Source organism: Phodopus roborovskii, unplaced genomic scaffold (genome assembly GCF_943737965.1).
Source record: "Phodopus roborovskii unplaced genomic scaffold, PHOROB, whole genome shotgun sequence".
NCBI classification, from domain to species: Eukaryota; Metazoa; Chordata; class Mammalia; order Rodentia; family Cricetidae; genus Phodopus; species Phodopus roborovskii.
This window is the reverse complement of record NW_026125281.1, coordinates 13,362,313-13,506,491: the sequence shown is the minus strand read 5'-3', so window position 1 is coordinate 13,506,491 and position 144,179 is coordinate 13,362,313. Positions and strand designations below refer to the sequence as shown.

Genomic DNA, 144,179 nt, shown 5'->3' with positions numbered 1-144,179 from the left:
CAGATCAAAGTGGTTTCAGCAAGAATGCAAGATGGATAAACCTCTGCGCTATCTTAGCATATCACGTGGCCTTCCACTGGAGAGTTTTGGGCATACCAGGGGCTGCATACTTAGAGAAAACTGCCTCTCCCCATACCAGCAGATAACAATTGCCAGCAGCTCCACAGCTTAGGGTGGAATTGTGTAACCCCTTCTCTCCATGCTGAGATTTGGTCTGGCTTGGACTTGCACAGGTTCTGTGCGTGATCTCACAACCTCTGTGAGTTCATGTTTCTTGTTTTTAATTTTTTTGAAACTGTAGAATAATAATATCATTTTCTCCTTCCCTTTATTTCCTCCAGTCACTTCCATGCACAACCCCTCCCCCCCTTGCATTCAAATGGCAAATGGATCTCTATTTCTCAAATGTATGGCCTCTTTAATTTTGCTACTATAGAGGTTTGAAAGAAAATGGTTCCCACAGGAAGTGGCACTGTTAGGAGGTGTGGCCTTGTTGGAGTGGGTGTGGTCTTGTTGGAGGAAGTGTGTCACTGTGGGAGGTGGTTTTGAGGTCTCCTATGCTCAAGCGATGCCTAGTGGTACAGTTGCTTCTGCTGCTTGTGAATCAAGATGTAGAACTCTCAGCTCCTTCTCTAGTGCCCTGGATGCCTACATGCCTCCCATGTCCTACCACGATGATAACAGGCTAAGCCTCTGAATCTGTAAGCTAGCCCCAATTAAATGATTTTATCTATAAGAGTTGTCATGGTGCCTCTTCACACCCTAAGAGAGTTACATGTGTCAAGAAGCAATAACTGTGAAGTATCATCAACATGGCTGCCTAAACGCAATCTGAACAACACCACCAATGAACTAGCAAATATGGAAGAGAGAATGCTCATGGATATTCATCCCTAGACAAAGATTTCATTGGTTACTGAACGGTTTCCTGTTTTTAAGTGATACATGCTTACATTTTTATGCATGTATGCTATCCTCTGTGATTTTTATTTCTATTATATTTAAAGAGGGCCATATGTCAGAATGCCCTTCTTAGGCATTCAGATCAACAGTTTTCAAATCAACCATTTCTCATCTTGAAATCTCTGCTATAGAGAAGTAGAGTTTCCAACACCAATTCTGACTTTTCCTCTATTTACTCAGATTGTGGTCCTCTCAGAATCTTTCCACCACTTCTTGTCCATCCCTATTAAATGCCTGGACATCATTGGTCTGGGGAGTTGGCTCACTCAGTGAAGTGTTTGCTATATAATCATGAGGACCTGAATTCAGATCCCCAGCACCCATGAAAAAGCTAATCCTGACAGGGAAAATCTGTAATCTCAGCGGTAGAAACTAGAGATATAAGAATATCAGGAGTTTGCTGGCCAGTTGTTCCAGATAATCGGTGAGTTCCAGGTTCAGTGAGAGATGTTGCTTCCAAGAACATGTTGGAAAGTGACAGAGGGCACCCAACATCTACTTCCAGCCTCTACAAACACATGCACAGTTTTGTGCGCCTGCAAGTGTACATATATACATATATAGAGAGAAAAGTAAATAAACAAATAAGAATCAATGCCTACAGGTTGTTTAAAGTACAGCTCTAATTCTAACATCCAGTTAAAGCATTTCTTGATTCCCATGTCCAGTCCTGAACTTCAAAGTTTTATTTACACTCAGTCTTGGTGGAGGCAAATAACATTCTTCAAAGTCATGAAATTTTTGTTTGATTGGTTGGAATGATTATTCAGGCCTCAACCTAAATTTCTAACTTTATCATCATTTTTCCAAGTTGGCAATTTTTATGCTACAGATACACAAATTACATACATTTGTCACCATTCACAATTTATTGGTTTAATTGCTTATGACTCTTTGTATCTACTAATGTTACCATTCTATTCCAGAGCTCATCGATTTCTTCAGTTACCACAGGTGTCCTCGGCCCGTGACCAGTGTGAATACAACCACAAGTGAGCACAGATCATGCTGTGTTCCAATGTCATGTGCGCGTCTTCCTCTAAACCTGGGTCTGAATATTTTTCATTCACTAATGTATCCCCAGCCTGGATACACATAGTAAATATTTGCTTAATATTAAGAAAAACAAATGCATGAGTCAAACAGCAGAGTTCAGAGTGGCAGAAGCAACTGATCTTTCACTTAGTCCAGTGCTCAGCAACCCAGATTTGCAAGATCGGAGGATTTAGGAGATGTTCTTGTTACCAAGATTCTGAGGGCCTGGTTATGCTTTAGAGTCAGTTTTACTTCAGAAAAGAAAGTCCTGACAATACCCATTTTGATCAAATATTTTAATGAAATGTCCTTCAAGTAGTTTCTAGGCCTGAGATTCCTATTTCCTGTATGGTTTACAAATTGTACCTGACTGAATCAAACACAGAGCGAGGGTGTTTATGGTGACACAGAACAACTGGGAGCTTCCCGTGCTCAGGAAGGGCATTCATGGTTCCCTTGGGAAACCCAGGGTCTTTTGCAGCAAATGATGATGGGCTGGCAGAAGTGGCCTCACGCCGTGGGTGAGGGTGACACCCATCTTGTCTCTGCCTCCCACCTCTCTCTTCCCCTCTCCCCTGCTTTTTGTTCCATGCTTCTCCCTCGCAGTGTGTTAAAGTTGGGTGCATGGCGCTTTGTACACAGGAATCACTCTGCAATGTGCAGGCTGAGTTACAAATAAACTGAACTGGAGAAATTCTGTTCTGACACGTAGGAAAGCAACACTCTCACTGTTAAGATATGCTAAGGCAGTGTGTAAAATGCCAGTACTGAACTCCATAAAAGAATTGAATACGTACTATTTTGTAACCACCTGAGACATGACAAAGATCTTTTCTAAAGTATACAATTGCAAAGAAAATTCTTAAAGCAATTTCTTTTTCTGTGCTTTCTTGCTTTTTTTTTTTTTTTTTTTTTTTTAAGCACACTTACGAAATTGAAAGGATTCTACAAAAATGCTCATGGGTAACAAGATAGCCAGGAAAATGTCCATCTACAAGCTGGTCAGAGTAAAGTGTCTCTTTCTTTAAGACAGTCCCACTATATGCAGTTAAAGGTCATTTTAGGGTGTCCTAAAGGACCTGGCTGCCCCACAGAATGAGCTCATCTGCCTAACTCATATTCAGGATTTTCGAAAATGGTCGTTTCTCAGGCATATGAGAGTCTGCAATGTACTTTGTGCAATGAAATAAAACGTGTTTTTAATATTTGGCCAGGACTTAAATCCTCAAGAGCCAAGATTTCAGAACAAATATTTCCACATTAATTGAAAATTTTATTGTCAAATATATTTCATGGTTTATTCATGTGGAATAGCACTTCTTGTCTCCCCCGTTCATTCCAATGATTTCACGGAGAAGCCAGAGGCCATTTTAGAAATTGGGGTGACATTTAAAATCAGGGTGACATTGTTTTGCTCACATGCAAAAAATAATGATTTCTTCCTTTATGTGGACCATCTCCTCTACTGAGTGACCACACTAATAATAGTGTTCTTCTGCCTAGTTCATGGGACAGCAAGGATGATCCACAAAGATTTAACACATGGGAATCTGCTATAAAGCTGTAAAGAATTCAATTAATATTATAGATTGCTATCATTATTATTCATCAAAATAAGACTCAGGCTTTAAGGATTCATGGAGTCCTAAGAAGGAAATTAATTTAAAGTGGAGAGAGAAAAATAAAGACAGAGGCAGGGGATAGACATACAGAAAGATAGATACATACACACACAAAGAGAAAGGGAGTAATGGAGGGAGAGCGTGGGGGGGAGGGAGGAGGGGAGGGGAAGGGAGGAGGGAGCCTTCAGTTATGGTATTATGGGATCCAATAGCCTGTGTTCAGATACAGCTCTGTGCATCACCGTTTATTTTGTAAAAGTTAATCAACACATGAGATTCAATACTTTTAAGCTTCCATGGAAGGCCTCACCCTTTCTACAGAGCAGAAAAGGGTTGGGATGGGGGTCGATGGGGGCATGGAAGGATGGGAGGGAGACAGAACTGGGATTGATACATAAAATGGGATTGTTTATCACTGACATTTTAAAACGTGTAAAAAATAATATGAACCATGAAGATATTTTTATCTGACATTCCTATTACTTGGTCATTCGTGTGAAGTGTTTGCCACATAGTAAATGCTTATTTATTGGTGGCTGTTATTTTAATTCAGCGTGAGTCCATCAAAGGGAGCTTCATCTTTTTCATACATGTATTATTCTTTAAACAATTGCTTGCTGTTGGGCTCTGTCCTATGAATGAAGTATACAGAATGCAGGGTAGACAATGTGCCTGCCCTCTAGCCAACAAGCAATGAAAGTCACTGCAGAAGAGGCAGGCTAGTGTTGCAAAGACAGAGAGCTGGGTCACACAGAACTGGATCATGGAGACCTGGAGACAGAAATGTGTGCCTACCAGCCATGCAAAGATGTGAAAGCGGTGAGCGAGGAGGAGAAGGGGCGGAAAAGCAACTCGTGAAATGTTCCTTAGAGGAAGTTCAGAAGAGGAGATGACTCCAGTGTGTCTTACACAGGGTGAATGAAAGGAGCTGTGTGAGATGACAATAAAGACGGGGAGAGGCCATAGCATATCATGCGAGCAGTGAGCCATCCTGAAAGCTAGATAGTCTTCTGGTGCCATTCATGACTTTGAATTTCATAACACCTTGCGCACTCTAGAAAAGAGTTGATGGTCACCAAATATTTGTAATACCTCGATATACCCACTAAAGCATTTTTAGAATAAATACGTCAAAAGGGCATGTAGGATACTTATTGCCCGGAGGACTCCCAAAAGATGTCTTTTTTTTCAAAGCAAAATCATCAATCAGTCACCCATTGGAATGTCTCAGGAGAGGGGTCTCTACTGAATTTGGCAGAGACTCCTCAAGGTTCCTCCTCCCCTTGTTCATCACAGTCCATTAACATCGCCACTGTAGCCATTGATCGGGGGGTGAAAGGAAAATTTGCTGTTTAGCTTGATGAGAGCATGTTCATCCACAAATCAGTAGGTGAAAGGAAGACTTGCCTTCTACCTCGACTGTCAGGGCCCCTAAAGAGGGGTCCATCTCATCTTGCCTCAAGATCAGAGTGTTCAAAACTGTCCTTGTACCTGTAAATCTATAGCTTAGCTGCTACAGGATGTTTTAGCCTTGGTAGCAGTTGTCTTTATCTAAATAACAACAGACTTGGGCTCAGGCGTGTTTACTCTTGACTCTGAAGGGCTAATAGCTACCAGGTGTAGCTACCAAATTCCTGGAGGTTAAAGGGAAGTCAGTCTGTTTGCCCCTTCTATTACATGGTAATAGAAGTCTTCTGCCGTTATCCCCATTTTTGGTTGGGTATTTAAGCATGTTGAAGAATAAACTCAGGGTGTCTCTGTCTTTTCCTTTAATGTCTTTAACTAGCCTTTCTTAATCCATACTCCCTCTCTCACAAACAAACCATGGGAAAGTCGGCTGGCTCCAACTGCAGACCCACAAAGACAGCTTCCCACCCTTGACAAGAACATGTTCATGTTGGGAACTATGGTACAGATGCTTGAAATCAGCAATGAGGAAAACATTCTGTGTCCAAGGAACTAAAAGACCAAGGAACTAATTATTTTCCTATTTCTAAGTAACTAAAAGTTTAAGATACCGCAGTGACTTGTATCTATTTTACTAGCCTTATATTTCTCTTTGCTCTTGTCATTAGTTGAGAAATGGTTTTCATATATATGTGTGTGTGTGTGTGTATATATATATATATATAATTTTTTTCTTATTTTACATATCGATCCCAGTTCTCTCTCCCTCCCATATCCCCCAAGTCCCCTTCCATCCCATCCAACCCCCCCCCACTCCCCAGGGAGGGTGATGCCTTCCAGGAAGGATAATGAAAATCTGTCAAGTCATTTGGAGTAGGGTCTAGGCCCTCCCTCCTGCCTCTAGGCTAAGGGAGTATCCCTCCATGGGGAATGTGCTCCCAAAGTCCTTTCGTGCACCAGGGATCCATCCTGGTTCCACTGTCACAGGTCCCTTAGACTGCCCAGGCCTTCTAACCGAGACCCATGTTCAGGGGGTCTGAGTGGGTCCAATGCTGGTTTCCCAGCTAGCAGTCTGGGGGTCCATGAGCTCCCCCTTGTTCATGTCAGCTGTCTTTGTGGGTCTCTGTAGCTTGGTCTCGACCACTTTTCTTATTACTCCTTCCTCCTACAACTAGATTCCAGGAGTTCGGTTCAGTGTTTAGCTATCGATGTGTGCTTCTGTTTCCATCATGTCTGCTTCTGTTTCCATCAGCTACTAGATGAGGGCTCTATGATGGCATATGAGTTAGTTATCAGTCTCAACATGTGCATTCATGAGTAAGCACATCTGCATACACACACACACACCATGTCAGCTGTATTCCATCTATGAAGGAGTCCATTGACCAATGATCTTGTTATAAGAATTGAACTGTCAGAGTTGAGGACATGGCTCAGTGTTTAAAGATTTTGCCACGAGTTTGGATGCCACAGAAAGTGGAGATGGGGCATTCCTAGAGCAAGGTGGCTAGCAAGACTAACTATATCTATGAGTCCTGAGTTTGGTTGGGCAGCTCTGCCTCAATGAATAAGATGGAAGATTGATGAGGAATGATTCCCACGATCAACAACAGACCTCCACATGCACATAAACATAAGTAAAAACATGCGTGCACGATGCATCACACACACACCACACAATTAACAATAACAATAATAAACTTAAAATGGACACAAATATAAATGAGAAAATAAAAATAAACACAAGTAACTATTAACCAAGATGTGGAAGCAAGCTAAAATTGCATTAAAATATGAATGAATAGATAGAGAATACATCAAATGAATACACAATGAATATCCTTGTGTGTGTGTGTGTGTGTGTTATGCTTATGTACATACACATGTGTGTGCAGTTGCACTCATCCACAATGCACATGAGGATGCCAGAGTCCAGTGTTTGGTGTCTTCCTCTACTTCTCTCCGGCTTATTTTTCTTTTACGTAGGATTTCTCACTGAACCTGGAGCTCTGTTTTGGCTTGGCTAGGCAGGATGGAACCCCAGCTCTAGTGTTACAGATGTAGAGGTGCCTATCTTCACAATTGTCCACTGAACCATCTCCCTACATCCTATCCCACCCTCAAAAATAGAGAGGGGAGTTTGCAAAAGGTGAAATGGGAAAATCTTGAGGACATTGCGCTGAGTGAAACGAGCCAGTCACATGAAGGCAGACACTGCTGGATACCGATCTATGTGAAGTATGTAAGGCAGTGAGACTCAGAGAGACAGCTTATAACAAAAGGCAGATTGCATAGGGCTGGGGGCAACCCTGGTCTTTCTTTAACTCTTTAACTAAAAGGAAAAATGCCATTTCAAGTGTGTACCCACGTGAAAGGGAGAGCCCTTAACTATGAAAAGATGTCCCATGGTTTTCAATTTGAATGTACACAAACATATAGACACACACACAAGTAGGTTGCCTTTAATGTGTTACAGCTACTGGTTTTAAAATTCATTGCATGTTCCCATGTGTCCTTGGAGCAGACAAAAAGACTGTAATTAGTATAATAAGGTAAACTGATGGTGATTTGGTTGCTTTTCACCTTAAAGTTATGTTCGTGGGGTTTTTTTTTGTTTGTTTGTTTTGTTTTATGTATTTGAATTTTTACATGTTTTCTCCTCCCTCTACCTATCCCAGATCCTGCCTGCCTCCTGACTCACTCAACTTTGTCTGACACTTGCTCCCATCTCTCCTAGTATGACACTTGGCATTTGGAGGCGGACCTTGCTGTCCTGTAGCCGTTTTAAAGCTTTTATGAACACCGGGTGTCATTGCTACCTCTTGGCTAGTGTTTCGAGTTCATTTTGGGGATTTGTACAGAGCCTGTTTCTAGCTGCCCCCTTCCTTGAGGAACACTAAACTAAAATGTCCTTTAGAGTCTTGCCTTTGTGGTATTACCACAAGAATTACAGTAATAGCAATAGACCGATTTTTAAAATCTATCAGCCAAAACGGCTGCTTTGCTGAAAATGGACAAGAATGGTCCTGTAGCTTCCCATGGTGCAGTCAGGGACTAAGTCTGATGGATCTCAGAGAAGTCATCGCCTTACTATTGGGGGTAGAAACATATCCAGGACAGTCATGCTAAAGGCCTCCGCTCTTCTGGACCTGAGGTGCCCTTTCCTTTGGGGCGCTAAGGTCGGCCTGGAGATTCTTCATCCTCTGAGCTGCCTGCCCTGCCTGAGCTGTGGGGAAGAACTGGCTGCTTCAGTCAACACGGCTTGCTCGGCAAAGCTGTGCAAAGAACATCCTCTGGTGGCCACAGCGGGGATTGCCTGTGTCCGGACCAGGCCAGCTTCCAGCTGCAATAGCACAGACCAGCCTGGGCTCCCATAGCTCTCGGCCTCGCCACCTGGCTGCTCTGATTTCTTCCTACTGAGCACTGGGCACTGTGGGTCTGCTTTATAAAAGCAAAGGCTCACGGGAAATTCCTCTTCCCAAACTCTAAAGAGACTCGGATTGCTTAGTGTTGACAGTTTGTCTGAAGAAGGCTGATGGGGACAATGGCTGATTTAGCAACTGCAGGGCTGGCTGCTTTCCTGGGGCTGAGGCTGCAGTCTTCCGTGCCTTGCTGCAAAACCGCAAACCACACAGAAACACTTTCGGATGTCCTATTCCAGAGGTTTGAAAATTAACGGTACATTTTCAGACTCGGTAAACAACAATCCACTCTCTGGGATGGGAGGGCTAAAGTGACGGGTACAAATTAATTAAGCCTTTGTGACAATCAAACCAGAGAATTAAATGTGAATCGGTATTCATTCACACCAGCGACACGAGCTGTTGAAAGCAGGCCTCCCCCCCCCCCAGGCCACATGTTCTGTGTGTTTTATTGCACATCGCAAAATGAATTAAATCTAATGAGGCTGGCTTCTGTCGCTAATTTCTTTAATGATTGTGATTAATGTAAACGTTAAAGGAGGCAGCATATGAAAATCTGTTGAATATTATGCAAATGACAACATTTTTAAGGTCACCTGGCTTCCAGAGGCATCAGTCACAGGAATTATGACTTGGCAAATGCTTCCTTTGGCTTATAAGGAAGGTAAATATGAACATGCTTTCTGGACTACATCATTAAAGTTAACCACAGTTGCTTGAATACAGCAAAGCTACAATAGAGACAGAAGTATCCTGAACCTTGTTTGGAACAAAGTAGACAAACGGGGCATTTTGCCTAAGACAACACAACCCTCTCTGCCAAAGCCAAACATGCCACCATGAAGCATAAAGCAATATATGTTAAAACATAGGGAAGCTCCCAATGTAACAGGAAGGCTGAAAACGCCTGCCAGGGAAAGAAAGGAGATGTACTAATAGTTCCCAGACCTCCCACCGCCTTCCACGCCAAGATGATGGGGTGGGGTATAGTGATCTCCCTGGCTTCCCTCTCAGGAGAGCAGGTGCCTAAATCCACTGTCCCATCTTGGGGATGTATACCTTGGCACAGGAGAGGAGAAGCATGTTTGTAAAGAGAAACTGGATGAAGGAAAGGACAGTGTATGCTGGGTAGCCAGAAGTAATACGCAACTATCACCCAGCCCTTTGCCACCTGGGCTTCCATTCGCCTCTATACTTAATCATCAAGAAAAAGCAATAGGAACTGTGGACAAGTTAACTTAATTTAAGATCCCTTTTGTGCAGACTTTGAATGTTTTGGCTCTTTTTGAGTTTTGTACTTCTAAACGTTCTATTTGTTTTTAATGTTTAAATGGCATATGTATTCGGAGGAGATGGACACAATTTATAACTTGGGCTTGTTTGGTTTTTGATGTGTCTGTCCGTCAGAAATTGTAGGACTGAAATCATATTTCTGCGGGTTGGCAGAGACCGTTAAGTCTCTGTTGCCCAGCAGGTGTGATGGCTTATCAGCCTAATTGAAGTATGATTCAAGGAAGTGGTAAACCCAACGAGGAGTAGAACCCAGGGTTCAAGCAAGACAGATTGTGTCCAGTTAACATTAACTATCAACGTATCACAGCCTAGAATCACCTGAAGAAGAAGCCCTAATTGAGTAATTATCTTTATCAGGTTGGTCTGTTAATTTACCCAAGAGTGATTGTCTTGACTGTCTTAATTGATGTAGGAGAGCCTGGTTCACTACAGCACCACTATCTCCGAGTCAGACTATCTGGGTATAAGAAAGCCAGCTAAGAGAGCAAACAATTCCTCCATGGTTCTGAAAGACCCACAGAGCATGGACCCTCACGCCCCAACTCAGGAAAGGCGACCCCCCCCATATCACTCACGAGAAGCAGTCTTGATGTAAAAGCATGAGTTCCTTTATATTCCAAGTGCACTGGGGCCCACAGTCTTACGCCAGGCAGGGATAGAGGGCTGAGGACCCCAAGTACAGAATTGAGACAGCTTTTATAAGGTTACAACAAAGCATCTTAAACCAATCATCTCATAGCATCCAGAGCCCATGCGGACCAATCAATTTAAACCCTCCAAGCCCGCTTTATAGACCAAGCAGTTTTCTATAGCCCCAGAGGTCAGCATTTGTGCAGGCTCCTGGGTGGGGTGACAAAGCTCATTTCCTATACTCATGTACCCACAGGTCCTGTAGTAAACAGCAAAGAATGTGACCTTTTGTCTACTTACTGCCAGGGGACGAGGTCTGGAATTTAAGGTATTTAGTGCTTATTTTAGACTTCTAGTTTTCTGTGGTCATTGGAGAGGTAGGCTGTATTTTTTTCATCCTTTCAGTTCCCATCCTAAACATGTCCCGACTCCCCTCAGTGGTGTGCTGTAACTCAAATGTGAAGCCAAATAAGCCCTGTGCTGGTCTAACAGAGAAAGGAAGGTAGAACAGAAAAGCTTGTTGGAAAAGTTCCCCTCCACTGGAAAACCCCAGAACATCAAGGCAACCAAGAAACTGAGCACACAACACGGAATGAGGGAGAAATGACCCAACCCAAAACCAGGTCTGAGACCAAGGGCAGGGCACCAAAATGAGCACATTGCTGCTTGCACACTGCTGGCGTAGGAGTGGGCTTTGAACTCTTTCCATGTGGCCTGAAGCGGCTGTTTGGGACTGTGCAGAGCTGTGCTGGCCAAAGGCAATTCCTCAGCTCGGCTGCTAAAATACATTATATTTGCAAAGTAATGACTCCCTCATTTGATGAAGTATCTGGAAAGCAGGCGACCCATAAAATAGTGTTATTATCTTGCCATCAACAGGCAGCAGTGAATAGCATGTCTTCACTTTTGCTATCATTTGCCCTTTTGCTAAGGGATATGGAAAGCATTTTGAATTCATCAGAGAAACACAGGTAAGAAGAAACTCTCCTAATTGTTTATCTAGAAAGTGACAGAAAGAGGAAGACAACACCACTTCATCTACTACCAACTAAGAATTAATCAGAAACTATTATATACATACAAAGCAAAGTGATGGGTAGGTTTGTGCTGGATTATATCAGAAACATTAGAGCTGGGAAGATGACCCAATGGGTAAATCACATGCTATGCAAGCATGAGCTTGAATCCTAAGCACCCACATAGAGCAGGTGCCATAGCACATGTCTGTCAGCCCAATGTGTCTACAGTGAGATGGAGGCTAAGAAAGGACAACTTTCCAGATGCTGCTGTTAGGCCAGTTATCCTGCAAAATAACAAAGAGACCCTGCACGCCTCATGTGAGGTGATAGGCAAGGACTGACACCTGCATTATACTGTGACCCTGTGACCTCTGCATCACACACACACACACACACACACACACACACACACAGTTATACTTGGGGGAAATATCATTAATTTCTATGGATCTGAAATGATATTTACTGCTTTCAGTATCACTTGCCATAATCAATCAGTGAGCCTAATAATAACACAAATAGCAAAGGTTATACTTTACTTCAATGTAATTAGTTTATTGTTTTTCTAATCAAGATCATAAAATATTATGTGTCCAAAATCTACTGTGAGGATGTGGAGATGAAGCTGCACGAGCTTTGAGCCCCCAGGAACTCACAGTCTGATACTATGTGGGTGTATCTACAAAGCCGAGTATAATACAGTCACTACCCAAAAATGTAAAAGGAGAAGGCAGTCTGTATGCAAGATGACAGCTGCACAGATACTGAAAAGCTTCTCACAGATCTTGTACCCAGTAGGAAGACTTTTCTAATTATTCCCTCGATGTGTTCACTGTCGATCACCTGTAAACATTACAAATAGAACAGTATTCTTTATTCCAGTAGATCTCAGGCTTCAGTTTGTACATTGATGCTTAAAGCGTTCACTAATGTGCTTTGATTTCCCCTGCTCCAAGCACCTGGTTCAGGCTCTACATTTAAATGTTTGTTCAGGGTGGTTTTGAGGTTAGTCCTTAGCCAATATTTGGGAACTATTGTTTAGAAATTGATATATACCCTTTAAATATTGCTGAAGTGAAGTGATGCACATTCAAAAGGGCTTTTGAAGACTTTATGAAGATGATGTCTTCCCTCCCATGGGCAGTCACATACCTGTATACAGACACAACTACCCGAATTTGGACTTAGAAGCCACATCTTGAGAAGTAGACATAGTTGACATAACGGGATTCAAAAAGAGGTAGATATAGACTTTTTTCACCTACTTGTATGGCACCTAATCCCCACTAAGTCAGAAAAAGTGATCTCAATCATACTGCCTATAGCTCAATTCCTTTTTACCAGAAATTCATTCTAGACTATGAAAATGAATTGCTAGAGTTAATGATCTAAAAATTACCATGAATTGAAATACAAACATTTATTTCAATTAAGTAATGTCACATTATTTGTTTACCTCTAGTAGTTACTACCATAAAGCTAATCAATGGCATAATTTATATTCAAGAACAATTTGAATAGTGAATAGACTACATTTAATTATAGTCATTAGATGTGATTGAAAATTCATATTAATATAAATATATCATGTTCTCTATTATTCTTTATTCTGTTTATCTAATATTATATCACATATTATTTTATTAATAAACAAGACCATTAGAAAAAAATTATTCCTTCTTTACCAAACAGCCTCAGAGAATGTTGAACAGGTTCAAGCCCCCTGGGCAAAGCCTGCATTTTCTAAATTAACTCATAAAAATAATGTACTTTAAATATTTAAAATATATTTATTCATACTTATCAAATAAATCCCATTACCTCTGATGTCTCTTTTAGTGTCAATCAGATCTTGCTCAAATTTCATTTAATGTGTCCAAAATAAAAGTGAAATCAGATATGCGATTCCAAGTCTACAAATAATGTAATATTCCTGTTTCAAAGGTTCCCTTCTTTAATGAAGAAAGTAAACATCACCATGTGTCATGATAAAAATATGCATCTGTACTGTCAGAGTCTGGGATGTCCCCCAAGGTCCACAAGTTACAGACTTGGTCCTCAACTTTATGCAATTTGGGGGTGCTAAAACTTTTAGAAGGAGCCCCACTAGAAGGCTTTGGAACTTGGGAGCATCCTTGAAGAGGATTGTATGTCCCCGATCCCATCCTTCCTTACTCTTTCATTCCAGCCATGAGCTGAATAGGCTTCCTCTATCACAAGCTCTGCTATGATAAAGGATATACCATAAGCCTACAAGCCACAAGAACTAACTGGCCATGGGCTGTTAGCCATAAAACTATGAGCAAAAGTAAAATCCTCCTCTTTTTAAGTTATTTCAAGTGTTTTGCTACAGTAATGAAATGACAATGTGGAACTCTTGAAATGTTGCTGTAATAATAGTATTTAATGTTATGATTTTCTTCCCCAAATTACAACTGCAGTAAAGCCATGAAGAAGATGACAATCCGCCTACTAGAGGGCGGGCATTCAACAAGATTTCTGATGGTTGCTCTTGAACTAGCCACTTCCTTCAAAACAAAGGAAGGTTCGTTATATAACTCTGGCATGGGATTTTTACAGAAGACAAAGTCAAGTTAATGCCATATTAACAAATGGGTTGACTGGAAGAAATGACTGGACACATAGGTCTGCAGTGCTATATGATTCTGATTCACGGTGTAATCAATATATCACAATATGTGTCTGAAGCACTGGTCTTATCTGTTTTGCCAGCATTGAAAATTCAGTTAAGATACATAAGTGCTTTGTACCATTTTGTAAGTATATGCTAAGTGCTCACTGTATGAAAAGTTAATATGGGCATTTCAGTCTCTTAAAAGTGATGTCACATGATACAAATAGAGGTGCTATGAAAACATTATATAATCAAGAGGGAAAAGTCATGTTAGGATCCATAGCACAAATATTTATACATATGGGTTTTCTTATCCTTTCTCTGCCTAAAGTCCCAAGTAGCTTATTCAGGGTGGATAGAATCGGAAGGCATATAGGATTTTATTTGAGAGTTGTGGCATCGAGACTAATGATGAGGAGAATGATCCTACCAAAGCAGCATCAAAGAAAATAAATAAAATCCTGGCTCAGGCAGCCATGTGGTCTACAGAATGCTGTGTACTCCCTGATTGCCAAGACTGAGCTGTAGCTTGGTACCTCCAAAGTTCCAGTGGTTCCCAGGCACTGGGACTATCATAAAAGTCAGAGTGACCCTAAACATGTTTAAAGCATCTATTATAATTATGCTCAAAGGAATACGTTTGTAAATCAAAAGAAATTAACTGTTACGAAAGGAACACAAACCCTGAATAAGAACCAAAGGCAAATTATACAACTGAAAAATGGGGTGCTAGAACTGGATCTTTTATTGAATATACTAAAAAGAAGAAGAAAAGCAATAACAAGTTATTGCTTTCTCAATGTGAAGAATAGAAAACAATTTTTATGAAGAGAACTTCTAAGAATGGAACACAATTTCAAAAGATCCAACACATTGGCACATGAAGTCCCACATAGTGAGATAACATAAGGAGAAAAGAAAAAAGCAGGAAATAATGGCAAAAGACCTCTCAGATTTACATTACATACATTACAGGTGTGCAGGTGTGCAGGTGTATGGATTCAACAATCTCCACAATCAAGATACATTCAGGAGATCAATGTCCAATCCAACACATCAGAATCAAATTAGTAGAAAAGTTACCTAGATGATAATCATAAAAAGGCAAAGATACATGGCCATGACAGAGAAGAAGTGATAGGGGGTATCATAATTCTTATATGGAAGACCATGGAAAGTCTGTAAAACATTGAACAAAAGAAAGATTGCTTAAAACCCTATCAACCCACAATGTGTATTGGATGGAAACACCCTTGGAAACAAAGTTCTTTCAAGACACATTATAAGGAGGAAAGAAAATAAAAGTTAGAGCTCTAGTCCTAAACATTAAAATCAACTGAAGGAAATCAGAGAAGAAAAACCACAACACGTGGAAAGTCAGACCTTTGGGAATTGAGAGAAAGCATCTAAAATGGTAGTGATAGCTCGGTACATATAAAAACTGTTTCTACTCATTTAAATTTGTAATACAGTTCAAAGCACAGCTACACCTCTTTTGGGGATGTTTATAATGCAATATATATATATATGACAAATATAACATGAAGAACAGAGGTAAGAGAGCATATATTTTGTAAGGTTCTTCCATGTGGTAGTGGCACTATTAGGAGGCGTGGCTTTGTTGGAGTGGGTGTGGCCCTGTTAGAGGAAGTGTGTCACTGTGGGGGTGGGCTTTGAGGTTTCCTATGCTCAGGATATTGCCCAGTGTGTCTGTCAACTTCCCATTGCCTGCAAAATGTAGGAATCTCAGCTACTTCAGCACCACATCTGCCTGCATGCAGCCATTCTCCCTATCGTGATGATAATAGACTGAACCTCTGGAACTGTAGGCAAGCCACCCCAATTAAATGCTTTCTTTTTAAGAGTTGCCATGTCTCTTCACAGCAATAAAATCCTTAACTAAGACATTCTGTTTTATAAGAGGTGGTAAAATACTAAAATGTAAAAAGTAACACGAGTATTTTAATCACTTACATGTACTATTACCAGATATAACTTAGAGGCCAGTTATTATAAAAATCCAAACATGTCCAACTATTCAAATAGAAGACAAGAAGATTGGTACAGAGGAACAACTGGGAACAAGTCTGATCATGTCAATAATTACATCAAATGACAGTAGAATGAAGGTTCCAATAAGAAGAGAGATGTGGAACTGGGAGATGACTTAGCAGTTAAGGACAGTCGCTGCTCCTTCAGAGTGACCAAGTTCTCAGCATCCACAAAGCAGTTCACAGACACCAGCATCTCCATCTTAATGGCACCTATGGCCTCTTTCAGCCTCCCTGTATACCTGTATACACATGGAACACACACACACACACATACACACACACATATGCACACATACACACACACAGTTAAAATACATAAAAATATAAAACTTTATACTTGAGGGTAGAGCTCAGTATTATAACACTTGCCTGCTGTAGAATGGCCCCCATAGTCGCATGTGTTTGAATGCATGGTTAATAGGGAGTGACACTATTGGAGAGTGTGGCTTTGTTGAAGTAGGTGTGGCTTTGATGAAAGAATTATGACACTAGGAGGTTTTGAGGTCTCAGAAGCTTAAGCCTGTTCTCTTCCTGCCTCATGCAGATCTAGATATAGAACTATCAGCTCCTTCTCCAGCATCATGTCTACCTTCACACCACCATGATTTCCGCCATGATGACAGTGAAATAAGAGTTGCCATTATAAGAGTTGCCATGTCATGGTGTCTCTTCACAGCAATAGAAATCTTAACCTGCTGTATAGGAAGCTCAGAGTTCAATCACCAGAAAGAAAGAACAAAAAGAAGGAGAGAGGGAGAAAATCAGGATTAATTGCTAAATCAAGACCCAACTCTAAATTGTTTACTATTGTGTACAATAGGTGAAATTCAATATAAAGATGCAGATAGGTTGAATAAACATGTATATGTACATGGTAATCACAATATACCATAATGGCTAACAGATGATGCAAACCTTAAGAGAAAAGGAACTAAATCTGTAACTTTTGAGGGGATATTGTTGAAAATCCTTTGAAAAGCTTCAAGAAATGGGCAACTTGCAAATGAAAGAAACCCTGTGCCTTTCACAGTACCGGGAAGTGCTGTATTATTCGACGAGGCCCACTAAGGAACAAAAGAGTGATTAAGTCACAGCACAAAGATTTGCGAGTCATCATGTGAGATTTTTAATATTAATACTTCTTAACCTCATTTTAAATATCAAGCAGTTATTATATTTAATATAGTCTTAAATATGCAGTAAAAAGTATTAGCATGCTGCCATTATATATGAAGGGCCATGTATATAAATGAAATCATTGAGGGGTCTTAATATAACTACTTATCTTTAAAGAATGACATACTTTGATAGAAGATAAATGACAGAAGTTGAGAGATTTAATTAAAATAATCCAGCTTCTCTTACTGCTTTTGAATTGCTTTCAGATAGTTTTTAAAAATAATGGTAGCTTAATTGTACTGTGTATATATGTCACTTAAGCCATATCCATGGCTGATATATGTTATGCTTCTTCATACATTTGATTATAGAAATAAATGATGAGTAACAATTTGAAAAAGTGAAGTCTGAGAACAAGGCAGGGGTAAGAGGGAGCTATGGAAACTCAATGACTAAGTGGAAATTTGGAATTGAAATGGGATGCTGAGGAGCTGGTAAGAAGTTGGCTCAGTTAGTAAAACGCTGTAGTATAAGCATGAAGACCTGAATTCCAATCCACAACCCCCTCCAGAAAAAAGAAAGAGCTGTGGTTCACCTATATCATGTGATCCTGGCCCTGGGGAGACCCCTGGGGTCCTGACTTCTGAACGCATGATCACCTGTCTAAACAAAGAGGGGAGCAATACAAGAAGACACTGGTGTTGACCTCTTCACTCGCTCTAGCCTGCTTCTTTCTTAAGTTGTGAAGCTACCAATTAAATTTAAAAATATCTAAATGATCCAAAGACACTCCAGAGACAAAAGTCAAAACATCATATTAAAACATTGTATTCCCAAATACTTCTCTAGTGTCACTTAAAATGTCTAAGTTAGCCAATGCCCAGCTAGGCTATTTCTATGGTGGTTAGTGAATAGTGTCTCCCTGACAATAGGTATAAATGATCTTAAAATAACTTGAAATGAATACCTTATCTACTTCATCATCTATAAGCTTCTTGGTCCCTGAATGAAGGGTGAGATAATTAAGGATACTGAATTAATTGTCAACCCGTGTGCAACAAATTAGCACACACTTAGCAACTTAACACCATATGAGTTTATTATCTTTCAATTCTGTAATTCACAAGTCTGAAATGGGTCTCACTGTGAAGCTAGAGAATAAGATGGAGAGTGAGGTTCAAAGGCCTCACATAAAGGCTGTACATTAGCATATGAAAGAAACCAGTTGGCAAAGAAGACTATACTCTCCCACCCAAAGGCAGAGAAGTAATAGTTAAGAGCATGTGGGAAAGCCTGCATTATGCAAATGTCCCAGAAAAGTCCCAACCCTTTATGGAACGGGCTCCATTCTGCCTTTCCCCTTCTTCCTACTCCAGCCCACTTTTCCCTTGACATTACATTCTTTCTTAACAGACCATCCCTGAATCTGCTGCAGCCTACGTATCTCTGTCCAGATCCCTGTTCTGGGACAAAAGTATTTGGAAATTCAGGTGTGTACCCACTGAACCCCAATATCTGCCAATCGCCCAGTGGGTAAAATCATGCACAGGGAGAATTACATTTCTTCCTAGCAGTTTTTCTTTTTTGAGGGGGGATTCACTACCTTTTCATTTTCTACAAGCTTCTCATATTCTCCCCGTAGCCCTTTCCCCATGTTCTTTGCCAAAGGGGTGAATACAGTAGGGTGCCCCTCCATAGCTACATGGAGATGAAATTCCCAGAGGAGCTTCTGAAGTGTAAAGCTCATTCGTTACCTACTTGTTCATCCTCTAAGAAAACAGGGAAAAGAAGTGTTTTATTCAGATGTAAATACCAAAGGGACAACAAAGATATGACAATGGCAAACATGATAAACAGTGGCAAATGGAGAACTGGCACTGTACTTAGAACAAACAGGGAAAAAGAATGTGACTGGAGATTCCCTATGGCTATCAGGACCAAAGGTGAGTGAGGAATACACACTGCCTTGCAAGCATGATAAGCGTGATTCCAGAAGGCTGAGCAGGGAAGAGAAACCGAAAGCAGAATTCCTTTCTAGAGTGAAGGATTCGTCCCTTCTTTGCTGGCAGGGCTCAGCACCTAAAAGTGCTTCCTGGTCTTCCAGAGAGCCAGAGATAACACCCATATTGACAGCTGTAACCACTGTCCCTGGAACTCAACACATTGAAAAAAATATTCATTTTTAATTATTTTTATTGTAACTTTACGTGTATTAATATTTATTACATGTATACCTGGGCACCATGTGTGGGCCTGATGCCCACAGAGGCCAGGGGATGGCATCAAATCCCCTAGAATTGGAGTAACAGTTGTGAGCTATCACGTGGGTGCTAGGAATCCAACCCAGGTCCCCTAGAAAAGCACGTGCAATGCCATCAAAATTGGTGCTAGGCCTCCTTGTAGGTACAAAGCCTACAAGACCATGGTGTCTAAAAAGCCCCATGACCGGCTGAGCTAAAGAGAGATGACGAGATGACGGGATGGTGAGGGAATAAAGAAAATACAGACATACGGAAAATCTCGAGTCAGGTGGCTTGCACTCTCTGGTGGAGAAACCTCAGTAGCCTATAACTTCTGTGTGTTTTATTAGAGTTAAAGAAAGACGCCAAGTCATTGCATACATCTCAACCAGTAGGTGGGGTATGGTGTACAGCTGGATCAAGGAGAGAGGTTTAGCTAACCTAGCAGGAGCAGTCTCTGTAGGAAGCAGTCTCCTGGCTATGAATACCAAGAGGGAAGAAAGCTCTAGTTTCTCTCCAAAGTAGACCAAAATATGACACATTTTGCTATATTAATGAAAGAAAACTGTATTGTTCTACTTCTTCTATCTCTGTTTTATTTTGTTTTGTTTTGACATAGAATGTCTTTAAGGAGAAAGCAATTTGATGAGGTGGAAAGTAGGAAGGAAGGTAATAGATTCAAAATAATTTTAATTCTCCCATGTAAATATATTCTGCTTTTAAATCTAAAGTGTGGGTATGATTTTTGTGCCCTAAGGTGAAGAAGAAATATATCTGGTGATTCATTTACAAAGAGACAATATTTGCTCCTGTGTTTCAAAAGAAATGTATTTTAAATAAGCTGATATGTATATTACTTAAGTAATGTTGTATTTTCAATTCTGGAAGCATTTGGGGGAGAACAGTGTAATTCAAAGTCTCATTTTCCCCAAAGCAACAATTTTATAATCAGATGGCTAACTAGAAAATGCTCATGCTAAGATATAATAAAACTGAAAATGGAGTAAAATAGAATGGTAATCTGGCTGGAAATGGGAGGAAAGAGGGATTCTCACGGCCTACTGCAAATTGGATTTCTCTTCTTATTGGAATGAATATTGAATTCAAGGAGGCACAATTATAAGTCCTTAGAAAAAATACTATGATGTCTATGGTTAGTGATTAATGTGCACATTTTAAAAGTGATTGTTAATATTTATTTTGTCTTATCCAAGGCTTCCAGTTGCATCATCAGAAGGCAGTCACAGAAGAGCTTGAGACAATGTCACTGCAGTCGCTCACTGAATCCGTAAGATGCCAGCAATGCAATCAGGACAAATTGCACAAAAAAATCTCTATAGCTGTGCTTGTGGGAAAAAAGTGTTGTCATTGTCCCATGGTGGCACTTCCATCACGTAAAGTAATGGGGATAAAGAGACACACTTAGAACCGCTTGGAAAGAAAACAAGTGTGGTTTTCAAATTCAGGCATATGGGCATACTAATTAAAAATTTTTAAATTTCCAAGTTATGCAACTTGAATTGTCAAATATAGGCTTTAATGTTTAACATGGATGGAACATAAAGAGAGAAAAGAATATTTACTAAAGTCATTTTACTCAAATACTCAAAAGCCAAAACTATAAATGCCTACTCGGAAGGTAGCTATTAGATCAAGGCAGTTTCCTCAAATTAAAAAACTTTTTTTTTTAATTAGTGTCACTGAAATTTCCACCTGGCCATTCTACCTTCTTTCTTATGTTATTAAACCAATGCATTAAATCTTTGCAAGTTTTAAGTCTATTGGCAACAGTGATTAATTCCCATGACCAAGTAAAGGTAATTTGTTGCTGTAAGATGGAGGTAGAGAACTAATTAGAATAAAAGGCATACTCCAGGATGCCAATTTTATGGCATCAGGAAATGCCTGAGATGAGTAACATAAAAAAAAGAGAGTTGATTAATTTACCATGTAGAGGGATCAAACCAAAGATTGACCAGGCAGCAGATGGCAATGGCAGGAACACGTGCTAGGCTGCAACGACCCATCATAAGCCAGGAAACAAAGAGAGAAGGGATCCCATGATTCCCTTCAGGGGCGCAATCACAAAGAGTTAAAATCTCTCCACCACATCCCCTCTCTTACAGATCCAGAGTTCCTCTCAACACTGCCAACAGCCAACTACACCTTTGCTATGGAGCTCGTCATCTGTACCAACGTAATGACTTTGAGTGTTTCTGTACCCAGTAGTGAGGGTATTTTAAAATTATAACAAGAATCAGAATGGCCTCAAACCATCTGGGAATAGAGCAATATTTATTCTCCAAATGAAGAACAGTGAGGTTCAGGCTGAAAGTGAGAGAAAGACCCAGATGGAGAAAGTCATGAGCTATAACCACACGATCAGCCAGGGACCTGACTAAGGCTGTAGCAGCCTCAGTGTTTCCTATATGTGTGTGCCTGTGCTTGTCTGTAAGCCTAGCCACCTTCATCCCCAAACACATTATATAAGAGGTTAACAACATTTTACCTTTGTCTTAGTCACTGTTCTATTGCTGTGAAAAGACACCACGGCCAAGGGAATGCTTATAAAAGAAAGCATTTAATTGGAGGCTTGCTTACAGATTCAGAGGGTGATCCCTTATCATTATGGCAGGAAGTGAGCCAGCATACACTCAGTAGTTGAGAGCTATATCCTGATCTACAGGAAGCAAGGGGGGAGAGACAGAGACAGACAGAGAGAGAGAGAGAGAGAGAGAGAGAGAGAGAGAGAGAGACTCGGCCTGGATTGAGCTTTGGAAAACTCACAGCCTTCCACTGACATATCTCCTCCACCAAGGTCATACCTCCTCCAAGAAGGCCACACTTCCTGCTCTTCCCCAACGGTTCTACTCCCGGTAACCAAACATTCAAATACATGAGCCAATGGCAGTCATTCTCACTCAAACCACCACAAACTTTAAGAAGCAAAGCATCCTGTGTGTGAGCATCCAGTGACCGAGCTTGGGGAGGAATAACTATGTTAATGGGTGGAGTGACAATGGAGATGTTGTGTTGCTCTTTGGCAGAAGAACTCGAGGGTTCCTTGAAACATGCATATCATGTTAAACACATGTTTTGCCAATGAGCACATTCAGCAGCTGAATGTTTGTGTGGGGCAGTTTTTAACCCCTCCCTAGCCTATCTCTGGCCTTTATTATTATCCCTCTTGCCTCTTCAGATATGTGTGCAGTTCCTTGGCTATAATCTTACAATATTCAATGGTGAGGTCCTACCCATGATGAAATGAATCTGTCTGCCACCCCCATTTAGGAAACAATTATACAGTCTTATCTACGATGGCCTGGATGACCAGGGGATACAGATTGCCAATTTTTTGCTTTCAAATGACAATGCATTACTTGTCACTTCTTGAACCTCAGCCATTCATATCTACCCTGGGAGTTGACGTTTTAAAAAATAGATTTTCCCTGTTCTTTCTTCCTATGAGGTTTGATTGTGTTATTCTGAAGAGAGTGCCGTGGGAAAGAAATATGGAGTGTGTAACTAGAACTCTCAGGTGGAACATGATGCTCACTGGGTGAACACTTAGAGGTTACCACAAGAGAGAGCGGTGACGACTGAAGGACAGAGGAAATTGAAAATGTGGTCAAACAAAGCCTTACTATGTATGCCAGAAGACTCAAGAGAATTTGGGAGAAATGTATCACTATCCCAGGAGGAACTGCAACTTCCAATGTTGTATCAAAAACATTGCTCTACAAAAACAAGGTGGGTGTGTAACAAAAGTTCCGAGACAGGTTAAAAGATGTTCCCCTCCCCCCCACACACACACACACATCTACTAATAGAAGCCATCTCCATAAACATCAAACCAGGAATAAATGAAATGTAAGCATAAAGGAGAATGGTGCACGTGTGGGAATCTTGTTGGAAGAAAGAAGAATGACCAAACGATCTGCAGATTGAAATAAATGATAGAATAGAGACACAACACACAAACAGTAACGCACACTCACAAATGGTGGTTTCAGTGATCTGTAAAACGGCCCACTCCTCCCAAGAGCTGCCCTAGGTCGGCGAGTGCAGATTGCAGACTTAACCATGAATGGTGGTTAAAGCACCCTTCAGTTTTTGTTAGAGCTCACTTCTTTAACAAACAGGACAAGAGACGGAACATTTTGTTTCACAGCTGTTATTCTTGGTGGTGGGAAAATGGGTGTTTTTAACTTTCTATAAATTTTAAATTAATGAAAACTATTATTTGGAATAATGATAAAATAAGAATATGCTCCAAGAATGAGTTAGTGCAATTTTCATCTTTTTATTTGTTTTGTTTGTTTGTTTGTTTGTTTGAACTGAGAAGGAATGGTTAGCCAGGCTGGTTGGCTGAGATGTGCTTGCATCTCACACTGGGCCTGAAGGGATTCTGAACTGCTGTATAGTCTGGACCATGTGCAGGCAGACTAAATATAAGTGATCCCTCAATGCCACAGATCAGCAAATGAAGGCCCATGCACAAAAGCCCCATAGCCAGGAGGCTGAGCTCTTGGGACCTTAACCTACTGGCTGACTCTTTTGAGTGGGTGTCCTCAGCAGCCACAGCCCTGTTCTCCCTGCCACACACAAAGCTCCACCTCTAGAGAAGAAAGGTAACGTGCCTTAAGATTCTCAAAATAGGCTCATTATATAGACTGTCTTTACAAAATTGAAACAAAAAAACCATTCTTGTTCCTGATATCCTGTTATCACGGTGGCTTCCATCACTCTTGGTGCTGAGGATTTAGCTGGTCATCTCCGTAACAATTGGAAAAGGAAGCTGTGGGAGAGTACTCAAACCACCAACTTCAGAAACATGTTGGCTCAGCCTAAACATTAGAATGGCCTTCCTTTACAGATGAGGGACTAACAGGATGATCTTTCTGTCTCTCCTATGTCCTTTGCTGTCCCCCCCCCCCAACCTCTCCTCAAATCCTAGCCTGTGAAGACTCTGGATATGAATTAGTGAGGACACGAATGACTGATGGCTGGGGGGATGGGGGGAGAAAAGAAAAAAATTAAATCTATCATAACTTTTAAAATAAAAATGAATTTGTGAGAAATCAGAAAGGCATGAAGCAACCGGAGGACTTGTGAGTATTCTCTGACAGTAGGATTTCCCCCAGCATCAACCAATGGAGAGTGGCCTGAGATTCTGCCCAGGCTCCAGGATTCCACCCGCCTCACTACAAAAGGGAAGGGAGGCCAGATCTTTTCTTATCATCTAGGATTCCTGGGGGAAGACTGGGGCATCATTTCTGGCTTTGAGGTAAATGTGTGGCTTTCATTAACATTAATGGGAGACTTCACATAGAAAGAACACACTCCGGGTTTTTAAACGCTTGAATGATGATCCGCACAAAGCTGAAGAGCCTTTCTGATTTCCGCAGCTATGCCCACAGTGGCCGCACTTGGATTACGAGGCACAGTAGGCTGTCCTTTAAGACGCTTCATCCATTTAGCCACTTCAGAATGCTTGGGCAGAGAAAGGTTCTGGAAATGCAGCACCCGGCTGTCGCTCCAGCACGGAGAGGGAAAGCTTTCAGACAGCCTCTTGTTCCAACCTTTCTTGTGAAAAGAAAGACTCTGCTAATTGAAAAAGCGACTTGAGGCTTTGTCATTTTTTTTACTGATAACTTCAAAGCAAAAGCAAAATAACAGCACTGCTCTTATGTCTGTAAAGGCTGGAGAAAACCCACTGAAATATGTGGGTCCTACAAGCTGATCTGGGCAGACTTTTCTCCTATATTTAACAACAACATAAAAGAATTAATCTCTCTCATTTCTCTCTCTCTCTCTCTCTCTCTCTCTCTCTCTCTCTCTCGTGTGTGTGTGTGTGTGTGTGTGTGTGCACGTGCGCGCGCGTGTGCTTGCATATTTATGTATGGGGGCACATAAAGAAACTGAACCTTGCCAGCAGGTGTCACGTGCCAGGTGCTATCCACCTTGGCTTTTGTAGAAGAGTCTCTCATGAGCCAGGCTCTCACAGATTGAGCTAAAATGACTGAGCGGTGAGCCCCAGGGATTTGCCTCTGTCTGTACCTTCCCAGTGTGCTATTACTAGTGGCTTGTTCCAGAGAACTGGGTCTCAACCTGTGGGTCGAGATCCCTTTGGAGTTGAACTACCTTTTCTCAGGTGTCACATATCAGATATCCTGCATATCAGATATTTACATGATGATTCATAACAGTAGCAAAACTATAGTTATGAAGTAGCAACAAAATAAATTTACTGTTGGTATAGGGATCCCTGAGGTCAGCTCAAAACACCCCAAGACCAAGTTCCCTGCATCAGGAGGGTTATTTGTTCCAGAGGGACAGAGGGCAGGGATAAGGGACAAAGACGGGAGATAGAGGAAGAGGAAGATGGGGAGAGGAACAGGAGAGGGGCAAAGGGTTTTGTCCTTGGTTGGGGGCAGGTGACTGCCTCTGGATAGAGGGGAGATTGGCATGACATGGGGGCAAACGGCAGTTTATAAAGGTAAAATGGGATCCCTGTGTTAGGATGAGGCGTTTCATTTTAATTCAGCATACTAATTAGGTGAGCCCAAGGAAGCTTTTGGTTGCTAGACTTCAATACTTCAATAGCTGTACCTTAGTAGTCAGCCTCAGAAGGAAGTGGCCAAATAAGGGGGCTAGCTTTGGGAATATAATATAACCGTTCTTAGCAAGGCAGAAAGAACCAGAAAGGCCTGCCAGAGCCATGTTTTCCAGTCCTGGACCTTCTAGAGTTGCTTCATTTTGGGGGGTTGTATTAAAGGGTCGAAGCATTAGGAAAATTAAGAGCCACTGTTCTGGCAATCAAAGTCGTCCCCTCTTGTTTGCAAGGGAAGCTCTTTCCTCACTGGTCTTCTGGTCCCCTCCCCAGCCCCAAACATGGGTCAGGTGACGTGGAGGTCTGCAGAGCTGTGGGCAGCTAAGGGAGTGTGAAGGAGGAACAGGCTGTGTTACAGCTGATCCATGCATCCTCTTAGGGAACATTTAGAAACCAGAAACAAGGTCAGCCATGGGACAACCACTCTTAATCAAGAAGACACTCCCATCCTGAGTGTTTGACCTGCAGTGACCGTGTGGCACTGGCTGAAAGGGAAAGGAAGGGCAGTGATGTGTTTTTAAGACCATCTTGAAGGCTATGAAATTGCTGGAGATATATATATATTACAAATAGCCTCACCGTAAAAGCGAGGACTCGGCAATGATTTCTTAGAAAAGGTGAGGAGGGCGAAATCTGTACCCACATGAAGGGACAAATATTGTTTCACATCCCCAACTGTAAGTTAGCACTTAGTTGTAATAAAATCAGAAAGCAACGGGTGTGGAGGGGTAGTCTGCTGTGAGGACTGTCAAGGTAGGAAAGTAGCCCTTACCTTTGCAGGACTTAAATGCTGCTTGAAAAGGTCAACGGCGCAGATTGATACTGAAAAATCAGCAAATAACTATCTCACACAAAGTAAGCCAGGCCCTGCACCTTCATCTATCCAGTGTGCAAGCCACTTACCAGTCTCAGGTGCCAGCTCCCAGAAGGGGCGGGACAGGCACCTGTTGTACCCAGTGGACTGAGCATTCAGTCCATGTCCCCACATGGCTGAGGGACCGAACTCCCCAACACTGGTTTCCCCTTCTAATCGACCATGAATGAAATGCAGCACCCATCTCCAGATGTTATCTGCTGTGTCAATATGGCAGACCTTGCTGCAAGCTTGGGGTCCATGGCTTCACTGCCGATTACGGTGTCAGCTACTCAAGTGCTCCGTTATTAACTTAAAACCCCGATCCCTTATCTGTGTCGATAGATTTTGGGTTTAACAGATTAGCATTCAAAGTGCCCAGTCTTCCTTGTTCCCTAGTCTCCCCATACTCTTAGGTGTGTGCTTGGATTCAGATGACAAGGTTTGCTCACCCTCGGCGTCAAACTGCCAGTCTCCCGGGACACATCTTTTCTCTTGACACTCTAGTATCCGGATCCTTTCCCCTCATCTTTCACTGTACCTCTTCTCTTTAACCTTTTCGAGGCCACTTCCTCCAAATGTCTGTTTGCTCTCTTGAACATGAAGTTTGCTCTGTCCTTGTGGCTTTAAGAAAGCAATCCGGATTATAATGGAGTGTGGTTAGAACTGGGAGTGAGTGGTTTCTTGTGAGTGTGTTTGCACATGAGTGTGGGAGTGAGGAGTCTGCCCCTGTGTGGTCCCTTTTGGGAGGCCTAGAGTTGATGTTGGATATTCTCAATTGCTCATCACCTTATGTTCGAGATAGGTTCTCTCTCTGAAACTGAAGTTCACAAATTTGGCTAGACTGGCTTTCCAGCAAGCCCCCACAGACCCTTCTTTCTCCCCAGCCCTAGAATTAAAAGCACATGCTCTCAGGTTTTATGTGAGTCCTATGAATCTGAACTCAGGTCCTTAGGCATGTATTTATTGACTGAGCCATATCCCTCTCCCCACAGGACTGAGATTTCTTTAGCATCCTCATGGCAATTGAAACATAGTCCGACATCAATAAACATTTGCTGAATAATAAATAACATTGTATCCATGCCCGTCTTTTCAAGGAGATGTAACATTTAGTATACAGCAATAGAAGAGGGTTTGACATTAGTAGCCTTTCTAGTATCATGCCTATTCATGGACTATATAGCCTTTCTATTGTTCAACAGACCCTGCACTGGATGACACAAATCCACACATTAAAACGTAAACCCATGTCAGACTGTGCACATGTTAAAGGCAACACAGATGTATATGACAAGTGTTAGGTAAGATCATCATCAGTTTTTCTGACCCCAACATCACCCAGACCCAGTTCTATTCTATTTTCTATTTTGATCTGATTGTTGAAATGTCTCAGTGAACAAGAATAACTCCTGTCATTTACAGAGCCCCACCCCTCGGCCTGCTCTTCAGAAATCTCCACATCTCTAAAATCAGGAGAGTACACTGATCCCATGCATCACTGTATAATAATACAGTATTGTCCAGGAGGGTGGGACTAATTAGGAATGCCAGGGGAAAGAATTGAAGGGACTATTGTGAGCTAAGGCTTATATTATAGATCTCATCTCACAAACCAACATCCTGTCCAAAGAGGAACCTGTCCTGTGTAAGGAAATGAGACTTTTGATTCCCAAGTGACCATTACGTCCCCCTGTCATTTGGTTCTGTACTTAGTGTGCTGCTGCAAAGAGCCCTACCCATTTCCTCCCTCTGCGGCTCAGTCATCAAGTAATTGTTGAGTTTTTTTTTTTTCCTCCAAAAACAGGGAAAAGACTGTCTAGAGTCTGGATAAAACAAAACTTCAAACTTGAACATTCAGAAACTATCTCCAATCAGCAATGTATATTCATATGCATCAAAAAAACAAAACAAAAACAAAAAACCATTTGCTTCACCTGCCCACATTCTCCTGCTACAGTGTTATAGGCAAAGTCTTTGAGAGGGTTTTTAGTGTTGTATATGTGGTGACTGAAAAGCAACTGAAATACCTCCCTCTGTGGGGGCAGCAGGGTTGTTAAGCACTGTTCTACACACATGACGGCGACGGAGATATTCTATGGATTATACTTGCTTTCGTAGGTCGGTTACTAGGAAGGTCTTAGAGGCAAGGAAACTGACATTACAGCCCATGAGGCCCGAACGTGCCTTCCCATTGGAATCAAACACAGCAGGTGTTGCTATTTGGTGAGCCCTGAAGTCCTGCCAGCTGAAATCCCTGACAGTCACAGTCTTTGTCCTCTATTGTCTAAGTGTCTCATGAGAACAAAATTCTTCCTATTTCCTTTTGAGGCAACAAAAGCTAGTGATCTGTGAACTTAAAACTGAAAATTAACTGACCAAATGACAATGGTATGGTGTGAGGGCACGTGGGAGGCTACTCCAGTCATGTCCATGTAGTAAATAATAACATTTTTTCCTGAGCATGTGGGTGATATGTGTTACCCCAGTATACTATAGAGAATAGAGAGAAATAAGCCACCACAGGGAACATCATAAAGTTTGCAGGTCACATACACAGAAAGGAGAGAGACAGAGAGAGAGAGAGAGAGAGGTCTATGAGGTATCAGCACAATGGAAGAAGAGAGGAAAGAAACCACAGAGAAATCCACTGAAAAACCCAGTGAGATCAAGGCCAGCTTGGTCCACCTAGTGAGTTCCAGGATAGCCAGGGTCACAAGGAGAGACTTCTACAAGTAGAAAACTAAAACTAGCAGAGGCACAGATCGGCTGTCTTAGAAGGTTGCCTGGAGCGCAGTTAACATGTGGGGGGGGGGGAGAGAAAGGTCTGATTTCTCTGTGGAGATGGGCAAGGGAGGAACTTGGTGTCACTCACCTGACCCTAAGAGATGCCTCCCAGATGTGGACGCTGATGAGACAGCACACGAGGCCCAAATGCCGCTTCTCTATTGGAATCAAAAGCAACAAGAGCTGACATTTGACAAGCACACAAAGTCTGCAGAGCCATACAAAGAAAGACCCTGAGAGAACCATGTATGTTCCCTAGTCATAGTGGCTAGTGGCACTTCCTCTGTAAGAGAAAACTGAGGTATTTTCCATTATCAAAAGTTTCTTATGTATAAATAATAGGTTTGACTTCACCTATCAGCTTGGCCATCAAAAAAATATGGCACACAACTCTCCTCCCCCCTTCCCTCGCTCATGTTTAATGTGTGTATTACCCCCACTTCCTTATTTGTAGAAGCCTAAGAATCTCCAGGGAAGTCAGCTCCTCCATCTGAAGTTGGCCGAACATTCAAAGCTTAGTCCATAAGGAGTCAGGACCGTCACTTCAGTGCCCTTGTTCCCAGTCATGTAAAGGTGGGAAGGGGCCACAGACCCTGGTGGGATTTGGTCCTGAACTGCCATCTCAGTCTGACTCCATGACTTCTAGAGCTTTAGACTCACCAGGGCTCCACCTTCAAGGTGCATCACTTTCTTGGTGCCCTTCCCAAATACGGAACTCTTGCCGCTCTCCCAGGAACGAGCGAACTTGGTCAAGATTCTCAGCTCCCTCCTTGCAGAAGAATCAAGTGTAGATAACGCTTCTGAACTGCATGGATCGATAGATAATAGTGTACTGAATAATGTAATAAGTTGCATGTGCTTCTCGTTTCCACAGTGTGGTTTCATTCACCCTCCAGGAACTGTTGCAGCCTCTTTTCTCTAAAGTGCTCACATCCAGGCACTTACCCTAGGCCCATTCTTCCAAGGAATATGGATTATTTCTGTGCCTAGTATAAGCAAAGGAAAAAGTGGTGAAGAAAACTCAGAATGCTGCTGCCTTGGGGAATGTGTCCCTCTCTCCTCCACGCTCACGCACCTCCTAACACAGCATACACCACTGAGACAGACCCAGGATGTTACAGTGAGAGGAGATGGGCCCTTTGTGCCTGCTTTTCCCGGTCTTGATCAACAGCCCAGATTCCATGGATCCCCTAACCACAGTACCCCAATGTTGGCAGAAAGCAGCCAGACAGAACAATGCCCAATTGCCCAACACCCAGCGACCCAATAATAAAACAAAAGGGTGGGAATGAAGGGACACTGGGCCACTCAAGCATGCTTCTCTGGCAGGCAGGCCTTGCCCTTCTCCCCCAATCCCTCTGCCTTGCTAAAACGCCAAGCTCGCCCCCAAGGTCCATTCTTTAACTTAGCCACTCCCTCCTCCCGAGGCTGACTACTGAGGTCCAGCTATCAAAGTATTGGAGTCTAGCAATCAAAATCCCCCTTTGAATCACCTCATTAGCACGCCCAATTAAAATTAAACAATTCATCCTAACACTGGATTCCGCTTTTACCATTATAAACGGACATTTTCCTATGGACAGGTCTGTCTGCTCTCTATCCAGACACAGTCCTTTGTCCCCGGGACAAATACCTCTGCCCCCTTTCCCTGGTTCCCTTCGCCTTAGTTCTCTATCTCCTGTATTTGCCTCTTCTCTCTGCCCTCTGTCCCTCTGGGGCAGATAAATGTGTGTGTGTGTGTGTGTGTGTGTGTGTGTGTGTGTGTGTGTGTGTGTGTGCTGAGAAGCTGATCTTGTGGGTTCTGAGCCTATACTTTTTCTTTCACCATACACTGCTGAGACACATCCGGGACCCTTATGGTTGAGTGATTGGTAGAGAAGTTGGCCCCTAGGACGATTCCCCTGATGAAAATAGCGAGGGAGATAAATGAAGCAAGCCCCTGGCTATCAGCAGGACCTGGGTGATTAACCCCTGAAAGCCCAGGGCTGGGGTTACTGACTCATGATGATGCCTCCTCTGTAAAGACAGACAGGTTCAGCACCCACCAGCAGAAAGGACAGAATCCCGGAGCTCGTTGCTCTTTCCTCGTAACAGAGTTAATGCGCAAAGAGTGGCCAGGTAAACACTCCCTAGCCAGGTTTACGCTCTATGACTATTCAGTGGCCCGAGCCCTTCCACTTTGCTAATCATGACCTACTACAAGTAGAGACAAGACACGATTTGGATGTGAAATGAAATCTCCAAAGGCGAGAGAAATAAGAGCTTTTGTGGGAAGGGTCTGGGGTGCTGAAAGGTTGGCACAAAGTTGTGCAAACACCAAGATACCAGAGACAGTGCAGAATGGGTGAACTGATCAATGTCATCCAGGCGGTGCATCCACGCTCTGTCTGCTCCACAGGTCCTCAGGGTCCAGTCATCTTCGTTTATCTCTTCAATATAAAGGCTCATTTACTTGTCTGAAAGCATGTATGAAGCCTGGCAGACAAGAGTTGTAAGATGCTGGCACACTGCCAGGTTCCAAACCCTGCTGATTAACCCCTTCAGTTTATCTCAGAGTAAACAATAAATTGGAAATTGCTTTGTTCCTGAGAATCTTACTTCTTACCTCAATTGTGTAAGTGGCCAATAAACATGCTGTTCTGTTTGTGTGTGATAGTCTCATTGTAACAGCCAGCATGAGGCAAGCTCCCATTTATTTGCTTTTGTTTCTGTTATTTTTTGTTCTTCTGGGTTTTCTTGTTGTTGTTGTTAGTCTATAAAAGTAGAACCCCCGAGCCTTATATATGAGCCACTTACTCGGGGCAGCTAGAGTTTGTGCCTTCTTCCCAAGTGGTCATCTTCACTATGGCTTCAAGAAGGCACAGAGAGAATATTCTATGAAATGGTTTCCCCTATCCCACTGTTATCCAACCGAGCTTGCCACTTCCCACGCCAATCAAGCTGACAACAGAGATTTACCACCACCCCTGTCTCCATGACAAGGCTGACTACATGGCTACAGTGCTTGACGGGAGTCACAAAGAAGTGTTACAAAAACCACCTCCACTCATCAGCAGTGTGGACCCCCCTCACTCCTTGCTCATCTAGGAATCAGGCTGTGTTCATAAACTCTACTCCTCCTGCAACATCCTCAGACTTTCTGTTTGTGTCTACACCAGGCACATATTCTTATGACAGAGTGTCTTCTGCTGGGGATGCTTTGGGCTCTCCGGTAGGCAGTGACGAACAGCATGCACACAGAGAGAAAAGGCCATTTTTTCTTGCTGCTTAACTTTCTGCCTCCTAAGATGATGATAGGAGATAACGATGCTGTGGAAATATTGTTTTGTTTACAGTATTGCATGGCCCATAGGAAAATACCCTTAAAAATTTAAAATACAAACATTTCTTTGAACACACATGTATTTTATACATTTTTATTTTGGCCCCAAAAGAAAAAAGGTTTCCCTGACTAAATCAGACTATGGGATTAAGAAATCCAGGCTGGCAAGATGGCTCAGTAGGCAACAGCATTTGTTAAGCAAGCCTGACAACATGAGCTTGATTCCAAGAACCCACATAAAATAGCGGCGAGATGCAATGAAGTAACCCCAGCACTCCTGTAGTGAGAGGGAAGGTAGAGACAAGACAGTCGCTTACAAATTTACAAGCCAACTAACTACTCTGGAGTTCCCAGAAGAACAGAGACAAGAGAGACCCTGCTTTGGCACAAAGGAGAAGGATAGAACTAACTTCAGCAAAACTACCCTTCAATCTACATATGTGCACTATAGGATAAGTGTGCCCACATTCAAACACATGCGTCACACATACACACAATAATAATGAAAATAATAATGAATTCATAAAATGGTTTCTAGTTTTTTTGTTATAAAAGGATCTCAAGAACATTATCAAATCCCGAATACAGGCACACTCGGAAACACTAAAGGCTCTCTCTCTCTCTCTCTCTCTCTCTCTCTCTCTCTCTCTCTCTGTGTGTGTGTGTGTGTGTGTGTGTGTGTGTGTTTCCAATACACAGTTTGTGGAAAGACAATTGATGGCAATTGTCCTAGCCAGTACATGGTATGCCATCCTGTAGACACAGAAATGATGACAGTTGTCCCAGTCCATACATGGTATGCTGTCCCTCTGGAAGAGAATGATGACAATTGTCCTAGCCCATGCATGATATGTTGTCCCTCTGGTTGTCCTGCTCACCTGTTGTTGTATCAGGATAGTGCTGCTCAAATGATCTCCACACTCTCATAAAAGAGTATCCTTGTCCTCCAGAATCATTCAGTCCTGCTCTTGTGAAGACCACTTTTCTCAACAGCAAGACCCATGCACACATTCCCCCTCATGGGCCCCAGACAAAAGCAAAGGTATGGAAGACTTTGCCTACTTGCTTCAGCCTGCTTATTCCAAACAGCTTTTGCATTTCTGTGTGTGTATAAGGTTGAGCTTGGCTTCATGATTGCTAAGTGTAAAAGCAGAAACAGTTCTCTTCTTGAAACAAGGACTTCCCTAAACTTGAATTCATAGTCTCTCTCTCTCTTTCTCTTTCTCTCTCTCTCTTCTCTGTTCTATCTTTCAAATTATTCTAAACATATTTATTGAATAATAAATTATGTATAGTATCAACTGTTATATAAAATATTTCAATCAAATGCAGTTAATCATATTTGTTCAAACTAGTATTTGAAAGAAAAACTACTAAATATGAGTGAAGTTCAAGGGTTCTGTTTTGCCCCAGACTCCTGCTAGGAGAGAGTAGCTTTCCTGATCACCATGAAGAGGCCAACTTTATGCTTTAAGTAACATTTTTTTCTATAACTTAGCTTGACACACTTTTTAAAATTTCTTGGAGCCAAATTCGAATAGAATATCACAGGAAAGTTTCCATTGAAGTTGGCTGAATTCCCATAGAATTTGAAAGCAATTAAATTTTATCCAAGAAATTGTTCAGTAGTTAGAAATAAGCTGGGCCAAAAAGAAGTGAGACAAGCATATCAAGAAGATGTAGGACTGCGGGGCTCTCTAAGAACTTTGTTGAGTTCTACTGAATCACTGACTGCAGCGTCAGTGGGTGGAAAATGTTTCAGAAATGGAATTCTCATCCAACCCTAACACACAACATTTCCAAATGGACTTGCCTGTACAGCCTGAGAGGATACAGCCCCTGGGATGCTGTATTGAAGTGTCTACACAGGACACAGCATAAAATGTCCCACTTAAAATCCTTTCTTCTATACTGTTTTGGTCTTTCTTAAAAATGTTCGAAGGGTCAGTCACAACTTTACCCTAGTGAGTGGCAGGTGCAGTGCCATCCAAATCACCACAGGAAATGATGCTAGGCAGAAGGGATGATATCAAAATAATAATAAAGAGACATAGTGCACAGCCTTGGAGCCACATTTCACTCTTCCTGAGCAACACCTCCATAGTTCTCTGTCTATTCAAGTAATATAGATTACTTCTGTCAATTAAATATTTGCTATATTACTACATTCCAAGAGAAGAGTTTGTAGATGAAAGTTTCTGTCCCACCTGATTCTGCAGCTGTTCAGTCCCAAAGAAACACACAGAGGCTTGTATTAATTATAAACTGTTTGGCCTATTGCTCAGGCTTATTACTAACAAGCACTTACAACTTAAATTAATCCATAATTCTTATCTATGTGGCTTGGCACATTTTCTCAGTGAGGCATTCTCATCTTGCTTCCTCTGCATCTGGCTGGTGACTATGTCTCTGCCTTTCCTCTTCCCAGAATTCTCCTAGTCTGGTAGCACTACCTAGACTGCCTGCCTGGCTACTGGCCAATCAGCATCTTATTAAGCCAATACAAGTGACAAATCTTCACACTGAACAATAACATTATCCCACATCCAGTGTTTGCACAGAATTCTCAAGAAAATAGATGTTCAGAATGTCAATTTATATAAGTACCTTCCTGGGGTAACACTGGTGTAGTTAAAACTTTAAAATCATTAATCATTCCTTACCAATTAACCACTTCTAATTAACTACTTAAAATTGAGATATAAAATGGAGAAATAAGATTTCAGAGTAATTACTGCAATAAGGTAGTAACATATTAAGCTACTCCAATTTTCTTTTCATTTTAATAAACATTCCCTTTTATTTTTATTTGTGCATATTCATTGCACAGAGTGATAAATTACATTATGACATCATTGTACCTGCAGAAAATTGATTTTGTTCATGCCCACTCCTCTATTACCCTTTATTCTCTTATGCTCCTTTTCCCCTTCCTTATTCCCGATAAGTTTCATTCACTCATGTGCTTCTTCTTGCCCCCAGATGCCGCATATGAAAGAATTCCTAGGACACCTTTCTTTGGAAGGCCCAGCTTATTTTGGTTACATGATGGTCTTCAGTTCCAGTCATTCACATTCAAATGACAAAATTATTATATTCTTCTCTGTGGCGGAGGAAAACATCAGTTTGCATATATGCCATAGTTTACATGCATTCATTCATTGATGGCCTCCTAGGCTGATCCTGTAGCTTAGCACTGTCCATGGTACCAATGCAAACACATGGATATAGGCATTTCTACAGTGTGCTTACTCAGATTTTCTTGGGTATTTACTCGGAAGTGGTATACTAGTATAGGGTGATTCTATTTTAATGTTTTGAGAAGTCCCATAGGGATTTCCATGGTGACTGAACTAATTCACATCTATAGTGGATACCTGAACACTTGTTGGTGGGGACATTTAGAGGTTGTGGCCTTGCCGAAGAAAGTAAGACACTGGAGGAAGGCTTGGAGAGCTCATAGCTTCACCCTACTTCTCTTTCTACTTCACACTTGCATTGGAAGTGTTAGCCTTCAGCTTCCTGGTTTTTCTGCCATGCCTCCCCGCCGTGATGAACTCCTATTCTGCTACCACTGTAAACCCAAGCAAACGCTTTCTTCTCTAAGTTGTCATGGTCATGATGTTTTGTCCCAGCAACAGAAAACTAATGTTCTTTCCTGCCATCAATCACTAAAGACTCCTTTCTCCTTAAAATGCTTTGTTTTCTTGATAGTGAGATGGAACCTCAACTGTTTGATTTGCAGTTTTAGTTCTTCTTTTGAGAACTGTCTGTTAAGTTCCCTTTGCCCTCTTTTTTCAGCGCTTACATATTCTGGATATCAATCTCTTGTCAGATAGCAGACAGCAAAGGTTTCTTGCCATTCTTGGGGGGAGTCTCTTCACTCTTCACCATGGTTTCGGGACTGTCTCTTCACTGTGTTCACCACCATTCTCAGGCTCTCTTCACTCTGCCCATTGCTTCCTTTCATGTGCTTTGCCCATTTCATGCAATCCATTTTTCAATTCTATTATCTTCTGGAACCTTGGGGGAAGTCATTCCAAAATCCATTTGAGCTTGTTCTGTTGAGATTTCTCTATCTAGATCTGTACCCCATTTTTTAATTGGATTATTTGGTAATTTAAATTTCTAGTTTGAGTCCTTTGTTTATTTCAGAGATCAGCCCTCTGTCAGATGTGGGGTTGGTGAACATCTTTTCCCATTCTGTGAGCTGCATTTTTGTCTTGTTGACTGTGTTCTTTGCTTTACAGAAGGAGGTCCCATTTATTAATTGTTGATCTCAGAGTCTGTACTACTGGTGTTCTATTTAGGAAATGGTCTCCTGTGGCTATGCATTCAAGTGTACTTCCCACTTTCTCTTCTATAAGGTTCAGTGTGGATGGATTTATATTGAAGTCATTGATCCATTTGGACTTGAGTTTTGTGCTTGGCATTAGATAGTGATCTATTTGCATTCTTCTACATGTTGACAGCCAGTTATGCCAGCACCATTTGTTGAATATATTTTCTTTTTCCATTTTATATTTTTAGCTTCGTTGTCAAAACTTATGTGTTCATGTGTGGGGGGATTGATATTGGGGTCAATGATTAATTTCCATTGGTACACCTGTCTGTTTTTATGCCACACCAAGCTGTTTTCATTACTATAGCTCTATAATATAGCCTGAAGTCAGGGATGGTAATGCCTAAGATTATCCTTTATTGTACAGGATTGTTTTGGCTATCCTGGGTGTATTATTTTTCCATATGAAGTTGGCTGTTGTTCTTTCAAGGTCTATGAGGAATTGTGCTGGGGGATTGCTTTGAACCTGTAGATTACTTTTGGTAGAATTGCCATTTTAACTATGTTGATCCTACCTATCCAAGAACATGGGAGATGTTCTATTTTGTTGAATTTCTGAAAGAACCAACTCTGTCATGATTCTTTGCATTGTTTTCTCTGTTTCTGTTTTATTGATTTCAGCCCTCAATTTGAATATTTCTTGCCATCTACTCCTTCTGGGTGAGTTTTCTTATTTTTGTTCTAGCGCTTTCAGTCATTCTGTTTATTCACTAGTGTGGAATTTTTTTCCACCTTCTTTATGTAGGAATTTAGTGCTATGGACTTCCAGCACTATTTTCATTGTGTCCCATAAGTTTGGGTATGTTGTGAGATCATTTTCACTAAATTTTTAAAAAATTTAATTTCTTCCCTTATTTCTTCCTTGACCCACTGATGGTTCAGTTGATCATTGTTCAGTGTTCAGGTGTTTGTGGGATTTCTGAAATTAATGCTGCTATTTAATTCTGACTTTAATCTGTTAATCTGTGGTGATCTGATAGTGTAAAGGGGTTTGCTTTTTTTTTTTTTTTTAATCTGTTGAGGTTTGCTTTGTTGCCAAGTATGTAGTTGATTTTTGAGGAGCTTCCATGAGATACTGAAAAGAAAATACATTATTTTGTATTTTGGTAGAATGTTCTACAGATGTTTCAAGTCCATTTGAGTCATCACCTCTGTTAGTTCCCCTATTTCTCTGTTAAGCTTCTGTGAGAGTGGGGTGTCAAAGTCTCCCACTATTAGTGTTTGGAGCAGATGTTCAGAATTAAGATCTCCTCTTGATGGATTTTTCCTGTGAATATGAAATGTCCTTCTTTATCAGTTTTGATTGATTTTAGTTTGAAGTCTGTTTTGTTAGATATTAAGATAGCTACACCAGCTTGTTTCTTAGGCCCATTTGATTGGAAATTTTTTCCCAACACTTTACTCTGAGGTAACGTCTGTCTGTGAGTTTAAGGTGTGTTTCTTATAGGCAGAAAAGAATGGATTCTGTTTTCATATCCAATCTGTTAGCCTGTGACTTTTTAATAGGTGAATTGAGACCATTTATATTAATGGATATTAATGACCAGTGATTGCTAGTTCCTTTTATTTTTGTTTTTCTTGGTGGTGGCATTGTGTGTTCAATTTCCTTCTTTGGGGTTTGCTGCTGTAAGCTCATCTATTTCCTGAGTTCTTGTGGATATAGGTGATTTCCTTGGGTTGGTGTTTTCCTTCTAGTACTTTCTGTAGGGCTGGGTTTGTAGATAGGTATTATTTAAACTTGGTTTTTATCATGGAATATCTTCTCCATCTATGGTTATTGAAAGCTTTGTTGGATAAAGTAGTCTAGGCTGGCATCTGTGGTCCCTTAGTGTCTGTATAACTTCTGACAAGGATTATCTAGTCTGGCTTTCATTGTTTTCATTGAGAAGTCAGGTATAATTCTGCTAGGTCTGCCTTTATATGTTACCTCGTTTTTCTCCTTTGCAGTTCTTAATATTCTTTCTTTATTCTGTATGTTTATTGTTTTGATTATTATGTGGTAAGGGAACTTTGTTTTTGGTTCAGTGTATTTGCTGTTCTGTAAGCCTCTTGTATTTTTAATAGGCATATTGGGGATGTTTTCTTCTATGATTTTGTTGAATATATTTTCTGTGCCTTTAAGTTGGACTTCTGCTTCTTCTATCCCTATTATTCCTAGGTTTGATCTTTCCATGGTGTCACAGATTCCCTGCATGTTTTGTGTTAAGGATTTTTTGGATTTAAAATTTCTTTGACTGATGCATCTTCTTTCTCCAAGTTACCTTCAATGCCTGAAATTCTGTCTTCCTTCTCTTGTATTCTGTTGTTCATGCTTGCATTTTTGGTTCCTGATTGTCTACCCAGATTTTCCATCTTCACAATTCCCTTGTTTTATGTTTTCTTTATTGCCTCTATTTCAGATTTCCTGTCTTAAATTGTTTCCTTCACTTGTTTGATTCCTTTTTCTTGGTTTTCTTTAAGGGATTTATTGATATTTTCCAATTTTTTTGTCTTTTTCTCCATTTCTTTAAGAGAATTTTTCATTTCCTCTTTAAGGCTCTCAATCATCCTCATGAAGTTATATTTTAAGTAATTTTCTTCTACTTTATCTGTACTGGGATGCTCATGTCTTACTGTTATAGTACCACTACTTTCTAGTGGTGCTGTATTGCTCTTTATATTGTTGAGCATGTTCTTACCTTATTATCTATGCATCACTTCCTCTAATCAGTATAGGTGGAGCTTGTGCTTCAGGGACTCTCTCTTTCTCCAATAGGTATAGTTGGGGTCTGTGGCTCTGTTGACTGCTCCTTTAGGCATAAGCAGAGCAGAGCCTCTGGTGAATGCTACTCCTGGTAGAAGTGGGCCCAATGTTCAAGTGGCCACTCCTTAGGTGCAGGTGGGGCTAGAGCTCCAGAGGGGTGCTCCTTCCATTGGAGGAGTAGATGAGGCTGAGTTGTAGTAGCAGGGTATCTCCCACCATGAAATGGCATTGGATGTTGACTGAGATGGTGTGGTGCTCTTTCCTAGAGGAAATTTTGCAATAGTTTCTGGAAATAGTTCCAGCTACTGCTAGAAAGTGCTGCTCTGCTTCATTTGGGATGACTCCTCACCACTCCTGGGGCTGAGACTGGGGCCTCCCTCTGACACTGCTCCATTCCTGGAGCTCCAGTCTCCCTCTGATACTGCTGCTTTGGGCTTGAAGCTTCAGCCTTCATCTGATGCTACTTGGGGCTTGCAGCTCAAACCTACCTCTGACTCTGCTCCTGGGTCTAAGGCTCATGGCTCCCTTGACACTGCTCTGAGCCTGAAGCTTAATATTCTCTATCTTAATAAAATCTGTGAGAATGTTTAATCTTAGATATGAGTCCCAAACCTATCATTGTCCTTTACAAGCTGATAGGGTTAATCTTCCAGTCCTAGACCAGGATTATGAACAATAGGGGTGGAATCTTTTTTCTTTGGTATACACTGAAATGCTGCTAAAAGTTAGATGGGCTAAATATAAGAGAAAAATGTTTTTAGTGTTTGACAGAAAAATCATTATTCTACATATTCAAGAAAACCAAATACCTCCAATGGTATAAACACAAATTTAGACCCCAAAATATCACAATAAGAATGCTGAATGGGAAGAAAATTCAGAAAGTCACAGATAAAAGCAACTTATTACTCAGAGGTGAGTATAACTGATAAAATAACACCAGAAACTGTAGACCCTAGAAGACAGGGAACCATCACTTGTTTGATAAAAAAACATTAGTGAAAACTCTTATATCCAGCAAAACCAAGTTTCACAAAGGGTGAAATGAAGATTTTATGTCTAAACAAAAACCAAGAACTTCCTGTAGACTTACTCCAAAGCAATGCTAAACTAAGATCCTCAGCCCGAACCCTGGAGATACCAGACACTAATCTGAACCTTTTCCAAAATAGCATAACATCAGAAACTATAATTAGGTCATTATAAAGGAGTGTGAGGTGGTCACTTCTTACTTATACTATCACTTTAGGGTCTTTAAAAATAAGCAATGTCTTATTAATACTATCATTTAAAAGACAATTATATAAAGCTCTACTATATAGTAGTACCATTAGACCTACAACACACATAAAGACAGTGCATCATTCTTGACAATGACAGCATAACGACAGATGGGAATAAAGCAGAACTAGATCAAGAACTGACACTTCTCAATAACTTGAATCACTGGGACAAATGAACATAAGGAGAGTGTCAAATAAGATTAAATGAGAAACTCTATGAATATATTCAATCTTCTTTATCAAGCTCTTTGATAATGTATATAATCAGATGGAGTATTTATTCTAAAATATATTGTTGAGGTTGATACATCTATAAATGCAAGATAATATGCTATGGTCATATGACAAGGAATATATATATGTGTGTGTATATGTGTGTGTACATACACAAAAAAGTTGTTAAGTCAGGGGCTATTTTGGAATAAAGTAGATCATAATAATCAAGTTGGTATAAATCTAAAATCAATTCTCAGAAATTCAAATATATGAACATTATACACACACACACACACACACACACACACACACACACACATATATATATATATATATATATATATATATATATCCTGGAATAAACCACTATAAATATAAACTCAAAAAGCAAAAAATTTAACAGTTATAAATATATATATCCTTGAAAAACAGAGTACCAATGTACACAAAGAAAATAAAGAATTTAAGAGAGGCTATTTAACGAGTAATTGTTGACTTCAATATCTACCCCATTAATGAGCAGAAATGGGCCGAAGACTGACAAGGAAATAGAAGACTTAACCAAAACTATAAGTCAACATTAAAATAAGCTTCTAGAGGACACACTGCACAAAAGGAGAAATAGCACCCACATTCAGCATACCTATACAATTTTCCATGAGATAAAAGAAAGACTACACAACTTGTAAAGGATTCAGAGCACACCAACTATGTTGCCTACACACACACATACACACACACACACACACACACACACACACACACACACACGAAATAATAAGTAAATATGAAAACTTAGGAACTCATAAATATGTCCAAATTAAATAAACAACATACTTCTAAATGATAATTGGGTTCAACATAGAAGTACAAATTGTGCAGAATACATTAAAGTGGAAGAAAATTTTAAAAATATTGCAAAATCTATCGGCTGCTGCTAAAAGTGTGCAAGGAAAACTTACTACAGCAAATGTCTTGATTTAAAACAGAAAAATCTCAAATAAATAACCTGATCTTACCCCTTAAGATAATGGAAAAAGCAGTGCTTAAAAGCAGAGTAAGCATCGAGTAATGAAAGAAAATGCAGATCACAACAGCAAAAAGCACAACAGAGAAAAACAACAAAATCAAGCTTCAGTTCTTTGGGAGGATTAAGAAGATTGGCAAGCCTCTGGATGGACCACACAACAACAAAAGGAAAGGACTCTTTGAAAGGGATCAATGGTAGTGACTGATGACTTAAGTTTGATTTCATCCCCAGGCCCAACATAGTAGAAAGAGAGGCCCAACATCCTCAAAGTAATTCTCTAACCTCCACAGTGGCATATATGTGCCCACACACATACAAACACATGCACTTTTGTTCCAGTTGGAAGACTGACAGTATCTTGGCTGAAAAACCTTCCGAGATCAATGTCCCTCACATACCATTAGCTTCATTAATGACCACAAGTCAGGTGTGAAAGCTGCATGGGAGGCACCTCAGTCTATTGCCTTTGCTTTAAATGTCAGTATTGGTGAGATTCATCACACATTCCCAGCTAATGGCCTCCTTCATGTCTGCTCCAGAGGGTTCATCCAGCCTCAGGTTCCATCACATAACTTCTGGTTTCCTTTCCCACTCACCACCAGAGTAACGCAGATTTGAGACTATTTATTTACAGTTTCATTGATGAAAAAGTTAGACTTTCAAATCCATTCATGCCAACACATTTGTCTTTGTACTCTGAATCAGTGGCAATCAGCCCTTGGTTGGGCTTAGTGGTACACACCTCTAAATCCAGCAGAGTCAGGTGGATCTCTGTGAGATGAAGCCAATCTGATCCACACAGAGATAGCCAGGGCAGTCAAGGCTAGACAGTGAGAACTCCTCTCAAAATAAGTAAATCAATAAATAAAAGATAAAAAGAATATAAAGAGTATTAAGCTTCACCATGGATGCTAATCTTAAATGATCATTTAAGAAAATACTCAGAAAATAAACTTGGTTGCTTTAGGATATTCTTATCTTAGACTAGAGGATAAGTATGTGACAGACAGCTATCACTCTGGAAGTCAATTATATTAGTTTCTGTAGCTACATTTTCCACTTTATACATTTTAGGGTTAGATGGGTAAAGACTGAAAGAAGTATGAGACATGAAAACCAAGAGCTCAAGTCCAGGTCTGTCCTGTAGGACACAGATACTTATGTGTGACTGTGTCCCAGGCACTGATCTACCAAATAAGCACCAGATGTGCCACTTGACTGGCTGGGCATGAAAGCCTGTAGATGTAGTCCATTAGCTATAAACGATGATGCCCTTGCAGCTACAGCTGAACATGTCTCCTAGTACTAGCCTGTATGGTACAGAGGTATAGACGGCAGAGTTGTTTTGTCTGTTTGTTTGTTTTATTTAACCTATACTTTGCCATTTCATTTTTAGCAAACACTAAAAGCTACAAGAAAACAAGTACCCAAGGCCTGTCTGTACCAGGAGGTCCTGCCTGGGGCTGCTTTTTTGTGTTCTGGGGCTCCTGACCCTTCTCAGCTCCCACTTTCCTTAGGACCATGGCTCTCGTCTTCCTTCCAGCCATCTTTGCTTCTGTTTTTTGGAAGGTCTTGTGTAATGTTGTGTTGTTACCATTAATGCAGTCTCTGCTAAACAGATCTAAAAATTTCAGAAAAGGTGGCTTTCTACCTACCACCACCAAATCCCTCCAAATTGAGATTGTTACTGAAGCCATTTTTTTTTTTTTTTTGGTGTTTTTTTTAAACAAGTATAATCACCTTTTATTCATTAAGTCCTTGCTGTTTGCTAGCATCTCTACTACTTTACAGCATTCTGTGACTAAAGATGTGCTTAATGGACAGCCACTATTAAAATAAGGGTATGATCAAGCCTGTCTTGCCACAACACAGAAGTTCAATCTATAGAATAAAGTATTTTGAAGTCTCACAAAGTGTACAATACTAAACTAATATAGTATGCTATTGAATTATATTTCTACTATGGAGAACAAAGCTATCACAGTTCCCCTATCTTCCTATTTATTTCTTATGCTATTCTTAACTTCGTAGAAGCCATAGTTTCTGATATGCTATAACTATATTAGATTCAATTAAGTTATTTAAAATATAATATATAAAGCATTTTTCATTAATTCCAAAATTGTTTTCTATAATGAACAGGCTTGATATTAAGTTTGAGATGATTGTTAAAAAACACACAAGATAATTTTTATGATTCCTTCATGTTGTAATTTGAAGTTCTAGGCTGTTGTAGATCAAAACTCTTACTTTATTATCAAGAATTACACTAGGCTGGGATGAGCATATTTTCTAATACAGATAGGAAATGAACAACTTGGCTCTAGAAGTGTGGAGGGTTTCTCTTGTCTATTATTGATGTATGATACAGTCATATCAATAGGTCTGAAAACTACTTTCATTTTTGTACACATAAGCAATTAGCAGTATGTGCAAAAGTCTGAATCCCAGAAGCTGTGGTGTGTGCACATACACAGAGATTCTTTACAGTGAACAGCCACTTCTAATGTTTTATAACAGCATATATGCAGACAACGGCCACAGATATCCATCAGAGCTGGAGTAGCTGGAGATAATGCAGGCTTGGGGGTTAAAACGAAGCTGGCACTCAGGAGTTTCCACTTCTCATCCAAGGGTGCCATGGGACCACTGTCTTCCTCCTTCAGGCAAGAGAATGAAGCCGTTAGATCATCGGCACCCTAACACAGCAAACAGCATGTCTAGAGTCCAACTACAGCAGTAAAACTTAAACATGAGAGAATGTAGAAATTTTAAAATATTGTCACAAGTTTGCTATCTTTATAATGTTCTCACATACATAAGTCGCTTCTATGTCAGGAAGAGATAGAGTATCTTGTCACAGCCATGGGTACTTTCAACCAAATTAATAGTTGAGCTATATTATAAATGAAATACTTATATGACTGTTCTAATAAAAATGAAGGTTTAAATTGCTATCGATTTCATGTGTAAAACTGCTATCAATTTCATGTGTAACGATCATAGCTGGATAGTAACCACTTCCTCATCACCCGAAAGCATCTTAACGGTCCTACTAATTGCACAGCTACCTGTAGACTAATACAGGGCACAATACTTCGGGAGCATAACAATCCACGGGTTTCCCAGTGTGGTAGTTTGAAAAGAAGGCCATCTGTTTGGATACCTGGTTCCCAGCTGGAGGAACTATTTGGGAAGGGTTAGGAAGTGTGTGGAGGTGTGTCACTGGAGCCAGGCTGCAAGGTTTTAATAGCACAGGCTGTTCCCAAGTAGCTCTCTCTGCCTCATAGTTGGGTCTCAGGATGTAAGATCTTAGCTACTGCCTGACTGATGCCATGCTCCCGCCATGATGGCACAGGCCCAGCATGCTACCTGACCCGAAGCAAATGCTCCAGGGAAGAGGGCACATATGCATGTGTGCAACTGCACACACATGTATGCGTACGTGTAAACATGTACAGCAACATGCCAGCAGCAAGTGTTCCTATTTTACTTTCTTATTTCTCTCAAAATTATGATAAGTAAAAATGTTTGCTGTGAAGACTACCTGTTTTCTCTCTCTCATGCCAGCAACTTTCTCGTCAGTTCTTTCCATGGATGATTTTGTGATCATAACAGACCATGATCCTAAGCACACCCCCCAAGTTGCTTAAGTATTAGGTGTTGACTGTTCCAAGGGCAAGGGGAGATTTGAAGTTCTTCCCCTAGTCAGCCCCTTCTCCCGCCCCCCCCCCACACACACAGGCACATCATCCAAGACAAGTGCATCAGTCCATACCACCATCCTACCCTGTAATTTTGGTTGAATCAATTATTTTATATTATAGTAATGATAAATAATATTCAAAATGAAGCTATAGGTTTCACTTGATTTTCTTTCTTTCCTGCTTTTGCTTTCTCTGAATTGAATTAGCTTCTTAGATTTTTCATAATTAATTTAATCCAACACCACCCACCAATTGGCCTACTTGCTTCAAGAAGTTAAGGCATATCTTGTGGCTGGGCGGGGTGTCATACACCTTTCATCCCAGTATGAAGAGGCAGAAACTGGCAGGTTTCCTTGAGTTCCAGGCCAATCTGGTCTACATAGCAAGTTCAAGTCCTTCCAGGCTACACAATAATCCTTTCTCTTTGCATTTGCATCTCTCAGATACCTCTTCTCGAAGCTCATCCCCAACTCTACCAGGTCTCTGCACTGGCTGATGTCTGGAACCTCACTCCATGGCCCGCCACCCTGGGCATTCCCCTTGTGGGTCAGCTGGGAAATAGACTGTCATTTTGAGACCACAAGTTCTCAGGAAACAGCTCTTCCACCCTATTCCAGTGAGGCAACCTAACATCCCTATTATCAACTCTTTTGAGTCCTCTCCACAAGGTAAGTACTTTCCAGGCTTCTGCCAGGCCTGAGAAGGGGATTTTAAGGTATAACTGCTTCTCAGATGGTACCCAAACAACACAGCTAACACAAGCTTCTTTGCCTTCCAATGACCGGAAACATCTGCTGCAAATTCCCAGGACCCTGAGAGCCTGTCGTGGAAACATCTGCTACCTCCATCACCATGCTACCATGTGCTTCCAACTTCTAAGATATTGCCACCTTTGTCTTGCCTCTTGCTTTCCCATCCACGTGAGTTCATACACTCAAAGAAGTTCTTTCTATTATTTTAATGTGATTTGTGCTAAAAACAAAATTGTCAATGCTCAATCAGTGAACATTATTTATGACAAACATTCCTTTTGATGCATCCTGTGTACTTTCTAAACTCTTTCTGATAATCATGTCATCTGGTCACCAGAACATGAATGTTTGATAAAACAATCTAAAGAAATGACAAATAAACAGAGGTAATCAGGCTAGCATTCTCCTCTTCGGGATGTCTTCCAAATACCCATTTGTCTAAATATAAACAGAAAAGCTTAAATGTAGAGGGAATTTTCTGTTCTGCAATGATTATTATGCACAATAATAACCTTGAAGCATGACCACATTTGAAAGAGTCTATTAAATCACCAATTCTTTCAATATAATTATAACAGATGTTATCTTTCAAATGCCTATTTCGAACCTTAATTTGTCTTCTATGAAGAGACCCCAGGGAAAGCGTGCGATTCAGATCCCTTTAGAGAATTTCCTGAAAAGCTATGAACAATACAAGTGCACGTGTGCACACATCCTGCCCCTCAGAGGCTGCTGAAGGTCAGAGGTTGATGTCAGAGACAAGAAGTCTGACTCAGATGACTATCTACTAAGGTATCCCTTTGCAAAACAAGAGCATGGCCCACAGAATAAACTAAGCAGAGCTCACAGAGGCTCACAGAGGCTGAACCGACAACCAGGGAGCCTGTAGGGGTCTGAGCTATGTCCTCTGCACATACATTATAGTTGTGTAGCTTGGTGTCCTTGCAATAGGAGCAGGGGCTGTCTCTGACTCTTTTGTGTGCTTTTGGGACCTGTTTCCTTCTACTGGGCTTTCTCACACAGCCTTCAGACATGTGTCTAGTCTTATTGTGACTTGCTATAACCTATTTGGTTGCTCTCCCTGGGAGGCTTGCTCTTTTCTGAAGGGAAATGGAGGAGTATATCTAGGAAGGAGAGGAGATGTGTGGGAGGGTGGGGGAGAGGGATAGCATGAGAGGAGGGAGGGGAAACTGTGGTCAGGATGTAATGTGTGAGTGAAGAATAAATAAACCAACGAAAACGGTGTCACGGGGCTAGTTATGGCTCAGAGGTTAGAAGCACATTTGTTCTTGCAGAGGACCAGGGTTTGGTTCCGGCACACAGAACATGGCTCCCAACAATTCCAGCCTCAGTTCGGGGACTTCAAACTCCTTTCTGCCATCAAAAACAAGCAACAGACACACATAGTACACACACGGACATGCATGCAAAATACTCGCACACATACAATAAATAAGTCCAAAGAAATTAACTTAAGAAAAGAAAAAAGAAAAATGGTGATGTGCTAAGAACGAGAGCTCTTTGTAACTGGCTATTTTCCCCGGCACTAATGGCATGCTCTTGGGGTGGGCTGCACAAGTTCCTCTGGCTTGGACTTAGCTATGAACACCTGCCTCAGCCCTAAGCTGGAAGCTACTGCAGTTTTTGTTGAATACTCACTCCCAGGAAAGATAAGGGGAACAAGGCTCTGGGCTTAGAGGTCCAATCATCAGAAAATAAGGACAGAAGACACCACAGGTAATTATTTAAAATCCATAGAAGTACCCATTGATGCAAAGGAGTAAGAATTATTCAAATTAGAAATACATAAAATGGTTACTTTTGACAAATGCTACTATAGTTTAGCTTGAAAACTCAAAATAAGCAACTGAAAGTCACTAGAAACTATATGAAAGGATCATTAGAAAAGCTGGGATGGGCCTAACAAATTATGCTTTTCACAAAACATTAATGAATGCAGAAATAAAACGGGAAAAGGCAGTAGTCAATACGAACCATCACAAGCATCCCGGTGACAGTAAGTGTTCATACTTCAGGAATGCTAACCTGGAGCTTAACATTACCTCATGAGGAACTTAAAGCACCTGCTGTCTCCATTTATGAGGAGGCAAAGGCTGAATGGCTACTGATAATCGGTCCAAGTAAGGGAGCCAGCGAAGGGCCTGCATTCGCCGTCACTGTGCACAGTGTTCAGCCACACCCTAGCTGACTCTGCCCAAATATGCCACCCTGAGAAACTTCAATGAAGGGCAAAATATATGAAATAAAGCCTTTCAATATATGAATGATAAAAGATTATAGTAGTTGTACTAAACAAGTATCTACCATTTGTCCCTCAATATCGTAAAGAAATAAACTCCCTTAAGTGAATGCAATGCAAGTCACACATTCTGGTGACATTCTTTCCTTCTTTTTTCCCCACTGTATCTTGTTACTCTCCTTTGTTACTTCTATTCTTCTGATAAAATGACTGTCCAGTTTATCTGGAGATCTTACACATGTGAGAACAGCCAGAATAGACTGGTAAAGGGCCGTGTCCACACTAATGTCACAAGCAGTGTGCTTAGTGACATCACTAGACAAAACAAGGGAACAGAACAGGGCATCTAGGACTCGCTGTGATACAGACAGCCATCCTTGTACAGACTGCAATGATTAGGATTCCTGAAGGACTCTGGTAAAAGTAAAGTAGGCCACAGCTGGACACCTTGGGGCATGAATTTTCACAGCTCTTGAGGACAGTAACGTTTTTCTCGGAGTTAAAATAAAACTCTGATAATTACATTACTAAGAGATTTTAAGAAAATCCATCACTAACTAGGCCACAGTATAATTGATTATAAAAGAACACTGGGATGACCCAAGTGTAAACAAATTTCAGAAATGCTTAAGAGTAGCATACTAGCGATGCAGAGATTGCTTGGTGGTCAAATGCACTTGCTGCTCTCCTGAAGGATCTGGGTTCAGTTCCAAGTACCCACCAGGTGGTTCACAAACAGCCTTGACTCCAGTTCCAGGGGAATCCAATGATGAACACCAGGCATGCACATGGTACACACATATACATGCAGATAAAACACTCACACACATAAAATAAATGAATCTTTATTTTTAAAAAATAACCTAAACTTAACAAACACTTAAAAGTATGACATGCATGCCACTACTCAATGACAAGAAGACATAGCATCAGGTTAGTGGACAGACAGACAGCATACACAAAACACCCCACATGGATCACTACATGCATGTATACACAGATGCATACATAGATCAATGCACACAAGTAATATGCCTTACATGCTTTACTGCAGAATAAATGTTGCTCAACATGTGGATTTCATTTTCTCTTTGTAGCCTCCCAACCACTACCTTTCTTTATGTGAAGGGAAAGCGGTATCCATGACTGTCATGGGCACACTCATGGACTCATGCCCACCCTCACATCCAAGCTACAGAATCTCCACCATGCTAGGACACCTGGGGCTGGTGATGGCTGTCACCGGCAGCCAAGTCCCAGAGGTGTGTGCCAATGCTTCCTTAAGTGCTGTGTGGCTTGACATTTTAAGCACCAACATTTACCAATTACATTTGGAGTCATAGAAAGAGAAAGCAAATAAATAAGTAAATAAAGTCAGGTTAACCTGTTACAGCCCAGACTGGAGAGGGAAAGGTGGACGTGGACCGGACCTCACTCCACACCTTATTCACATGGCGGGCACATGTGAATAGGTGAACCCTCAGGAATTAGCAACATGGCCCATAAAGTGAAAACGGATACATTTCTCTCTGCCTCCTCAGATGACCTCATTCCCAGGGAATTATCTGAGTCCCACCAGATCTGAATGGCTTTCCTGGCTGTGACTTTAGCAAGCTACTCAGCATTTCTCTGCTTCAATTTCTTTATCTCTGAAATAAACGCAAGAACACCAGCCTCTCCATCACTCACCAGCATCTGTACAGAAACATTTACCCACATTGTTCTGCACTGGAGTTAGAAAACACTCAACTTAGCTTTTACAATTATTTAGAAATAAACCTATGTCATAGTGTGACACTTTTTCAATCTCAATTAGCACTAAACTAATTAACGAAGCCATTTTATACACTACAGTGAGTCACATTTTTCTTCCCTCTTCCTCACTCCCTGGTGTGTTGTAAGGGTGATTGAGTGTTTAATTACTTCTTAATTGAAACCACACATTCTTCATTTTTCACCAGTTCAGGCATAATTCTTTCAATAAAATTAAGCTGGATTGGGATTTGCGCAGCTATTATGAGAAAGGGTTGTTTGCATTGTTTCCTATGTAAATATTTCAGGTGTCAAAATGTGCCATGAATTACCAATTTTGATTATTAGCAATGTTGTAATTTAAAAAGCAGAATGAAAGAGACACCAAATGACAGAGTGCATGTGGAGAGGGTTTTTATCGGGGGGAAAGGGAATGGGAATGGGAAAGGGGAGGGGAAGACCATCCTCTGGAGACAGGAGCAACAGAAAAGAGAGCCAGGGGCACGTGAGAGATACAGGCGGGGGTGGGGGGGAGAGGAGACAGAGGAGACAGAGAAGGGAGAAGTGATGGGGAGGTAAAGAGGAGAGAAGGGCAGAGACGGGGAGAGGAAAGAGGGGGGAGGAGGAGGGGAGAAGGGGGAGAGAAGACAGAGGGAAAGAAAGAGAGAAAGATGGGAGGTGGGCAGGGCCCTTTTAAAAGGTGCACCGGGGGTGCTCTTAGTGGATGCAGCTGAGGGCGTTTCCTGTCAGAACCCCAAGGGCAGTCCAGTACAGACGCCTGAATATTTACAAGCAACACTGTTATTCTTATTTCTATTCTTTAGCTTTACAGAAATTTTATTACTGTGATAGACTAATGATAATCATTTTTTAAAGAAAAAATGCTATTAAAGAAACATGGTGAGTTCTTGGAAAATCAGAACGAATTTTCAAGTCTGCAAAAAAAAAATCACTGCTGATTTTCTGCAGCACACAGGTGTAGAACGGGAGGATGGTGTGAATCTGAGAACACTTAAAATGCAGCAATTGATGTTGATCAGAGATCTGTGTGTTTACTGAGAATAAAAATACTCCCCATGAAGACAGCATCCTGGCAGTGAGCAGCAGGCATGTACTTCATGAAGGTGGTGGGCTGTAGCCTTTGGCTATTACGCTGCTGTAAAGGCTAAAGGAGGCATTCCCAGGGAGCAAAGCCCTATTAACTTTTTCCTTCGAAGCGTAGTGAGTAACCACCTAGAATGATTTAGTTGAGGACCTCTCAGGCAAAAGACCGTGGTTCTTGAGATCCAGTTCAGTACTGTGCTCCTCAGAAGTCTCTGAAGGCTTCCTTTCTTCTGTAGACAAGAACCAACGGCCTTAGGTTCCTCATCAAACCCATCCCAGAATGAAGATGGGAAGTCAGAGAGAGGAGAAGAGCAAGGACACAGACCACTTGCAGGGGTTGTGTTAATAAGCAGGGGAATAAATAAATGTGTCTGAAGTTGTCACGGCTTTACAATTTTAGCAATTTATTTTGAGGAGCTCTTACCTTTTGGCATATTTCTTGATTGGAGAAATATCTATATAATCTTAATAAATATTTCAGAGTCTGTCAAAAGCACTAGGCATAGAGTATTGTAGCTGTTACGAAAACAATTAACTGCGATGCTGAAGTTAAATTAAAATAGCTAGAGCGTTAAGCAGGTCTATGTGTATATAGCATTTAAAACATTTTTCTAAAACTCATAGTTAAAAAGCAATCATTTGTCAATGGTTATATTCCCATTAAAAACATTTTCAGGTAGATAGTTACTTAGCCTCGGGAGGCACATGTCAGCATCTGATTTCCTCTTACAAGATTTCTCCTATACACTTTGGGAGCACATTCCCCATGGAGAGATACAACCTTAACCTAGAGGCAGAAGGGAAGGCCTAGTCTCTACTCCAAATGACTTGACAGATTTTGTTGATCCCTCCTGGAAGGCATCACCCTCCCTGTGGAGTTGGGGGGGGTGGGAAGGGATGGTGGGGGGAGTATGGGTGTGAGGGAGGGGAAAGGAGGAGGGAGGGAGAGGGAACTGGGATCGATATGTAAAATAAGATAGATAAATAAATAAGAGTTCTCCCATGCATACTCGAACAGTTTAAATGTTTATGCCCTCCCTCCCACCCTGCCCAGTTCTTACAGAGTTGATACTAGGAAGTAGAGCCTTGGAGGGGAGGTTAGACCATGGAGACAGAGACCACATGACTGGCATTAGGTTAGTTTGTGGAGGCAGAGCCCACATGGCTGTGAGGAGCTCATTCGTGAAAGGGGACTCAGCAAACCTATGGAGTAGTGAAAAGGGACTGCTCTATGTTCAGGAAACGCAACCTTCCAGGCAGTTTTTGTGATTTCTCAAGCACTTGCTGTTTGTAAGCAATATGCTATATAGTATTATGAAGTGAAACATTGGAGGTGAAATCTGGACCTTAACTTCAATAGAAATGATAAAGATATTTGACAAGGTCAAGGAATTAAACCATTTTGACTTGTTTCTCTACTTCCTCAGTAATGGCTAACAATAGCCAACACAGTACTGGCTAAAACAGATCAATTTTCCAAAGCTCATTTCAAAAGAGTCCATAGTTATCAGCTAGAACATTAAAGCCACATGTTAATGTTACCTTTCATGATGGGCTGCAGCAAAGAATAGAAAGCCCATCCCTACCAATGGCAGCCATACCAGGCATTACCCTTTCCTACTGCATTCACAGCTGAATTCAGAATCATTAACACTCTCCAGACAGCTACAGACAAGCAGCTGGAGTTGACACAGGAGTCTGAGTGCTGTGTGTTATCTGTGTCTTTTTCCTTAGCAGCTTTATATGGAATGAGTCCAACAGTTGCACATAATCTGATGCTGACTTTGCAAGTGGTGATAGTAGATATGGAGATGCTAGAAGGCTCTGGAAGATCAGAGGGAAAACATACAGAAACAGGTGACAAATTAGAAATGTGGGGTAAGGTGAGGCAGCCAGGGTCTACATAGCCCACCTTTGAACATCAGCAAGAAGAGAGCCTGGATGGCATAAAGGAACCGTGAATACAACTGATAAGTTTAGGAAGTTCTTTGACACACCCAAACAAAAAGAGCACACCCTAGAGCTGCCCTTCCTCTCCTAGAGAGGAAACAAGTGATCACTGGTCCGAATGTCTGCTAGCTCTGCTTATCCTCCCCACTTTAGGTCTTCCAGAATGACAAAGAATGATTTGGGTTCCTACACAATCCTGTTGTTGCTCTCCTGCTAACCCTTTGCTACACCAGAATGTGTATCAACATAGTAAAGATTCTTGGAAGTCTTACAGAACAAAAATTGGCCTAATGTACTACTTTACAAACAGACTCAATTCTAGTACTCAAAAAATTCTACTTCAATAACCACATTATTAGAAGACAGAAATGAACTAGAAGCTAAATGCATGAGGATATAAACTAACTCCAGTAACTACACAAAGTCTAGTAAGACCAGTTTACATTGGAAAGACTTGATGGAGGAAAACTGTGTTTCCCTCAAATATAAACTATATTTAAATAGTCATAAGCCAGTAGAATACTCAGAACTTCTGATGGTAAGTTCCTGGAGTCGGGGTTGGGGTGAAGGAAGCCTAGCAATTCCTATGGTCCATCTAACCTTACCCAGGAGCAGGCTACATTGTAAATAGCCAATCTAACATTCTAGGAAATTCTCTGAGACTTTCTAAATGAGAAAAATTTTTTAGGTAAATTACTAATCCTACTTTGATTGTGTTGTGCAATATTAGCTTAACTATGTAAAACCGTGTTACATTTGTTTATGTTGTGGAATATTTGTCTTGCTGTTTCACCTTGCCTGACTAAGGCACCTGATTGGTCTAATAAAAAGCTGAACTGCCAATAGCTAGGCAGAATGGTACAGGTAGGGCTGGCAGACAGAGAATAAGTAGGAAGAAGGATCTAGGCTTGGGGGAGATAGAGGGAGGCACCAGGAAGATGCCAGGGTCCAGCCAGTCAGACAGACACTGAGGAAGCAGGAAAGAGGGATGTGCAGAATGGAAGGCAAAAAGCCCCGAGGCAAAATACAGATATAGAAACAAGTTAATTTATAAGATCGAGTGGGGCAAGCATAAACTGAAGGCTGAGCTTTCCTAGTCAATTAGAAGTCTCCACGCTGGTGTTTGGGAGCTGGATGGTGGGAAAAGAGGTGAACTACAGATTATGTTTCCCTTGGAAGGTTTCAATCAGAATGGAGCACTAGTGTGGGGGTTGCTTTCTGTGTGGTTGTGCTTCTACCATGCACTCTGCTAAAAGGAGCAGTAAGTATCCAAGAGAAAACATCTTCTTGAGATCCTGATTGAAGAGCACGTTATTTCTGGGGATTCCTGCACTCCTTTTTAGCAATTTCCTCAAATTATATTTGTAGCTTTTACCTTTCCAGCTGGAGACTTACCATGAAATCTTATTAACGTCGACCCCTGCTCACTTCCCTGCTGCCTGTGCCTTTGCCGTGGTAAAATTAGTTGAGACAGAAGCAGGCAAGCCCGCCCCACAAACCCTGACGTCAAAGGCACCCAAGAGGCCTGGAGGAATAAGCTCTCCCAGGAACTGAGAGGGTTCTATCCCACGGCACCCCGAAAGCCTAGTCTAAGAACTGACCTACTCACCTATAGGAAAAGTCTGCCTTAGCACGCCTAGAAGTAAATTCTTCCCTTAGCTGATGTTCTCTTAGCTGCCTATTTAAAGCCATTTTTATGTCAACACACATCTCTAGAGCAAAGGGTAACAGACCAGATGAACAGAACATATTTAGACCACATGCAGTGGTAACAGCCATGATGGTTTTAAACTGAAAACATTCCTTGGTGTTAAAAAAATAAAAATCGTGGAATTGACTGTATTTAAGGAATCAGAACATAACAGTCAGCAATACATTGGTTATTGGCTGCAAAATCTTTGTTTACTTCTCAAACTGTCTCTTATAAATTCTCAAGTGGGAAAAAAATAAATCACTCCAGAAATTTTATACAAAATAAATTATTAATATGTCTAAAACATAAAAAAGGAAAGGGGAGGTACTTCAAGGCAGGAATTACTTGCATTGTGCAGTGACCCTGAAAAGAGCCTATGAAATTCTCGTATTTTTCATTCTCAGGCCAATAATGATTTTATATTACATAATCAAATTCTAAGAGATGGCTTAGGCATCCCTGATGTTTAGGCATTTTCCTATAACCATTCTGTAAACGTTGGACAATCTATTTCATTATGAGGGAATTCTACAGGATCCAATAATAGAAAAAAGCAGCCCTATCTGTGGAGGAGCCTTGGTACTTCTGTTAATGCTGGACACCATGTTAAGTGATTCAAGCTCAAGCGCTGATAAGGGACCATCTGCCTCTGAGCTTTGTGTTTATCCTGGAGAGATAATGGGTGGTTTTCCACAGTGAGACACTCCTTACCTTCCTCACACAGACCTTCCTTTCCCATAATGCTCTGTGTTTTTCTGGCCTAGAATTCTTTCTGGTCACAAAAGAAAACCGAAATGAAATGATGCTAGCTGTTGCCTCATCAAAGCTAAGAAGATAAAATGATTTAACTGCTAAAGCACACGCTGGGGGAAGTTCAACACAGTCGAGAGTGGCTTCAAAGACTCAAAAACAATCTGAAAGATTCTAAAAGAAAATTCTGTTTGTTGTCGTTCTTATTTTTAAGGAAGGGAAAGAAAGTTGTCTAGGGAAACATGCATGATTGGTGCTTGTAGAAGATAAATCATTGACTAATTGCAGTCATGGAGTAATAATGGTATTGAGTCTTGGGCGAGCTACTCTGTGGCCAGGACAAATAGCTTGTAAATTTAGCTAACACTTAATAAAGTATGCAAATAATTATTTTCCAACAGATCAGTGCCAGTACTATGATACCAATATGTGTCATGTGTGAACTGGACACCAAACCTAGTCTTCTTGTTTACTGCTGTTACTAAGATTTGTTTTTTTCTGAATCCTATTTTGAAAACTGCAAAGATGAATTAAGGTTGGAGAGATGTTCAGCAATTAATTAACTTGCTGATCTTGCAGAGGACCTGTGTTTGGTTTCCACCACCCATTCCAGAATGCTCACACCCTCCTGTAACACCAGTTCCTGGGACTCTGACCACTTTCTGGCCTTCATGGGTATCTGCACATATGTGGCATGCACTGACACATACACATAAATATTCTTTAAAACTTCAATAAATAATTGACCTTGTAATAGCAATTGACTCCCTGAAATGTAAGCCAAAGTTAGTCCTAGCACCTTGATGAGTTACATGCTAATTCCATAGACAACTACCAAATCCTAATTCACACTCCTTAAATGCTAATATAAAAAGGTCTCAGATTCCTCCTGGGAACAATAATTCTTCTTATCAAGGCCCTCCAGATGTCCAGAAATGTTACATTTTAAAAACCTGTCATTTTAATTCTGAAACTAAAGTTATTTCAAAAAGCACAGCTGAAATAAATCTGAATTATTTTAAATATTTTTAAGAGAACAACTACCATGGAATTCCACCCTCTTTAGTTCCAAGAGCTTAAATGAAACATTCATGCATTAAATTCAAAGGCTGACTGTCAAATAACTTCACTTTAATAAAAATTTGAATGATGTGCCTTAGGGCATTATTAAATATCAAATAAAAAGAACACATCTATAAATCTGATTTCCGAGTATAATTTTATGTAGAACTACGAATACATTTGTATTATACATTTCAAGACAAAAGGATAAAAATACACTCATAAAAGGACAAAATCTGAATTAGAAATTTGGAGGGATTTCCCCCTTTGAAAAAAGATATCTCAATTGTAATTAGTTAAAAACCTAGAAAAAGTAAATGTCATCTTTCTGTCAAATAATTAAGGATCTGGAATATACAAAATCTCATTAGCACTATGAGATTTCTATCTCTGTGTGAGAAAGACAGAGGGACAAAGGTCACACAGAAAATAGTGACGGTTGTTTAGATACTCAGGAGGAACTCTGGTTTAGACTTGCTATGAATCAAACACCCAAGGCAATAGTATTATGTCATTAAAAGTGTCATTTACAGTTAATTATATTCACAAGAGAGTGCCAGCGATGGTCTGGAAAACCTCCGAAGTTACCACTCACCAGGCCCTTACACCTCTCCATGAGCCTCTTCTGTGGCCCTCTCCTCTTCCCTCCTCTCCTCTCCTCTCCCCTCCCCTCCTCTCCTCCACTGGGCTCTTTTTTTCAACTTCACGGCCGTTTACACCCTTCTGGTTACTACCCTATTCCTCGTTTAAAAATGAAAGCAAGGCACAAACAGGTCCAGTCTATAAATCCAGACTTCCTTCTTCATGCAAAACACCCTCTCTTAACAAAACCAGTTTCCCTGTGTGTTCAGGGCTGCAGTCTTCCAAATTTCCAATTCTTCAGTACCAAGATCTGTCCCCAAGAACAAACTGGTCAGCTGCACCCTCTGCTCCTTCCCTGTACACAAAGACAAGTTCTGGTATCTCTTGTGATCGAAATGAAATCTATCCCAGGATCCTGCCTCACCTGACATAGTTGATCATGATAAATACATAAGGTACACATGTATAAAATGTCACAATGAATACTGTTAATCTGTGTGCTTGATGTGTTGGTAGCTCTTTTAGGAAGACCAGTAAAGCCAGACAGAGTTAATGCACTAAGGCACTGTAGCTCACCCTTCTGATGGCACTGGAAGTACTTTGAGAAACCACTTGGTAGCCATTTCTAAAGTTAAACAAACACCCTTTTGAAAAGTGCCCAGGGTGTGGTACCTGTAACACTACCCCTCTAGTAACTTCAGTCGTGGAAACATGCACCCTTCATTGCCAAGCCACTCACAACATCAGGGTAGAGACCTCAGCTGAGCTGCTGCCAGAAAAAGGGAGCCTTCCAGTCAAGCTGCGTACATCAACTTTTCAGCTTCACTGTTCAAGAAAGGGACTACTTTAGGGAACGAATGACCCAACTTTCTTGTCTTTTGATTAACTATACTGTGAAGGCCCATATAAGATCTCATAACTACTTGGTGAAATAACCCCTCTGATACATTTCAATGCCACATACATTTTTCCTCTATGCCAAATTCTTCCATATTTTATACAGACTAATTTTTCTGATTCTTAAGTTAGATTTTCAACTTCATGAATTAAGAAATTTCCAGGAGGTTGGGAAAGCCTGCCATTGGGCATGCATGGGAAAGTGCTCGCAGACCACTAGACCATGGGGACTCAGATCTATCCAATGGACTAATCCTTTGACAGATTCATAATATGATGGAATTGATAGAGAAGATGAGAGATAGGAGCAATGCCTGCATGGAGGAAGAAGATGACTAAAGAATGTCCTTTGGGCTCTGTCCTGTGCTGGCCTTTTTCTGTGTGCTTCCTGTCTCCATGAAGGTCCTCTATCACAAGGCTGTAGCACCATCATGTTCTTCCCGGGCAGACAAGAGGAACAACCATGAACTGGACTCTGAAACCCTAAGTTAAAACAACTCCTTTCTCCATAAGTTGTTCCCAACAGATATCTGTTCTGAGCAGTGAGAACATTAACCAGTCATCTCTACATCTCTACCCATGAAACTTTAGCAACCTTCCTATCAGCCCACTATTATGATAGACAGGTATCTCTTTATCAAGATGTTCTAACTCCAACTCTTTATCTTTCTGAACCCAAAACAACCTCCTCCAGCTTTCTTGCTGTTATTCAATTGAGTCCTACCCATGGTTTCCTAAGACCCAAACATTAGTAATTAACCTGACAATTCCATCTCCTGCTACCCTTACCCAGTTCATCACTGGATATCATCTACAATTTCTGTTTCAGATGCATTCCCTACTCTTCATCACCACTGTTTCTAATCTAAGATCCAGGCCTCCATGTCTCTCACTTTGGCTACCCAACATATTTCTAAAATCTTTCTACTCCGTCTATGGTTCACTTTAATTCGACCTGTTCAATTTCTTCTTAGAGTGTTCTAATAAAAAGAGACATGAAATAAAGTCCATCCCCTGAATCAAAGTCTTTACAGGTTTATTGATATGTCCACAAATAGTGTGACTGACATCTGCCACTTGCATCTAACCTACCTCACCCTGTATTTCTATACTCCAAACACATGAGGCGTTCCTTTGGGGACCTCAGTGGACCCACACCTTACCTCCCCATAGCCAGAACACTTGGAAGCCTTCACAGAAAGATGTTTCTCTTCCTAGATGTTCCTCTGGCACTTCCTTAGTTCATCTCATTCACACAATGTACTAATTACCATTTGCAACTGTGGAATTTTGAGTGCTATTTCTCTACTGTCAGACTTCTTATCCCAGACTCCAGGATCTATGAGAGCAGATATCATGAATGCCTTTCCCTGGGCACACCTACAATCAGTGAGAAAATGTTCTCAATAGTGATTTTGGACTTAGTTCATTTTAGCCCTTTAGCTCATCTACTTTGAGGTTGGGCCTAAAGCACCCTTGGACTTTCTCTTTTTAACATCTGAATTACTATATACTTCTTCCCACTCCTAATGATGGTGCATTTGCTGGATTTCATCATCTCAAATTACGAGAAGTGGAAGAGTAACTACACTGGCCAACTGAGAAAGGAGAGGAAACGAGGCTGGCTGCTTCATATGTGCAGTTCTGAGGAACTTCCAATTGACCTGAAGTCAAACCAGGTATAATAATGCATGAAACAAAAAGGACCACCTGATTTATCATTAATGGGGTATGAGAATGCATCAAAAACATATTAAAATGAGACTTTGGGATACTGGGTTAAGGTAACTTGTTTCCTTGTCTAATCTCACATACCCTGATGCAGATGAGCTTGACCGCAGTCTCGCTGCCTACTGAAACGCGGCTCGAATGACTCTGTCACTCAGGGGCTGGGTAGGTCGGAAATTGTCTCCCAAAATTCCATCACAGCCTTCTACAAGCTCTGCCCCCTTAACGTGTGTTCTCAGCCTTCGGAATTCTTCTATCTGAAAAGAGAAGCAGAAAAAAGGATTAGTCACTAGCCACACATTCACAAGTTCACAGATTCATGAACAACTTAAAATGTGCACAGATGACAGTGTTAGAGAGAAAATGACAGGTAAACTTCAAAAGGAGAAAAACAGAGCCGGAGAGAGCTCAGTGGGTAAGAAAGAATTTTGCCCTTGCTGAGGGCCTGAGTTCAGTGCCCAGCACTTACATCAGGCACCTCACAGCTGCCTGAAACTCCAACTCTAGGGATATGTCGCCCACTTCTGGCCTCCAGAGGTACTGTACTCACAGAATGCATACACACACACACACACACACACACACACACACACACACACTAAAATAACAATAAAAAATAGAGCAAGAAAAGAGATTTGGTTGTTCCAGATCTAAGGATATGAGACAAGGCCTTTAAAGGAAGACAGTAGGAGTCCAGGTAACTCCAAATCAGTAGAAACCTACTGAGTTTGTTAATGTGAAAATCCTAACATAAAAACAATTTTTGTATCAACTTAAAGCACACATACACAGAAAAGGATAAAGAAAGGAGTAAATGTTGCTAAAAATTTCCCAAGTGCACTCCTACCCAACATGCTCAGATGCCACTATGTGTCAGCACTGGTTACTTGCTAAAGTTGCTACAAGAATTCATGAATTCATGAGGTATCTTTGCCAGGCAGTCATTTGACAGAGGATTATAGGGCCTAGAATATATAAAGAACCCCCTAAAATAGTAAACATTAAGAAAATAAACAACCTGCCAGGCAGAGCCAGCTGGCGCCTGGTCTACAGAGTGAGTTCCAGGACAGCCAAGACTACACAGAGAAACCCTGTCTCAAAATACAAAAACAAGAACAGAAAAGAGAAACAAAAGAAAGATAAAAGGAAAGAAACAACCTAATTTGAGAACAGCCTATGGGAACTGAAAAGACTACTCAGCAGCTAAGAGTTCAAACTGCCCTTACAAAGGCTCTAGTTTAGTTCCCAGCACCCACATCACTAGCTGCAAAATCATCAGTAACTCCAGCTCTAGAAGACCTGACACCCTCTTCTGGACTCCAGGGGCACAGGCACTCACACGCACATACCCACACAGAGACACATACACATAATTTACAAATAAATTAGAATTATTTTTTAAGATGGGCTATGAACTGAACAGAGAATTGTCATGTGTGTAAGAAAGACCTTAAGAAGCAACCCTTAATTAAGACTCAACATCCTTAGGCATTAGGGAAATGCAGGCTAAAACCACTTTAAGATTCCATCGCTCCGAAGTTAGAATGGTCATACTGCCTTCATCAATAACACCAACAATTAACAAGTACTAATGTGGATATGGCAAGGGGAATTCTTGTGCGCTGCTAGTGGGGGCGTAAACTAATGTGACCACTTTGGAAATAAATCTGGAGGTTTAAAAAAAAAACACAAGAAATAGAACTACCATATGATCAAGCTGTATCACTTTATCACTTCTGGATATAAACCCAAAGAACTGTATATCCTACTACAGACATGCTTGCACATCCATGTTCATTGCTCTTCTATTCGTAATAGATAGGAAATGGAATCACACCAAATGTCCATCAACCAATGAATGAGTTTAAAAAAAAAAAAAACTATAGTCCACACACACACACACACACACAGTGGGATAATGTTCAGTCGTAAAGGAAAATGGCATCTGCAATGAAACTGGAAAGATTATACTAAGTAAGGTAGTAACTCAGACCCAGAAAGACACAAGAGGGGGACGGGTAGGCTGTGGTCAGTTGAATGCAATTGGCCCCCATAATCTCATAGGCAGTGTCACTATCAAGAGGTGTGGCTTTGTTGGAGTGGGCGTAGCTTTGTTGGAGGAAGTGTGTCACTGTGGGGGTGGGCTTTGGGGTTTCCTATGCTCAGGATACTACCCACTGTCTCAGTCCACTTCCTGTTGCCTTCAAGATGTAGGACTCTCAGCTACTCCAGCACCATGTCTGCCCACATGCCTCCATGTTCCCCACCATGATGATAATGAACGGAACCTCTGAGACTGTAAGCAAACGCCATCAATTAAATGTTTTCCTTATGAGAGTTGCTGTGGTCATAGTGTCTCTTCACAGCAGTAAAAACCCTAATTAAGACATTAACATAAACAGCTGCCAGCTGTTAGCTGCTCAGGAAGGGAGAATCACTCTTGATGGAGAATATGACCACAGTAGGTTTTCCATGCTCTAATGGATGGCTCTGTACCCATGCACTTATGGGTAGTGCTAATTGTACTTATTAGATTATCACAGAAGAGGAAGAGGAGGAAGAGGAAGAAGAAATGAGGTTTGGGGGGATATGAGTAATACTGGAGAGTATGTATATGACTCTTCCATTATATGCATGTATGAAATGTTTAATTAATTAATTAACTCATGGTTTCCCTCATCAGAATACTGCCCCTGCCTCTCCTCTAGCCCTGTGGAGAACCCGAGTATAAAGGACTCTGGGGCTCTTCAAATGTCTAAGCCCATCTTCTGTTCTTAGCAATTCTTCAGCCCATCTCCCATCTCAATAATCTCTTGCTTGGGACACGTGGAGGTTTCCAGGCTTCTGAGGCCCTTGCTCTGACCCTGTCAGGTTTGAACCCCATGTGAATGTGAGAATGTGAGAAAAGCTAAAACAGGGAGCAGAAACCGTCATGTGCATCCCCCAAGCCCATGCTACCTGAGAAATCCACAGCATCGGTTAACATCACTAAAACACTACACAGCAATATGAAATGGGTCTTTACGTGCAGGAGGAAACTGGGGCCAGAGAAGCCAAGAAAATCTCCACATTAGCCATTGCCCCAAATCTTACTGTTCCAATCCACCTGGCTCTTCCCAGTGCACAACAACCATGTCAGAAGTTCTAGTCAGATGGGTACAACTGTGCCCTTCACGGCCATGGTACTGAGCACTGTGGTCTGAACAACCACCCCAGTCAACATTGTTAAACCAGAAAGCCTGTGGCTACAGAGGTCTATAACACAAGAATTCTGTCTACAGTGCAGGAGGTCAACTAACTCAGGACTTCACACTAAAATCTCAAACATAAAAAGGGCCAGGAAATCTTTAAATGACAGCCAAAGCCTAGGAGTGTGTTCTCCTAAGCCCCCCAGCATCCCAGTTCAGTCCACTCCCTTAAGTGTTGGAACACAGCTGGGGAAAATTAAATGAGGGATTAGACTAGCAGCCTGATTGCAAAGATGACCTGTAATGTATTATTTTTCCATGTCTCCAAATACTGATTGATTTTTTTTTTTAAGTGAGGGAAGTCTGGACCATCTGGAACTGCCCTGTTGATTTGCTCGTCTACTGTGCTTACATAAAGGGTTTACATAGCAGTGCTAGTCAGGTAAGCAAGGCGCTATTAAATCAACATTGTTTTTTCACTAGATCTTCTTGGGGTCTCACACAGAGCCCTCTGCCTAGGGCAACTGAATGCTTTCTAGGACTGAGGCTTCTGTCAGTGTTTGCTTTTCCCTTAACGTTGGTTCCCACGGATAGAGATGGAAAGACCCCGGGGGCACAGAATCCTGCTCTATTTCAAAGAGAATACAGTGATGAGGGAGTGGGCTTGCATCCACATAACCGCCATGGTCTCGTGGCTCTTGCTCCCTGGGACCTAAATGACCAAACGATATCACCTCTTGTGCCCCAGTTCCCTCCGTGCAACAGAGATGACAATGATGGCAGTAACACCGAGGAGACATAAACGGCGAAGAGTCCATGCACAACCACTCAGCATCGCTCAGCCGTGCCCCACAAATACTAATTACTAACAAGCCCCCAACTGTGCAACTTCATTATCTGTCAAACCTTGCGTACTGGAGATCAGTCTTTGGCTGAAGTTGATAGCGAATCAATCCGATTGGAAAGCTTAAAGCCCCGCCTCTCAGCATACACTTTAAACTAGATGAAGAAACTGCAAAGTCCATGACCCATGGGGAGGGCAAGTGACAAGCAGTGCGGACTAGAAACTTAGCTGCCCAAGCACATCATAGGAACTCTGACATTTTTCACTGACTCTGAAGCTTTTAAAAACTCCATTAATTTTATGTTTTCTTTTCCTAAGCTGAAGGCTCATCCTTCAAGGCCGGATCTCAGCCGGGAGCATGTTCTGTGGAAAATGAAATCTTGAGAGGAGACGGCACCAGACGCCAGTCTCAATCATTTCACTCTGCAGGCGACTACTTCACTTCAAGAGAGAGATTCTCCCTGAGCACGGTGACACTGAAGAATTCAAACATCAGCTGAGATGGAAGGGAAACTCCTCGTCTTGCTGAAATGTCGTTTTTCTGAAATAACCACCCCTCAAAACCCTTTATCGGTTTAAATGGTTTCCAGTGCATGTGGAATCAGCCCAAGCCAAAACGAGAGGCTATGATGAATGAGTAATGTTTCAAGATAACAGCCTTAAACTCAGAGAGCAGGCACTAGAGACAATCACTACTGCAGGGAAGCAAACATGTGGGATAGATCACCATATGGAACTGAAACATGCCGTTCATTTTTAAATAACCTGAAGTAGAGAAGATGATGAGGATGGAAAAGACCAGAGACATGAGTGGGTGTCCTGTACCCTGGTAGAAGCCCCATCTCCCGAGGATGGGCTTAGCTGAACAGCTGCTGCCAGAGATGCAACCCAACTGGTCTAAGGCATCTAGTCAACCTATTCAACCTCACAGACACCCAAACCAAACTGCTGACTAAAGCCCAACTCTAAAACTGTTTCATTCTGAGAAGTGCATTCAAGAGGCTAATTTCCATGATTTGCAGTTTGAGGCACATTATCTTACAGGAGATCCCAAGTTCCAATGGCCATCCAATCTAACCAACTTATTTTGATTGCTATTTCCTGTGTCATCCTGCTACAAAGAAAACAATACACTGAAGTCAGTGTCACCTATTAACTCTTCCACCATGGACATTTTAGTGTTTCTGTGTGTACTGGCTGGTCTTGTGTGTCAACTTGACACAAGCTAGAGCCATCAGAGAGGAAGGAGTCTCAGCTGAGGAAATGCCTCCATGAGATTCAGCTGTAAGGCATTTTCTCAACTGATGATCAATGATGGAGGGCCCAGCCCATTGTGAGGGGAGCCATTTCTGGGCTTGTGGTCCTGGGTTCTGTAAGAAGCAGGCTGAGCAAGTCATGTCATGGGAAACAAGCCAGTAAGCAGCTCCCCTCCACAGCCTCTGCATCAGCTCCTGCCTCCAGGTTCCAGCCCTAATTGAGTTCCTATTCTGACTTCTTCCAATGATGGACTATGTTCTGCAAGTGTAAACCAAATAAACCCTCTTTACAGTCATTCTCTTTCAATGCAGCAATAGAAACCCTGAGACATCAGGTTTGGGCCACAAATAACATTTGAGTGTAGGTGTCTCTGCAAGGTACTGACTTCGGTCCTTGTGATTCCATACACAGAGAAGGAGGGAAGTCAGACACAGGAAGGCAAATACTGTTTAACCTCACTTATATGTGATATAACACATAGGTCACAGAAGAAGAGGGTACAATGGTGGTTACCAAAAGCTTTCAGGAAGTAGAAATGGGGTCGAGATGGCCAAAAATCTAAAGTCTCGGTTTTATAACGGGTTCCGGGGATACACTATATAGGACAGCATTTACTGCTAACAACATCGTGCTGTGACTTAAAAGTATTAATGAGCTAGATCTTGAGTTATGTGCTCCCACAAACAATGCATAATACTGATATGGGCCACGAGAGGAAATGCTGGGGGCTTGTCTTAGTTTCTTTCCTGTCACTTTGAAGTCACAATGACCAAGGCAACTTATAGAAGAGTTTTATCTGGAGCTGTGGTGGCTTGAATGAGAGCAGCCCAGATAGGTTCACAAGTTTGAATACTTGGCTCCCAGTGATGGAACTGTTTGGAAAGGATTAGGAGGTGTGGCCTTGTTGGAGGGTGTGTCACTGGGGGTGAGCTTTTGCCATCCCCAGTTCTTTCTCTCTTTCTTCCCCTAGCTGATGGATAAGGACATATATAGTAATATAGTATTTATGATTTACTAAAGCTTGCCTGGGGGTACAGAATACAAAGCTAGCCACAAGTCATAGAGCCAGGCACTGGTGATACTCACCTTTAATCATGTAGCTCAGTGGAACCTTGAACTAACAGAGATCCATCTGCTTGTCTCTTGAGTCCTAGGACTAAAGGTGGTATACCACCACTGCCTGGCTCTATGGCTAGCTAGTATGGATGCCAGGATTAAAGGGTCTCATAGGAGATTAGTTCTCCACCCATGCCAAGAAGAAGACAGCCCTTTGGCCTGTCTGTTCCCAGGCTCCCTGCCATGATGGTCACAGTCTCACACTCTGAGACAGTAAGGCCACAATAAACTTGTTCTTCTACAAGTTGCTTTGGTCATAGTGTCTTCAGAGCAATAGAAAAGTAACTAAGACGAAGGCGATGAACAATTTTGCAGCCCTGATGGTGTCAACTGTTTCATGAGTATGTATTTATTCCCAAATCCATCAATTGTACATATCTCTATGGAGATTTTTTTGCTAAATATGTACAGCTTTTATTATTAGTCATATTTCAATGAAATGGTTTAAGTTCAGAGTAGCATCATGATTCCCAGCACTAGAAGTCTTCTAGCACCTCAATAATTAGTGACTCTTTATGGACTCCTTAATCTAGACATGTTTCCTTGAGGAAGAATTAGCTAAGATAAAGAATATCCTCTCTCCAGGCACGCTGATGCCAACTTTGCTCTTATTCCCATCTGTAGCCCACAGCAGCCCCAGGCGAAGCTGATATCCTTCCCATTTCTGTCGAGCTGCTGTTGAGCCACACACTAAAACTCCCTCCAGAAGCACGGGTCACTGAGGCCGCATCCACCAGGGATGTGCTTTTATCACACCAGACAGGAAATGCTCATACACAGCATCACAAGAGGTTCTACAAGAACCACATTTTAAGGGAGAGCAGGAGTCTCCAAGGTGGGGTAGCCTTATGGCACCAGCTCCACCTCTCCAAGGGTTCACAGGATGATGCAAACCATGTCAGCATAAGACTCCCAGAGGACTAGAGACTCAGCATGAGAGTAAGAACTCAAAAATGTCCCAGAAGGGTCCTTTATATTGACTATCTGTTGCAATCGTGTGTTTATTGGGTTAAATCATCATTTGGATCAAATCCAAATGGTTTTTTGTTTGTTTGTTTGTTTTGTGTTTACATGTATATACTCATATAATGGCTATGTTTCCACTAGGCAGGTTCTGGGGCTGCCCATCACCCTCACTCACACTTACCTTCAGAACCTCAGAGTTTTGGAATTAGAATGCATGGTTTGGGGATGAGTGCAGGGTGAGGTGCACAATAGTTCTTGAAATGACTCTGAAGAATGGAAATGAAAACCACCAGCTCCTACACTACACCTGCTCAGTCAGCATCTCATTGAAGCCCAGAGATGTCCCGTGGCTGTGTGTACACACACAAGTCTGAGACCTACGAGAAGCCTGGCCTTTTTCTGTACTGTGACTACAGAATACTTAAGGCTAGCTGAAACATACTTGTTTCTTTTAGGCTAGTTCTACTCCCTATATACAACTCTCCCAAGCAGATGTTCCACATCTCTGGCATCTCCAACATGCTGGGGTCTGCAATTCAATCCAGGCTTCACTCTCAATGCTTCATACAATGGACTCTTGGGGCCTCCATGTAGAACCTTCTGCGATAACAGAGCTGGCCTCAGTAGCTTTCCTTAATCGAGGAGGAAGATTCCACAACTACCTTACTTCAATGTCCTTCATGATCTAAAGCCAGAACCACATGACAGATGCTGCCAAGTTGGGCTGCTTGCTTGGGGTGAAGCCTGATTAATGTTTGCATAAACTTTGTTTTGCTTTTTAGCTGTAGAACATTCTTTGTTGCAGGATTGGCTGTGTGGAGTTTCACACTAAGACTGGTGTTCTTTTTATTCCATTCTGCACCAGGACTCTCTTTACCTCCTTCAACATAAGCCTTGGCTCCAGCATAAAATTTCCTGGCACTTGTTTTCTCCTGAAACTGTATGCTCTGTGTTTCTTTTCACCCTGCTTGCCCCTTTCAGTGATTTGCAGTAATAAGCATGATTAGTAATAACTCCTACGAGTCAATATTGTGACAGTAAATAGTAACTTGTCTTAAATCTCCTTTGCCAAAGAAACCAGTCTGACACTCTCCTTACATCTTTATCCTATAAACAAGGAAGAAACCTTCATGGTAGACCCTGCTTTTGAGTACTGTCACATTGCCAACACCCAAAATTTGGAAGTGACCTCTTAAAACCATAGCCATGTCATTTGTTTTTGGTTTTGTTTCGTTTAGCCTCAGGCAGATATTTAGGTCACCTGCAAAGGGCAGCCACATTCTTTGCCAGAATATGACAAGAATGGTCTCTAGCCCAGTTGTTAATATTGTTACAAAGGGAAACCTCCTGAGCTGGGCCTCCATAGCGCACATCATTCTCAGCACTACTGTCCTCTGAGTTCATACTAGGTGGCCCATTAAGCCCTGGTTACAGATTTCAAAAACTTTCCGAGCCCAAAGTCCCAAAGTCTTCTACCTTGCTCCAAAGAAATGTAGTCAGGCCTGTCAGAGCAGTAGCCTATTCTCTGGTACCAGCTTCTGTGTTAGTTACTTTTCTATTGCTGTGACAAAGTACCATGGCCAAAGCAACTTAGAAAGCAATTGATTTCAGGCTCATAGTTGCAGAGGGTTAGAGTCCATGACCATCATGGTGGTGAGCATGGCAGCACTGAAGAATGGGCTGTCACTGGAGCATCTGCTAAGAGCTCATATCATGATCTCTAAATAGAAGGCAAATAGAGCTAACAGGGAATGGTGTTGACATCTGAAATCTCAAAGCCCGTCCCCAATGATACACCTCCTCTAACAAGGCCACACCTCCTAATCCTTCCCAAACAGTTGCATCAACTGGGGGCCAGGGTCTTAAACACATGAACCTACAGGGGCCAACTTCATTCAAACCACCACAGCTATGGATGTAGATGAAAAGCTACCATCGGCATTCCAGATCAGCTGAATTATTTTCATGCATGGTCATGGTGTGAACCAAGTCTTCAGGGTAATAGCCCTCCCATTCCCATGTGGTGCAATAAAACCCTCCAGACACTCAGCTGTGTCCCTGGCTTATCATATTTCCTCATCTGTATATAACAGCACGTGCATCTTAGGGAAGAGGATGTACTCAGCGCCTGCAAGGCCCTAGGCTTGATACCCAACACAGACATGACCTAGATCCTACAGACCACATACACATCACACTCTGACTCAGGCTGTCGGCTCAAGGTCTGTCCTTATATAAAACAGAGAATGGTTAGAGAGAAGACAAGACAAAGAAGAAAATATACAGCCATCCCCCTTTGCTCAGTGGCACTGTGTCAGGCTAAAAGAAAAAGGAAGAACAAGAGAATATAGATAATAAGAGAACAGAGCTAAGCTAAGAGGGAAGCGTAGACAGGGTGGGATAAGAAAAGAGTAACAATGACCAACCCTCGTCTCTTGATATATATTCATCTCTTGATGGATGTACGGCATTGTTCCATCAGCATATTCTAGCGATGCTATATGGTTCTGTCTCCATTTTAATGACCACCAAAATAGGAGATACCTTAAAATTTCTATCATATTAGACATTTGACATTTTTATTGTGTTGTGTAAACCTCATTTCTAAACAACAATTTAGGTTAAAAATAGTTTTTGTTGTTTCTTGATTTCTAATAATTAGAGCACTTCTTATCTTACTTATATTTGATGGTGATGGGTCATAAGAAGGGGAGAAATTACTCTCATTTAAATCTTCCAAATCATCTGTTTCGCCTCCATAGAGGCTTCAGCCCACTCCTGTTTCTCTAGCACCTGCTGTGGATGTAGTAGTAAGGTGACGTGATTTAGTGCACTTTTCTCAGTGTTTCTTATGACGATGAGGCATTTGGAGGTACCAGCAGCTTTTGTGAGGCTAGACAGTAGCTCAGTTACAAACACTGACCACTGAGGCGGTACAGCAGCTGGTTTTTCCAACTGTGTAGCATGAGACTCTGCTTGCTATTTACCTCTCATTGGTGTTTTACGTACCAGTATTTCTTTCACCTTCTCCTTGCACCCTCTTTAATAATTTACATCTTCTTGATTTTTCCTGACTATAACATCATTCTTTTGACTTCTAATTTTTACTTCCCTCTTGGGAATACTTATATTTTTTTAACATTACTTTCTTTGAAATTCTATGAGAAGCAGAGAGTAAAACCTTCAAGTCAAAAACAGACCTCTCCTAAGATCGTATTTTAGTAAATCAATCTAAAGTGCACTTTCATAGATGCAAACACATGATGTACATATGTGAACCTGCTCTTATACTGTGCAATGGTTTGAAATAAAATGGCCCCCAAGGAGAGTGGCACTATTAGGAGACATGGCTTTGTAAGAGGAAATGTGTCACTGTGGAGGCAGGTGTTGAGGTCACCTATACTCAAGCTACTCCCAGTGAGACAGTTCACTTCCGGTTGCCTGCAAGAAATAAAACTTTGAGCTGCTTCTCCAGGACCACGTCTACCACACAGCTAAATGTTTTCATTTTTAAGAGTTGCCATGGTCATGGTTTCTCTCCACAGCAATAAAAACACTAACCTAAGACACATTGCTTCCTTCTCAGGAGATGTCATGGTGCCCTGTGATCAAAATACCTAAACTTCTAGCCATTCTCATGAGAAGAGGAGTCATGTCTTCCAAACACATATAGAGTTGGCACAGTTTATCTCTCAATATGACTTGGTGACAGAGGGTTAGATGACCTCTAGCCTTACCAAAGGACACCACAAAGCCAGGTTCCCTCTGAAGCTATAAAGAGCAGCAAAGGAATGGCTTCACACTGCATCTGAGAGCGTACTTGGACAGAGAACCAGCACATCATTCTATGGCACACCTGGGAATGTTCACAGTGGCGCTCAGCTTTCACATGCCGAGAGCCAGGCTGATGAGGGATTCCCTATACGATTTCAGGTAGATCATAAATCTGTGACACACTGATGTTAAACAATCATAGAAAATAGTTATCCACTCTAGGTCAACAAAACTGGAGGTTTATCTATTACAGAAGCACCAGTTTACTGTTAAATCTCAAAATTAGATAGCCCAAGGCTCTATTTTTAATATGTAGAGCAAATTTTCTAACTTCTTCATTCCCACCAAACAAAGCTCTACTTTTCTGATATCATTCCTCAGGCCTTCTAGCCTGTACATTACCACAACTGTAATTATCTATACAGTAACTTTCCTTCTCAATGTACCCAAACACTTCTGAGAGGAAAGGTGTGTTTCTCTCTGTGTGTCCCCTGTGCCCAGGTGACACTCAGACAGAGTTTCTTATAAAAACAAATAGTTGAAGAAGAAGAATAGAATTAGGATTTGTCCTATGGAAAATAAGAGCTGAAAGGGATGTAGTAAAAGTTCAAAACCAGGGAAAGGTATGGAGAAGAGGGAAAATGGGGAACTTTAACGTGTTCCCTAGACAAGCAGGAACAAAGATTGAAATGCTACGCATAAGATTTTAAAGAATTAATGCCATACCAAGGAATGCTGAGATTGGGGGAGATGAGCTTTTCCAGGGAATGGCACACCAACTGGTTACACAACACCAGATGGCCAGCCCTGGGGAAGTACGTACAAGTAGCATGCAGATTAAGCAGGTTATGCTTATGTATTTATGAATATATATGTATTTACATATACTTATGTAACAACAACTAATGAAAAGAGAACACATAAACTTGAAAAATGGGGGGGTTACATGGGAGGGGTTCAGAGGGAGGAAATTATGTAATTATAATCTTAAAGTATTTTTAAAATAAAAAATAATGCAAGGAATCAATCTAAAAGTTAATGGACTTGAGTCTCTCACGTTGAAGAAATGATGAGAATAAAAAATAATCATAAAGCTTTACTGAAGAAAACTTTGTGTTTTATTTATTATGTACAATGTTCTGTACTGCATGTATGCCTACACGGTGGAAGAGGGTACCAGATCTCATAACGAATGGTTTGTGAGACACCATGTGGTTGCTGGGAATTGAACTCAGGACCTCTGGAAGAGCAGTCAGTGCTCTTAACCACTGGGCCATGTCTCTAGCCCATGTGTTCTATTTCTCAAGCATTTGGGAGTTGGTGACGAAGGGGAAATACAGCTTTTGAGAATGTGACTCTTAGATCTCTAAAAGACAGAAAGCATTCAAACATCTGTGATGACACTGTAACCATATATGTACAAATGTACTGTCCTATAGGTCAGGCCATGGCCAGGACACTAGAACACAGCCAGAACACACTAGGCAAGCATTCTCCAGAGCTATAACCCTAGCCCCTTCAAAATCATTAAATACATACCAGAGGTGCTGACTCATGTTTTCCCAGCTAACATTCAGCCAAAGCTTACTGTGTATTAATTAGCCTTTACCTTTTTTCTTCTTTGGTACCATGCCTCTTGCTTAACCTCCTAGACTCAAATGAGGTTACCACCTTAGCTTCCCTGTGGATGTGGGTCTTCACACATGGCTTTGGTTAACATTCACAGAATCTATGTGGAACCCAAGGACAGCAAGAGTAAAGCCAGGGAACGATCCAGAATTTCCCAGGGCTTTCTTTGTGGCTCTTACATACCCTCATACATCACAGTATCTTGAATGCTAAGAAAGAACTATTACATGCCTGTCAAACAAAGTCATTATTTCCAAAAAACTGTCTCTTTCCCACCTCTGGAAAAATCCACATAAAGGAATGGTTGGACTAGTCAAAAGTTTGGTGTTTCACAGTGATTTCTATTTGCTCTATAAAGACTAACTTTTAAAATGGAGATCAGAAGTGAGCATTGGTTTGCTTCATCCTTGACCTTTCTGTTGCTTTCCCTGGCTCACAACAGTCAACTTTCATCTGAAAGCTATGACTTATCCAACAAGAACTAAAGCCTAAAACAGACAGTTTCCCTTTACAAGAACATTTGACCTCAGGACTTCACTCTGAAAGGTTCAAAATACATACTCACCTGCAGCTGGGATATAGTTAAAGGGTATCGGAATAATATCCAGGTAACTCCTTCGCTGCAAGGTGGGATGGTGAGAGAGCCTTCATAGACCCAGTAATCCCGCAGAAGAGGGTCTGTGCAAACACATGGAAATGTTACCAAACGGCAAGCTGACCAAATTACAACTCCAGCAATGATTTCCAAAATGGTAGTCCGTCTCTTCTCAGATAGATGACATTTTTAAGTTAGAGCCTCATACACAAAGTCTTAAACTACCATTTGTGGAAAAAATTAAAAAACATTATTAATTCCCTTTATATTTACAGGGATCTCTAGCAATGGCTCACCAGACTTACCTGTCAAGCTTAACGTATTTAGGAAACTATTACCCATTTTTATATTAACTGATTCATAGTTGATTTCTATTAAGCTATGTGTCAAGTACCATTTAGAGTAGTATAAATCAATTTATTGACTCTTTCCAACAAAGGAATGAGACATATTAGCCCCATTTTATATAGGCAAACTAAGTTACAGGATATTAGTAATTTCACACAAAATTGTCAGAGGAATTGAACCCAAGCAGTCTGCCTTCTAAGGCTGCGTTTTTAAACACTCTGTTCGAGCCATCTCAGCATTGTTTCTTCAGTGGTGAGTTACTAAAATCCTAACATGATAAGGAAAGAACAAGTCATGGATTTGAGCTCCTTAGCACTACCTAAGATGAATTCAGGATTAAATATACCAAAGTGAATGTTCAGTGGGGGGGTGGGGGGGAGACAAATTCGTGATGAAGCAGCTAAGTGTAGAAAGAGGGCACAATGGATCCATCTATCTGGCTTTGTTTGAAACACTATGGAACAGCACACAATTTAAGCAGAGAGATGTGGAGACCAAAATGCTACATTAAAAACCACCTTGAACTCCAATCAGAGGTCAGAGTGTTTTGTGTATAATTAGTACGTGTACATAAATACAATTAGGACATTTAAATCATGAAGCTGTAAGGAAATGACCTTATAAAATTAGATACAAAGTTTGTTTCATTCTAGAAATAGTCTGATAGTCTTAGAAGTTTGCCGTTATGTGATGGTTGTAGGGACATTACACTGAGGTGGCAATTTTCCATTTTACAAATGATATCACTGAGAATGTTCTTTCTGGAATAAGGAAGCCGTGGAGAGGGCTTCCTAACATTCAAAAGGTTTCCTGCCTTATCAACAGGGATCGGAAACTGCACCTGCTACAGAGAACAGAAATTGCAAAGCAACCTTGCTAACGAATCATGTATGATATCGTGCATGGCTATGAGCCCTCTACAGGAAGCAGGGCAGGGGGCTCAGGGTTCATGTTCATTCATTTCAGGCCACCATATACATGCTTACCTGGTAGTAAAGTGTTAGGGTTAAAGCAGGGTATTGTTTTGGATTTTCCCTGGAAAAGGAAAAGTAATTCAGGACATTTGAATAGAAAACAAATACTTGTGTAAACATTATTAAAGATCTATGCCAGGTCCCAACATTAGAGAGTAGACACTCTTATTGGTGCGAGATCAGGATCCAATAAATACATCTGCTCTGAGTCTACGGCTATTTGCTTTGAATTTAAATTTCTCTTATAATGCCTGGTGTAGAATGTACCACTGATGCCTGTCAGCCCCACAGAAACGTTTTTACTAAAACAGATGCCATAGGAACAGTTGCCAGAGGAAGTGTGTTCCTCACCTCCTGGACTCACCAGGGCCAGGCTGCTCAAAGTCTACACATCCTGATGTCATAACCAGCCCTTGGTTGCCCACTAAAAGATGGCCTCTGAACCTTTGGAATAACCCCACCCTTGGTAAGATGTTTTCCTATGCATAAAGCCTTGGACCATACTATATTTAAGGTGAACCCCTGGGATTTTCAACCTGGCCCTTGAAGCCTGCTACACCAGTGTGAGCCAGTGTGTTTATCCCGGAAATGCATGGATGCTTTGTTTGTAAGAGAAAACGACAGCAGGGTTTACGATGCCAGGGGAAATTATGGCAATTCCTGTGGTTCACGTCATGCTGGGACGACTGGGGGCCCAGTAAACTTGCTCCAGGTGCCTCTAGACTTCAAACCCAGTCCCTTCCTCAGTATCACTGTAATAAAGCACAGCTGTTAACTCTAGCAGCTATTCAGAGTCCCGGTAAGTGCCTTCGAGAGAACTATGGAGCTGCTGGGAACTCATATAGAACTTCTTTAATAGTGATTTACCTTATACTGGATATCCTGGAGTATCTCAGTCACCGCCTTCAAGCCAATGTGCTCCTTCCCTATCTGAAATACATAAAGCACAAATCACAAATACAGACTTTTAATGTTTAGCTTTTACCTAAAATAACTAGCAGAAGCAGGGCTCCTGTCCACCCGAATGGCCTTCTTGGGAACTAATGACCTTTCTATTTTTGATCAGGTCAATGACTAAACATAACTAAAGTTTTAAAAGCTTGTATAACATAATAAATAATAATTATAATATACAATATAATACCAAGTAAATGGGTATTTATTACTCGGTGTGTCATATGTAATATATAAAACTATAAAAAAGGTTGCTGTAGGAAGATGTCCTAAGTAGTTCTGAATTAAAGTGATGCAATACATGTCTAAACTCTTGCTGTTTGTTTGTTTGCTTGTTTGTTTAAGACAGGCTCTCTCTAACTCGCCCTGGCTTGAAACGTCTTATGTTGGCCAGTGTGGCCTCAGACATTAGCCTGCCTCTGCTTCTACCTCCTGGATGCTAGGATTAAAGATGTGTACCAACATGCCCAGATTTTTCATTTTTATTTAGTAACATATATTGCACTGTAGTTTTGCCTTTGACATTTAGAGAATGATGTCATAAGTTTTATCAAAGTTGGAAATTTTCATTAATTCAGACACGAATACGATGTTTCATATGTCAAAGTTATCAAAATGACAACCTCTCTGGGTTACTGCTGATCACTACTCAATAACCTCTTCTTCACTCTTGTTTTTCAAAGCTTTCTACTTTAAATATATTTATTTCTACTTTTAATATTTATATATGTAACTTACATTTTTATATACAGTATACTTATATAATATAGAATTGTATTTTATATGCATTATAATATAAACTACATAACTTTACATTAAAATATACGGTATAATTATATGTCTTATATGTGTCATATATAATTGTACATTATATATAATTAAAATAATGTTCTAAAAAAATGGATACTTGAAATACATTTTCTGGCACTTAGTGTTCTTGTCTTTGTAAATGTTGAGTGCCACCTGGTTGCTACTTTCAGCCTACCTCTAGTGGACTGTAACAATGGAGAGGAAGGGCATGAATTATCTCAGGTAGATAGGCACTGCTATGCTAGGCTTTTTCTACTTACACATATATGTGCAAAATGACCTGTAAGAGGCTAGCGTAGATGTCAACACACACCTTTGTTTCTCCTAATGTCAACTGTGAGGTGTGCAAGAGAAAGAAACAATGAACCTATAAATGGCCAATCAGCTCAATGGAATAAAAAACAAATCCTGAGACAGGCTCAAAAAACAGAAAATAATTTCTAAGGTTTAAAAAGCATCTTTTGTAAATGTATGAATGCATGCAAAAGCCAGCATCTCAACCAGAAGCCTTCCCTGGTCTTCGGGAGAAGTGAATCCTCCTCACTTTGATGGTTTCGCCGGGAGGAAGCTCTTGGAGGCATGACTGTCTGGTTGGGATCAATTTTCCCACCATGAATCTCCTGTCAGACAGTAAGCACTGAGAGGAGACCACATCAGAACAGCGTAAAGCCACACAACATAGTGGTCCAGCTGGGAGCCCTCACAATGCGCTGACTGGTTCAGCTTCTACATCAGACACTGCCACACTTTAGCTCCATGATCTGACTGGTTTCTTTAACATCCATCCCTCCTTCCTGTCATTTTGAAATTTCAACTCCAAGAGGCCACTCTTTTTGATGACACTTTTACATCCATCCAGCCCTCTGTCCTCTGTTCTCTCCTTGTACTGAGTGTTAGCAGCCAACATACTCAGCCCCTTGATTCATCCTTTCTCATTAAACCAAATAACATCTTTTCCACTACTCTCCGATCTTCCATCCCTGGAGCCTCCTAAATCACCCGCTCTTCAGTTGATCATCACAATAATTTGCTAGAATGTTCCTTGCTCCTACGTGGATGGAGAATAATCCCTCATGTGTTGCTTCACCTAACCGATGGGTTAGCATCACAGATTGTCTATTATCTCTCTCCCTGGTTGTTTCCAAGCCAGACCCTGCATTCAGGTCCCTGTTACTCTATAACATGCTTTGCGTGCCTCAGAAGAATGAGGGGTGCAGAACCCAAGAAAATGGCTGCTCTGCGTGAGGCTTTATGGCCAAGTCTTGAGACAGATGTCCTCCACTCACACCTGCCCTTCTCCTTTACTGTGACCCTGCACTAACCATCCATCTCTGTTCTGTAGTTTTTAAACTGTTGTGCTAGCGCATCTTGCTCCGAAGCAAAGCACAAGACCTCAGACCTCAAACCTGCCACTAGCATTTGCCCCGTTGGCACTCCTGTGTCCCAGTCAGAGCCAGCACCCCACTTCCTCCTCTGGTGTTCCATTACTGCAGCCAGGGCACCCGCCTGGGGCATGGACACCCAGTCCCTTTCTTCCCTGCTCCCCCAGACACTCATCAGCCACTCCTTCCTTAGTGAGGGTTATGTAAGTCTTTCCTGAAGAAAACATTTTACACAGTCACCTAAGTCTTTCCTCAAAGGAAGTGCATGGAGGTAAATGTCTGTGCATGTTCTGGGGCTTTCCCTGACCACAAGCTGATTCCTGCAAACACAGGGGCCAGTCCCAGGAGGCTAGATTTGCAACCCAGGTCCTTATAGTTCCCAGACTATTAGACATGGAGGATCAGACAATGGAAACAGTAAACTATCACACCTAATTCAATTCACAAATCCGCTGTGTACCAAGTCTGAAAATGAAGCTCACCTGTCCCTATCTCCCCGCATATAATGACTTGTGGGTGTTCCTGTGCTTATCATCCTTATTCCTGCTCCTAAATGATGACATAATGCCTTCCACTGCTCAACTCTGCCAGCTTGATGTTCCACTCACTTTTCCAGGTTATAGAAAAATGTCTTTTTTAAGTTTTCAATACAGCAAAAATTAAAACCATTCTGCCAATAATTTGTGACTGCTTTCTACCTATACACTCCCTTGCAAAGCTAAAGGAGTATAGATCTGTGCCTATGTAGGCATGAAATAAAAAGCAGGAAGAGGATTCACTTTAAAATGCAAGGATTTGCTTTAATTCTGTCCATGGGCCTTGGATGCACTCGTGAGACCCAAGGTCTGCCAAAACTGATGGTGGAATGTTCTTCTGTGCGCTGTTAATGTGTTTCTCTTACGGGTTGATGAATAAAACCCTGATTGGCCAGGCAGGAAGTATAGGTGGGCTAGGAGATGAGGAGAATTCTGGGAAGTGGATGCAGAGAAATACCAGGGAGACACCATGCAGCCGCTGAAGGGGGAACGGGTCTGGGCACTCTCCAGTAAGCCAAGACCAGGTGGAAGCACTTAGATAAATAGAAATCGGCTACTGAGTAAGAGAGAGCTAGCCGATAAGAAGTCTGAGTCAATGGCCAAACAGTTTCTAATGAACATAAGCCTCGATGTGTTTATTTGGGACTGAATGGCTGCAGGACCAGGTGGGACAAGAAACTCCATCTACGTAAAATTCCCTCACCACTAAGAAGTCTTTACCACATCATGTTGCTAAGGATAAGTTTAACGCTCACCTTAGGATATCTTCAAACTTCCACTTCATAGCACATGGTTCCATTTATGTATGTGTGTGCTAAACCACGTAACAGTCTCTGTCATCACAGAGTTCAATGCCCTTCTTAGACTGGCTATGTCTGCCATGGTCTTAGACAGACTTATTTTATCATTGTTTTCTATAAACCATTTCAAATCATCTCTGAGTGGAAATTATTGTTAACGAAAAGGCAAAGTGATTCACAACATGATTTTTCTCAGATATTTTAGTCTATATTACTGGGTTTGAAAAAAAATTTCTGAATATCTTTTCCTAGCTAAAATGAAGCCTGACTTCAGGAGACATTTTCTAAGTTGTTTCTGCAAAGGCCCCACAATGAAGAAAAACTCTAATAAACAAGTGAACTTTTTATTGCAAGAAATGCAGCTCGAATCTCATGAACTGTTAAATTATCAGGGTTTGTGTGTGTTTAATCTGACCTCCAAGTAATAAAATGTTAACTGAAAAAGTACTCGACAAAATGACTCAGAGAAAACATCTCTAAACAACATGTAGCAGTTTACCTGGACAAACAACGCAACGATGGCGATGCCATGAGGCTTCCCAACTGCCTCATCGATGCTGCCAAACAGTGTGGAATTCCAGTGGATCAGATGAAGCTGAGGGCAAGACACAGTCAGCATCATTTAAGGTACTACTCAGAAAAGCAGGTAACCTAGTCTCAGGATCCCCATGGTGTCAAGTATAAAAAGGGATCGCAACCAGTCCTAAGCAGACTACTGCCCTGAGCGAAATTCTCTGTAGAGTCCTCCCTATTTCTGCTCAGCTCAGGGCCACACAAAGATTTTACACAGGATGAGCTGTCTTTCTCTAAATCCAGGCCCTGTGGATTGCAAGGGAACATAAACTGCAGGTCTAGACAAACTATTACTCATTCAAAGGATGGAGGCAGGGTGGGTGGGCTCAGTAGTGGAGTGGTATCCTTAAGGCCCCAAGTGTGAGCCCTAGCACCAACATCGAAGGGAGACTGGATTATGACCTGCATAATTGCCCAGTATTTCCAGAAAAAAAAAAAACTCCAAAAGGCATTCTCAAAATCAGGCAAATTATTTCAGTTCTCTGGGAATATCCAGAAACAGCAAGCTATTGCAGGAGGGGTGGGGGGAGCTGCATTTTTAGAAAACTATAATTTCTTTGACTACATGATAAAACCTTACCTGTGAAGCAATGGCAAACAATTTCTCAAGGTGAGGTACCACTCACCTTGAAAAGCTATGTGACTTTCAGACCTCTCTAGAATAGACACTTGCTCCTAGGGCATCCATACACACTGTAAGCAAACAAATCAGGTCCCCAACATGTCCTCTACACGCACCATTCCTCACCTCTCACATCTTCAACACCACTCACACAAAATAATGGAAAACTGAAACACTCTCTCATAAAAAAAAAAAAACAGTTTCTCAAAAATTTGATCACTATGCATTTTAACACTTTTAAAAAATGTCCCAAAGCGTAAGATAAGGATTGCCTAAAATTTTGTTTTCAGCTGTTGATTTTGTTCACAATCTTTTGGCTTTGAAAACAAATAGGTCTCTGATTCTTGTTTCTGCCCTTTTCCTCCTGTTGGGTTGCCCCATCCAACTTCAATATGATAGTTTTTGTTTCATCTTATTATATTTTATTTTGTCATGTTCTGTGGTTATCTCTTAGAAGCCTGTTCTCTCCTAATGAGAGACAGAAAGGGGAGGGGAGGAGGGGAGGAACTGGGGGGGGGAGTAGAGGGAGGGGAAACTATAATCAGGACATATTGTTTGAGGAAAAAAAAATCTATTTTCAATAAAAGGGAAAAAAATGAAAACATTAAAAATAGAACTGACCACTAGAGGGAGGTAACAAAATTAGTATTGGAATCAGCAACCTGAGGCCAGGCTGTGAACCCTCAGCTGGACTGTACCTGTCCAGAGGTAACCACTGAGGCAATGCCTTTCTGAACACCACCTCCTATCACTTCTCAATTAATAACAACAAGCGGAACAATTGTAATCTTTCTTCTGTGGCTGCACCAATGGCTTTCAAAAACCCAGTGATGCAGATAAGGGCTGGCGGCTCCTGCTAGATCAACAAAGGTCTGAGCCCTCCCTCTGGCAGGAGGTATTTTTACTCATCATATCACAGAGTTTAAAGAACTTTTGCCTCTCGTAACAATATTATGGGGCACTTCTTCCAGAAACAAAACATTAATACCCTTTTTAAAAGCATGACTTTTTGTTTTCTGTTTGTTTGGGGCTGTGAAGTCCAGTTTGGTTTGCGACTCTTCCCAAATCAGGACCTACATGTCCTTCTAAACACTGCAACAGCCTTCGGGTCCCCACACTCTCTGTGTGTGCAGTGCATGGTGACTGTTTCGAAGAGTACTGTACACTGAGGGGACCTTCTAATAAGGGAGCCTAACCCAACCACCCATCAAGATCAGAGTGTGACCTGTCACACTGACAGTAGGTGTCTTGAGCTGTAATGGAGATGGCATGTGCCTCTGTGTTCCTCCCAGTAACCCTTAACTACAGTATAATCATGATTAAAATACCAGGCGAAACATCTGGCCAGAATTGTCAAGATCGTCAAGAAGAAAGTGAGAAAATGGCAGACAAGAGGAGGCAAAGCACGCTAGAGTACTAACAGTAACAAGTTATCATAAATGGGATTTATTTTTTAGACAAAAGGAAATTCCATAAAAATTAAGGAACTCTGAATGAAATATAGACCTAATAATGCATCAGTGTTACCCAATAATTCTAACAGATGAATGTTGATAGGAGAAAATAGCTACGGGTCACATAGAAATTTTTATATTATCCTCACATTTTTTTTTCTGCAAAGCTAAAACAGCTGTAAAAATGATTTTTCTCTTGCTTACAGAGAAATAAGGGAAACACTAGCATTCCAGCCATCCCAAGATAAACTGGACAGCAGCTGTCTGTGGTCCCCCGCATGTCTAGCACAGTAGTTCAAAATAAAAGCAGCAAGAGAGTCTCTACAACCTCCTCTCTCTGGTTTGGTTGTGTCCTCACCCATCACCTCAGACCTGGTGGCACAGGACCAAGAAGACTCCATCTCAAAGTCAACAAGTGACACCAAAGGACCATCACAGTCCCGAGAACTTATCTTCTCCTGAAGACAAGACTCCATCTCCACGTGAAGAGAGATTGCATGGCCAACTCAAGTTCCAAGCCAGCCTGCTGGCTGGTGCCCACAGCAGTAACCAGATGCACAGTCTGTGGTACATCACACTACGTTTGCTGCTTCTCAGCTTTGGGCTTGCTCTCCTCCTCAACAGTTCTCCACACATACTCCTCCTATGAGGGACACTGTCATAGCATGCTACAGTCTGGAAGGCGGCAGCAACAGCAATTCATTTTCTCATATTTGCAGAGGCTGCAGGTGTGGCAATGAGGTGCTGGCAGAGCTGCCTCCATGCGAGCTTTCTGTCCCTGGCTTACAGGCGGCCTTCTCCATGTCATCACATGGTCTTCCTGGCATGTGTGTCTAAGCCGTAATCATTACTTCTTACAAGTACACAGTTACATTGGATGAGGACCTGTGCATATGAGCCCTTTCCTAATTACCTTTACAAAGAATTGATTTCTAAATAAATACACTCACAATCGCATGCCCTGGAATTCACAGTGGACACGATTCTGTTCACAACCTCGTCCATCTGTCTCACCTGAGGTAAGCCATCCTGCAACCATCCTGAGCTGCAACCACCATGCCTGCCCTGAGTAGCCACCATGCGTTTTTCCTGCAACACTATTTCCAGCTTCCTGGCATGTGGGGTTCTACAACCAAGACCCTGGCACTGCCACCACCCGAAAGTGACTGACAACTTCACTGCCACTTGAGATAAACCAAGTAACCGCAACTTGGGTGAAGCCTGTTTTCATGGCTACTGTCTAAGCCCCTCCTCCTCCCCCAAATCATGGGGATCCACTGTTTGCCTGCCTACACGTCCATCTGTGAGTCCTCCATGCTGCTTTATCATACTCCGTCTGCCTGATTCTTTAGTCTCTGGGCACCTTCCTCCTCTGGCAGCCAGGTTTTTCTTTCTGTATTATTTTGGTTTTTTTTTATGAGATTTTTCCAGAACACTCCCCTTTCCTGACTTGCAGTCCTCACATGGTTTGTTTACATCAAACACTTGATTTGTTCACATTATGTCTGTTGTCCACAGCCCCTCTTTGCTCCTATCATTTTAGCAGTCCTTCACCAGATGAATGTTGGTTCAATTCCTTAAATCAAAGCCGTGGAAAGAGGGAACTCATCAAGGCATATGAAGAACTATAATTCCTTTGTGGGGACCTGAGTCTGGCAATAACAAGAGAGGGCTGGAAGGCAAGGGGGTCTGAGTGCACACTGCTTTTGATTTTGCCACATCTAACATGGGAACACTAAAGGAAATCAGGACTACAATGGTAACATTATGCTACTTAGGAGCAATCTGACTTCCCCAACCACCTCTTGCCTTCCAAGGCCTTGCTGGCCGTCGGGAGAATGTACCAGAGACTGGAATACGAGCCAGGTGAGGCCACAGACGGCCCACGTCTTCCCAGTCTTTCCCTTTGCCCGAAGAGTAATGTGGGTTGTAGACACAAACAAAAGAGTAGACACCGCCGGGGTTACAGCTGAAGAAGGGCGGGGAGCGGGAGGAAAATGGGACCTGGTGGCTCACCGGGCAGCACATCCAATCTACTCCCCTAGCACTGCACAGAGGAAGGGGGAGGGGCCAGCAAGGCCCCCTACCCCGGGGTAAACAGTGGTTACAGCCTCTGCCCCTGTCACATGTCTTTTCAGTTCACATCTGCTACACATCACAAAATACATAAAACGCACAGTCCTCTTCCTGATCAGTGCCGTCCTTTCCATGCTTAGTTATCTGTGGCCAAAAGACTAAGCAGAAATAATGTCTTAAATAGCTTCCCCCACAGTCACTGTTTATAATTTAACTATTGGTTATTTAACTGTTAATCATTAACCCTTGAATTATTAATTATTAAATATTATTAGTCTAATATTTCATTAGGATATGTTCTTTAATAGACTGCGTGTATGGTGGTTTGTTCTGATGGAGGCAGATCAACCAAGGGCTCTGGAGACAGCTGGATTTTACTTGAAATCTGCACACTAAGACTGGTTTTCCGCAGTGATGAAGCAGCTGGAAAAGGAGGTGACGCCACTTTCCCCCTGAGCATCTTACGAACTATCGTCTGAGAGGCCCAAGTAGACAGCTATTGTGAGTGCAAGGGCCTAGGTAGATGAACTTCAAAAGCAGCCATGGTGGCAAGTGCAGACTTGCGGGGGGCGTGTCAGGGGCGTGTCGGGGCGTATCGGGGCGTGTCTGACTACTCCAAGTGCAAAGGGAAAGACTGCAGCCTAAGTGCCTGCAACTCTGGACTCTCAGAAGCCACGCTCTCTCCCAGACCTCAGCCTGGCATCACAGGCTAAGATTCTTCTTTCGGCCCTGCACTGCAGCCCCGGGGACTTCACAAGCCCCTGCTTCCTTTGAGCATCAGGCAGGCTCTCTGTAACCTAAGGAGACTGTACTTCATAAGCTCGGTTATTCACGCCTCTGTCTCCCCATGGGTGCCCTCCTCCTGTATGCCCATGTCGTCGTTAGCATTGGTTATCTGTAGCCAGCAGGAGTGTTGAAGCAGGGAGGCGAGGTCTGGGGGGGTGGAGAGCAGCGTTCCCTGTTTACAGTGCAGACCAAACACAGCAATGCTGCTTGCTACTTAAGGACTAGATGGTATTGCCACTGTATCTCCCGCCAGAGCTTCAGAAGGCCCATTGTACACAGCCACCTAACTCCTTCAAAGGACACTGGAATAAAGCTGACCCCCAGCCCAGGACCCAGCTGTTGCTAGTCTATGAGGAACCAGGATAGTCTTTGCCTTGAAAACGCATGACACACAGGGTAATCAAGGGCTGCCTTGTATAGGACTGAACCCAAACTTACTGTGGCTACCAAACCCCCTCAGTGGGTCAGAGGTTTTGCTTCCTTGTTGTATTGGCTGTGTCAGAGAAGCAGAAAGTGGCTTTCTCTAACAATCAAATCCAGGCTTCCTTGACAACTATTTTCCCACCCACAAGGCCTCAGGAAGAGACATATGTTACAAAGATGCACCCAGCAGAAGTTCTGGGTGACCTGGCTGCAGTCCCAACACATCAGACCACAGGCTGAGTTACCAGACCACAGGCTGAGTTACAGTCCGCTTCGGCTTACCCCCTTGTAGCTGCAGAGAAGATCCTTCGCTGAGTTTTCACTCTAAGCTCACAGACTCTAATTTCCTGTAATTGATGGTGCGGTTGTGCCATGACTCCCTGGAAAAGGTCAGTCTTAATATGCTTAACTCACAGCGGCAGCTAAAGTGTCCAAAGTCGTGAAACTCTGATACGCCATAGCCATATGGTCATTTGTTTGTCACTGAGAAAAGTAAGTTTCAAGATTCCATGGAAGCTTAGCAGAAAGCTACCTTCACGACGAACGAGGTTTGTCATTAACAGAAATAACGTGACAGCATTAAAGCGCAGAAGGATGAGTCACTAGAATGGAAAAGTTGTAAAATCTGAAAAGGCCCCTGTCACTCATCAGTCTCCCCAGGCACTCCCGTGAGTCTTCTGGAGCCTCCTATCTGCAAACGCTACGTGACATTTCCTTTCAGAGGGTTCCTTGTCACCACAAGGAAGCAGTTGTAGAAGTGACACCAATTCTTTTAAAAGGCGCACTCTGGCTGACTCTAGCGGGACGCTGTGTCTCCCAGGCTTCGGGCTCCTTATCTCCACTCACCAAGGCCTTTCCTGCCCCTGCAGCACAGGGTCCCACTAATCTCTCTGGAGCCCAGCTTTCACGTTTCCTCTGTTCAAAATCTCTCATTTCCTCTATTTCCTACCCCAATCAGACTTAAACGTCCCTGTTCCCCTTCCTTCCCCACCTAACAAGCTAATGCTCAAGGCAGAGTGACCCGGTCTGCTCAGAATGTCTCCATACTAGTTACCTTCCTCCTACCCCGCCTTTCCCAACCCTGTGAAACCTCTCTCTATCATCCTCGGGACTCACGATAGAAAAACAGACTGGAAAAGGAGGTGAGCGGTGAGACAGGAGGCAGCTGAGAATCTAAACTAACAGATACAAGAGACAAGGGAAAGGATGGAGAGCTAACACGCCATCAAAAGTAAGGTGAATTTAGTTTTAGAACATGCTGTTCTAAACCCGTCCTAGACCTCTGAGATAAAACTAGATCTGCCCTGAGAATGCAGACTACAGGTAGGGAGACACATCTGTGATGGTCTGGAGATGTCCCCAAAAGCTCACATGCTGAGAGTCTGGTCCCCAGTGGGTCGTGCTGTTTTGAGAAGTGGTTAGAAACTTCAGGGGGTGGGACGCGCCTGATGGAAGGTGATCATACAGATGTGCCATTGAGGGTTACACCTCCCTGTACTACTTCTTGGCCACCACAGGAGAAGGAACTTTCTCCTGCTACCTGGGTGTCCTGCTCACGTGTACACAATCAAATGGCCATGGAATGAGCTCTCCAAAAACATGATGCAGAAACCTGAAAGCCATGATCCAAAATAAATGTTGCCCCTAAGGCTGCTTCTCTTGGGTATTGGGTCACAGCAGTAAGACAACACACATTTAATCCTAGCACTCGGGGGACAGAGGAAGGGAGACTGTGGAATACTCCTTTATACTGTGTGAACACATGTTACTGGGACTGGTAATAAAGAAGCTGACTGGCCTAAGACTAGGCAGGATAAGGTTAGGCAGGAGAACCAGACTAAGAGAATTCTGGGAAGAAGGCTGGACTTGGAGAAGATGAGGAGAGATAAGCAAGATAAACAAGCCATGCCAAGAGTAGGTACTACCACATAGGACAGGGTAGATAAGAAGTGTGGGCTAATGTTCAAACATACTACACATACACTTCTAATATTGTCCAAGGTATTGTATTATACAGCTCTTTTAACACTAGAATACAACTTTCTAACCCTTGAAAGTTATTATTACCAAGGATATTAGATAATAAGGAAGTATAGGTTAGTAATTACAACAGTGTGATTTCAACTGAATCTGTAGTCACATTAGGTATGTTTTCAAGGTCAAAAAGAGATATATTTATGAATGACATGTTGTCTTCAAACACTTCAGAGATCTACAGAATATGGCATTTTAAATGATTTAATAACATAGGTTCTCTTTCTATGACAATGAGACATGACTGCTCCTGGCAGCGCCAATCTACTTCAGAGAAGATGCTGGGCATCAAAGAAGCTCACATAGAATTTACTTTCTTTGGAACACAGTATGTACTCACTCATATATGGATTTTAGACCTAGATCAAAGGATCACCAGCCTATAATTCACACCACCAGAGGAACTAGGATACAAGGTGTATTCTAAGAGATTCATATAAAGTCCCTCACAGAACTGGGGACAAGTCCCCCAGAGCACAGGGGAAGTGGGGGGGGCAGCGAATGGAGAGAGAAGTAGGAGAAAACGAGGGGGAGGAAAGGAAAACATGTGCGACCAGGAAGATTGAGCCTGGTTAGGAATAGAAGACAGGAAAGAGAGACAGAGACAGAGAGAGAGAACATAAAAGAGGGAGCCAATATTGGTTTGAAGATAAAATTGAACACAAAGAAAGGTCTAGAAAACTACAAGACTGCTCCCAACTAACAATTTGAGCTTCCATGGAAAGGCTATCACAAATGCCCTGCCCGGACAGTGAGATCAACAACTAACTTCTCCATGGAGCCCTCAACTAATGCCTGTTGAAAACAGGAGCAAACACCCATACATAAACACTGAGTCGAACTAGAACCCAGATGCAGATGGAGAGGACAAGACCAGGTGGCAGAAACATATACAGACAGCTTACCTGAACAAGGAGGAGCTAATGGCCACTAGACTGATAGCTGGGAATCCAGCATGGGACTGACTCAGGCCCCCCCCCCCTGAATATGGGTCTCAGCCAGAAGGACTGAGCAGTCTAAGAGACCTCAGACAGTGGAGCCAGGATGTATCCCTGGTGCACAAAAGGACTTTGCGAACATATCCCCCATGGAGGGATAACTGCCTTAATCTAGAGACAGGAGAGAAGCCCTAGTCCCTACTTCACATGACCTGTCAGATCTACATGACCCCAACTGGATGGCATTCCCCTACATATAGAATTGGGGTGGGGGGATGGGAGAGAAGAGTGGTTAGAGTGCATGTGAGAGGTCAGAGAGGGTAAAAGGGAGGGAAGGAGGGAGGGAGGGATAGAGGGAGGAAGAGAGAACTGGGATCAACATGTAAAATAATAAATTAAATTAAAAAAATGCTTTGATTCCAAAATTTAAGTTGAAGGACAAGTTACTGGGGAAAAGAATTTCTATTTTTGTTTCCACAGAAAATGAAAAGATGTGGATTCCTTCCAGACTAATGTGGTTTGATCACGCCAGACCACCTGAAACAGAGTACAAGGTGATCCTACATTCAAAACAGCTGGACAAAGCAGCCTTACAGACTACAGCCAGGATTTCTCAATCTTCTTCGAATCCCCCATGACAGCGCCCCTTACCAGCAGGAAGTAGTTTGGAAAGAACAACGCCCAAATTCCCAAATATTGTGTATAAATGTTTGTTTTCATTTAATTGGACTTTGTTATATAAAATAAATAAAAAAAATAAAAAAATAAAAAAAAATAAGAATTTACTTTCTTTGTGACAAAGGTAAGCCACTGGGCAAGAAAGTGCCCTTGCCTCAACTGCTGACAGTACGCTGTCAAACAGGACACCAAAGAGAATGACTGCAAACCTTGCCAAGACAAGATAGGACAGTCCTTCAGAACATCCTGCTTCACAGAAATATCTGTCAGATATGCTAGGCCTGTAGCACGAAGATGGATGTCCCAACATTGCAGTGGAACCTTGGATGATTGTCCAGGCAGTCAGCTGTTTCTGTCATCTCTCACATTTTTTGGAAGTTGCTTGCTTGCACTTCCTGTTTACTCAGTTAGTATTAATTCTTTCTCGGGTTTCTGAGGGAGTTGAACACTAGACAATATAGTTATAGTTCTCCTTGTTTACCAGACTCAGAAAGGAAACTCACTAAAGATATGTAAAGTGTAAAAGGCTGAGAGACATTAAAGGATAATTTGATAATGCAAATTAGAATAGAAAGTAAATTTGGTACAAGACTTTAAACTCACCAAGATAGAACAGATAATGGAGTATTTTCTTTGAATTTGTCAAATACAGATAGACTAGCCATTGTTGGTACTTATTACCTATATACATTGTATATACTTACTGTATTTATTATATATAGTTTTTCTTATGTTCATTGTAGTTTTCTTTTTGTATTATATAAAAAGCGAGAATCTTATTTATGATTTATTAAAGCTTGCCTAAGGGTTCAGAATGCAAAGGTAGCCACAAGCCACAGAGCCAGGCCACACCTTTAATCCCAGGACTCAAAAGATGGGCAGATAGATCTCTTTGAGTTCAAGGCCAACCTGACCTACACAAGTGTGAAGAGTAACAGAGCTCATGCCTTTAATCCCAGCACTAGGGAGGTGGAGACAAGGGTGATATGGCTGGACAGAGAAAGGTATAAAAAGAAGAAGCAAAGGGTCTCATGTAGAGATTAGTTTCCAGATAAGGAGAACAGTTGTCTCCGAGGACTCATCGAGCTAGCTGGATCATCCTTTCAGTCTGAAGTAGAGGTAAGAGATAGTGGCTGGCTGCTTTGCTTATCCTGTCATCAGCTTGAACCCTAATATCTGCCTCTGGGTTTTTATTTTTCGTGTTACAGGTTAATCTAAGTTGTAAGAACTAGTTAATGAGCCTAAGCTATCAGCTGAGCATTTATGATTAATATTTAAGTCTCTGGGTGGTTATTTGAAAGCAGCTGATGGTACACAGCAAAATCCTGTCTACAGTGGATCTCTGTGAATTCAAGGCCAGCCTAGTCTACATACTGAGTTCCAGGACAGCCAGGGCTACACAGAGAAAACCTATTTCAAAACATAAGCCCTCCTTCTCAGTTTAAGCATCAGTCTGCCTGTGGGGCTGAGATAAATGACCCAAACAAGGACTGACCTTGGAAAATGATGAGAAAACAGGCCCATCAAATAAGTTTTTGAAGGAACTTTCAAAAATCCAGACTTCCGTTAGTACAAATGAGAAAACATTTTTCCAGAAGAAAGTGGCCATAGATCATGTCAAGGCTTCGGGAGCTACAAAGAACAAGGTGTCTGGGGGCGGGGGGGGGGATACACATGCTTTTTTATTTCTTTTAACATTCTGTAGCCACAGTTCGGAGACAAAGGCAGCATGTGAAGGCATCCACCAAAGTAAGGCAAGGTCATTCATCCTAGGAGGTGGGCAGGGTGTTAGCAGGCAGCAGCTAAAAAGAAGCCAACTGTAACCAACATAAGGAAAAGCATCACTCCTGACCTTCAGTCTTCTTATCTACTCCTTCAATCGTCTAGAGTAAAGCCGAAGGGCATCCCACAGGCTGAGGTAAGTTTTGATAATCCTAAGCATTCACATGACCTGTGAACTCAGATGCAACGGAACCCGGAAAAGAGCTCCCTCTCCCTCTGTGGTCATGAGCCACCTTCCTCTGAGTAAGCTACCACAGCAGACTTCCAGAGGACTCAGCACCAGGCCCTGCTGTGTGGGATGGGTTTGTTTGGCTGCTTTCCTTGATGTCAAAACAAGACAGGCAGTGTCAAGGTGGCAGCGTGTCAGGCTTGGAAGATGCGTGTCTCACTTTCCTGTTCTTCACTAAGAAGATGTCTTTAGAAATACCCATTTGCAAAGCATCTGGATGAGCCGGGCGATGTCTTTGTCTATTTTTTTTATTATTTTGTTTTGTTTTCATGGTGCTAGGGATAAAACCTAAGGCCTCGTACACACTAGCCATGCAGAGTTAGGAATTTTTAAGAAGGAAAAACATATCCCTGTGGTATCAGAGACTGGAAGACCAAAAGGTATGAAGTATTAAAATACGAAGGAAAAGGAAATCGTAAGTGACAGAGTGTCAGTTTGAAGTATTAAATAGTGGTGTTTCTCAAGAGTCACTCTCCATCCCTGAGCTCATTGGAAGCACTCTGAGATTCGTTCTCAATACTCGATGTGGCTGCTATCTGAGAATTTCATCTCAGGATGCACGAGATGTCATTGTGATGCATTTAGCAGGGAATGAGTCACTGGAAATCTGTAGACCTGACAGCCACCTGTCATGGTTGCCTGAACTTGATTAGGAATCGTGCCATTTTAGTAAAAGACAAGCAGGACCCTGTGTTCACCACCGACAACAACAAAATGAATTTGTAGTATGCCCCAGGCAAGAATCTGCCAGTTCAATGGCACCCAGTTTTCTATGTAATTTATGAAACGACTTTTCCTTGGGAGTAGTGTACTTTCCTCACTGGACCCTACTTTTGTTTTGTTTCCTTGCATGTTGCTGTCCCGTTAGGAACATGACACTGTGACAACAGTAGGCTCTCTCTCTCTCCAAGTGAAGGTTCCTTGAGGAAATTCACCATGAGAGGTGCGGAATCTTATAGGAACTGTCGTGCGAGTAAAAACAATGGAAAATTGTGAGACTTAAAAATATTTTATACTCACTATAAAACAAAAAACCTAAACCCGATTTTAAATGAAAAAAAAAATGATGAAGAGCAATAATAGTTAAATTGATGCTGGACATGGTGACACACACCTTTACTCACAGCACTCAAGCAACAGAGGGAGGCAGATGTCTATGAGTTCAAGCCTAGCCTGGTCTGCACAAGTTCCAAAACAGCCTGAGCTATTTGAGACCCTGTCTCAAAAGGAAAAAAAATGTATGTAAGTATACAAGAAATTATAACTGCATGTTCTTCTCCTCTTTTCCTCATATGTGGGTGCTCATAAAGATGGCTGCACTCCATCTTGGCACAAAGGACAGAGAGTTCAAAGCTGTCAGCAAGTCACAAGACCTAACGGTCAAAGATGTGGCTACAGAAGAATGTCTCAGCCATCTTAGTCTAAATAACAGCAGACCTGAATCTTAGGTATGGCTACTCCTGACCTCAAGGCTAGGGGACAAGAAGTTTAGAGCTAAGGTATGGTTATTGAACCCTTGGAATGAGTGAGGAAGAAATGTCTGTTCCATATACATGATTCTGTGTTCCATTTTGAGTTATGGTATATAAGAGTGGTGAAAAATAAACTCATGGCATTTCGGTATTGACTCACCTGCCCTCCTGACCTTTATTCTGTCTTTCTTTATTATCTATAGCTAGCCTTTCCCTCATCCACACTCCCCCACTCAGGTACAGACTTGGGGCCCTAGGGTGGCTCCAATTGAAGCCCCACAAAGGCCACGCCTGACACTCATATGTCAAACTACATTTTTGGCATTGCTTTCCTGGTTCCCCAGAAAATGGCCAGTTACTTTATAAAAATCTGAATTGTGGGTTATGGATGCAATTAAATAATTATTGTAATTTAATCTATGCTGCATTTATTATTTTGTATAATAAAGAATGCAGAGTAAAGATTCTGTCAAAGGGTCTTGGTGGTATTGGATGTCACATAGATTAGGTCCATTTATTGGGTATAGTTAACGGTGGTGACAACCCACTTTCTCATGGGGACACATGCCACACTTGAGGATGGAGCTCTAAAACAAGGCCTGTACTCCTCTAAGCAGTTTCTGAACATCCATATTACTCAGGACTTAATGTTCACAGCTTTCGCCATCACAAAACAAAGACCTCAAACTTTTTTATTAAAAGGCCCAAGGTGTGTATAAATAAAAATATGAGTTTCACAGCCTAATGGAAGAAAATGAGTGAAAGAATTAATGCACAGTGAAAGACCGGGATGTCACAGTCTGCAAGATCCTGTTCTCTGCACCACAACACTCATTCCTTATCTACGTCATTGCAATGGTAGATGCTATCGTGATCATGGCTATGACTTGTCTCCTGGGAGGCACACGCAGCTGCTGGATGGTGAGGCCTCTGAAAGGGGACTAAGTCTTCAAGAGGCCTGCCTGTCCTTGCAGACTGAGCTATCACCTACTATTGCATGTGCCTCCTTTCTGCGCTTTGGCTTTCTCGGGGAGCAGTATCCAGTGCTAGGTACGCTCTTAGGACTTCCCAGGCCTAGTGCTGGGAGCTAGATGAACTTGCTTTGATAATCCACCTCTAGATCGGTGGTTATCAAACTGTGGGCCGTGACCCCTTTGGAAGTTGCATATCAGATGTTTACAATAAAATTCATAACAGTAGCAATAGCATATCATATATTCATACTACAATCCATTACAGTTATGAAGTAGCAACAAAATCATTTTATGGCTGGGGTCACCACAATGTGAGGAACTGTATTAAAGGGTCGCAGCATTAGGAAGGTGAGACTCACTGCTAAGTAGACACATGCCATTGTCTCTCCCCTTAAGAGTCAATACGGTTGGTTTTCTGTTACAGTCTCTGTCTGATGCAAAGAGAAATTTCTTTAATGAGGGGTAAGAACTACACTTACTTGTCAGTATAAAAATACATATTTAGAATACAGTTAAAGGTAATGGTGATTCAGTGAAGTGGCAGTAATAACTTCCCCCCTCAGGTTCACGATGTCACCAGCCCCAGGTAATTAGCTAGGCTTCAGTATGAGGCATGGTTCCTTCCTGTTGAGCAGGCCTTAATCACAATTGCTACCAAGATATGAACACCTCTATTGTACCCTTAGGATTATAGTATCACACTAGGTGTTGTGGTGGTTCATAAGTGTCACAGCTAGGTAGGGCTTTTAAAGAACAAGTAACGGAGTACAGAGCCCCAACTGATACATCTGTAATAGAACATCTTGGAAGATGGGGCAGAAATATTATAAGAGCCAGAGAACCAGGAAATCAGCTGTGAGGGCGTGTCTCCTAGAAATGTCAAGAAAGCTACAACCACAAAGTCTCACCAACTTGGCTGAGTAAATATGACCTGAGCAGGAACAACCCAGCAGACATACCAGTATGGGAGTGGGGAAGGCCACAAGCCTCGACCCTCGAGAAAGAACCACAGGCAACTAAGGAATGCTAAGCACAGCTAAACTGTCTGCCTTAGAAATAAGCCCCTAATTGTGTATCCAACGTCACACAAGAGCAACAATGAGCAGAATGAGTGGGGTCTGGGTGCACATATAGACACATACGCAGCAGTAACGAAGAAAACGAGGCCACGGTTTTGAGGGAGTGGGAGAGAATGTATAAGTGGAGTGGACAGAGGAATGAGAAATGGAAAATGATATTTTACCTTTTTAATTAATAAAGTAAGTTAACACCTGGACAGGTCGATCGGCTGACTAAAGGACCCCCTCTCAGGAAGGCGAGTCTACTTAGCTATGTGCTAAAGAGTAAAAGATGAACTATCCCTTTAATGGGATAACATTTCTTTCCTCGAATTCCCAGCCCCTAGTATAGTCCCTGCGAGCCACCATACGGGTCTGCTGGATCACTGCTTACACCCTTTCTGGCTTAACCTTTATTTAATGTTTTTCTTTCGGGTGCTGGTCAGAGCCTGGGTATATGTCTTCTGGCATTTGGGATTCCTTATTCTTTCTCTGAGACTCCCGACACCATCATGGGGCCGCCTGTCCACCATGTGGCTGACCGCCATGCTGGCTTAACTGAATAATAGCATGGCTTATTTCCCCTCCCCTTCCCCATTCCTCTTCAGTCAGGTGGGGACTCCCGCAAAGACTAGACAAATAATAACGTTTTCTGTAGAGACAAAATAACCAGAAGACTGCACAACCCAAGGTGGACCAGGGATCCAGGGAGACTACGCCAGAAACAACAACACATCTTGCTACCAGCAGCAGAGGTACTACCCAAGCTGAGTCCCCACCACATAAGAGACCAGATGATCCATTTTGTAAGACACTGTGAGAACCAATATTGTCCTTTGGAAGTCTCCTAGACTATCCAGTGCAAATAGGTGCTGGCTGGAGCCCAGGTGGAGTGAAGAGAGGGAGGGAGGGGACAACAGACGTCAAATGTTGTAGTTCACTTTCTGTTGCAGCTGTAAAACAATGACCAGGCCAAAATGGGGAGAGATGGTTTCTTCGGCTTTCGAGCTACAGTCCTTCACTGCAGGAAGCCAAGGCAGGAACTGAGCAGAGGAGGAACATGCTCACTGTCTTGTTTCCAGGATTCCATCCAGCTCCAAATTTTCTACAACTTTCACCGCAGGGGGTGGTACCACCCACGACAGATTGGGATCTCCGCCATTCATTAGCAATGGATACCAGAAATACCATAAAATGACTGGTGGTAGAGATTCCTCAGCTGAGATCCCTCTTTCCAAGTGTGTCTCGGTTTGGTATCAAGCTGACATGAACGATAACTATGACAAGTATACAAGGCCACTCCAGACTACATTCCCCATGAAACCATTTAAACTCATTTATTTATTTCCTTAAAGTTTAAAGATAATTAATGACACTTTCCACTACAGAAAGCCAGGCCACCACTATCTCTCATAGCTTCAAACACCTCCCAAACAACGACCGAGAACTGTGTATAACAACTGCTTGCTGGAACCAGGCTTCAACCCAACCCCAAAAGCCCATCTACTCGGGTCAAGCATTTGTTATACTCTAATAAAAGGTCACTTGTGTCTGGGAGAGGAAAACAAAACAAAACAAACAAAAAACAAGAAAAAAAACCTACCCTTTTCCTGATGGAATCACTTGCCCATCTTTTCTCCCAAACACCTGCCCACACCCTGGTCCATTCAGTACCCTTAAAAGGATCTTTGGTCCATCTCCACCTCTGTAAAGAACTTCCCTCTTAGCATCATTTGAGCCAGAATATCTTTTTCCTGCCTTAAACCAAAACAACAAACTTCCTGGAACCCAAGTACCTCCCCGCTGCTTTATTTGCCCAGCAGACCACTTTTTTCTTAAATGTGTCTCTGTTCACCATCCTCATCCCTGCCTGACCATGTCCTCCATGATACACCACAATCTACTTCTTATTCCCACCACTCTATCCGCTGCCTCACCCAAGGACCTCCCTTCTGCTGGGTCACACGGTCTGGGTATCCTTGCTCATTTTGCAGCATCTGCTGCCCCCATCTACACAGTCACATCCTCCCTGCCTGTGGGATACACGCATGTACTCCTGTGGGATACACGCATGTACTCCTGTGGGATACACGCATGTACTCCTGTGGGATACACGCATGTACTCCTGTGGGATACACGCATGTACTCCTTGGCTCCCTCCTACACCTTTCCACCTCTGGCCCCTCTAATCCCTTTCTTCTCTCTTGGTTGCTCTGGTTCTGTCCAGGTTCCATCTTACAGCCTCTTTCCTTTCCTTTCCTTCACACATTGTTGGTAGGTGATGGTGTCCATTCCCATGTCTTAACCATCACCTAGATGCCTACGATTCCAAAAATCAACATCTTTAAGCCAAACAGCGTCTTTAACTAAGTCTCTGTGTTAAACTGCCTAGTAAAAGCCTCCCTGTGGGGCATTTAATGTTGGTGTGTCATAGTCCTGACTACACTATTGTAATTGGCCTGTGCTACTACACTATTGGTTTTTCAGCACGAATGATGGAACCCAAACCAGAGATCTGCCCCAACATTTCTCCCTTACCCACAACTGAGAGTTACATCTCACATTCTACCTTCATGAAGCTCCCAAACTCACCCTCTGGACCACACTCATCCATCCCTTAGTTTACATATCTGAGTGACACTTATGACCCAAATCTAACTAGAGCCAGTGCCTCCAACACTGGTGCCTCATCTCCCTCTTTAGTTTGCACTGGTTCCTCAGAGGCCAACACTGTCCACAGGGTACAACTGGAACCCACAGTCTACAGTGTCTAAACAGAACATCTTGCCTCAGTCATCAAGTGTGACGAACGGTTTATATTAATCACTTCAACTATGTTGATATGAACATTATAGATGTGCACTCTTTTTAGTTCCAGGAATGCATATAAAGCAGTGTTAATGAGATTTCAAAATCTAACATGATTTCATTTCCCTTGAAACACCACGGTCAGTTTTTGACCCAACTTCAAGTTTATAGGCTCACACTTTGCCTAATAATCTCATTATTCAGAAGAATACTTTAGACCCAATTACAATATGCAAACTATGTACACCGAAATGAATTTATATGGTAATGTTAAGAGAGACAAAACTTCACTTTAATTGTCATTTTATCTACAAGGGACTATTTGTTAATATAGTATTCTTGGGGCTTTTTCAATCAGAATTATCCAAAACAAAAATCAGAGTCCTTTTATTAGAAATGAGAAAGGCATAACCTGCAGGGGACAGAGAATGATAGTCCTCGTCTCAGCCATGACCTTATCTATGGGCATATTTAATGCTTCTTGACATGATTATTCAGTTGAAAAATAGACATAAAATTTACACATAAAATGAAGCAAATAAGATATGGTGTATGTCTGGCTCATACACAGTCTTCACAAGCATTAACAGAACCCTCATCATTCCCTGGGAATCACAGTGGAATACATTTTGCATTAACCTCATGCTCACAAGACAATGCATGGACACACAACTGTCCAACCAGATAAACCCCCATCTTCAGAACACTGTGGGAGGAATGAACTTCGACAGGCTAAACAAACACATGTACACACAGCAACACATGTAATAGAATTTTTATCCAAATCATGCCCTGAGTAGTTGGAAATGCTTCTCTCCAACCACGTGACAATGAAGAAGGAGGCCCTAATCTGAAGACAAAGGCTCTGGATAAACACACATGTATGCTTCTCTCCCAAAGGACTTCCTTATTTATGTAAGTTTTGTAACTCACTTTAAAATCAAAACATGCTAATCCAGCTCAAGAGAGTTTCTCAAGAGAGTAGCATAAAGGACTACTGTTCAGCAAACCCATTGTAAACCACAGTACATACAGGTGCTCTACCACGAATTAAAGGGAACTGCACTCCTGAGATCTGCTAAGTCACCCGTGGCCCACAATGTTATAAAATGATTGTAAAGGATATTCCATGAAAATGGGGCTTTAAGAAACTACTGGCCTGCACTCAGAGACCAGCTCCTTCTAGATGCTGTAAAAAGCTACAGTATCAGGTTGCCTGGAAGTGGAATAGAAACATAGGCTTTAAAATAAAATGGTCAACTGGATATAGGAAAGAGATCGACTAGTATGAACCTGAATTCAGATAAGAAGCCTTACCTCATTTTCTGGAACTAAACCTAAATGTTGTATAGATTATGGTAACATGGGGAAACATTTCTAGGTATTATACCTTATTCACAGTCCAAGATTTGTCATCAGGGTGGAGATGTAGTTGAGCCACAGAGTGCTTACCTAGTAGGAAAAGGCCCTGCCATCATCACCACCCCCACCACCCCCCCAAAAAAAAAGAAAAGAAAAAAAATAAGTAAATACATTTGCTGGATGTGGTAATAAATGTCTACAATCCTGTAGTTCCAGCACTATATAAACAGATACAGTCTCAACAAAGCAACAGCAAACATGATAAATAGCATCTATGACAAAAGACTTTAAAGTGTCTCTAGGGCTTGTCTGGGCCCACATAGAGTCTCCCCATGTCATCACAGTTGTTTGTGTGGTGCATAAACTTGACAACATCTTTATCGTCTTAGCAATGCAGATCACTCTCATAAAAATCTACATCAATTTTAATAACAAAGGAAATAGAAAGAACATGTGATTGTGCTTATAAGACAACAGAGAAGTCGAAAATGCCCTATCTTCTAGTGACATCATAGCTGTCGTAGAAGAACCCATCACTCCTATACTTACAGCAATGCTAGCCTAAAACAAAATAAGCTGAAATGTCAATCATATAAAAGTATATGCAGCATAATATGAACTGCTTGATTGGGATAATAAGCCAATACTGAATTGTGCTATTGTAAAATATTTGTGCTATTTGTGTGGTGCTAAGGTTTGGAGTCAAGGCCTTGCACATGGAGCCAGATCAGTCCCTCATGATTATTTCAGACAGAAGTCCTTCTACTGAGGTGTCACGAAGTTTCCTATGAAACACCATGCTGTGTTTGGCCACCAGACGGCTCCTGGTGTTCACCAAGTCCCAACTACGTGTCCACAACTAGCTTAGACCATCAGCGTTAGTGAGCGCACATTCCAGAGTTCCCACAGTACCAGAGTGGCCTACCAATGTGCTTCTCACATGCCTGTGGTGCTAAGGAATGCATGCCTCTACTCTTTTATTGCAGATTTCATTTTAATTACAGACAAATGAAGTCAGTGAAAAGCCTGAACTGTATTTGATATGTGTATCTATGAATTATGATGGACCCCTTAGGAAAGGAAGGGCCTTCCTTGCTCTACAGTAATGAAATACAACAGAAAGTTCTGCTATCTAAAATTATAACAGAAGTGTAGTGACAAAGGCCTGTAACCACAGCACTTGGGAGGCTGGTACAGGAGGGTAAGGATTTGAGATAAACCTGGGCCACAGAATGAAAAGCTGCCTCAAAAAATGTTGATTTTTCAAAAAGAGGTGTGCAGTTATTTTATCTTTACTTCACTCTTGTATTAGGCAGCAACAGTTATTTTTAATCAATAAGTTATTAAGCCTTTAGCACGGATGAAAGCTTAATTAAAACATTATCTGACTAGGTAAATGTACAGTTACTTCAAGACATAGTGAGGTACGGTGAAGCAGGTATTCTGCTCATAACATAAGGCTTAAGGAAAACACAATTAGAAAAGTAAAAAATGTCTACTAGAAAAACACCCATTGAGTACATAACTAGCGAGCGGGGCTGGAACTAAGGAGTAACACCTTGTGAAAGGAAATGGATTACACACTCATGTGGTAGTTTAAATGGAACTGGCCTCCATAATCTCATAGGGAGTGGCACTATTAGGAGGTGTGGCTTTGTTAAAGTAGGTAAAGCCTTATTAAAGGAAGTATTTCTCTGTGGGGGTGAGGGGTTGGCTTTGAGGTCTCCTATGCTCAAGCATACCCAGTGTCTCAGACCACTTCCTGTGGCCTGCAGGTTAAGACATATTAACTCTCAGCTCCTTCTCGAAAGCCATCCCTACCTGCATGCTGTGGTGTCCCGCCGTGATGACAATGGACGAAACCTCTGAAACTGCAAGCCACCGAATTAAATGTGTTCTTTTATAAAAAGCTGTGGTTATTGTGTCTCTTTACAGCAATGGAAACCCTAACTAAGACACTCATGATTTGGAGACTGTCTGTTTCTGTCATCTGAATATAAAACTTTTACCCTAAAAGATAAAGACATTAAGCAGTATTATTCTTAGGAAAGTCAGACAGGAGGGTGGTTAGAAGTTTAATGCCTGTCTGGGATTCCATAGGGTACACCCAGTCTCAGAAAGTAATAATAAATAAATAAAATGAATAATAAAAACACAACCAATAAGACCAAAATGTAATTTGGCCTGTATGAAGAAAGTAAAACTCTAACCTATGAAATGAGAAAAAACATTTGTAAATCATTCATCTGATAAAGTTTTACAACTCAACAATAAAACAAGTCATCTATTTTTCTCCTATCTCTTCTTTTTTGTTTTTGTGGTATTGAGGTTAACCCAAGGCTTCACACATTAGGCAGATGTCTTACAGCAAGGTTCATCAGGGCTCGCCAATCACAAGCCTACCTACCTTCAGGTCCAGTGAGACTCTGGCTCAAGAGAATAAATCAGAGAATGACAGAACAGGACGGGTATTAGATAACATCTTCCAGCCTTGTGCATATATTGCACAAAAATTCCACATGCATACACATATATCCAACAAACAAAAGAGAAAAGACGATCACTAAAGGCCAGTTTAAGGTCATAAAGCTAAATATCTAATCTGTTACATTCTCATTAATATCTCCTAAGTATCTAGGTATGGATTATCTATATCAGCAATATTCAGAGGTGTTTAATAAATTTTAAAAATGAATTGATTGGGGTGTGAATAAGAATAACATATGCTGTTGTTGTAGCTCTGCCCATACTACGGCAGCTAAGGACATGAAACAGCCATTACCTAGGATCAAGACTCTCAATTTCCTTCTGCCAAAGTCTTGCACGGTCAGGCTTGCTAAGCAACATTCCAAATGCCTGTGATACCAATAAACAATGGTAACAGGACACCAACTTAAAATTGTAAATGTTACCTATGACAGTGGGTAAAGAAAAGACACTGAGTGTCCCTGGAGTTATCATTTCCATAGAACCAGACTGAAACGGATAAGAGAGTGAAAAGTAGCACTGCCATAAATCCGGTCTGCTCTGTTCTGAGTTACAGATCTATAATCGCAGCCCCTTCCTGGCCATTTTACAGAACGAATGGTAACTGTCAAGTTCAAACATGTCAGACTCCCTCCTACCTCCACACAAACTGAAGCCATCAAGGGCTCTGAAGCTTCTCTCCCCCTTTGCTCACTGCCAAGGCCACCGTCCCATTAGAGATCCTGTGAACAACACACCTGGATTTTAACAATGACTCCCTGAAGGGAGTCACCTCTCGTGACCCAGGAAATCTCACGAGAGGCAAAGTCTTCTTGGCAGAGTGATGTTTAACTTGTCTATGAAATGTAGCCAATACCGGAAACTGTCTGGAACATATATAGCAGGCATCCAATAAACGTTTAGTGGGTGAATCAAAACCTTAGAGCTGAAATGCTGCACAGCAACACCCCACATTCGTCAGACACCACTTAGGTACCCACAGCCATTTCTCAGTGGAAACCTGAGAGTCAAACTTCCAGTTTCAGTTCCTAACCAGCTGTTCATCTCCAGTCACCTAATTTCCACATCTGCCGAAGCAGACCATTATGAACTATCTGCATTCATGCACTTATACCTACGTAGCCATATGTAACTACCTCACTGAACATATTTTATATGAAAGGCTATAGTGAAAACCCAGCCAGAGGAGGGGGCAGCATTGTGGCTGGCCTCCCTGTCTATGTGTCATGTGAATAGAGACCTGAAGATACTGAAATGGAAAGCCACGCAGCTCTGAGAGGAACACACTCTAAGTAGCAAACAGGACATCTCCAACGTGGTAGGATGACCTCCCTGTCACGTTTGTGACCTCAGTACCTGGCATGATGCCTAGAACGCTCCCTTCTATTCTTTGCTCTTTTACCTGTTTGTTTTATTTACTTAAGACACACTGTCTGCCAAGAATTGCTATTCTGTGAGATGTCAAGACAAACTGCTAGGTCTGAAAATTCTTAGAATCGAGCTGAGTTTAATGATATTCTAAACGTAACGCCAATCACAACATCAGCGTGACTATTTGGCCTTGAAAACTTTCTTCCAATTGCCCTGGCCTCCCTGTAGCTGCGTCATTCATAACATCATTTCCCCAGGGCATCATGCTCAAAACTCGACTCATGAAAAGTATCACATACATGCTTACTGGGCATCATGCCAAAAAAAGGACTCAGAATGTTTGGTCAGCCTTTACACTATCTTTTTCTAACTTCTCCGAAACAGAAGGTTTGCAGAGAAGGGAGATGTCATTTGCCATCCTCTTGAACCTCAGCATCCCAGGGGCGGAACCTGCACCCTCTGAAGTTGGAACCCACCCTGTAAGAAGGAAACTCCTGGGATCAAGAAGCAAGCCCTAGTTCCCCAAAAGCTTTAGCTTTCCCTGGACCATTTTAAATAAAATTCTATCTTGCTTGACACAAAACTGGCTTTCACTTCTAAGTCAAAATTATGTCTCTATTAAAATTTTGATATAGGCCAATGTAAGAAACTCGGGAAACCCCATAGTTCCTCAGTTGCTGCTTTTAGTCCATAGTCTTCCCTTTTTATATATGAAAATCTGGAAGTTATGAGACTTCCCTGTACCGGGAATATGACAGAATACAGATATCTATGTTGGAAAATGCCAATAAAGAAATAGAGACTCCAGAAGCAGCAGTCAACAACCGTGGCTACTGGTAACTTCAGGGAACAAAGGTATCAGGAAGGGTAACAAATCCCGTCAAAACAACATCGCCAGATAGGAGAGTGTGGCAGACATTGCCTGGGAAACCAAAGGAGAAATACACATTCTCCTGTGGAGATTAATAAATGAAGACACTTGGACTAAAAAAAAAAAAAAAGGCATAGAACATTCTAAAGCTGAATTCCCCCCCTTAACAAGACAAATCAAATGTGATTAACAATAAGTAAGGAATGCAATTAATAATAAATAAAATTAATAGTGTTGTTGAATTAATCAGCACTGCTACATGGAGAGGTAACTATTCTACTTAAGACTCCAATTATCCACAGCTTAGCATGGCTTCACACATGTTCATATCTTCCCCTTATACGTAGCCAAGGGCAGTTTTACCAACACACCAAGGTGCTATTCTCTGTGCAGTTTGAAGGTGGGTAGAACTAAAAGCACTGTGGACGGTCACAGATAAAATTACTCTCATTAAAGCCTACTGACTCAGTCATTAGCTTCACACACCATCCCCTACTGCAGTTTCTCACTTTCCCCCTATTACACAACAAAGTGACCTAATCCCAAAACCTGAACTCCAAGATGCTACAAAATCCAAAACTTTTCAAAGCTAATATGACATCACAAGTAGAAAACGCCACACTGTGAACCTTTGTTTCATGTATATTATAAATACACTAAAATTCACTTTTAGGCTATGTGTGTAAGGCATATATGTAATGTGTATGAATCTCCTGTTTAGACTTGTGTCCAACTCCATCATATGTCACTATTATAAGCATATATTCCAAAACCAGGAATCAGGAGCACTTCTGGTGCCGAGTTCTGGATTAGGGACACTCAGTCTGCAAGGATTCCATTACTCATCCCCTAATATCTCATTATTCATGCCCCATTCCTCAGCATCCCAGTGGCTTCCCAGTGTTCTGCTCTAAGCTGCCTGTCTATACGTCTTCTTCCACATCAGCCACACCCCCTTCTTCCCTCCTCTTTGCCCCATTCCCATTCTGCCACCTTAGTCTCACCTTGACAATCTTCCTCCTTAAATGTGTCTGTACCTCCTGGTCTCCTCAAGAGACTAGAGTCTAATTCTCAGGCTGGAGTAAGGGTCTTCTGAACCCAGCTCCAGAATATTCAGTGTCCCTTCCCACCCTAGAAGGACCCCAGAATAATGCTCCTCTGGCCAGAAACAGTCTTCGAAGCCTGGCTTATCCAGCAAACTCCAACCCTATTATCAAGACCCAGTTCCAAAATCTGTTCTTTTCTAGTTTTCTAGAAACTAGAAACCCATTATTCCATGTTCTGCATTCCTCTTTACCACCCACATCCTAAAAGCCTTCATCAGACAAGCTTTTGACTAGGTCTGCCACACTGTGGACAATGAGCACTTCTTTGCATCCTAGACATTTGTCATCCATGTCAACACCACGCACAGTAGTGAGCACACAGCCATCACTGCCTAAGCCTATCCTGGGTTGCTCTACAATGCCATTCAATGTCTTAGTGCTCCCAACAGACTCAGGAGTCGCTGGGAACAAATAGTGTCTTCTTATGTTTCATAGTTTTCCTGGGGAGCTGCTTTGCACACGCACACAAACCTTTGTTCACTGAACGCATCACCACTTGACAATCTTCCTTCCTAATAGATTGGCATACTAGAAACACCATTCTTCTCTTGTTCTCTAGTTTGACTCTGCCATCCTGCCAGTCACTCTGTAGACGAGGCCGGCCTAGAATTCAAAGATTCACCTGCCTCTTCCTCCAGAGAGCTGGAATTAAAGGCGTGTGCCACCACTGCCAGGCCCAAGAATCTTCTAAAAGGGATTTGAGTGGTGACAGATGGTTAGGATGAACCAGTCTGCAATAAAGGAAATGGGATTGCCTTTACTGACTCCAAGATGAATGAGATGCCATCTTCCTAGTATTTAGTGCCTTGGAGCCTGACAGGGTGAGTGGAGAAATCTGAGGAACTGGTGTCATTAACAGGAAACATCTCTTCCCTGTTGCTGGTTTCTATAGTGAGAGATTCCCCCACCCCCAAACAAAGCCAGCGGTCTTCTTTACTCCTCCACTACAAACAGCTCCTCCTCCCTCCTCCTCCTTTTTTTTTTTTTTGAAAGCCTGTGTGAAATTGGAGCTACTCTTAGGAAGTTAAGTAATTAGCCATATCTGAGCTACACGCCTTCCTCCTGCCTATAATCTAGCTGCACGGGGACAACTGTCTAATTCCCTCCACTCCCTTTCCTGCCTCAAACTGTGCTGTCTCCAACGTGCTTCCTTCCATGGCGAAGGTGACGTTTTGCAGTCCATCTGAGGACTCTCAAAGTGCCCCATCTCTGAACAGTTCAGAGAACAGCCTGGGAGACTGCATCTCTCCATCAGGTCTCCTCACTGAACTCACCAATATAGAGTTCTCCCGGAATATTCCAGGAAAAATAAATGAATCCTGGGGCCTGTAAAGCAGTTCCACTGAATAGCTCATTACATCTAGAAGACTTGTTAGGTGGGGCTTAGAGAATTTACTTGCTGCAGAATCTCCAAAAACAGACATTAATGAATAGGAAAGGCCTTAATAGATGGTCTTAAATACCTTCCATCTCTAGTTAATGTTTATATTTAACTTGAAACTTGGGTTTCTATTTTTTAATCTTGTGGGCTTCTAAATTACAGAGTAACTCTACAGCCCTACATGGCAAACTTTACATCAAATACAGCTAGCTGTGTTCATGGAATGTTTTCAGAAAACAGAGTAAATACCAGGCCATAGTTAATAACAACATATTCTACCATCATAGGAGAAGCTGAAAAGATGGCATTCTCATTTATACTATTACTTATTTTTAGTGGGGAATATGCATGATCCTGTTTACACACGTGTGTGTATGACCTGTGCATGTGCCTATGGAGGTCAGAGGTCAACACTGGGTACCTTTATCAATCTTTCTCCACCGTATTTTTTAAGACAAGTCTTTGCACTGAATCAGTGAGCTCCAGGAAGCCACTTATTCCTGTGGCCCTGAACTGAGGCTAGGGACACAGGCTACCACTGTGTGTTGAGAATCCAAAGTCGGTCCTCTTGTTTACATGTCAAATATTCTAGCCACTGAGCCACCTCTATGGGCCATGCACTACTAGGTCTTACAGCTTCTCTCTGTTTCACATTGGTAGGGACAACTGTATTTTTGTGTGTATCAATGAAGGAATTTAAGTTAAACAACTATATAAGAACAGAACAACAAATACCAAGCCAAGAATGAGCATGTAGCTTTCTCTTGCTTCTATCACACATCACCAGGGCCAGCTGACTCCTGGGAAATCATGCCCTACCACCACCACCAAAATCCATCTTTCCATGTGGGAATGTTGGAAATTGGGTGTTGTTGTAGAGTTCTGTAGTGAACTTTTGTTGTGCAGAACCCTATGAAACTAAAAGAAAAAAAATATTTAATCACATTCAAGAATTGGCAAAAACTCGGTTATCCTAGAAACAACACTGCACCTTCTTTTGTTAAGGACAGAATATATGTGACACCAGGAAGACACTGTCACTGTGCCACACACCAAGTACCTAAAATAAAGCACCAAAACCCCCCAAAAAAACTTGCATGTTTGTCAGAAAGAATACTGCAAACTCAACTCTTCTAATGTCCTCTCATTCACCAGAAGCTTAGCACTGTTCAGTCATGATCTCCCCAGATCAATGCTTGTTTTCACTATAAAACAATTAACTGCTGGACCAACGGAGGCCTGTGAGGAGAATTCTGAGCACCTGTGAGAAAACTCCAAGAAAACAAGACAAGGGCCTTGTGACCTCAGTTTCCTCAAAGCACAGAATTGCTCTTGGAATGTGTTTCATGCTCCTTCAGGTGTAGGGGAGGAGTGAGTGTACTTCGGATTGCTCATTATTACTGGTTGTCGGTATTCAGTTAGATGTTTAAAATATCCTTTAGATGCTTCTATGGATAAACATGTTTTGCCTTGTGTGGCGTGTCCCTGTGATTATATACATCTTAAAGTCATGAGAACTTTACTCATGTGAACTTTTTTAACCCTCAGAGTATAAATTGCCTGATGATCTGAATGAAGTTGGCTATTGCATGAGACTTCAGTCTACCTCATTTATCAGCTCCATCCTCCCAGGCCCTACTGCCTCTAGATTAGTGACAGCTAACGATGGAAATTCCATTCCTTATGTATGCATAATAATCATAATCAAAAAGACATCAGGAAAGAGGGCCTTAGAATGGATACTGATTAAGCCCAGTGCTTGAATTATAAATGCCAATATTCTCAACTGAATAGGAAGGAGAAATTACAAAGATCAAATAGGGGCTTTCTACTTTTCCCCCATATATATATATATATATATATATATATATATATTATTATATATGTTCTGTGTGTGTATGTATATATATATATATATGTATATATATATATATATATATATATATATTCTGTAAGTCTTATTTCCAGTAACTACAAAGATTTTATCATCACCAAACTAAGGTTCATTACCCCTGATATTCTCCTATCTCTTCACAGACATAGAATTAAGGAAGGGTTGACTCTGCCAACCTCTGAGCTAAATTCTTGTCTATTACATGGGAATGTAGAACTTGGAAACAGTTCAGTTTACTAGCTTACCCATGACTGAAGAGCTTAGATGAAACCAAGAGCCTCTCATTCCTGCCAGGCTGTCCATGGTTCCCAGATGGACCTCCTTTCTTAACTCTTCCCTTTATGGCCTTCTGTCCTAAAATCACTGGTTCTAACTTTGTTTGGTGACTGAGAATAATTCAGCCCATGGCGGTCTGCACCTGCGTTATGCCAGGCACAGTGTCTTTCCTACATTAGTTGATATTCTGTGTGATTAGCAAACTTCTGTATCTCAAATGATGTTCACATTCTCATGTATGTCTTTAAGGAGTACTAGTCACATTAGCTTCTAATGGTCTGAATTTGCATATTGTATGAGCAGGTTAAAGGGGTGAGTCCTTTCTAAATCACAGAAACAATTATATTTTTTATATAGCTGAATATATATAAATACTCTCTTTGAGGACAAAAGTGGAGAGGATACCAATCACATACATTGCATTAAGATTCTCCCATTATATGATAAACTACAAGCTTCAAGCTGCATCCATCACCATCACCCCATTATTTAGTCAAAGGCCTAAATAGTAGGTTGCGGTACATATTTTTGGATTGATGGATGGATGGATAAAAGGTATGCATGAAGAGATGTAAGCTGAGAGATAGCTGCTAAATATTGGAATCAATGTTTATTATCTGCAAACATACTGAGATGAGACATATTTCACTACAGACCATTAGTCTGCTAGAATTCAATTTTGTAACTATCCATGCATTAATTCCATCCCACGAATATTATTCATCTACACTGATTTGCTTTGTATCATAACATCAGCCAGAATATAAATGCTTCTTCTTAATTTAGCCTGGCAAAACAACCTTGTGTCTTCAAACAGTGATGAAGAAGGAACTGCTTACAGAAGAAAAATTAAAGGAAACTTCCAAGTCGAAGGTCAGGTTGGGAGGAAGGGTGGGTGCCTCAGAATGCAGTGCAGCTGCAGGAACACTTCTGTTTGCTCAACGTCATAGCTTTATCGTCTTTTCAGTAATCTGGTAGCTTTCAGCACACACAGAAATATATTAAATGAAAAGGTAAACATCACCAAAAACAGAGACCATGATTTTCATTGGAGTAAAAAGGGTAAGAGTTTGGTAAAATTCAGGAAACATACCATGTTTATTTGTTGCTGAAATGACAGGGAGTTTCTACAGCTGTAACCACTAGAGAGGCAGTGGTCACTTAATGTGCAAGCCCCATGAGGGATTCCAGAATACCAAGTGATAATTGTTATTTTCAGAGGCAAGATGTTCTTTCTCATCGAAACATAATAAAACTTTATTGGAAACAATAAAGCTGATCAGGGAAGCTGAATGATCCTATTGCAGAGTCTCTCTTAGAAGCAGTCTTAATTATTCTCAATGGCTGTGTTCTTCACCCAAAGCAACCGCAGTTCAAAAGGACTGCCTTGGTTGGGCAGGCACTCTCCTTGAAGGAGACATCAATTCTTGGGTATTTCTGAGAGTTCTGACCCTGAATCTAGCTGCCTCTGTCTTCAGATATAGGAAAGGCAAAGTAGGCCAAGCCAGGCTATCTATTAAGTTACACTTTGGCAATACCACAGCCCTTACCTTCACAAATCCACTGTGGGTCTTCGTTTCACAGCCTGTTTTAACTGACACAACCTCCACTCCATTCCCCATTGCCTCTGCATTTGAGATGGCTGCAGATACACACCTCTTCACAGGATAGGCATCAGGAGTTCACCTGATACACTAGCAAGAAGAGCCCTTAGGAGAACAACCTTCCCTTAAGTGGACTAACCAGACTCCATGCTTCATCAATACCAAATATTGGGTTTCCAACAAATATTTGTTAATACTAGACCCTCTCCAACCCTCAGGGCTTTGTCATTTGTTAGGCATTTGGAGAGCTGATCTCAGGAGTACCTTTAAAATCTGCAACACTTTAACTATTGAGTCTCTATGTCTAATGCTCACCATATTCTGCCATAAAGTCTTCATATTACATTTCCTTGAAAGTCAATGGACATCCCTCTTAGGAAACATTCACAGACCTGAAGCTCTATGTGAGCAGCTTCTGGAAGCAAAATACTCACCCATAGGTTCTCTGTTAACCAGGCAAGCTCTTCCTGGGATCTCTTCAGAGCAATAAAACAAATGGTGATGAAATGAAGTATGTCTTTTTCCAGGGGGAAAAAAAATTACTGGAATCAGTGACTATAAAAACCAGGTCATTTGTACCAAGGCTGCATTCCGTGGGAGACACCCCACCTTCCTGGAGGGAAAGGGGAATGTAGGACATCACGGAGCTAGCATGTGTCTGAGACTGGAGGGGGAAAAGTAAAGGTCCCTATTCTGCAAGAGAATCCCCGCTCTTACTGCACTCAACACGCCATAAAGAGTGGGTATGTAACTCATTCATCCCTTACCCTCTCAGAGCACACAGAGCAAGAGCAACTCCTTAAATATAGCCTAAATAAAGATCAGAGCCCTACCTCAAAGCGGCTGGCCTGCCACCACAGACATTCTTAAACCAGAGAGAGTGCTAGTCTGTGCAGAATCAGTGCCCATCCCCAACAACACTCCTGCGACTGGAGCGGAGCGCAAGGAGAGAAACAGAAAGCATGCAGTGAGCTTTTGAAATGCTTAACCTAAACCCACCATGGTGGTGCACACCTGTCCTCTCAGAGCTCAGGCAGCTGAGGCAGGATAACATTGAATTTAAGTTCAAGGTCAGACTGGGCTATAGCCCTTGCCTCAAAAGGAAAAAAAAAAAAGCTGTAGGATGTGGAGAAATCAGGCTGGAACAAAACTACTGAGCTTGCAAAGTTCCAGAAGGGCACCTAGGGGAGGAACCCCACAAGTTACAAACTAATCTGCCAGACAGGATATAGCACCCTGTGTGACAAAGGCACAACTGTTATGGAGGTAACCAAGTGTGCTGACTGGATTTGAGGCCTGCTCCACAGCAGGAAATCCATGCCTAATACCACAAGCCTGGTCAAAACCCCACGCTTAATGAGATATAGACCTAGGAAAGAACTTACTACTGATGCATAGCCAAATGCACACTGTCTCCTAAGTATGTTTAAACCCAGACAAATGGTGCTCTCAGTCCTAACCAGAGAAGCCTTTCTTGAAAGAGAATGCTAGTGAATGCAGAGACTCATGGATGCCCAAATGTTGAAGACAAATGACAGGTGAGGTTCAGCTCTAAATAAGACATTTAAAGCACCCCCTCTAAGGCTCAAAGAGCATAAAAAAGGCTCACAATGAACTATATCCTCTCTTCCATTCTGAGAGCTATTTCATTGACATCTGAAACTAAGATGCAAAACTATGAGCCTAAATACATGGACATTATTAATTAGAACAACATTAAATATGAATACAATAAATAATCTAAGTACATATGGATGCCCTAACCTACTGCTGTTAGCAAAATTGCAAAGGTAGACGCAAAGGCGTGCTTTCTCAATTTGCTTAGTAAAGAAGCTATAGTTAAAAGTCAAGAACTTCTAGGAAATAGTGGCACATGCCTTTGATCCTAGAACTTGAGAAGCAGAGGCAAAGGATTCTCTGTGAATTCAAGGCCAGCCTTGTTACCAGAGTAAATTCCAGGACATCCAGGACTATGCAGAGAACCCCTTTCTCAAAAATACCAAAAAATAAAACAAAAAGAGTCAAAAATAATGCTAAATATTGAAGCAGTAGTAGATAGGGCTAACTCCTAGAAACATTACTAAAAAAAGGAAAACAGGTATTCAGGTTGAAAGAGTCATAAAAGATATCAAGAAATAAACTTCAAAATTCCTAGAATTATAAGAAAATGAAAACACAACACACCAAATCCTTTGGGGCACAATTAAAACAACCCTAAGAAGGAAGTTAACAGTAACAGGTGACTCCATTAAAAGTTCAAAGTACTCACCAATAAATAATGATGTGATGTGCCTTAGAGACTTGAAGAAACAAAAACAAGCCAAACACAAAACCAGTAGACAGAAATAATTATTATCAAGGCAAAAGCTATCGACATAGAAAATAATTAAAAAAGGACCAAGAGCTTTGAAAAGACAAACAATACTGAGAAAGCCCTAGCCAAATTAACTAAAACAAAGGGCAGAGAATCAAATTTACAAAATTAGACAGGAAAAGGGAGCCATATGACAGGCGCCAATGCAATTCAGAGATTTATCAGAGAATACTTTTAAATGCATATTTCACTAAATTGGACAATTGAAGGTAATGAATAAAATCTAGACACATATGACACATAGCAAAATTAAACCAAAGTGCATCAACCAATTTATACACAGATCTGTAATAAAGAGATTGAATCGGTAAAATAAAAACCTCAACTATAAAAATCCAGGCAGTCGCACTACTGAATTCTAACATGTGGAAAAAAAGAACTAAATTCAGTGCTCCTCAAACTATTGCATAAAAGAAACATTTAAGGAGTGAAGCCAAACTCTTTTTATGAACCAGTAGAACCCTGACACCAAGCTTGAATAAAGATGCAAGAGAAAAGGAAAATTAATCGCCAATCTCTCTGAAAAAAAATCTCAACAAAATATTTACAATGTAAACTTAAGATCATTCACTGACCATGATCAAGTTGGCTTCATTCCAGAAATGCATGGATGGTTCAGCATACACAAATGAATAAATACAATAAATCACAAGGGCAGACTCAAAAACAGAACTCACATGATATCCTAATAGAAACATAAAAGGCCTGTGACAAAATCCATTGCCCCTTCGTCATAAAAGCCCTGAAGACCAGAAATAGAAGGAGCATTCGTTGTCCAATATAATAAAGCCGTTCGTGACAGACTGCAGCCAAAGAGAACAGGTGCAAAAAGAACTCATCGCATGTCCATTAACTCAAGAGAAGGCAGAAGTGTCCAGACTAGCTAGTACTGTGTTTCGAATCTTAACTAGATCAAGGAAATGGGAAGAAACACATATGGTTCTCTCTATGCGACCCTAAAGAACCACCAGCAAATTAGTAGTTGATGAATGCCTTCAGCAACGTATTATCAGAATACAAAATCAACATATAAAAACCAGTAGCCTTTCTATATACCAGTAACTAACAGGCTGAGAAACAAAATCAGGGCAACAATCCCAAGCACAATTGGGAAGGGGAAATGCCGGAATAAGCCTAAGTAACCAAGGAAGCGAAAGACATCTTCGGTGAAAAAGTTACAACAATGAAGGACACTGAGGAATACACCTGTGGGATAACTAAGCCTCAATGGGCCTGACAGTTGGCCTAGAGTATGCGCAGTTGATCTCTCCTGACAGCCAGCCCAGACCGATAGTAAGAACTGTGCAGTAGATACGTCTTGACAGCCAGCCTGGGTCTGCCAGAGGGCCTGGACAATGACAGACAAGAGATGACCTATGGACAGTGACCATGTCACCTCAGCAGATGACAACTCATAGATTCCCCCCACCCCCAGGGGCACTGTTGAGGGGTATATAAGGTTCACCCCTTCCTGAAATAAACTGAGCTTGTTGTTTCAACTTGTTCCGGATGCCTGTGTCGTTGGTGGCATGCCTACTTTTCCCCACCCCCAAGGGACACCCGCCAGGATCCTGCAACATACACCAGAAACCAGAAAGAGGGTAATGCTGGAAGTATCTCCCCATATCTGACTTTAAGTTATACTAAAGATTTGTATTATCAGAACTTGTATTGGTACAAAAACTTATATGCAGGTTGACAAACTAGAACAGTGAAATGGGAAATAAGCCAAAATAATTACAGCTATATGATTTTTGACAAAGATACCATAATACTCTTTGGAGAAATGGCAGCCTCTTCAAGAGAAAGGTTTGGAGAGATATTTCCACAGGGAAAGGGTGAAACTGGGTCTTCATCTCTCACGGTGAACACAAACCAACCCTACATGGACCAAAACTTATGTAAGACTTAAAAGGCTAAAACTGTTAGTGGAAAATTCAGGAAAAATGCATTATGAAATAGGCACAGGCAAGGACTTTCCAAACAGAACCCTTGTCCTTCAGGAAGCAATCACACAGACCAAACCATCCAGCATGGCCGCCATCGGAGCTTTAGCACCGCGCTTACTGTGAGAGGTGAGTTCTGGGCCTTCACCTGCCATCCCCATTTGTCGGAAGCCCCTGAAGCCCCAATCTAGCCCACCGAATCCCCAGAGACCTGGCAGCAGACCAAACCATCTGCTGCCTCCATCAGAAACTTGGCCCCACACCCACCGGGAGAGGCCCCACATGCACCCACTGAAGAAGAGATGGGAAGATGACAGTATAAAAACACATTCAACAACATAAAGATAATATGGCACCACCAGAGTCTAGCGGTTCTACACCGGCCATATCCCAACACAGCTGAAGCAGAAGAAAATGACCTTAAAAACAACTTAATGAAGATGATAGAGGCCCTTAAAGAGGAAATGAGAAGATCTCTTAAAAAACTGGAAGAAAAGGAAATAAGCACACACAGACACACACACACACACACACACACACACTCACACACACGCACACGCACACGCACATGCACACACACAGACACGCACGCACACACACACGCACGCACGCACACACACGCACGCACGCACACACACATACACATACACGCACGCACACACACGCGCGCGCACACGCGCACGCACACACACACACACGCACACGCACACGCGCACACACATGCACACACACACAGACACACACACACACACGCACACACAGACACACACACACACACGCACGCACACACACACGCGCACACACACACGCGCACACACACGCACACGCACACACGCACACACACACACACGCGCGCGCGCGCGCACACACACAAAAGGTGCATGGAGCCAGGTATGCTACTGTTATAGCACTAGCCTGAATTCTCGGAGAACTAATTTTAATGATGATACAAAACTATTCCTAATTGGAAAAAAAAAAAAAGGTGATTCTGACAGTAGTCTTAACATATACACAAGAGCTGGGATATGGCTGGGGTAGAGGATGCAGCCCCTGGGTTCCACACGTGGAACCACAAAAATAAATAAATAAACAAACAAATAAATAAATAAATAAATAAATAAATAGGGAAAGAGGAAGAGGAGAAAAAGGGAAGGAGAGGAGAAGAGGGGGAGGGGAGGAAAGAAGCAAAGGGCAAGAGAAAGGAGGAGAAGGAGAGGAAAGGGAAGGAGGAAAAAGAGAAGAATTAAGAGAAGATGCATAGTATCCTCAAGCCAGGAAAGGTGAAAAATCTTCCTGTTTAACAGGATACATGGTCCCCTCACCTTCCCCCATCCTGCTAGCTACATTTTCACATTTGACATGTTCTTAGTGACTGTTCAGGACTGGAGATTGGTACAGAGTTATCCAAGCAACCACTCATCTGCCATCTCATTACAGACTCTGAAATGTTCTCCCACTCGGCATACTCTCTCCTCTCTGCCACCACCCCAGGAGAACCTTCCCCTTAAAATCCAGCTCCTTATCCATAGCCTGGATTTTACTGTAAGATTGTCAGTTTTCATTCTTAAGTGTGTGTGTGAGAGAGAGAGAGATGGGGGGATGAGAGAGAGAAAGGGGAGAGATGAGAGAGAGGGGGAGAGGAACAGAGGGAGAGAGGACACATAAAGGCAGTGGTGGCTGAGGCCAGAAGAGGGGGAAGATGGGGTTACAAGCAGCTGAAAGCCATAGGACAGAACTGGGGTCCTCTGTGAGATTCATGGGTGCTTTTACGCTATCTCTCCAAGCCCTATATCCTTCATGCTTAAGAGCTGCAGAGCAGCAGTATTCCTCTAAACCCTGTGAAGCCACAGCATTTACACACCAATAGAACACTGTCCAAGCAAACGACAGATGACTGACGTAAGTATTTCCCCTCAGATCGCATCAAAGATAATCTAGGGTAACAAAGAATACAAGCATCGCTCCTTAACGGCTTTGGAAAAATAAAGCCAGTAATTCCATTATCCCGAGTATAAATATCCCTTCAGAAGCAAAGCCTCACTGTCGGAATTTAATCTTCACTCAAAATAAACCGTTTCCTGTGCTTAATGGGATGGAGCAGTTCAAGCACCACCGAGTGGCTAAACACTAGGTCAGGAAATTCTAGCCGACTGCCCAGAAACAGGGCACAGACCGCTGACCCCAGAATATAAGGAAACCTCCCCAAGGCCATGAACTGTGTCGAGGGGAGCCTGGAATCCTGTCTGCAGTCCCAGCTGCTCCATTGCCCATCTCCCCTGAACCTCTGCCTCTGAGGACTGGTCAGAACAAAATGATGACATGGACTTTGAAACCCCAGCAGGAGGCCAGCGCTTGCTCCATCCCCGCCTCTGGCCTGACCCCTGTATCCCACTGCCAGGCATGATGTCTTCCCTTCCTCTTCGGTGTTGTGGGGGGACACAGTCTTCTTTCTCAGGTACCATCCCCCAGGACAGGACAGGACAGGACAGAAGCCAGGCTAACATGAACCGTTTCTTTAAAAACAGTAGAAATGAGAGGGTGTCTCTATGCCGTGGAGGGAAAAAGAAAAGCAAGGAGGAACATGGAATCTTCCTCAACAGACACGGGAGGCCGTCTTCTCTCCCTGAACTCCTGAGGCACACTTCACACCCTCTTCAATGCACCTGCCATCCAGGGTTCCCTGCATCCTTGAAGCATGCCGTCTTTCAGTTTTAAAGCTTGGGTTTCTTTTTAGTGGCATGGGTATCTGGGGCTTCTGAGGGGATTTGTAAGCAATTATTAGGATAATGCTGAGAAATATCCCAGTGTAATACTGTCCAGTCCACATATGATGGCTATAAAATTATCCAGTAGTGATTTTGAATCATGGAGGCATATCTACACATGGTGTCCAGCCAGGAGTGGGAACATACTTATTATGATGTGCATCCACAGTGTGGATGACAAAGAAGCCTAGTATTGCAGTAAGCCTCACAATAGTTCTTTCTCAAAAGGTGATATTCAGTAATATCTGCCAGGTATCCAAATCGGAAAATCCACTAGATGGTTGTCTATATGATTCTGCATAGAGGTGAAGTTGAGGGAGGGAGGGAGAGAAGGAGGGTAAGAGGGAGAAAGAGGGGGCAAACAGGCTCTTGGATCCCAGTGAACATCAGCTTCCTTGGGAAGAGCTAAGATTTCTTATGGAAAGAAATACAAGCAAGTCGGGCTCCAACAGGGACATCCATCAACTCACGAACTTTTGTGATGACCCTGGCAGTAGGTACATGATAAGAGTCAGCAGTGGAATGAATAGTAGACCTTGTCAAAATACCACAGCTATGAAGTCAATGGACTCAACATGTGTCAATCCACAGGATGAGCACATGACAGGAAGCTATCAAGGCCACTGAGAGATTAGAAAGGGGATGATGGATTCCACCTGATTGAGGAACCTAGAAAAAGTACAATAGGAGACATGAAACTTCAACACGGGAATTAAAGAACGCATATGAATTCATGAAGAAGGAATTGCTATAGGGAATACTTCAGGGGTGTGTGTATGTCTGTGTGTGTGTGTGTGCCTGTGCATGTGCATGTGAGCACGTGTGCGTGTGTCTGTGTGCATGTGTGTGTGTCTGTGTGTATGTGTGTCTGTGTGTATGTCTATGTGTATGTTTGTGTCTGTGTGTGAGCGTGTGTGTCTGTGTGTGCATGTGTGTCTGTGTGTGTGCATGTGTGTCTCTGCATGTGCGTGTGCATGCATGTGTGTGTGAATGTGTCTGTGTCTGTGTGTGTTCGTGTGTGTCTGTGCGTGTGTGCATGTGTGTGCATGTGTGTCTGTGTCTGTGTGTGTTCGTGTGTGTCTGTGCATATGCGTGCCTTTGTGTGTGTGTGTGCATGTGTGTATGTGTGTGCCTGTGTGTATCTGTGCATGTGTGTGTGTGAGTGTGTGTATCTGTGTATGTCTGCATGTGTGTGCCTGTGTGTGTCTGTGTGTGTGTCTGTGCATGCGTGCGTACGTGTGTGTGCGTGCATTGTGCGTGTGTGTCTGTGTGTGTGTTCGTGTATATGTGTGTGTCTGTGTGTGTTCTCTATGACCTGAGGAGGCATGAGTGCTCATCTGTGGCCCATCCCCCTGAGTACTCTGGGCCCAGGAAGTAGGCAGGTGGCCTCATTAGCTGTCCCAAGCTGACATTGACAAGACACTCTTGTCTTAGCACAGACATAAAATTCAAGAGTTACACACCTACTTTCAAAACAAGCATTTTCAGTAAATTATTGAATTCTTTAGTAATGAGATGTTTACAAGACTATGGCTCTTACCTCCATGGGAAAAGCTTTGAAATTCACTGTGTGTTCAGAACCACGCTGGTTTTCTCTCCCCCAGTGAAATCTAACTTCATACAGTTCAAATTCATGTCCCTGTGGCAACGGTCCTCCCGACAGAACTGAAAAAAGGAAAATGGCACTGCTGAATGATGTCATAAGCTTTATTATACACAAGTGGCATTTGATGATGCAGTTCTTGTTGACCCAAAAAGCTGCCCTGAGTTCTAAGACTGAATCTGGAGGGTCAAAATGAGAAACACATTACAACTGAGATGAATTCAATCTGCCCCAAATTCACTAAAATTCCTATGCTTGCTACTCAGGTGGGGCCTTGAGAATAACATGTATATTTTACATTGTTTTGCTTTTTCAAATAACTCCTTCCTGAGAGTCTTTCAAAAAATTATTTTAAACTATGTGAAGGTGCTCACGGAGCAAGAAAGGGTGTCAGATCCCCTAGAGCTGGAGTTACAGTCAGTTACTAGCCACCTAATGTGGGTGCTGGGAACCAGGTTCTGGTCCTCCGCAAGAATAGTACTGCCTCTTAATCAATGAGTCATCTCTCTGGTCCCCTAACTGTGGCATTTAAGCTGGGCACTGATCAACAGACAGGAATACGGTCAGGGAACAAATCAGTCCTCTGCCAAAGAGCTATCTAAGCCACATCTATTGTTTGTTTGTTTGTTTGGGGGATTTGGGAGGGTCAGGTTTTTGTTTTTGTTTTGCTTCGTTTTTTGTTTTTTGAGACAGGATTTCTCTGTATTGTTTTGGAGCCTGTCCTGGAACTCACTTTGTAGACCAGGCTGGCTTCGAACTCACGGTGATCTGCCTGCCTCTGACTCCCCAAGTGCTGGGATTAAAGGCATTTGCCACCAACGCCCAGCCTGCTAAGCCACATCTTTAGGTCACCCACTGGCATTAGCAGACTTCTGATCAGAGGAAAGGAATAAGCTAATAAAATTATTCAAGAAGAATTAATATTAATACAACCAATGGGGGCTGGAGGGTGGCTCGGTGGTTAAGAACGCTCACTGCTCTTGCAGAGGACCCCAGTTTGGTTTCCAGCACCCTCATGAGGCAGCCTGCAACTTTCCTCAACTCCTGCTCCAGGGGAGCCAACACTTTCTGGCCTCTTCAGCACCCGCACACAGGTAACCATGCATCAGGTTCTCTCTCTCCCTCTCTCCCCCCCCTCTCTCTCTCACACACACACACACAGACACCAGTAAAATAAAAATAAATACTATCTGCCAGGCAGGCAGTGGTAGCACAGGTCTTTAATCCCAACACATGGGAAGGAGACGCAGGCAGATTTCTGTGAGTTCGAGGCCAGCCTGGTTGACAGAGTTAGTTCCACAACAGCCAGGGCTACACAGAGAAACCCTGTCTCGAGAAAATAAAATACAAATAGAAAACAGATACAATCTATTATTAAATCCTAGCCTTAAAAACCAATGGCCGTTCAGCATATCACATGTACTGCCTTGCCAACGCCTGGACTGGAACTGTGCATCAGTCCTACCAGGCCCCCGTTAGTGCTCACTTCTGAGTGTGATTCAGGACACAAGCAAGGAGACCCCCAAAGTATGGTGAAAAACACACCTTCACGATAAACTGTACTTGAGCAATTACATCAGTATTGGAATAGTCCCTAGAAAGTGCCTATGTCAAAACTTGAAATAAAGTGTATCATAAAGCAATGGCTAATTTCAATGAAAAAAAAGAAGATTAATTCAATACTTACGTTTCTACTCTAGCGACTCCTAATTCAAAAACAATACCAGTTACGAATTTCCAGGGTCTTTTACACAATAGCTGACAACCTCCACGGACAACACCCTAGAAGAAGGGTCCATCCAGAGCACTATTCACTTGGGAGCCTGGAATCTGTCTGGGATCAGCTCCATCGCCGCCTCAAATGCAATAGGCGTGAGAGTGAACTGGGGAAGGGACAGCAGCGTGTCTGTCTGTCTGTCTGGTTAATTCTTACCGAAGAACCTGCTCTAACTGGGCTTGTGTTGATCTGCCTGCAATACAGTCAGAAAATAAGTTAGAAAGAGAACATGAAGAAACGACATGTCAGGAAATAGAGGGAAGATGAAGCTGTTTCTCACATCATGTGTTAGGGTCTTCAAGCTGTCCCACAAAAGACCACCAGACACGTACGTAAGCAGCGAGAGGGCTTATTTACCATAGTATATGCAGGGTCTTGCACCTGCACAACATGGCGAAAACCCTGAGGGGAGCATGGATACTCCTTTTAAGCACCGCCAAGGGGAGTTTCAGAGCAGTTAGGTCGTTCTGGCTATGATGGGCTTAGCAAGTAGCAGTTACATTATAATCTGATTGCCTGTGGCTGGCAGGGGCTGGCTGGGGCTACAGTTCTTTCATCTTTGGGCCTACATGGTAAAGTTCCAAGGGTTGGGGCGAGGGGAGAGAGTAGAGGATTTGTCCCTATTTGGTCACCGCCTTGAGATACTGCAGGGGACTAACTCAGGCCAGTTTTCACCCTTGGCCCTGGATGTAATTGGTCGATAAATGGCCCTTCGTTGGGAGAGACATCTGTTTGTCCCTCTCAGAGAACTAACCCTAAATTTCGTTGTAAAAGTGGGAGATTCAACCCTTACAAGTTTGGTTCTCATCTTTCTACCAACTCAGGAGGATAGAGTATCCAGGAAAGACGGTAATTCTGCAAGGGGAAGTGAAAACATCCAAAGTAAGGGGTCAGAATGCATGGTCTTCAGAATAAGACTATGGCACGGGAATTCAGAGCCCTCCCGCCACAACATATCCCTAGGGTTAGTGTTCTTATGCCTATGGCCAGAGGGGAAAGGTGGGCTTGAAGGATCAATGCAGCCTTCCACAGTCACCCTGTTAGAAAGGACAGGACAAAACACAGGGTTGGAGCCTAACCCACCATGGAGGTGAGTTAGGGACAGACACCTAAATTCTACTGCCTTGTGAGAATGAACTAACACACACACACACGCCCACGCACACACACACACACGCCCACGCACACACACACACACACACACACACACACACACACACATTTCCTTGCTGCAGCTGTTGTATATAAGGAAAACCATCAACCCAGCAGTGTCCTTTCCAACATCACTGCACACCACAATCTGGACAGCGATGCTAGGACACAGCTAGGCAGATTCCTTATTGAGATGACATCAAATTTAATGAAATTACAATGAAACAACAGAGATGCCTCTGATGACCTGCTGCATTTCCTTAGGGTGACAAAGGAAATGAGCAAGTGGGAGACGAATCTGCAATTAGTTGATGCCGCTGCTACTGGTTCCTATTTCTTATCTGCCCTTAATGGACCCCACTACGATGCTTAAGAGACACAGAAAGAGCTCCCAAAGGAATGCTCTATAAAATTTGAGAATCATGACAACTTGATGAACAAACATTTACCTAAACCCGTCTAAGCTTCATAATCCTTTGATAAAAACAAATTTACCATGTAATTCAAAAACAGTGGCTGGAAAATTCCTTCACATTTCAGTTAAACTGAACATCCATGTATATGACAGCTTTAGATAATTTCTTCAGCTCAAGGGATGATAGGAAAAGTGGCCTGGTCAAGCCGTGACCAGCAGGACATGAAAATGGGCCAGACTCCGGGCCCAGGGGAACGCTGCGACTTTTGGGCAGGCCTAGCCAGTGAAGAGAGATGGTGAGAAGACCCAAGCCATGGCTCTGTGTCGAGGTTCTTTCTCACTGCTGCCCATCTCTATCGCTCTCCTGCTCTCCCCTACTCCACACACTCACCACACAGACCACACCTCAGCAAAGGCCCATGCCAGCACTACTTTTCCACTGGGTACCGAAATAGCCTCAGTCTTGGGTGACTTAGTTTCTCTCACTGAATTTAAGCAGATCCTAATCTCTCCTACATCCCAACTCAGACTGTGCTGCCATGTTAGTTCAGTTCTCCTAGATCAATCTGCTTACAACTCCTACGGGAGAGGAGAAGTCCTGTTCTTTAGACCCTGTTCATGGACCCTCACCCTTGTATTTCCCATTAAGCCCCTCAGCACAAATACATCTTCCAGGTGTGCTAAAAGGGCTGCCTTTCTTATACAATCATCTCCACATTGTCCCCATATCCTTATATTTCTTGCAGCTCTCTGCTCCATGTCTCACCAATCTACAAGCATATTTACCCTTCAAGATGACTTCAAGGGGGGATGGGGGTGCATGGGAGGAGGAGAGAGGGAACTGGGATCGATATGTAAAATAAAACAAAAATGTAAGGAAGATTTATTCTAAGAGAATAGTATTGAAACAGTTCATGTGAAATAAAGTTTAACATAACATCTCATATTTCATTTAACTTAATCCAATTTTCACTGTCATCATTGTCTTTCATTATGCAAAGGACAAAACTGTGAGGATGGAAATATTACGCAAAATTAAAACAAGGTGAAAAAATTTCAACCTCTGCATGAACAGACTTTAAACTGAGATAGTTCATAATGGTTGTTATACAGTTTGTTTATAACATCTGAAAATTAATAAAAGAAAATGACTTGAAATCCATCTGTTATGCTGTTGAGAAATTTTACTCATTATTTAGTAATAATATTTACTTTAAATATTTTAAAAAGTGTTAATATTTATTTTGACTACATAACACTTCATTAGAACCATCTCTACACTGGAGTAAAAGTGTCAGAAATTAAACCAGTGAATTTATATATTTACTTGGAACAATGCTGGAATCATTGATCTAAACATTTCCTTAAATATGTACTTCTGCTACTTTCTACTTTTGTGAGATGAAACTAACAATGCATTTTGAAATGTTTCAAATCATGGAAGAAGTGAAACCTTACCAATAATAGTCTGTAAATGTCTTATTTGGTATTTCTGTAAATAATAAATCATTAGAATACTATTTTTTAAAAGATGGCTTCAAATTCTACTTCCTCCCCAAACCCTTCACTAATAATTTCCCCTGAACAATTTTCCTTCCATAGCTGTCTCTAACTTATACTGCCCACACCCAAAGCATGTGTCGTGTTGAAGATTAGTTGTTTATGGTGTGGAACATTTGTTTAATGATGCAAAGAAGTGTTACATCCTTTTATGGTGCATTTTAACTCTGTGAAGGTGTGTTACTTTGCCTGTCTAAAAGACCTGTCTAATAAAAACCAGAACAGCCAATAGCTAGGCACAAGAAAGGACAGGCAGGGCTGGCAGGCAGAGAGAATAAATAGGAAAAATCTGGAAAGAGGGGATGGAGGAGTGAGAAAAGAAGAAGAGAGGACCTCAAGGGACAGCCACCTAGCTGCACAGCAGCCCGTGGAGTAAGAAGGAAAGAAAGGCATACAGAACAGAGGAAGATAAAAGCCCAGAGGCAAAGGGTAGATGGGATAATTTAAATTGAGAGAAGCTGCCTAAAAAGAAGCAAGGCTAAGGCCAAGAATTCGTAAGTAAGAAACAGCAACAGTGTCAGAAAGGAAAAATGCCGTCTGCCTGATGGAATGACAGTGGCCTTCCAAAGGATGCCTGTGAAAGTCTGATACATATGCTCTACGCGGGTCCAGAACTCTAAGATGGACATCATGGGGGAGCCGTAGAACTTTCTGACTTGTGGAATTGCTCAAGCGCAGAATGTGTCCCTCTGTGAGGACTGACTTTCCTTCCCTTGGCTGTTCAAGCACAGGCTGCCCCAACCTGCTGAGGGGTAGACAACGTAGGGCCAGTCTGTTGACGGAAACAACACGAAACAAAGCAGCACACATTCTCTACACTGTAGAGCCTATGTGAGAGAAGCCTTGAGGAGGAAGCTAGACAGCCCAGGATGGTATGAAGAAACGGCAGGGAGAAAGAAGTCAAACTGAAACAACCCTCAGGTGACTGTTGGAGACCATCTAGGTTTCCACACTTCTCGTTTCAAACCCAGCAGAGCAGGAGTCCAAAAGGTTTTCCAGTTCCCACTGGGGAGAGCATGGGGGAGATGATCTGTGGTCTCAGCCTGAGAACATCTCAGAAGAGCTGCAAGGTAGAGAGGCTGGGTGCTGGATCAAGAATGCCCCAGTTCACCGGAAGGCATTGTCCCTGTATGCGACCGCACGCAGGAACTGCGTCATTAGGGTGACACTAACCTCTTTGGTTTGTGAAGCACGACACTGCAATTATACTACAAAAAATGGTGTCATCGTTTGGGGTAATTCTTTGTGATTTTTTTTTTTGGTTTGTTTTGTTCTGTTTTGCTTTTTTAACAATAAACACAGAAAAAAAAAAGTAAAAGGAAAGAAAAAAAATGACTAAATGTCCACCACCACAGATATCCTCAGGGAAACTAAGATCTCAACAACTAATAAAAGCTTGCTTTAATTCCTAAGAAAAGAAAGCTGTGCTTATCATACAAGTATTGTTTTTCACTTTAAAAAGATAATTTGTGCAAAATATGACTCATCAGGTAAAAGCCCTTTCTGTGAATCCTGGTAACCTGAATTTGATCCCAAGAACCCATGTAAAGGTGGAAAGAGATATAGAATTGTAAAATTGCCCTCTCACCTCCTCATGTACAAACCCTCAACACACACACACACACACACACACACACACACACACACATAACAAAATAATAATTAAAACAGTAAGTTTTTTAAAATCATGTGAGTGGGACATGGTACTCATGCCTATAATCCTACCTCGTGGGAGATAGAGGCAGGAGGATTGCTAGGACTTCAAAACCATCTCCAATACACAGTGCTTTTTCAGGCCAGACTGGATAACTTACTGAGATCCTACCTTAAAAACAATAAATAAATAAATAAAGTTTAAAAGACATCCCACTGCTTTCAGGAAATACCTCCAATTGGATGAGAAGTGCTCTCCTCCCTCCTCGAGCCTCACAAAAGAGGGGGGATGTGCAAGGGCACAGTGGCCAAGGGTAGAATTTAAAAGCAGCAGAGAAATGCCAAAGAAACCAAGGACACTGATAGTTGGCCTGGAATTTTGACTTAGTAAAACAGAATTTCAGCAGAGATGTCCCCTAGAGGCACACCCACCACAGGGCGTGGCTTCCTGAAGCCAGCTCCCAAGTGCAGTCATGCTAGAGATACTTAGGCAATGAGCATCCTGCCCTGGAGAATGGCAAGAGAGCTTGCCCCCTTCGCCCTCTGCAGCTTGAGGACACGGCTATGAGGTGCTGTCTATGCAGCAGAGAATGTTCTCAGATGCCGCATCTGCACACACCCGGAGCTGAGAAGTCCCAGATTCCAGGACTGGAAAACAGAAACTCCTTGTAGTGGTTTGAAAGGAAGTGGCCTCCAAAGGACATGGCATTATTGGAAGCTCTGGTCTTGGTGGAGTAGGTGTGGCCTTGTTCGAGGAAGTGTGCCACTGCAAGGGTGGGCTTTGAGGTCTCCTATGCTCAAGCTACACCAAGTGAGATAGACCATGTCCTGTTGCCTTTTGATCGGGATGTCGAACTGTCAGGTATCTCTCTCTACCATGTCTGCCCGCACACTGCCATGTCCCACCTTGATGATAATGCACTGAGCCTCTGAACTGTAAACCACCCAATTAAATGTTTTCCTTTATAAGAGTTGCAGTGGTCATGGTGTCTCTTCACAGCAACAGGAACTAACTAAAGTGTTCTTATTATTTATAAGTCACAGTCAGATGTATTTTGTCACAGCGGGACAGACCCCAGGACAGACTTAGAGCTGAGGGGCATTGGGTATGCCTGGATGTGGGTGGAAACGCAGGGTAGGAAACTGCAAACAGGAAATGGAGGTCTCTAAAAGGAGCCTTTCACTCTGCACCCCATTCTCCACAGCCAAATATCTGTCTTTACAGTCCCTGGCAGAGGAACAGAGAATAGGAACACAGTGTGTGGTGATACTCTCTTGACCGTTGACAACAGCCAGAATGCTAACATCCACATGTAGGCCAGCCCTCCCTTCCCACTGTCCCCCCCCCAAAAAAATAAACAGAAACAACAAGCAGGTGAATTCCAAGAACACTGAGCCAGCCTCCAGAACTACCTCTCCAGCACAGTCAGATCACTGTCTGCTTCCATCAGTGGCCATGTGTCAGCCTATGCCTCTGTTAACCGAACTTCTAGACCGCATTTTAGAATGGTTCTTAAGTAGCAGCGGAAAGCCAGATCCATAGATGTTTGAGAAGAACCTCAAGATGAAAGGCCAGAACTGAATGAGGAAGAACCCAGAACAAGCAAAATCCAGGCTGAAGGCCACAGAAAAGAAGGAAGCAAGGACTCGTTTTCATGAGACCCTGAACAGTGAAACTCGACAGGACATTAATGCAAACTACCAGCACTAGGTTCTAGGAACTAAAAGTGTGAGAACGAAAAGGAAAAGTGTGTATGTGTTAACTTTTCAGTGTCAATCCAGACGGAGAGGAACAGCTCCAAGGGGCGGGAAAAAGGACAAGAGGAAAGGAAGGACGATTCCTTCCGTGCCTTTGAATGTCCTGAGAAAAGACCTATCGTCTGTCAAGAGTTAAAAGGTGAATTCCTGTGAGATAACTTTAAAAATAAATAAATAAAAATACAGTAACTCCAGGGGAAAGCATTGTCCCGTGAAGGAAACAGAATATGGTCTTGATCAGAAATGGCAGATGCAAGGTCATACCAATAATTAATAGTGAGTATTAATTTACTAATGGCGTAATGTAGGCATTTGGGGCAAAACTAGGACAGGAGAGGCTTATAAGACCCCCCTGCCCTTCTATGGCAGGGAGCCTGGAGAGCTCTTAAGTATCAGAATAACATACACATGTTATTAGGAAATAAAAGAGAAGCCATTTTAAAAGGTTCAGCCTGAAAACAAACATCTAGTAGCATACAGACTGAGCAGGTTGTGTTTAGATACTTAGGAATTCATATGTATGTACATTTACATATATATATAACAGCAATTAATAAAAAAATGGTCATGAGCTTGAAAGAGAGCAAGGAAAGGTATGTGAGGATTTGGAGAAAGGAAGGGAAATGGTATCATTATATCATGATTTCAAAGAACAAAAAAATAATTCTTAGAGGCTCAGGATAGTTTTTACGAGAGAAAAACAAGCTGTAGGTAGAGTAAGATAGGCTATAGCTAGAGAATGTAGAAATAACCAACTATTCAAATTATGTCTGTAGTCCATTCTGATAAAGAAAATACTTCCTTAAATAAATGGTGTTCATAGTTTAAAGTAGCTGAAATGTCCTAAAAAAAATAAATTAAAAAAAAGGTGATAAACTAATCAAGACATTGTTTTTCAGTTACTTGTCTTTTTAGATAAGTGTTCACTATGTAAATCAGGCTAGCCTGGACTCACAGAGATCAACCTTCCTCTGCTTCTGGAGTGCTGGAATTAAAGGTGTGTGCCACCACGCACAGCACCGATTAACTTTTAAGTTTGCTGAAATATTGAGAGATCACTGCCGTGACAGAAAGGGCATGTGAGGGAGGAAAGTCCCCAAAGGAGTGGAGGACAAAGCCAGGACCAGGAAAGAAATAAGGTCGGTTCTTCCTACCATTCAGGAGTGGAGGTCACAGGAAGAAAGGACAGAGGGGTGAGTACACCAAGTAGTCGGTAATATGAAATACACCATGACCAGAGATAAACATCTCCAAAACATTGTGATTTAAGCTCAGGTCCAAGTTCAATGTGTGAACTTAGGAAGAAGCATCCTAACTCCACACAAAGCACAGACTGTCCTTTAGGAGCTGTCCCCACCTTGATTAAACTCACAACAGCTTCGAAGAATGCATGTTCTGTCTCACAGATTTTGAAGAAAGCGAAGCGCTGAAACATGATGAGTTAAAGGAAGGGATTAATACCTTCATTGCCTAATGTCAGACATGAAGGTTTCATGATTTAAAATACCTAATCCAGCAGTCGAAGTTAATGCAAGCACACCCCCGCTGAAGCACACATCAACATTCAACACCCTCTAATGTTCCATTCTTTCCAGGAGGAAAACAGTCATTGTCCCTCTGAAAAACATAATGGTAGTGATTGCTTTTTCAATCTGCATTCATCTCTCCTACAATTAAGCTGAACACCAATGTCCCTGGAAATTTAATTTTTCCACAAACCATCTCAGATTCATTTCAACTAGGTTCACAAAGAAGGGTGTATGAGTTAAAACCAAACAAAACCAAGAGCTAGGTTTACACTTAAATATCTGGCTGAGTTTAACTGTTATTAAAATTATCCTTGACATTAATAGAGAAGGGAAATTTTAATTTGAACCGTTTATCTTGAACACGGACAACATCAACGACATCATCAATACATTCTGATCTTTGGTTTCACGAACCAGTGAAACGAAGAATTACAATTAAATGATTTTAGCTAATCAATAATTTGGAACAAGATACACAGCAGAAAAAATCAAATAAGCATGCTTGTGTATGAACTGCTTTCCCCACAGTTGGGTAAATGTTTGTCCAAGCAACAGAGGCAGCTCCAGGCACGGCTTTGGGAGAACAGCCAGCTGAGATAGCCATCACTTCACCCTCTTAGCCCTTCACAGCTATTTTAGAAAATAATTTCCAGAAAATGTATCTTGTAAAAAAAAAAAAAAAAAACTATGACGACAGAAACTACATCGGTATCCCCTTTAAATCCCTACAAGGTATATCAGAGACTGACCACTTGCTCACAAGGGTGCAGAAACACACTTTCCAAAATACCTGATTTTGACTTCAGGATAACTTGAATGGTGTGCCCATCGTTGGTGACTTCACAGTCCCGGCAGACCACGTAATTTGGAGACAGGCGGACATCCAGCAGTGAGGGGTCGTATCTGGCTTCTCTGGAGTTTAGGTTGATGGGAGACTGGTACTCCCCATTAGCATCGGGAAATACCAAGCCCCACTCAACACCTGACAGGAAAATGACAAAAATTGAGAATAGGTTTTTGTTTCAGTTAACAACAGTACAATATAACATAAAAACTCATAATCTTGGACATTATAGCTACAACTACCATCTGTGTGTAAACGAAATATGAGAGACCTGTGTGGGTTTTTACACTCATTATGTGAGTGATCTGGTGTCAAATTTGATACCACACATAAAATCCTTTACTGTGTGTTTGTGTCTGTGCACACGGATGCCTTGATATAGGGATGTGGAAAACTTAAGTCATCTTTAAGTGATTAGAAATAACACCACAGGAATTTCCTCTGATCATCAGTTCTATTATGTGCAATACTTAGAAACATGCTCAGAGACAGAGGAAACCTCCTGGTGCTCCGGAGCACAACTTGTTTAAAAAGCAAATACAGTACCCATGCACATATTTATGGACTCCTTTGCGCTTTTTTCCCTCCGTGTATACAGTAAACATGGGCACTAATGGCTATTAGGAGTCCTGGGCTTCCGGGACAGATTTAGGGAACTCCTTTCAAAGTCTCCAAGAGCACCGATCCAGCTTGCAATTCGGGACGCGTTTTCTAAGTCGCACTTGGTTGTACTTCCCATGCCTAGGAAGCAAGTGGATTTCAGGTCTGCTCCGGGCTGGGGTACCCGGGCACAGCAGGTGCGAACCGCGGTCGGGAAGCCTCGGAGGGGAAGGCGGGGGACAGCGTGGGGCGGAGAAGCTGCGACAGCAGCCCGCGAGCCTACCTTCTTCGTAGCCCCACTCCACGCCCTCCTCCTCTTCCTCCTCCTCGTCTTCCTCCTTCTCGGGGAAGGCGACTGCATCCTCGATGAAGCTCAGGTCAGCCATGGGCAGCTGTGCAGCACGGGGCGCGGCAGGCGCGGGGCTGCGGGCCGCGCGGAGCGTGGCAGTCCCCGCGAGCGCGAGCAGCGGCGGGTCGGACGCAGGCTCGCGGGTTTTAAGGCCGGTGGGGGCGTGTCTGGCCCGAAGACCCGCCCCCTACTTACACACACACACACACACACACACACACACACGCAGAGCACACACACACTCACAAGCAGAGCAGCCTGTGAAAGCCAAGCTGGGGCTGCTGCACCCGGGAAGCCTGCTGCACCTCTTAGCCCTTCCAGAAGCTGAGGGACTCCGGGACCCGCCTGGCCCTGGGCGCCCTCCTTGCTCCAGGCAACGTTCTGAAAGGAGCCCATGGGTGGTCTTGGTATTGGTCAAAGGGTTAATTCCCTATCATTTACCGGTTAGATTCGTTGGGGCTTGGTTTTGTGAGAGACGGTCAAGGAGACCAGGCTGGCTTCAAACTCCTCGCTGTGGAAAAAGAGATGACCTTGAACTTCACAAACACTGGGGTTGCGAGAAAGCACCACCCCGACAGCCTGGGGCGCTGTCCTATCAGCTAGTTTTACTTTTTAATTCGTCCTTAGAGCACAGTGAAAAATGAGTATAGAATTTTCTCCCCCAAGAAACTCCTACAAACATTTCAGAGAGAGAAAAAAGACAAATTTCCCATCAAGAAGTAGGTATACTTTGGGAGGTCTTCACTAAGTGTATTTCAAAGACAAGGAAATGTATTTGATTCCACTTTCTAAGTCCTGAGTGCTGGTTCAGACTCACCTTATAGCATGCACTTCTCCCCAGCGCCTCGTGAAATCATGCAAATAATGAAATGCACACATTACGAAACAAACAGGAACTTTCCCTGATCCAAAGAGGTCAAGTCGTTACCTCTGGAACATGTTTCCCAACCCCAGGCTAATGCTTCATCCCTGTGTTCCGGGCCTGTTCAGTAACCCCTACGCTCCTGTACTCCACATTTTAGGAGATATGTTTTTTATGATAACAGGCTTGGAGTACAATCGACGTTTTATACACCCTGTGCACACTCCAAAATGTCTGTGGTTCCTAGATTGTTACATCTTTATACATGCTAGTTCCTCAAACAGGATGGAGATGATGAGTGGGAAACTTTAAAGTGCCGGGTTCCTATCCTTCACTGCCTGATGGAACCTTAACTTAAAAAAAAAAAAAAAAAAAAAAAAAAAAAAAAAACCGCCATCTGTTAGATACATCTTCAGAAAGTGGATGGAGGCTAAGGAAAAAGAAATCAGGAGTTGGTCTACTCAACACTTTCTGCAAAGTGAAAATTGTTGACCAACTTCAGCCCTGACATAACCTATGGATTTCCAGCATACGTCATTTTTTTTCTCTCTATCACAGAGGTTGTAAACTGACTTCCCCATCCAGAAGACAGAAATAATCAGGCACTAAATTCACCCTGCATTCTCAGCCTTTCCAGATCTTATTTGGTGGCATTGTATCTGCTACTTAAAAAGCCCCAGGCAGGCCAGAGCCCACTCACCCCTAAGCACTGACAAAAAAAAAAAAAAAAACAGTTTCTGCTGGTTTCCACCAGTTTCTACTGATGTTCACCTAAAAGGAATTTTGCATTTCTTTTTCACTTTGCCTGAAAACTTTTTCACAAGGCTGGATTTGTTTTGAGCTTCTTGCATATACTTTCACCTTAATCAAGCGTCATAGCTTATGAAGTCCATGCAAAGGACGTCTATCATAAAATCCCAGGGTCATTCTGAACTCACCATTGATATTGCCCTGTGCCTCCCAAAAGAACACACATGTGACATTGTGGCCCACTGTGTGTCCACTAATTGCATTTAAAGTACATGAACATGGAAGTGTTCACTAAGTCAAATGACAGCTGACTCTCCTTGGCAGCTAAGTTTGTCATGAGTAAATGGTGTGCATATTTACAAGAGATAGGCTGAAAGTTTGCATTGTTAATACTAAAGTTTGCAGCTAATAGTGTCACATACAGCAGCAAGGCACTGCTGTTCAAAAACTACGGCTGCTTGTGAGGAAAGCACTTGTTTGTCCCATATTTGTTCTGTCTGGATTTTCTACCTCTTTTCTATAATGTCACTCTTGTAAGCAAGCAAGCAAGCAGTTCCTCCAGCTACATACGAGCCGTTCTGCTCTGCAACCAAATTTTCAATTACCATCCTTAATTGCTTTGAGACTGTGTGTTTTACACACGGCTAATTACCAACACCTTAAGCCCTCTCCATAGGTCCCCTGCTGTATTCCCACCAAAGATGGCATTTCTAGTTCTAGTTATTATAAAGTTCTGTCATCAGAAAATCCAAACACAGATCAAAGATGTAGGCCAATGCTTTAATTGACAAAATAGAACAAGCACTACCAAATCCAATGTCAGATCCTAAAAATATCCATGCTTTATATTATGAGTGGAAGTATCTACTGGCTTGGAGTCCCTCTCCAGCTTATACCGTATTTGAGTTTTTAAATTGCTCACACAGTGTTTTCATAACTAAGGTTCAAGGTATATTATCAGAACAATGTCTTAAGACTAACTTAAAACTGTACAACTAACGCATTTGAGACAAGCAGAGATCCTGAAAGAGACAATCTCCACTAGAGGTCTGAGAAGCAGAGAGAGTAAGTAGGATAGCTTCTCAGAGCTGCATTTCCCCTACTTCCAACCAACCTCTCTCTTCCCTACTGCCAACCAATCTCTCCCGTCCGTCCTTGTGGACCACACCGGGACTTGCTTAGTGCATCGGTGAGCCTGGATCCCAGCCATCGCCTTCCTCGCCTTGCTTGTCCTTATCTTCTGGGAGCTCCTTGACAGGAGAGCTAGCTTGTGCTTGACAGATGCTCTTTATGCAGTTATTAATCCCAGGTCTCCACTCAGCAACAGAGTCGGTGGATGACCCCACAGGAATAAAACCTACTCCTGCCCACAAGGAAGGTACCGTTTCTCTGCTACCATATCAAGTGTGCATTCCATTTTGCTTCTACTCGACTGGCCCATTGTTCCTCCTCCCTTGAGGGTCCCCTTGCACCTCACCAACAGCCTTGCTGCATCCTCGCACATGAATTCCACTCCACTCCCTGTTGTTCCTGTTCCTTGCCGGTAAGCCTCTTCCTGTCTCTCATATCCTCCTTTGAATTTCAGGTCCTATGGATGTGTGTGTGTGTGTGTGCGTGTGTGCGCGCGCGCGTGTGTGCACGTGTGTGTGCGTGCGTGTGTGTATGTGTGTGTGCACGCGTGTGTGTGCGTGTGTGTGTGTGCACGCGTGTGTGTGCGTGTGTGTGTGTGTGTGCGGGCGTGTGTGCACGTGTGTGTGTGTGTGTGTGTGTGCATAAACTTAGATCTGTGTCTCACACACAAGGGAAAATGGTTATATTTCCGAGTCTGGCTTATGTGGCATAACATAATGAGCTCAAATTTTGTCCATATTTCATTTTTCCTAAGGTGTCATAATTTCACTGGAATCCCATTGTGTGTGTGTGTACATTTTCTCTTTCTGTTTATTTGTTGGTGAACTTCAATTCTGGTCTGTTTCCTGGATGCTGTGAATAGAGCAGCAATAACCATGCACGTACAAGAATCTCTGTGATGTGCTGGTTTAGAATCCTTTCGGTGTACCCAGGACTGGAACCACTGAATCACATGATAGTTCTATTTTTAGATTTTCCTGAGGACTATCCATACTGACTTCCTAGTGGGTGTACTATTCCCACCCACAGTGTTTAAGTGTTCCTCCCAACAATGGGCATAGACACGGGGTGTGCAATTGCTTCACAACGCTGAGGAGGCAGAGGCAGGCAGATCCCTGGGGCTTGCTGTCCAGTCAGCCTAGTCTACTTCACAAGTTCTAGGCCAGTGAGAGACCCTATCTCAAAAACAACAGATTACTCCAGAGGAATGACACCCTAAGTTATCTCTGTCTTCCTGCGTGTGTGTGTGTCACACACGCGCGCGCGCACACACACACACACGGTGGGGAGAAGGGGGAACACAGAAAGGCTACCTTTCCCCCACTCCATACTTACTTATATTTGTTACTTGTTTTATTGAGGACAGTCACTCCAGAATCGAGATGGAATTTTCAAAAAGTTTAATTTGTGTTTCCCTGCTGGCTAAGGAGGTTAAACACTTTCTCAAAATTTTCTTTGGCCATTTGTGTATCTTACAAATGAGCTTGCCAGTCACTTCATTGATGCATTCATTGTAGCGTTTAATTTTAGAGTCCTTTGTGTCCTTGGCTATCTAGATATCCGTCCTCTGAAATGTATAGTTGGCAGCTTCCTCCCTTCCTGTAGGGAGTCTCTTCAGCCTGTGCTCTGTTCCCTTTGCCACACAGAGGCTTTGTGCTCGCACACACTCATGCACTCCTAAGCTATTGGAGTCTTCTTCAGAAAGTTCTAGACCTTTCTTGTCTCTTGAAATTTTTTCTATGTTTTCCTCTAGCAGATTTAGAGTTTCAGGTTTTACATTAAGGTCTTTGACATCTTTGGAACTGAATTTTTGCCTAGTGAGAGACGGGAAGCTAGTTTCTACTTGGGGATAATGAGTTAATATCAAATAAATATGACTAGAAGAGACATGATGTCTTTTTAATTTTTTAAAATTATGTTACTTTAAGTGTATGGATGTTTTGCCTGTATGGTTTTGCCTGGGGCCTACAGAAGCTAGAAGAGAGTGTCATTTCCCCTAGAGCTGGAGTAATATGGACAGTTGTGAGTACTGAGGATTGAACCTGGGTCTTCTGAAAGAGCACCCAATGTTCTCAACTGCTCAGCCATCTCTCCAGCTTAGTGTGCTACTTTCTTTAGGAGAAAGTCTGGGAAGTTATTATGTGGTTCCAACATCATTTTCACTCTATGTACAACTACTCAACAAACTGACCAAACCAAGAAACGTGTTGCTTTATCCTGGGATGCTGAAGTGAAGACAACCCAGGAACCACCCCTTTTCCGAGCCCACAGCAGTTATGCTGGAGGTCCCCTCGATCACTGTGGCACCACCATTATTCCTATTGGAGTCGGGCTGTTAATGGTCATCGATCTGCTGAAGTATAATATTACAACAACCAAACCTTCTCTAGGGAGCCCAAACTCCTCACTGCAGGGGCAGGGTGCCCTTCACCTGGGGTCCTATAATACACATGTGAAGGTTATTCTTCATTGACAACTCAAATGGATTGATAAGGACCCAGGAGATCGATAACGCACGTCTTCAGCTGTGCCCGTGACAGTATTATAGTTACAGCCACTGTTAGACCATGAGGGCGTTGACCTAGTGGGTGGATTAATCCTTGGATTAATTTATAATATGGTAGCGTCTTCCTGGTTTTTCTGTGACCCTGGCACAAGGCCTGCAAAGCCAGTGCTGTTGTCAACTTGAGATGAAGTCTGGCCCCCTCTGCCACAGCTGTAGTGTCCTCTGTCGGGGCAGCTGAACCAGGGGGACACTTCCCTGGGCAGTTGTCTGAGAGCAGGGAATGATACCAGTGGTGTTCTCTGTCACCCCATCCCCTTTCAAGTGAATTTGCACTTTTAGAGGCTGGAGCCTTCTATAGTTGGGCTCTTACGTTCAAAGCGCCTTTCCCCCTGTTCCAGTATAGAATATGAGGTTTGTCCTGCATTGTGCTAAGCCCTTTAACAGTTACAGCATCTCCCTCTGCACTCTCCTCGTCCACAACCTTGTTCGCTCACTCCTTTCTCACCAAACTGAGCGCCCCGTGTTTTTCTACTGCCCTATAAGCCCTGGGTAAACACAGACAGCCATACTGTACCCGAGTGCCATGTTTCTCTCTTAGACTTGGAATTTCTCCCCAGAACAAACTCGTCCCTTACCTTTAAATTCAGCTTCACTCAAATTGTCACAACACTGACAGAATCCTACAGACGTACGTGCCTTTTAAGTTGGGACTCACTGTCCACACTCAGTCAGCATCCCAGCATTTCTGCTTTTCCATACTCTCACCAGCATGGCTCATTAAGCTCTACTTGTAAGATTTTAGGTCTTCTCTAGCCCACATTTCCAAACTTTTCCAGAGTCTTATGAACTAGGTCCAGTTGCCTAAAGACCACACGGCCAGAAACACCACAGCAACAGCTCCCTCTATTCAGTAGCAGCTTTCTATATGGAGTCATTATAAATCCCATCAAGTTGGCAATGGAGATTAGCCAGCACCCTATGTGTTATTTGAAGATTCTGCTTATGTACAGAAAAAGGAACCTGTGGCTAGAATCCTCTCCTAAAGAGAGAGGCCCCCAACCCAACCCTCCTTTGTAAGCATATCTATGTATCCCTGCTTGCTCCAGATATGCACTCTTCAGTGTCATTCTGGGCCTGCTTGTTTTAGCCAGTTCTGTAGATCTGATACCTCAAACACAGCAAAACCTGAATCATTCTATAGTATTTAGCATGAAGAAGGTTCTCCCGACATCTGGTCTACTTCTTCAGGCTTGTCTTTCTCAGAGCAGCAACTCAGAGTTCCATTTTCTGGTGAATTTCAATGTCCTTTTTCATTTGCAGGTAACTTACCAACTATGTATTATATAGATTTTGTGTGTAATATGGTTGATCCATTATTTCATAGCAATATAGAACAAAAGTGCCTGAAGGACCATGAGCTTTGGTTATGGTCACACAGCTAAGATAGGGAGGAACTGAGACATCAACATAGTTCTGACCAGCTCAAAGCCATAACTCATTCCAAACCTTCTCTTTGCTTCTCAACTCAAAGAGGTGTTAATCACTATTGTACAAGCAAACGATTCATAGCACCTGCTTTCAATGAGCATTGAAAATGTGTCTCCTCCAAAACAGAAAGCATTCAAGATGTTTTGTGTTAAATATGTCTATTCTATATAGAAGATGTGTCTATTCTATATAGAGGAGAAACCAGGGACACTAACAAAAATACAAAAAGCAGTAAGCATTTGGAATACTAATGGGGCTCAGCATGTTTACACTGATTGGAAGCCCTTGATTAGGCTTTATTGGGTATTATCAGCATCATTACCAATGATGGAAAAGAAAGTCAAGCGTGCTGCTGAGCCTGTTTGCAGCACCAGCAAGACTGGCATCATTAGGTCAGCCAGGATCAGTGAACATATGACATGATAGCCTGCTCTTCCCTGACCTTTGCAGAGAAGAGACCTGAGAAAACAGACTAAAACTAAACCATGAAAGACTTAATACAAAATAATTGTCAAGTACTAAAAATTACTTAAAGAGGAATTCTCCAAAATAAATCATACTTCAAAAATCTGATGGAGCCACATCTTATTAAATGTGTCTTATCGACAGGTGATGGTGGTACACATCTTTAATCTTAGCACTAGGGAGGCAGAAGAAGGATTTCTGTAGCTTGGTCTACAAAGCAAGTTCAAGGACAGCCAGAGCTACATAGAAACCCTGTCTTAAAAATCTTAAAAGAAAAAGAAAGAGAGAAAAAAAGAATTGTGTTTTATCATTCGCATAATATAAACATTGAAGGGCAGGACATTTGGCTTTGCTGTTAAAGTAAGTTTCATCTTCATCAAGTTATTTAACCCAGTAAGAGAAGGCAGGGGCTGCATCAAATCAAATAGGCTATCGGGAAGATTAAAGAAGTGAACATAGGCAAATCACTTCAACTAGAACATCCAGGCCTACTGGAATGTTTATCTTGGAGATATAAATTCTGGGCAGTGGTGGTGCACAGCTTTAATCCCAGAACTTGGGAGGCAGATGCAAGTGCACATCTGATTTCCAGGCCAGCCTGGTCTATAGGGTGAGTTCCACCACAGCCAGAGAAGCACAGGGAAACCCTGTCTCGAAAAAAAAAAAAAAAAAAAAGAAGAAGAAGGAAGGAAGAAAGAGAAAGAAAATGCAAATTGATTTCATTAAAATTAATATAACAATATAATTAGGGGATAATTACAATTGCTAGACCATTTTAGCGTGTGTTTTTTTTTGTTTTGTTTTGTTTGTTTGTTTGTTACCTTCTTCCATGGGAAATTCTGGAGAAATACAGAAACAGTATCCAGTAGAATTGAGCCTATGGGAAATACACAAAATTCACAGCTGTGCACACCCCAGATGTACTCACCCTACGCAGCCTATTATGTGCTACTAGCCACGCTATCCTCATCCACCACTACAGCTGACCAGAAAATACCAGGTGGCCTCCAGCCTCCCCTTCACAGGTGCTAACCTTCAGCCTGACACTCACTTGCACAGCACGCATCAGCTCTTTCCAAACTTAAAGATGCTACACTTATTCCACTATTGTGCATGTTAAAAAACAACTGTGCAATGGCAAAGTGTTGATTTATTAGATTCATTTTTGTTGGCATGCATGAGCATTGCATGTGCATTTATTGTGTAATTGTTCATATATATTTTAGAGTACTGTTCACTTAAATCTATTTTCCAATTTCTCTGTGGTTTTTAAACACAGAGTGTCCATGTTACTCTTAGCATGGCATTCATATTCAGAAATGTCTTTATGATCCTTATATTTACAAGATTTTTCCCAAGTATATAAAATATGAGAACTATTATTGTTTAAGAATCTCAAACATGAGCAGGGCAGTGTTAGTCCATGCCTTTAATCCCAGTGCTCCGGAGGCAAAGGCAGATGGAGCTATGTGAGTTCGAGACCAGCCTGGTCTACAAGAGCTAGTTCCAGGACAGCCTTGAAAACCTGTGTCATAAAACCAAAAAAAAAAAAATCTTAAATGTGGTGAATGTCTCAGTCACTTAACATTTGTCCCTTTGAGATCTCAGATTAAAATAGGATCTGCTAGGAGTCTAGGTGACTAGGTATTTGACATCAAGAAACTCCAAATTTAGGTACAAACATGTATTCTGGATTAGTTACACACACACACACACACACACACACACACACACACACACACCTCTGCCCATGGACACATAAGTAGGAAACTGGTGATTACATTTCAGGTGAGGTAGGCAATAAACTTATTCATCAAGAAGCTGAGGTCCTGGAAAGAAGGCAGGGAAGACATTTGAGATGAGAACTTTCCACAATTCCAGGAACGAGAAAACTACAAATATAATCATCAGTGTTTTTTTAAAAAATATTTATTTTATGTATATGAGTTACCTGTCTTTGTTCACACCAGAAGAATCAGATCCCATTACAGATGGTTGTGAGCTACCATGTAGTTTGTTGGGAATTGAACTCAAGACCTCTGCAAGGAGCCTATGCTCTCAACTGCTGAGCCATTCATTTCTCCAGCCCTCACCAGTGTCTTAATGGGGACGTAGTCTAAGAAACATATCACTTAGTGATTCCATTGTTATATAAACATATGATGTACCTCCACAGGCTAAGATGGACACGGTGTCATTGGACAACATATGTAGTTCATTGTTGACTAAAGCATGGTCATGCAGTGTATTACTATAGCAAAGTTCTAGGGTTCATGTAATCCGTCACTTCTACAACCACCTGTGAATGTGCTCATCCATCCATTCACTTACCCAGGAATATTTATTGATTAGCTATTTTCAGTCTTGCTTTCTGTTGCTATGATAAACGCCATAACCAAAAGCAATGTGGAGGAGGACAGGGTTTGTTTCAGTTTATATATTACAGTCCAACATGTAGGGAAGTCAGGGCAGGAATTCAAGACATGGGAATAGAAGCAGAAGGCGGTAGAGGAATTCCTCTTACTCTCCATGGCTTGCTTGCTTGCTTATATAATCTGGGATGCCAACAGAACCCAGAAATGGTACCACCTACTAGGCTAGTTCCTCCTACATCAGTCATGAAATGCTACCCAGGCATGCCACAGGCTAGTCGGATGGAAGCAATTACTCAATTGTGATTATCTCTTCACAATGACTCTAGTTTGTGTCAAGTTGGCAAAAGCTAACCAGCACACATACTCATAGAAGATGCCATCCACACATCTGGGATCCCATGAGCAGTAGTATTCATCTTTGTTCTTGAGGAGTCCCAGCCATGAAAACAGCATGCCAACACTCAGAATGTCTCAAGGGAAGACCACAAGAAACCAGCATCCCAAAGATGGGAGGCTTCAGGGTTTCAAGTAGAGCCTCCTGCTGTGTAGAAGCTCTGACTATCAGAAAAGGCAACTTTGTATACTTTCATTTTAAAACAACCATACCCCACTCCACGTTTGTATATTAAGAGAGACAGTATTTCCTTCTATGTGAAAAACATATGATTTAACCTAATGGTAACTCATAATTGTGAAAACAAATATATATATTTGTGTGTGTATGTGTATATATATATATACATATATTTATATATATATTATATGTTAAATATAATATATATTAAAATCAGTAAAAAGAAAGTAGTACATATTTCATTTAAACTGGCCTCCTTATCTTCCTTGTTTAATTGTTTCTCAAGTTTTGTGCTTAAAATTAAATTGACTGGCAGCCTTCCCAGCCTGTCCTTTCCCTATGAATTGTGTTTCTGACTGCAGCTAAAGAAGTCCCCATTTATCTGGTGGAGGAAGTTTGGGATCAACCTGTATTGTTTGCCTTCTCGTACACTGAATGCTCTTCTCTAAATCAGTGTTGTGAATTCCACCTGAAAGCCTCGGTTCTCACCTGGGTGAAACTACCTTGTGCTTTTCCTTCAAACGACCATTGTCCACATCAATAGATGGGAAATCCTGTCTCTTTCTGAACAGTCTTTGATAGCATCCTAACGCATGCACTGAGTACGATCATTTCCCAGAATTTTAGACACCTATGCATCTAACAGAGGATTAGTGTCTGGCATACACAAAGAACTCAAAAGACTAAACACCAAAAGGACAACCCAATTAAAAAGTAGACTGTGGAACTGACTGAGAGTCCTCAGAACAAAGAACACCAATGGCTAAATAGGGATGAGTATGGCAGGAGTTAGGGAAAGAACTGGAGGTGAGTATGATCAAAATACACCACATGAAATTCTCAATGCAATCATAAATTTTTATAGTGAAAAAAGTAGCATTCAGAAATCAATATCCATTTCCCTCGCTATGGAACACAGCAGCCTTAAGCTGGCCTGATTTGCTAGACCACTAGCCAGGAGCTCTAATAATCCACCTGTCTCTGCCTGTTAATGTTTGAAAGAAAATGGCCCCCAAAGGGAATGGCACTATTAGGAGGTGTGGCTTTGTTGGAGTAGGTGTAACCTTGAAGGAAGTGTCTCCCTGGGTCAGGGGGATGGATTTGGAGGTCTCCTTTGCTCAGGTTACACTCAGTGTGGTACACAGTTCAGGTCCTGTTGTCTGTGGCTCAAGATGTAGACCTCTCAGTGTCTTCTCCAGCACCACATCTGCCTGCACACCACCTGCCATGATGATAATGGACTGAACCTCTCAACTGTAAATGAGCCACCACAATAAAATGTTTTCTTTCATGAGTTGCCATGGTCACGGTGTCTCTTCACAGCAATAGAATACTAAGACACTGCCCATTTCTTTCTCGTCTCATTGATGCTGGTGGTTTCAACTTCCAATGCACTTTCTGTATGTTACCAGAGGAAACTCCACACAGGCCTTTATAGCTATAGTTGTCCCAGGTGTCCATAAGCCAATGAAAACACCAAGAATTTCTAGTAATGATCTATTTTGCCATCTGTTTTTCTATAAGCCTTATGTTTAATCAACACATTTAACTACCTATACAACAGAGTTGTGGCCTACAATGAAGAAACTTATAAGACAGACCAATTCTTAAAGTTATCACTAGCAGGAAAAAAAAAACCCAAGATGTTATTTCTGTCTGGAAAAAAAAATTCTAGTTCATTGTATGACCTAGAAAAAAAATTCATGAAATTAATTTAGGCAAAACTTATTGGGAAAGAAGTCTTAGGGTGCTATAAATACTATCCTAAATGATCAGTGTATTAGCCAGAGTTCTGTAGAGTAACAAAACTTATAGAATTACTCTCCCTCTATATATAGAAGGGGGATTTATTAGAATGACTTGTAGGCTGTGGTCCAGGTGCCAATGAACAGAAGGTTTAAGAATCCAGGAGTTACTCAGTCCCAAGGTTGGATGTCTCATCTGGTCTTCAGTGTACACCAGAATCGCGAAGGCATCTCCAATACCAGTGAAGGAATGGACAGACTTGCTAGTGAGGTGAGAGCAAGTAGGTGAAGGGCAAAAGCTTCCTTCTTCCATATCCTTATGTAGGCTTCCAACACAAGGCATGGCCCAGATTAGAAGTGGGTTTCCTGTGCATTAAAGGTGTGTCTTCCCACCTCAAAGGTCCAGATTAGAAGTAGACCATTCCACTTCCAATTAAGCAAAAGCACCTCACATGTGCCTCTCAAGTTGAGGGTTTTCATTCATTCCAGTTGTAATCCGGTTGACAACCAAGACTAGCCATCACAGTCACTAATCCCTGATTATTAGTGGGTGTATATGTCAGGGAATGTGAATCAGACCTAAATAGGTTCTGTCTTCCCCCTTTATGTGGGTTCCAGGATCCAACTCAGGTTGTTGGACTTGCACAGCCAATGCTTTTACTCACTGAGAATTTTACCAATCCAACAGGGTCTTGTCCTTAAATGACATCTATGGGCAACAATGGATCTAGATTCTCATTTTTGTATAGGGGGGAAAAAGTCACCATAAATTTTTAATGTATTCTTAAAACTTTATAACTTTTCTATTTTAAACCATTGTTTCTTGTCCACCTTGGGAAGCTCTCCAGCACAAATAGCCTTCCGTGCTGGAACAGAAGCCTGACAAGAAGCGTGTGTTCCTGACTTGCACATATCCAAACCATTTATATTTGGAGTTGATGGAAACCTTGTGACTTAGTGATAACTGTGAGAAAATGGTCCTGCTTATGTTCCAGATGTCCCTGCTTGTATTCCTTCATGTCCCATGAAGAAGACACTTTGTTTCTTGGTTACATGAAAATAAAGATCTGTCTTTCTGTGCACCTCCTGAGAAGAAACTTTTGTCTTCTTGGCCACCAAGAGTGTCCAACCCTGCCTCCCTTTCCAGTAGACTTAAAGGCAACTTCAACCTCCTTGACTTTTTTTTTTTTTTTTTTTTTTTTTTTTTGCTTTTTCCCTTTTCATAACAGTTTAGATATTAACAGGTGATTTTTACAACCAATAGAGGAAGAAATGTAGCCTTTGGGTAGCAAAAGTTGAAAAAGGAATCTGTTTTTAATAGAGATGGATACCCAATGATAAGTATAAATGTAAGACCCAACTAAAATCTCCAGCTCCTGTTAGTCAGCTTTCCAATGCATGATGGAGTGTCTGAGGTAACTCACCAGGTCCTGTGTGTCAACCTTCCACTGTGTAACAGTGTCTGAGGTAACTAACCAGCACCTGTGTGTCAGCTCCCCCCCATCCACCCCTGTAAAATTGTCTGATATAACTCACCAGCTTGTGTTAGTCAGTCTTACACTGTGTAACAAGAGTGCCTGGGGTAATTCATCAGCTCATATGTGTCAGCTTTCCACCCTCTAACAGAGTGCCTGAGGTAACTCACCAGCTCCTGTGCGTCA

At 42.0% G+C, this 144,179-nt stretch overlaps 1 protein-coding gene across 1 annotated transcript; it reads right to left on the bottom strand.

Annotated features, from left to right (window-relative positions):
* Nucleotides 1-44,858: 44,858 nt before the first annotated feature.
* Nucleotides 44,859-130,777, bottom strand: Ca8 (carbonic anhydrase 8). Its single transcript, XM_051197404.1, has 9 exons — nt 130,557-130,777; nt 129,620-129,811; nt 118,923-119,047; nt 80,538-80,633; nt 76,424-76,486; nt 75,569-75,617; nt 74,205-74,317; nt 60,953-61,122; nt 44,859-45,288 (listed from the first exon to the last, which is right to left on the bottom strand). The coding sequence occupies exons 1-8, from the start codon at nt 130,657-130,659 to the stop codon at nt 60,988-60,990; spliced, it is 876 nt and encodes a 291-aa protein (XP_051053361.1). The 5' UTR covers nt 130,660-130,777; the 3' UTR covers nt 44,859-45,288; nt 60,953-60,987.
* Between the last annotated feature and the right edge of the window lie 13,402 nt (nt 130,778-144,179).

Excerpts from the sequence above, each read along its gene's own strand:
- Ca8 (XM_051197404.1), bottom strand. The coding sequence starts at position 130,659 with ATGGCTGACCTGAGCTTCATCGAGGATGCAGTCGCCTTCCCCGAGAAG. Across the intron at positions 80,634-118,922 it reads TCAAAGCTTTTCCCATGGAG|CTTCATCTGATCCACTGGAA; the intron begins GTAAGAGCCATA and ends TCTTGCCCTCAG. Across the intron at positions 74,318-75,568 it reads CCCTAACACTTTACTACCAG|ACCCTCTTCTGCGGGATTAC; the intron begins GTAAGCATGTAT and ends GTGTTTGCACAG.